Below are 129,974 nucleotides of genomic sequence, written 5' to 3'. Positions count from 1 at the left end.
AATTAGCCCAGAAGGGGCTCATCCCTGTGGACACATTCTCGGCATTGTTGTAGGCAAATTCCGCCAGCGCCAACTTTTCTACCCAGTCATTCTCTCTGTCATTGACATAACACCTCAGGTATTGCTGGAGGACACCGTTTGCTCTTTCCGCCTGCCCGTTGGTTTCAGGGTGCCGGGCAGTCGAAAAGTTGACCTCCACCTGCAGTAAGCTCATGAGCTTCCTCCAGAACCTGGAAGTAAATTGTTTTCCTTGGTCTGAGACCACCCTCAATGGCACTCCGTGCAACCTAAAAATGTGTTCTACAAATAACTTCGCTGTCTCTTCCGCTGTGACTGCATGCGAGCAGGCTACAAAGTGGCACATCTTTGTTAGTAGGTCTACCACCACCATGATGGCTGTTTTCCCCTTGGACTTCGGCAGATCAGTCATAAAATCTATCGACACTGCCTCCCAAGGTCGTTCTGGGGTTGGTAAGGGTTCTAATAGCCCCGCCGGCGCCCGCCTCTCCCCTTTGGCTCGCTGGCATTGCTCGCACCCTCTTACATACTCCCGTACCTCTTCCCTCACCTTAGGCCACCAAAATTCCCTGGTGACCAACCACATGGTTTTGTGTTGTCCAAAATGCCCCGCCGTGGGGCTGTCGTGCAACTGCTTGAGTACCCTCCCCCTTAAGTCTCCTTCAGGGATATACAGTGCCCCTTTGTAATACAAAGCTCCATTTCTTTCCTCGAAACCCCCTGGTTTCTCTCCCTCACCCCTAAGACCTCTGAGCTTATTCTGGGCGTATTCATCATTCTCTGTTTCCTCTACCAGTTCTCTTTGCCCCACCAATGCCGCCCCACACACCCAGCGGTCCTCTGGGATGACATGTCTCTCTTCGGGTGCCCCCTCCCCTTCCAAATATTCAGGTTTGCGTGAGAGAGCGTCCGCCCTAACATTTTCTGGACCTGGCACATAACAAATTTCAAAGTGGAATTTGGAGAACTCCTGGGCCCATCTCACTTGCCGTTGGTTGAGCACTCGTGCCGTTCTCCAATACTCTAAGTTCTTGTGGTCCGTGCACACTTGCACCTTATGTTGTGCCCCAATTAATAAATGCCTCCATCTCCTGAACGCTTCATGAATGGCTAGTAGTTCTCGGTCATACACCGTGTAGTTCCTCTCAGATTTGTTCAGCTTTCGCGAAAAAAAGGCACACGGTCTCCACTCCGACTCCTCCTTGCCAGGCTGCAGCAGCACCGCCCCCACAGCCCGGTCTGATGCGTCCGTTTCCACTCGCATCGGTTTTTGTAAATCCACATGCAGGAGCTGTTCTTCCAAAGCGAACGCCCTTTTCAGCTCCTCAAAAGCTCGCTCCGCTTCTGCCGTCCAAACAAATTTCCTCTTACTGCTGAGACAGTCCGTAATGGGCGCCGTCAAGTGGGCAAAATTTCTGATGAACTTCCGATAGAAGTTTCCAAATCCAAGGAATCTTTGCACATCCTTCCTTGTTTTCGGTGTTTTCCATTCCAGTACCGCTTGGACCTTGCCAGGATCCATGGCCAATCCCTTGTCCGACAAGCGGTACCCCAGGAATTCCACCTCCTTGGCATGAAACTGACACTTCTCTAGCTTCACCCACAGCTGATTGGCTTGCAGTCTGCCCAACACTTCCGTGACGTCTTTTACATGCTGCTCCTCATTCTCTGAATATACTAACACGTCATCTAAGAAGGCCACACAATTCTTGTAAAGCAAAGGCCCCAGGACGTGGTTCATAAACGATTGAAAGCACGCGGAGCCTGCTTGTAAGCCGAAGGGCATAACTAAATATTCAAATGCCCCCAAAGGGGTGAACATGGTGGTTTTCCATTCATCCCCCTTCCTTATTCGTATCAGGTTGTACGCCCCCCTCAGGTCCAGTTTAGTAAAAATCTTTCCCTTCCTGACCCTTGTCAAAATGTCATCAATTCTGGGCATCGGGAAAGTCACTGGTTCTGACACTGCATTTAAGGCCCTGAAGTCCACTACAAGTCTAGGTTTGTCCGTGTTTTTTTTATCCACAAAAAACACTGGGCTGCCCCCCACCGCCCTGGACTCTCTGATGAACCCTCTCTTCAGGTTCTTGTCAATGAACTCCCTTAGCTCCTGCATCTCTCTGTCTGACATGGCGTACAGCTTGCCTACAGGGAGCTGTGCCCCAGGGAGTAAATTGATTTGACAGTCAAAGGGTCTATGTGGGGGTAGTTTGTCTGCCTCCCTCTCGCTGAAGACGTTGCTCAGGTCGGCGTATTGTTGGGGAACCTTCCCCTTCTCTGTTACTTCCGTCCCTGCTAGAGTGGCTCTGGCCCCTCCTTGAGCCTCCCGCTCTTTGCAGTGTTCTAGACAATGTGCTGACCCAAAGGAGACCACTCTCTGATGCCAGCCCACTAGCGGATCATGTAACGCTAGCCAGCTCATCCCCAAAATAATGGGAGCTCCTCCCAAGGTAGCCACATTAAACGCTATTAGCTCAGTGTGTCTTGCTACCCTCATTATCATTGGGACGGTCTGCTGGCTGACTTCTCCTCCCAGCAGCTCCCTTCCATCGATCGTGGTCACCTGCAAAGGGTTACTTAAAGGGATAGTCTGTATCTGGTGCTCAGCAGCAAACTCCTTACTCATGAAATTGCAGGAGCTGCCTGAGTCCAATAGCGCCTTTATCTTTAGTGGGTGTCCGTTAGGCAGCTCTAGTAACACCTCTATCACTAGGGCGGGTTTAGGAGGTTCCGGCATGGGCACTTTCACTGCTCTTTGGCCTGGCTGCTGTGCCCTGACGGTGGCAGCCAGGCGTTGGCTTTTACTTGCTCCGGTACCTTTTCCTCCCTCTCCCCAACAGCTCCCGCCATTCCTTGCCATTCCTTTCTTTGGGGGCAGACTCTGGCAAAATGACCTGGCTGTTGGCAGAGATAACATTTCTTGGCGCCCTTCCCCTCCTTCTTCCGCTCTTCACTGGGCTTTGAAACTGCGCGCGCGCGCGCTGTTCCAATTTCCATCGGCTCTCCCGGCGGGAACGGTGGCTCTGGAATCTCTGGAATGCGAAGCTCCCTCCAACGTTCCCCCTTCCCTTCCCGCCTCTCCAAGGCTCTCGCCTCTTGGCGCGCTCCTATGGTCAGCGCTGATTTGGTCAGCTGGTCCATAGACTCCGCCCTGGGCGCCCGGGAAAGTTCGTCTTTCACAGCCGAAGAAAGCCCTTCTTCAAAGAGCATTTGAATGGGTTCCGCCGATAGATCCCACCCCAATTTATGGATCAACATGGTAAACTCAGTCCAGTACTCACGAACAGATCGGCTCCCCTGTTTGCACGCCATTAACTGTCTGCGTACCACTCCCTGCTCAATATCGCTGGAAAACATCAGATCCATGGCACGAAAAAACTTCCTCGTGTCCTTCAGGATGTCATTATTCGTTGCCATCAGGGGCCTCACCCAGTCTTTCGCCCCCTTTTCGAGATGCCCAATCACAAAAGCCACCCGCGATTCCTCGTCGGGAAAGTCATCAAACTGCAGATTAAGGGCATATTGCATCTCTGTCCTAAAGGCATGATAGTCTTTGGGCTCCCCCCCAAACTTCTGTACCAATCCTGGCAACTTTCTGGCGAGCGGGGTGGTTTTCCCCTTCTCTGCATCTTGAGCCCTCCTCTCCTCGAGCCTCGCCGTCTGCAGCGCTAGCTGGACCTCCAACGCCCGGTACCTTTCTTCCAGGCTTGGACCCGCTCCAGCTCCTGCTTCTCCGGTTCCGGCTGGGTTGCTCATGATGCCTTCTCCTGCACAAGCTGCTCACGGAGACTGTCGGAATGCTGTGATGGGACGATGAGCTGCTTGTGTGTAAAATCCAAGTCCCTCAGAGTTTGGTCAAGTTTGCAAACCTCTGTCTGTAACGGAGCCCCTTAAACATGGCTCCGTCAGTCGCTGGCAGATTCCGACAGTGGTTGCTTTTGGAATCGCTTCCAACATAAAAGCTCCTTAACGGAAACACGTCTTCTGGACTCTCTGTGTGACAGTTTCCGGCGAGGAGTGGGTGTCCCTACAGGAGGTCCTGAAACCTCCCCACTGTTTTCGCTGGAAGTGTCTCTGAGCCATCCCTCCAGCTCACTTTCCCTCAGCTCACCTCCTCTCCCCCTACTGGTTCCCTCTTCAGCTGCTGAGTCTCTCCCAACCTGTGTGAGCCCTTTCACCTCCCTTCCTTCCGATGGCAGTTCCCTGACAGTATTGTATTGTGTTTTCTTTTCTTTCTCTTTTTTTTCCTTCTCTGCTTTATTTTGTCTTTTTCTTTCGCCTATTTTCTTCTTTCTTCTTTTCTTGTAAGTTTTAAAAGCAATAAAGATTATTTTAAAAATAAAAAATAAAACAAAATGCAAGAAATGAGATTCTAACTAAACATTAGGAAGAGCTTTCTGATGGGAAGAGCTATTCAGCAGCGCAACGGATAGCCTCAGAAGGTGCTGGACTCTCCTCCATTGCAGGTTTTCTAAACAGGGTTGGTAGCAGGTTGTGTGGAGCAGCAGCGGCGCTTAATTGTCCTCCTGGTGGCTGCATTGGCGCTGCTTACCAGGAGGAAGGGGTTGGAGCAAAGTGGGAAGGAAGTTAGTACCAGTGGAGTCAATCCAGCACTCCTGCCAGTGGATTTGCTCCTGCTGCACCTCCCACTTTCCCTCTCAGGAAGCAGCAGTGACTCAGCTGTTGGGAGCTCAGATAAGCACAGCCAGCCACCCCACCATGTCAACTACTGCTTACCAAGCAGGATGGCAACAGTTTTTTGGATGACAGCAGTTTTTCATCAGCTAGCACACTCTACTTGGAATGTAGATTAGCAAAAACGGAGATAAAAGGGCAAGACCTGCAGCGAGAGTTCAGTTTCAGCATTATCAGAAGACTGAACTCTTCGGTGCCCATAAATAATAGGCCTTTAAAAAATTCATTTTTTACTGCAGTCCCTGGTGAGGCTTTCTATGATTTCTTTATCAATATGCATGAGAAGTACGTGCCAAGGATGTATGTGCTGTTTGTTTAGCATCTCATTTTCTGGACTCAAAATATCACCTCCTCTGGGACTTGCTCCAAAATTCAGGTTTAGCAGCAGGTCCTCTGCCGTTACTTGCCATGCCACCTAATTGCCTAGATGCCTGCTAGGAATTTATTTCACAGCAGGTGCTTGAGACTAACCGCCAATGGGGAACAGCAACCTAAAATAGTAGCGTCAACGATGAAGGTCTTTCTAATAGCAGTGGCTGATGTACACCAGTTCTTGTTGGGTGGAAGGCAGGGAAGTCAACAGTAGGGGGAGCCAAAGCCAAAGACAGGCAAAACCAACAAGTTTTGTCCCACCCTCCACCCTGCTGCGCTTTACAAGGGCAACACCGGCACTAAGCAGGAGGAAGGTGAGAGCCAATGCCATCCTCTGGACTGATGGTAAGTAAGAAGGCATCAGGTGGGACCCCTTCAGGTCTTGGGCTCCTAATCCCTTCAGCCAGCATAGCCAGTGCCCAGAGATGATGGGAGCTACATTGCAACAATTAGCTTTAGCTCTTTGACAAGTTGGGATTCGGGTGGCGCTGTGGGTTAAACTACAGAGCCTAGGACTTGCCAATCAGAAGGTTGGCGGTTCAAATCCACGTCAAAGTGCAAGTATATAAATAGGTACCACTCTGGCAGGAAGGTAAACGGTTTCCGTGCGCTGCTCTGGTTCACCAGAAGTGGCTTAGTCATGCTGGCCACATGATCCGGAAGCTGTACGCCGGCTCCCTCGGCCAATAAAGCGAGATGAGCGCCGCAACCCCAGAGTCGGCCACGACTGGACCTAATGGACCTAACTGGACCTTTACCTTTACCTTTACCTTTACCTTTACCTTTACCTTTACAAGTTGGGAACAGTTTACCTATGAGATTGCCTTACCATTTCAATCTGAGGAACTGGTACAGTTACAGCTGCCACCACAATCCCTGTTCCACATTTGTAAGATTAGTTTAGCGTGGCAGCACTTAACCTTGGAACTCTCTGCCTCTTGATATCAGGCAGGTGCTTTCACTGTACTCTTTTTGGCACCTGTTAAAAAACATTTGTGTGCAGACAAACCTACCCAGATATTTAGAATACTGATGTGTGTCAGTCAACATATTATACATTTTAGAAACCAAACCCTTCACTTCAGAAATGTGCTAAATTCTATGAACAATTCAAAACCTTCTTTGGAGCATGTGTGGCCTTCTGAATCTTTGGTTGTTGTCGTTTAGTCGTGTCCGACTCTTTGTGACCCCCTGGACCAGAGCACGCCAGGCACTCCTGTCTTCCACTGCCTCCCACAGTTTGGTCAAACTCATTTTAGTAGCTTCGAGAACACTGTCCAACCATCTCGTTCTCTGTCGTCCCCTTCTCCTTGTGAATCTTTGGTAGTGAACCTAAAATGCCACACAGTGGCAGCATTTCCATACATTAAGTGTCCTCTTGCCTGTTCTGATACTCAGCTAAGGGCCCTTCAAGGCATTTTCCAATAAATCATGTGAATTGGATTATGTGAAGAGGGCAATTAACAGCTCAATCCTAGGCATACTTATCTATGAGTTGGCAGGTAAATGTACATTGAATTAGAGTCCATTGAGCATAGTGGGGCTTAATATGCATAGCATCACAGATTACAATGCACTGTCCAGGTAGGTTGAAGGTGAGAGACAAGCTCTAGGCAAGCAGTCATTATAAGGAGAAAAGCAAGCTAATGAGCAACCTTACCTAGCTGGTTTTGTGCAGTTGGGCAACACTTCTTCGGAGCAAATGAAAATATTGTTATGGCTGCTGGCCAGCTATTCATTGTGTCTCGCAGATTTCTGCTTAATGACCCAGGAATGATGGCTGGGAGATGTTGCCTGAAAGGGAGCTAATGGTTAGGAAAGAGTTGAGAACTCTTTTGAGAGTGAGTTTTCAGAGCTTTGAAAGGTGACACACCTTTTCCCCTGGCCTCCTTCCTCAAACTGGTGCCCTCTGGCCTATAACTCCCATCATTTCTGACCTTTGGCCACATTGATGGCAGTTGGAGTCCAACAACATCTGGAGGGGGCTGATGACGTTAGCATTGTATGCAAAGGAACAAGTAGAGTGAGTACACCAGAGCTTTCCAAACTTTTCCAAATCATTTTATGACACAATAATTCAGTTTTACTAGCAAACTGGAGGTTAAACCAACCACTTTCCAACCCCAGGAGGAGAACAGGGAATGTTTGAGTGACACACCTACACACTACAGCCAACGTATTCATGTGTTGCGACACACAGTTTGGAAAGCTCTGGTGTACACCCTAGATGAAATATGAAGGTGACTGGTTTGAGTTTTGATTTGCTGCAGAGTTGATTGGTGTTCCTGACATATAGCCAGCATTGTTGATTTATCCTCTATACTGCTTTGAAGTATAGTGTCTGGATCAAGGGAAGAAATAGTCTTAGGACTCAAATAGTCTCGGGGGCTGCAAACAAAACGTTTTAAATGTGTTGTAAAGTGCAATATACAAGTGTGACACTAGATGGCGACACTGTGCCACGCAAAATTCAGTGTGTTTTTCAAAACGTTTTTTTAAAAAAGCATTTTCACAGCGTTTCTTATATCTGTGTAGATTCCACCTTGCTCTGTTCTGCCTTGGTCAGACCACACCTGGAATACTGTTTCCAGTTCTTGGCGATATAATTTAAGAAGAATATTGACAAGCTGGAACATGTGCAGAGGAGGGTGACCAAGACGATCAAGGGTCTGGAAACCTTGTGAGGAACAGTTGAGGGAGTTTGGTATGTTTAGCCTGGAAAAGATGAGACTGAGAAAAGATATGATAGCCATCTTCAAATGGTTAAAGGGCTGACACATGGACAATGGAGCAAGCTTGTTTTCTCCTGTTCCAGAGGGCAGGACTCAAACCAATGGATTCAAGTTCAAAGGAAATTCAGACTAAACATCAGGAGGAACTTTCTGACATTAAGAGCTGTTCGATATTAGAATATATTCCCTTGAGAGGTGTTGGACCCTGCTTCCTTGGAGGTTTTTAAGCAGAAGTTGGATGGCCATCTGTCATGGATGCTTTAGCTGAGGTTTGTTATTAATTCGTTTTTGAAAGTTGGTAAATATATATTTAAACTGTCTTTTATAGGTAATTTTAATGTTTTAATTGTTATTTTTCTAAGCCACTCAGAGTTCTCATAACAATCAATAGGTGTTTAAATTGTGTTAATTAATTGATTAATATAGACTTAAGTTATTTATCTGTTAATTGCAAGTGGGTCTACTCACAACTAACACTCAATATCACCCACTATTTCTTTGCCCTCAAGCTTGGAATCTACCCATCCATACTTCTGCAGCACAAACATCAGAAAACAAACAAATACTGAACATTAAAGGATGGTGAATTGTGTCCCATCCATATGGAAATGCTTGTTTCCTGAATAAATCTGTTCCCTGTATAAACTTTGTCACCCAGCATTATTCCTGAACCAGTGTTGAAGGGGCTTTCACCACTTCTTCAAACGCAACCTGAGCCTTCCTGTATCTGAGCCCATTATCACAATGGCACTGCCTAATTACATACATGAGATTCTAATATGTAATTTCCCATTCCTGGAGCAACAGCCGAGTTTAAGCTTTATATGAACGAACCTATTGTTCGCTTCAAAGGATTCTGGAGGAGATGGTTTCCCCATACAGGTGTGGTGTTGCCTCTGCCTTCAAAGGAATTCTCCCTTATTAAAGGGAAAAAGGAGTCCTGTCTGATACACAGGCTTCTCAGATTAGCTCCATGAACATCTTTTTAAAGTAATTCTTACTATCACAATAGACATACCTACAAAAAAACACAACAGCCATAAAATACAGGGAACTGTGAGGTGTTTCCAGGTGGGAGTTCAGTGTGGAATCAGGGCTGCTCATCCACACAAGGTTTTTTCAGAGTCTGCAAACATCTTCCTCATCAAAATTCCAACTTGTGTTGTTGTTGCTGTTTACAGTTCATGCAAATTTGGAAATGTAAAAATCCAGTGAGTAAAAAAAATAACCTGTTATGCATTTGCAGTCTCTGTTAGTGTGAAAACCTGTTTGGTGCATTTGGGGTGGGTGGCTGCTGTGCTATGTCAATGGACAGACTCCAAGGCCGTTTGCTCATTGCCTGGGCAAAACCATGCCATTTTGCTCCTGGATGCTCAAGTAATACAAGTGTGCCTATTTGCACCGACTGTTGTGTGCTGAAAAGGGACGTGGGTGGTGCTGTGGGTTAAACCACAGAGCTTAGGACTTGCCGATCAGAAGATTGGTGGTTCGAATCCCCGCGAAGGGGTGAGCTCCCATTGCTCGGTCCCTGCTCCTGCCAACCTAGCAGATCGAAAGCACGTCAAAGGGCAAGTAGATAAATAGGTACTGCTCCAGCAGGAAGGTAAACAGCGTTTTCGAGCGCTGCTCTGGTTCGTCAGAAGTGGCTTAGTCATGCTGGCCACATGACCCAGAAGCTGCACGCCGGTTCCCTTGGCCAATAAAGCGAGATGAGCGCCGCAACCCCAGATTTGGTCACGACTGGACCTAATGGTCAGGGGTCCCTTTACCTTTACCTATCATGTGCTGAAGTCATGTTTGAATGTTAATAACCCAGTTAGGAAGAGCTTCTTGTCCCAAGATCTCCCTGCGCCACATGTGAGAGATTGCTTTGGAGACTAATGCAGTACATTCTTTTTATCATAAAAACAACAAGGTTTTGCACAATACCTCTTTCTCACTCTTGGGCAAGACAAAGTCAGGTAACTATTGCTGTTGAGCATGACCTCAGTATTAAAAACCGTTCTTCAAGAAACCCAGATGGAAATTGCCCTCCCTTTTCAAAAAGCAGAAGCTTCTAGGAACATAGGAAGCTCCTTCATACTAAGTCAAACCATTTGGCCATCTAGTATTGTCTACACTGACTGGCAGCTCCATGATTTCTGGCAGGAGTTTCTCCCAGCCCTACTTGGAGATTGAACAAGGGTTGAACAAGGGATTGTCTGCTTGCAAGTCAGATCCTCTACCATTAAGCTAGGGTATTCTTCCCCTGTTTTTGCCTCTTGTGAAATATGACAGCTAAGGCTGGTAACATTTGCTCTTGCACTCTTCTGTTCTTCCTGGGGTTTTTTTCTCCCTAAAGAAAAGGTGCACAGGTCTCTGCATACCTGTGAGAGAAAAAGGCAAGGGAAGGGCCAAAAAGCCACCTCTAGACTTTATAAACTTCAGATTAACTTCAAGTATTTTTGTACAGTGCAGCTCCCCTTGTCTTTAAAACACGTGCACAGAATTTATACCCCAGCTTTTTATCTCAGGAGCTCGTTGCCATACATAGTTCATGGAATAACAGAATTGTTGATTACATGCTGTAATGGCTGTTACTAATGACAAATGAGAGGTAATTCCTTCGATTTCTGCTCCTGTGTAATTAATTCTTCTGTGATTAAGAATTTAAAAGTTAACCAATTTCCCTATAAATAACCAAGAATTGCTTTGGGAAAAGAGAAAAATACTGCATGTGCAGGACTGTGATACATTAGCTTGGAGGGGAATTGCTGGGGTGTAACAGAAGAAGAAGAAGAAGAGTAAGAAGAGTTTGGATTTGATATCCTGCTTTATCACTACCCTAAGGAGTCTCAAAGCAGCTAACAATCTCCTTTTCCCTTCCTCCCCCACAACAAACACTCTGTGAGGTGAGTGGGGCTGAGAGACTCCAAAGAAGTGTGTCTGGCCCAAGGTCACCCAGCAGCCGCATGTGGAGGAGCGGAGACGCGAACCTGGTTCACCTGATTACGAGGTTCACCACTCTTAACCACTACACCACACTGGCTCTCAACAGCTGATGCACTTTCCTTTTTTAGTGACAAATAGGCCCCATACTTTAAAAAAAAAACATTGGTTCATGCAGCCTTTGCCAAGCCAGTGCCCTCCATCAGGGGCTGATGGGAGTTTTAGTCCCAAACTTCTGGAAGGCACCAGCTTGGCAAAGGCTGCCTTCATGAGACAATCTCCACCCACGCAAAAAAAAAAAAAAAAAAAAAAAAAAAAAAACACCTGATGGGCGCTGTCCAACAAAGTAGTTCCATTAGTGCAAGGATTTCTGGCTGAACACAGGAACTTCCTCTCCCTCTCCTCTCCCTTAAATCTAAATCTGCTCTGTTGGGAGCGTGGGGGCACACAGGAAGAGGGAAGACTTTCTGTTGCTCACGTTTTTCCTCATGCGATCTTTGCTTCTTTGAGAAACAAGGATAGCCAAACTTTATATAAGCAAAGGCAAATGGTAACAATCTCTGAAACACTGTTTTTGTTTCCTTTGTAGAGGTGGAGCAAAGTCTCCTTTTCTGCAAGAGCATGATTTATAAAGAGCCGGGGTGAAGTGCGGAAGACTCCACTTTCCCTCAGAACACTTAATCACATGGAATTATATGTGTAATAAAATAATAAGTGTGTGCAGCTGGAAGAGAATGAATCACTGCTGGTGGCAGACTTAGCTTGGGACTATATGTAAGACTAGGAGATCTTGCTGTTATTAGTTTCTAAAATAAGATGCTCCAGCTCAAACCCGCCTGGAAGCCATACTTTCCAATGGCTGGCACCCTCACTTTTCTGCCAGATGTGTGGGGTGCAACAATAAAGGAAAATAACTCTTAATGTACTCAGAGGTGCTCTTTTTCTTATTACTGGAACTGTAACAAGGTGTTGAACACGGGTTCTGGTACTAAATCTGGGAAACCACTGTTAAAATTAACCTGAGAGGGAAGATTTGCTGGAAAATATAGCATGAATTCCTCTCAGTTGCCCTTTCCCATCGAAATTATTTTGTTTAAGGCATTTTGAGCTTACGTTTTTATCCTGTGGTCCAAGGTCACAGTCAGTCCAATACCTTGGATTATTGAAGCAATACCTAGGCTTCTCACTGAATATCCAGAATGAGGTGGAGAGCTCTCTGATCTAGAAGGGTGTGTAGGTGCATGAAATATGCATCATTTATTTTACAGCCAATGCAGGACTTAATAACTACATACATATATGTTCCTATGGCTACATATATAGAAGCCACAAGAGAAGATAGGTAACACACTAGTTACCTATCTCAGCAGTCCTCAGCAGACTCACAACATTTGGAAGTCCAGGAACTGTCCTGCACGTCACAACCATCTACAGTTGTACCTTGGAAGTCAAATGGAATCCATTCTGGAAGTCTGTTCGACTTCCAAAATGTTCGGAAACCAAAACACGGCTTCTGATTGGCTGCAGGAAGATCCTGCAGCCAATTGGAAGCCATGGAAGCCCCATCAGACATTCAGGTTCCAAAAGAATGTTTGAAAAACTGGAACACTCACTTCTGGGTTTCGATCATTCGGGAGCCAACGTGTTTGAGATCCAAGGTACGACTGTATTAACGATTGTGTCCCTCAGTGGTAATATCTAAGGATTTGTTGTCTTATTAAAAGGGAAGCAAACCTTTAGGCCAGGGGCAGGAAACCTTTTTCAGCCTAGGGGCTGTATTTCCTTCTGGACAACCTACCAAGAGATGCACACTGGTGGCAGGAGGACCAGAGGCAAATGTAAATACAGTGGTACCTCGGGTTACATATGCTTCAGGTTACATACGCTTCAGGTTACAGACTCCGATAACCCAGAAATAGTGCTTCAGGTTAAGAACTTTGCTTCAGGATGAGAACAGAAATTGTGCTCCGGCGGTGCAGCGGCAGCGGGAGGCCCCATTAGCTAAAGTGGTGCTTCAGGTTAAGAACAGTTTCAGGTTAAGTATGGACCTCCGGAACGAATTAAGTACTTAACCCGAGGTACCACTGTAGGGCAATAACTATGAATTTTGCCTTTGTACTGTAGGCTGGTATCTTCACACTCAACACACCATTCTGCTTCTTCCATGCAGGCGGGCAAGAGGCATTATCGGCCAGGCAAAAATACACAAGGAGGATGCAAAACAGGTCTGGTGTGGGGTGTGGCCAGGGGGTGTGTGGCTTGGAGAGAGTTCCAAGGACCAGACAGAGATGCCCAGAAGACCACATTTGGCCCTGGATTTGAGCTTCCACATCTCCTTTCTCAGCTTGTGAAAACCGTCTGTTCTATTTGTGCATGTGACTTTTGTGGTGGTGGGGGACATCCAGAGCAATGAGCTCATTTCTGTTGTCTTACTCCAACTTAAAAATGTGCTTCCACAGACCTGAAAGAGGAAGCAATACAACTTGGCAAGCAGCCATAGTGCCTCAAAACACTAGGCAAGATCAGAATACAGCTACAAGCTCTCTCTCGCGCGCGCTCTCTCTCTCTCTCTCTCTCTCTCTCTCTCTCTGTGTGTGTGTGTGTGTGCATGTTAGCAACAACAGAAAGTTACAGAAATCACTCAGCAGCCTCTCAACCTCAAAGCAAGACAGCCTCTTTGGATGACCAAAGATTTGCAGCTTAGGGTCAAACTACATGCTACATAAAAGCAGGTGTAATTTAACTCCTGCATCCTTTCATTTTAAGTATGTAGGGAAGGAGAACCACTTTCACAAAGGGGCCATTCGGAGAAATGGTGAGGGGAATCATCTGAGCCCCCCCCCTCCACCCCCTTCATTATGAAGGTAGCCTCATTCAAAGGAACCTCCATAAACTCTGAAGTTATTTGGATAGTGAAACATCCAAATGAATCTATGGATTTTGTAAATACATGCTCATTTTATTTGAAATCACTGGTGACCTAAGTGGCTAATGTCATGCACATCCATTCCCCCTGCCAGTTATTTTCAATAGAGCAAACTCCTGGCAGGCAGTAGCTCTGCTCGAAGAACCTAAAACATTTAACAGCATTTGCAAGTAACTATGGGCTCCCAAAATGGTGCAGGGAGATGGGAAGGATGAAGCTAATATTTCCCACTCCTAAAATCGGGGAGCGGTATAATTATGCTCAAGCGTGCATCTTTGCATAATGAAGCTTGGCTGAGAAGAGAATGGATGGGCTTTATTTCCTGAGCTGGGCCCTGTGCTGCTTCAGAGTGTAAATGCAATGGGAACTGCAACACGCCGTGGAAAGCGGGCGGTCACTTTTTGGGATCCCTCATGATTGCTCCTCTCGCAGCTAAGCATGTTTGTGAACAAGCACGTTTGGTGGAGCAGAGAAAAAACATGTCCTTGAGCATCTGTAGCCCACCTCACTGGGACTCCTCCAGGAATGATTGCAGCTGGGAGACAGCAAGGCCGTTCTGCTGGAGCAGAAGCTACAGATGGGGAAAAGACTGATTGCCCTTGAACAGGGAATAGGAGGTGCCTTTGCTACCTGCAGACTAGATTAGACATGCAGAGAATAATGTGTCTAGGATACACAGTGCTGCTGTGAAATAAAGGGTTCATCATTTCTCTATAGCGTAGTGCTAAATCCTCAGGGCTATAGAGCTACTTGTATTTATTTCACTGCTGTGTGCTTGCATGCTTAGTAACTAGAATACTGACCCTGGAGAAGGCCACCTGTACCTTATTCTGGGTGCGGGGAGTGGATCACAGCAGAAGCCAATGCCATGAATAAAGGGAAAATACAAACCATGGACATTGATGTGACTAACAGGATGACAGCAGGGCCAGGCCAGCTCTCTTCCCATAGTCAAGGTCCATAGTACCCAAGAATGGCCAAGTCATTTTGGCACCAGAGGCTGAAAATCCCACAAGCACCTCTCCCTAAGCATAAAAATGTAGTAATAAAGCAATTCAAACTCTGACCAGGCAGGGTGTGACACAGTAGCACAGCCACTGCCAGATCTGCAGCCCTGACATTCACACTGGCTGGGGGAGAAGGCAAGGGAAAAGCCTGCTCTGGGCTACACCATGCTGGAGCTGGCACAGGAAGTGGGTCAGGATCTGGCCCAATAGTGTTGTGGGGCCAGATTAAGATCCAGTGAATTCCAGGCTGGCTCAGCCCCTCCTCATTCCCAGAATGCCTCGTGTTGTCCTTCCCAATGGTGATAATTCTCCCCTTCCACACTTTCAGCCAGTGGAACAAGGAGATCCATGCCTGCCAGAGTGTCACTAATGTCAATTGGTGAGGACAGGCCATTGGAGCTGCTGTAGGCTGGGTGTAGGGAGACCTCCACCCCATTCACACACACCCTGTGCGGCAGATGAGGGGGATTGTGCCCTAAAAGTTGTTGCCTTCCCAGGATGCCCCAAATCAGCTGCCATTGGTGGTCGCCTCACTCTGCCTAATGGTTTCGTTAGACCTGAGGAAAAGCATCCAGCTCAAAATACATTGACTGATGTTTCCTATACATTCTGGAAGAGCTGAGCTTGCTGGATCAAAGCAAAGTTCTTTGTGTGAGTCTTCCCCAGTACTGATGGAAGGCTTCTTTCAATAGAAGAGGGAAGGAGCCAATTTCACCAGTTTTCCTCACCCCCAACCAGAGGCGGAGCTAACTGCTCCAGCACCCAGAGCGAAGCACATGCTGTGCACCTGGGGGTGTGGCCAGGGGGCAAGATGCGCAGGGGGGCGGAGATAGCTGCCCATGGCGGGCTGCTTCCTGGGCGCGGGGGGGACGACGACAACTTTGCCAGCAGCCTTCCCTCATCCTTTTGACAGCTCGGGGGAGGCTTCCCCCTCCCAGGAACCAGCCTGGGAGCAGGGGGCAACGGTGTGCCACCCGCCCGTGACTCCCAAGCCTCCCCCGAGTTGTCAAAATGAAGGAGGAAGGAGGGAAGGCTGCCGGCAAGGTGGCACAGCTCTGCCCCTTCCCCCGACGGCTTGGGGTAGGCTTGGGAGTCCCAGGTGGGTGGCGCGCTGAATGTCACCCCCCTCAGTGATGACACCCAGGTCATACCGCCACCACTGCCCCCTTCCTCCGCCCCTGCCCCCAACACCACCTGTCATGCTGTTATGAAGGGTCCCACAACAACACAAAGTAGATTTGGGGAGTGCTCTGACCAGGGCAGAGAGAGATGGAGGAAAGCAAGGAACTAAATATTTCATCATCACTCTCCCTTGCATAAGGCCAGAACATCACACTTGAATGCATCAGACTTGTCTTCTGGAACTACTTTTTTCTCACCTGAAGGAGCTTCAGATTAGAGGGAAAGCAATAATGATGGATTGAGTATTGTTTTCTTCACATTTTGACTGAAAGGCTATTTGGGCCTCAGAAACATACTCTAGGAAAAGAAGCCCCAGAGCCTAATGAAAATGTCCTCTTCTTAAGACCCAGCCACAGAGATACATAGTTGGCTTCTTCTTCTTATTGTCTGCATTAAGGATTAAAGGCTCCTTTTGGTTTTCTAAGGAAACACAGCAGACAAACATGTTTCCAGTTCCAGAGTTTGTTCACACCTAATGTCTGGACTTGCCTAATCCACCACAGGCTTGGTAAATCCACAGGATCTCAAGGGCTAGGCCATAACATCAGGAAATGCAGCTGATGGCAGCTGCTGACATTGCTAATTTGGAGCTGCAGTCTATGTTGACCTTAGGCTGATCTAGGCTGTGGTGGAAAAATACATGCTGAGCTCTTTCTATATTGTCTTCAGGGCCAGCTCAATACATTTTGCTGCCTGAGGTGGACAAGATAGTACACCTCCACATTTCAAGCAGGCAAGCAGCCTCGACAGGCAGCTGAATCTTCCTTCAGTATTGGGGATGGGATAGTGTCCTCTGCAACACCTGAGGCAGCAGGCTAGTTTAGGGAGTCAAGGGCGTGCTGTTTAGCAGATATAGGTGTTTAGCAGACAAACAGAGAGCAATGGGCTTTAGGAGAAATGATCAGGGGCTGCTGCCGCACCCCAGCATATGCTGCCTGAGTCAGGTGCCTCATTTTGCCTAATGGCAGGGCCGGCCTTGGTTGTCTTGCAATACAAGCCTTTATTCTCTCTAAAAAGCACGTTTCTGAAGCAGATATAAACTGCAGATATTCTGCATGGATTGGATGCTGACATAATATTATGGAAACTAAGGAATTCATATTATTTCTCTGCAGATACAAGCTTTAAGTGATAATCAGTGTGATCACTTATCAGTGCTGTAACTGAGGGGTAAGCTGTTTGGACACCAAGTGATAAAAATCCCTGGGATCCTAAATAACAACTGCTTCCCCCTCCCCTTTACTGTACTTTTCCTGCTTGTCTCATTTTCTAGTTCTTGCAATAGCTGTAGTTTGCAAAAAATTGCAGCCCACAACAGCCTCCTGCCATGCAGACAGACCATGCAGAGAACCCAGAGAATCCATGCAGAGAATTCACACTTTCTATACCAGATTTAATTGAAGCAGACCCTTTCTTCCTGTTTGTATCCAAAGCAAGCACACAGTTTGCTTTTCAGTTTAAAAACTCACATTGAAATCAGAAGCACAAGGACAACGCAGTATGTAAAAAATAATAATAATCATAATAATAAAGGAGTCTGAAAAATCCTGGAATGAAGAGGCAGAAATAGCAGCAGTATTACAGGTTGGAACATGTATTTACGATCATGCAAGAAGCAACAATACTGCAGAATAATTTTAATGTGGGTTGGACATCAGCTGTGTTTATAGTGATTGTGTGTGTGTGTGTGTGTGTGTGAGAGAGAGAGAGAGAGAGAGAGAGAGAGAGAGAGACTTTTATCAATCTGTGCTTCCTAGTCTCTCTCTTTGAAAACTTAGCATGGGGTAACGGGGGGGGGGGGGGGGTAACTGGGTAGGCATCCTGAGTAAGACAGATTGCTAGGCAAAATCTTACCATTAACCCCAGGGTCCAGTCTTTCTTGTTAGGTGGGCTGAGAGTGTGGATTTGAGAGGTATGTGTTGAATGTAACTTGTTCTCACTTAGTGCCAAACTTTGCAATCATAGAATTGTAAAGTTGGAAGGGACCCCAAGGGTCATCTATTCCAACTCCCTGCAATGCAGAAATCTCAACTAAAGCATCAATGACAGACGACCATCCAACCTCTGCTTAGAAACCTCAGTCTGTTCCACTGTTGAACAGCTCTTACTGTCAACAAGTTATTCCTGAAGTTTAGTCAAAATCTCCTTTCTTGAATCCATTTGTTCAGCTCCTATTCTCCTACTTTTTCCATCTTCCATGTGACAGCCCTTTAGATATTTGAAGATGACTGTCATATCTCCTCTCAGTCTCCTCTTTACCAGGCTAAATATACCCAACTCTCTCAACCATTCCTCATAATGCTTGGTTTCCAGATAATCTTTGTCGCCCTCCTCTGCTCATTTTCCAGCTTGTCAATATCTTTCTTAAACTGTGGTGCCCAGAATTGGACACAGGCAGATGTGGGCTGACCAAGGCAGAATAGAGTGGGACTATTGATCTGGACTCTATACTTCTGTTGATGCAGCCTAGAATAGCATCAACACCTTTTTTTGCTACTGCATCACACTGTTGACTCATGTCAAGCTTGTGGTCTACTAAGACCCCTAGATCCTTTTCACACGTACTACTGGTTTTTCCTGCCTAAGTGCTGAACCTCACATTTGTCCCTATTAAAATTTATTTTGTTAGTTTGGGCCCAGATCTGCAATCTGTTAAGGCCATCTTGAACAGTGGCGTAGCGTGGGGGGTGCAGGGGGGGCCAGCCGCACCGGGCGCAACATCTGGGGGTTAGGGTTAGGGGGCGCAAATCCACGGGTTAGGGGGCGCAAATTACTTGCCTTGCCCCGGGTGCTGACAACCCACGCTACGCCACTGATTTTGAATCATCGAATTCAAAGGGACAGAAAGAGAAGGGTCTGTGTTTGGTTTCACTATGGGGTAGAGGAACTCCCTGGCTGAAATACAATTTTTAAAAAATGCAATAAATATATAAACCACTAAAAAAATAAACAGCAGAAGCTGCAATTAAAACAAATCTATAACATTCATAAGGACATATAAAATAACAATCAAGGCTGATTTACCTTTCACAGTTGCAAGAGAGACGACAAATGAATAGCATTTGTCTCAGCTCCAGGTCATAACATAATTCTGATCATATCCCTTCCAAACTACAAAATAAAAACCTCCAGATGTGCCCATATCTGCCTTATGATAAATCATAAAGCAGTTATTCTATTAGCAATCTACCACACATGTGCCATAATAGTTTGAAGGCAGGAAATTGGTACATAAACATTTCCCAGCATGGAGATGAAGTGATAGGATTATTGCACCTGCTAAATTGCAGCCTTTCCTACACCTGCTCAAAGCACAGTGAGTCTGCCAGAGAAAAGTCATCAGTCTTAGGCCAGGCACTTGGCAGAATCTGTCCCAGCCCCACTTCCCTATGTTATGTCTAGCTACTGATTCTCAATCCAACAACAAGGTAGATTTGACAATATATTTGACAGTCTGCTCAGCAGTTGAACTGCTCCCCGCCCACCCTAAACCTGTTCTGGGGCTTCTGTCATCTCTCCAGAGCATTGGGGGGGGGTACATGTGGGGTGGGGGGAACATTGGGGGTACATGTGGGGCGGGGGGGAGGGAAGACCCCTTATGCAAGCAGAATTTGTTCTGCCTGTTCATTTATTACCACCCAGTGACTCCATCTGAAAGGGACCTGGTTTCCATTAAATTTATCTATGACATTTTCAGAGGCTGTGCAGTCAGTTTTCAAAGATGGCAAGGATGTTTTCTCCTTTTGTCCAGCTCTTGCTAGGGGCCAAATGAGGCTCATTGTGAATTCTGTGGATGCAATTAAACTACACATTTAAAAAAAATGTAAATGGTTGAAGGAGTTGGAAGGTGGAGCTCCACCCTTTCCCTTCTGCTGTGATCCTGATGAAACACACACACACATGGCTGCTATTTGCATTTGAAGGGAATCCTGTACTGGCCTTGAGAAGGGCAACTTTTGTAGGACATAAAATTCTTTCTCCACCCTTCCCCCATAGTCCCCATGCCGCTCACCATGTTAATTTCATTCACACAATGTCAGCTGGTTTGGCCTTTTTTGTATAACACTTCCTATACCCCATTTCACAGTACAGAAGCCAAGAAACAGCACTTGATGTAATTATTTGAAAGGACTTTATACTAAGTTAGGCTGCAGGCCACCAGTATTTGTTGTTGTTTAGTCATTTAGTCGTGTCTGACTTTTCGTGACCCCATGGACCAAAGCACGCCAGGCACTTCTGTCTTCCACTGCCTCCCGCAGTTTAGTCAAACTCATGCTGGTAGCTTTGAGAACACTGTCCAACCATCTCGTCCTCTGTCGTCCCCTTCTCCTTGTGCCCTCAATCTTTCCCAACATCAGGGTCTTTCCCAGGGAGTCTTCTCTTCTCATGGCCCAAAGTATTGGAGCCTCAGCTTCAGGATCTGTCCTTCCAGTGAGCACTCAGGGCTGATTTCCTTCAGAATGGATACGTTTGATCTTCTTGCAGTCCATGGGACTCTCAAGAGTTTCCTCCAGCACCATAATTCAAAAGCATCAATTCTTCGGCGATCAGCCTTCTTTATGGTCCAGCTCTCATTTCCATACATCACTACTGGGAAAACCATAGCTTTTACTATACGGACCTTTGTTGGCAAGGTGATGTCTCTACTTTTTAAGATGCTGTCTAGGTTTGTCATTGCTTTTCTCCCAAGAAGCAGGCATCTTTTAATTTCGTGGCTGCTGTCACCATCTGCAGTGATCATGGAGCCCAAGAAAGTAAAATCTCTCACTGCCTCCATTTCTTCCCCTTCTATTTGCCAGGAGGTGATGGGACCAGTGGCCATGATCTTCGTTTTTTTGATGTTGAGCTTCAAACCATATTTTGCGCTCTCCTCTTTCACCCTCATTAAAAGGTTCTTTAATTTCTCCTCACTTTCTGCCATCAAGGTTGTATCATCTGCCTATCTGAGGTTGTTAATATTTCTTCCAGCAATCTTAATTCCGGCTAGGGATTCATCCAGCCCAGCCTTTCGCATGATGAATTCTGCATATAAGTTAAATAAGCAGGGAGACAATATACAGCCTTGTCGTACTCCTTTCCCAATTTTGAACCAATCAGTTGTTCCATATCCAGTTCTAACTGTAGCTTCTTGTCCCACATAGAGATTTCTTAGGAGACAGATGAGGTGATCAGGCACTCCCATTTCTTTAAGAACTTGCCATAGTTTGCTGTGGTCAACACAGTCAAAAGCTTTTGCATAGTCAATGAAGCAGAAGTAGATGTCTTTCTGGAACTCTCTAGCTTTCTCCATAATCCAGCGCATGTTTGCAATTTGGTCTCTGGTTCCTCTGCCTCTTCTAAACCCAGCTTGCACTTCTGGGAGTTCTCGGTCCACATACTGCTTGAGCCTTCCTTGTAGAATTTTAAGCATAACACTTGCTAGCATGTGAAATGAGTGCAATTGTGTGGTGTCCCAGTGTTTAGAAGGAGTTAAGTCAGATGACCCAAGTCTTCTTGCTGCGGGATAATTATTTCTCCATAATATTTATTTAATTCCCACTGTGTTCTAGGACTGCTTAAAAGTAACATGGTCTCTGCCAGAAGCATGTGCAATCTAAGTAGAACGAGCAAAGGAAGAAGATTGGGAATATTACTAAAATCTTGGCAGACAATAACAAACATCAGTAGTAGAGAAAATGAGATGCAGAGGTACAAAGAATAATCTGAAGGGTCCTTTTATTGCTGGTTTTCAGAAGCAGTGATCATTTCCAGTACTGCTCCTCAAGATGTCTCTGAACAGCTGATTTTTTCTTCTGGATAACCAGCAGGCTCTTTTTGCATCCCTTCCATTCAAATTACAGGCTTAGGCTCTCATTGCCACTGGTGATGATGATGATGATATAATGAACATTATGGTCCAACAAATAGTTCCTGTGACACAGTGGCAAGATTTAAGTCTGAACTCAATGATAGCTCATAAAATTATCTCACACAGGATCAGTTTTGTTTAGTAAGCTAAACAAGCTAATGGTTTTGTGGCATTGTGCCAGCCTATGCCCTGGTTTTAATTGGGTGTAGAGGGCCATTGCGGGCATGAACGTTGATGCACATTTTTGTAGCTGTTTCTTGGGCATTTTTGAACCCATCTTTTGACTTTAAACACCCTCAAAGTAGGTGATAAAATAATGTAAAGAGAACTGTATCTCGATGAGCATGAAAGAAAGGAGATTCCAACTAAACATAAGGAAGAACTTTCTGACAGTAAGAGCTATTCAACAGTAGAATGGTCTCCCTTGGGAGGTTGTGGACTCTCCTTCTTTGGAGATTTTTAAGCAGAGGTTGGATGGCCATCTGTCATGGATGTTTTAGCTGAGATTCCTGCATTTGCATGGGGTTGGACTAGATGACCCTCGAGGACCCTTGCAACTTTACAATTCTATAATTCTATGTTAATATTTTAACTGCATATTTATTTCACAAGGTGCACATTTCTCCTAAGTGGCTTCTGAAATCAGACCATTTTGCATCCAAGCTATTTGTAGTGTTTACCATAGACACGTCTACTCAGAAATAAGTCCCATTGAGTTCAATGTGACGCACTCCCATAATAGGATTGCAGCCTAAAATATATGTAACATGCATGTTGCTTAACCTATTTCTCCATCTAGTTTACTGCACGTTTTTGACAAGACCTGGTGGCAGATGCTTCATAGGCAGTGTGCAAGAAACAGAGTGATTCAAAGTAGAATTGTTTTATTTATAGAATTTACAAACCACTTCCCTTGAGGCACCCCAAAGAGATCTACAATATTGTAAAAGTGACATTACTGTATGTAAAACAGTTGATAATAGAGATAGACTTATAACCATTCAAGCAACAACAAAAATCCTTTTGCCCACTTGCGTTATTCTCACCAGGGTGGTGGCTTTGATTTGCCTTCCTGTGATTGATCCATACATACGGCTTTGTGTTTCCAACTCAAGACCCATTGAAGAACATCTCATCCAGTTCAATCTTTGAAAAACAGCTTTGAAAAACTTTTTCATATTCTCCAGTGTGCTACCTTTGCCACTGTGGCGGCACGGGGTTGCCATTCTGTGATTGAACTTACGCTACTTGTTGAACGGTTCATTTATCCAGTCTGTATAATGTTTATTGCACATGTAACTTGTTAAGATAACTTGTGGATAACTTGTACATTTATCCACTCCATGATTACAGTATCTCCAGGCTTTGTTTTGCATATGGCACCTTAGTGTGTTTGTTGCTTGAATGGTTACAAGTCTATCTCTATTCTAGCTATTATTCTAGTAAATTTGGTTTTATACTTATAAGCCAGTTTGTGGTGGTGTTGCTTTGTTGCATTATTATTACTGTCACCACATTTGATACTTTGTGTATGTATGTAAAACAGTTGAAACAACTGCATATAGAAAGGCAATTCAACAAACATTATAAATATAAAAAAAAGTGTAAAACGTCGACATCACATACACAAAATCAATTCAATTAATAGACGGGTAGCAGCTGGGATTTTAGAAGGCTTGTTTGAAAGAGGAATGTTAGCAGGTGTTGAAAAGATGATAGAGAGAGCACCTGTTTGGTATGCAATGCCAGGGAGTTCCAAGCTGCTGAATGAACTATCAATTTTAATCCCGAAGGCAATGATGTTGTATGCATCATCTGGGCATGTTACATGCATTCCTTCCACCCAAACCAAATAAGTAATCACACCCAAGCATAGGCTTTTTTGGGGGGGGTGCAGGTGTTTCAGGAAGCCAGCTCCATTACAGGTCAGTGGGTCTACCCCTCTCCACAGCTGGTGCTTTTAAATCTATATATAGGCCTTGATTTAGATTTGAAGCATAAAGAGCTGCTAAGCCATCAAACTGATGCCATGTAATTGGAAAAATTTCAGGGGATGCATATAAGTGGGTATGGCAGGTGGTTTTGCTTGAAAAGTTAACACAAATGTTAGTGTTGCCAGTGGGCCGAAAAAAAAGACTTTCCTGAATGGGTTTGATACATGTTTATTAACTTTGTTAGCAGGACATGGATGATCTCCACCACCAACCTATACTTGATTTTGGACACTATTAACTGAGCTGCACTCTTTGCTCTGGAAAGAAGAGATGAATGAACTCTCTTTTGACTGAGACTGGAGCTCAGGGGCTCTCACTCAGCCTTTGGTATTGACAAACATACCTTGAACTTCTGATCTGAAATGCAACTGCTTTCTTTCAACAATGCAGCAGGGGGCAAGCATGCTGTTCAAGTTTTACATGCTTTAAAATGCATTTTTTTGCGGGGGGAGTAATCACATTTCTGGCCCAATTTGGTTATGATAGCTACTGATCGATACTAATGAGTTTCACAAATAATTTGTGTATTGTTGGGGGGATGGAGAATCTCCTTTTCCATTTTGTATGCACATTCTTCTGTCTTTTAGTAGCATCCAAATCTAAATAAGAAAAAGACACCTGATTATTCAAATACAAAAGCAAAATATTCTATCTGTCTGGGGAATGAGGGAGCACTGCTCCTGCTAACTTTGTTTTCTTTTAATAGCATTCTTTGCCTTGTATTCCAACATGCAAATTTTTCCATTTATAATCACCATTTGCATTATTATCTACCTGCTACAAGATCCTGGTGTCATTCCATATGTTAATCACAACAAAGTCCATGTTTTCTATCCTCTGCTTTGTATTTGGATTCTTAAATCACCTTATGCTTCCTTCAGGTTAGAAGTTAGCCTGGAATTAATTATTCCAGTTCCTGCGATGGCAAGGATGCAATAAAAAATGAGTGTGAGGTGGTGGTGATTATTAATTAAATAATTTCAATTTTGATGGTGTTCACACCTTCACTTGTTCGATGTGGATATCTATTTGGAGGAAGCCGGGTTTGATTTTGCTTTTAAATAACATTTTGCAGCAGAAAGCAGATAACAAAATCCACTGCAGAAAAATGGGGAAGCGAATGAATACAAAAGCCAAGTCACAAAATAATAGGCTTGTGTTTTCATTGCTATTGAAAAGGGGAATTGGATTGTTGGAAATGATCACAGGGCTGTCAGATCTACCTCATGTTGTTGTTTCTGTCCTTGGAACGGCAGAAATACTTTGCCCAGTGCAATTCAGCAGTGGCAGATAACATGAGTAAGGAAATCCTGGTGCCAGCCCTATTTTCCTGAAATGAATAGAGGAGATCAGGCCTCACTCAGACCTCCTGTATGACCCAAAGCCTACCCTTATGTCTACAAAATGGCAATATTGTGTACAACCAAGCCAGAATCCAAGGGTTTCCATTACTCCCGTCTCTGTCTTCTCATGCCATTTTATACTAACGTGAGTACCTAAATTACGAGCTCCTGGGATCTTTCTAGACTGTGTTATCCTGGCTCAGTGACATAATAGCTAATGAGCTTGCCCATCCATCAACTCATGTACTTACCCAGCCAGTTACAGATTTTATATATTAAAAAATATTTATACACCACCTCCTCATATCAAAACCAGCTGCTTTTGTAAAAGGCTTTAAGGTTTTCTGCAATCAAGTGGTATATAATTTTTATGAAAGAAGTAAGCTATTAGACAGGTGTAATAAAGCATGAAACACCATAAAACAATGCAAAATAACCATCAAATAACTGGCTCGTCTAGAAAAAGTTTAAACAACTGCACCACTGGGGGCCACCCCCTATACATGGTTTTCAGTGGAAAATTACCTCTGCTCTGAACCTGGAGGTTTTAATTTATCTGTCATGCCTTCTTCTCCTGGCATCTGCTAAATCTCTTCAGGAACATATGAGAATATGCAGAAAGCTGCATATTGGTCATCTGGTTCCATATTGCCAGCACTGACTGTCAGCACCTCTCCAGGAATTTCAGGCAAGTGGCCTTTCCCAGCACTACCCAAGGGTGGCAACTTGAATAAAATTGTGTGGGGGGGGGGGAGCCAGGTAAGTCCCACACAATCAGTCACAAGATGTGGCAAACACACCCTATTTTAATGGCAATGCCCATCAACTTGGAGGAGGTGACGGTGATCCCTTCAAATATTTTATTGGGGAGGGACAAAGGGACCTCGGTCCCTAGGAATTGGCTCCTATGGCACTAGTGAATGAACGTAAATATGCCGGATTTACTTATAAGATAAACAAGCTATAGCTTAGGGCTCCACTCTCTTGACCCTCCCCCTCAAATTTCACTATTAATATACTTCTTCTGAATTGTATTTCAGTTCCACAATTACTTTGATAAAATGAATATTTTGTTATGTGCAAATGGCTTTAGATACCTATTAGGTCCACAAATTACCATATAGCATATAAAAGGTAAAGAGACCCCTGACCTTTAGGTCCAGTTGTGACCGACTCTGGGATTGCGGTGCTCATCTCACTTTATTGGCCGAGGGAGCCGGCGTACAGCTTCCGGGTCATGTGGCCAGCATGATTAAACCGCTTGTGGCAAACCAGAGCAGCACACAGAAACGCCGTTTACCTTCCCACCGGAGCAGTACCTATTTATCTACTTGCACTTTGAGGTGCTTTTGAACTGCTAGGTTGGCAGGAGCAGGGACCGAGCAACGGGAGCTCACGCCGTCGCAGGGATTCAAACCGCCGACCTTCTGATCAGCAAGTCCTAGGCTCTGTGGTTTAACCCACAGCGCCACCCGCATCCCTACCATATAGCATATATTCAACACAAAAAAGAGCGACAATTTGTTGTTGACAAAGGACAGCTGGACATATAAAGGACCCCATGACCTTCATCAAACCTAAATCTGGCCCTGGGCACTACCTGGATATTGGGGTTGGGGGGTGTTTTGAACCTGGGATCTTCTGCATGCAAAGATGATGCCCTGCCACCGAATCATAGAATTGTAGAGCTGGAAGATACCCCCAAGGATCATCTAGCCTGACCCCTGGAGCAAACGGTTCCACGAAAAGCAGCACCTGTTGAATTTCCGCCTTGCCGCTGACAACGCAGAGCGGCATCTCTAAAGCCGGGAGGGGGGGAGGCAGCCCCGCCCCCTCTGCAGCCTCAGCAAAAAACCCCAACACCCCAAAGCACCCCACGCCCGATGCCACCGAGCGACGGGGGAGGAGCCAGCGCCGCGCGAAGTCGGATTGGTCGCTCCCTAGCCGTGGCTCCGCCTCCTCCTGCCTCAGGTTGTCGCTGGAAACCAGAAGCCGCCAGTTCTGCTTTCTGCTCTCGGCCGGACGGTGAGGAACACCCGGGAGTCCCAGCCGGGGCGTGGAAGAAGGGCGAGACGCGTGGAAGCGGGGCTCGGGCGCTTTTCGAAGGGGAGCCCCTCGAAGCCGGAGCCGGTAAGCCCTCGCCGGCTCGTGCCCTGCGTGGCGCGCTTCTCTCTTTCAGTTCGGCGGCGCGGCAGTGTAAACAGAGCAAAGGTGGGGCGAGGAGGAGGAGGCTCCAGGAACAAGCGCCTTTTCTTTCAGGGCCCCCTTGGAGCTAAGCTCTCCAGCTTGCTCCTTCTCGGCTGCTCGCCTCTCAGGGGTGCGATTTTCGGTGGCTGTGTGTTGGGGCTCTCGAAGGGAAGAAAGTTCAGACCCCGGAGGAGACTCGGGGAACTAATTCGGTTTTGGGGAGAAGGCAGCAGCCCAAACACATCCTGGGATTTGAAGGTTAACCTCACCTCTGACCTCCCTGGGTCTAGGTTTTGACATGGCAGAAGGAAACTGTGAGCTGTCCCTCCATGAGGACTGGTGACAGATTCCTCCACACAGAAAGCTAGCCCGTTACTAAGGTAATACAAGGACCAGCCTTCTCTCTAATAGCTGGCTTTCTGTGTGCATGGAGTTATTTTGTAGGGAGCATGCAATCCTGTGCAGGGCCCACTTGCGGTTTGGAGTGTTCACAAGTTTATCCCTGTATCTTGTGTGTTTAAAAAGCCAGGCCATGCCCTGTGTTTATCTTTAGGTGCATGCTGGTTTATCTGAAATCTTTGATGCCTGCAAACCATTCAGATAGTGAAGTTGGACATTATGTAACCTGGGGAGTCTTGTGTTCACCTGGAAGCCTCCCATATCTTTTAAACCATATTATCCTGGCCTCCAGACCCCTTGAAGTGGACTTCTGTCAGGTACAAGCTTTGGCTTTTGTAGGAGAGGAGGAGGAGGAGGAGGGAAGGGAAGGAACTCTGCTTTGGAAATCCAGTATGAGATTCTTCAAGCCTATTCTTCAGAGGTTTCTGTTTTTCTCTGCTACCTGATGTAATGTCCAAGCAAGAGTTAATCTAAAAGATTAAGCACAATCTTTTGCTCATACAACATTCTGGATTCCTCCAGCATCTCCACTGTTTTTCTGAGTTCATGGAGCAACTATCTTTAAAATACTTATTTGGCATGGTTTTCTTCCATAGAGTTAAGAGATTCCCTAAGCAAGATGAGATAATGCATAAGACTGGAGCCACCTGCCTTGCCAGACTAGAATTTGTGCCAGGGGTGTTTAAACTGACCGTTCTCTCTAAGAAAACAAAAGGGAGAGTGACTTTTGCAGATGGATGAGCACAATACTGGCATTAATTGTGAAGGGGAAGACCTAGTACCTTGAAACTTCAGGCTTCTGGCATTGATTTTTAATTTTTAATTTCTTCCAGCCAAGTGAGTTGGAGTTGATTGGCATGTTGCTTTAGGGGTGATGAAATTGTTACTGTAAGGATGATGGGCTCTAATAAAGTTGAAGACAAGTATATAAGTATTAAGGAAGCTGGTGGAGCTGCTAGGCATTTTTAGCAGCTGACTTATAAAGGGACAGTGAAAAAAACCCCATGGGTGGCAGAACAGGAAATCTGTTCAAATGTGACCTTCCTTCCATCACAAAGGTTTTTTTTTTTTTAATAGTAATATTAGACTGCAAGCATTTTCTCCAGTGGACATTAGTATGTTCTGTTCTCATTTGTATTCATCATTCCCTTCAGCTGTAGGGATTTAGAGGAAGAAGCTGTGCCATTCAGAGATGGGGATGGTTCCACTTTCATATAGTCTTGGAGCGAGCACTTCATATGAAAGTATTCTGTAAAGAGCCAAGCTGTGCTGTTGCAAGCAACACCTTTTTCACTACTGTTGCTATGCTACACAGGTTGCCTAAAAGACTGTCTCCATTCTATTCCATCCCTTTCGTACATTTATCACAAGTCCTGAAATGGGAAGGGAGAGAGCAGGTGTGTGTTCAGTTCCTACAAGCATTCTATGAAGCTCTGACCCTTCTCTTGGCTTGTGCCTCTTGCAGGAGTGCATATTGCACGACGTTCCCAATGCCTTTTATATGTCCTTAAACTTTTGACTAGTCGGCTATTCATAGTGCACCAGCGTTTTTGAAATTTTCCATGAGTAGGAGCAGCTGCTACATTTAGTGTCTGTGGGGAAGAATCCACTTTGAACCTGACTAACTTGAAGGAAGGAAGTTAAAAAAACAGAACCGGTGGCATTTGTTAGTACACTGGAGGAATGTTGTTAGTCAAGGCTTATTGACACAATCAAATAGCAAAGGTTGTTCCCTCATAACTGATATCTTGGGGTGTTCATCCCTTGTTTACTCAAACAAAGAATTCCAGGTTCTTTTAGGTGTATTGCCCACAGAGCCACCTTTCTGACACTAGCATCATGGCTGCTTACCTGGACAGTGAGCAGGTTGGCAGGCCAACAGAGAGGCTGGTCCTATGGTGGCAGCACCAGTTTGGCTTTGCCAAGACTTCTGTTCTACCCTGACTCTCCATTTGTACCATCCAAGTAAATGCCAGTGGTGCCAGTGTCAGGACAAGGGCACCACAGCACTGTGTTGGCCACTCTTGAGTTACCCTGCTTCGTACTCTGACAAAATTCTTGATGCTACTGTGTTTTTCTGTGAATGCTATGTAACGTGGAATCTCTCTTGTTAGAGATTATTGGGTGACCACCTAGTCTCTGCTCATCAGATGTCTCTCATTGAATGTAACTGATCTGTAGAAAATACTCTATGACCTGAAAATGCACATACTTCTGCAACCCAAGAAAATCTTTAATAATTTGTTTTTAAAAATACGCTGCTGCAGTAGTAGTAGTAGGTTTCTTGAATTAGCAAGGGGTTGGACTAGATTAGCATTTCCCAACCTGTGTCCATGAGCTTCATTCAGGTGGTCCACGATGTGTCTGTATTAAATATTCACATTGATTTATAATTGAATTTTTATTGCTTCTTTTATTTGCTGTGATACAATAAAATGCAATTTGAATTCAGGTTGTAAAACAACAAAATACAATATAAGAAATAAAAGAAGCAATAAAAATTCAATTTAAATCATGCGACATCTATTACTGCACATTACAATTGCTACAGCAGGCAGGGAAATCATTAAGTGGTCTGCCAAGACGCTTAGCAATTTTCATGTTGCCATTGGAAGGGGGGAAAGTTTGGGTACCACTGGATTAAATGAACTTTAAGGTCCCCCCAACTATATTATATTATTATTGGTGTGGGTACAAAAGGTCTTCCTGGGAATTATGGACTTTCTGCCAGTTTATTTCAATCTGCAATTCTTCTCTTGAACGTAGCAATAAAGAAGCTGAAGTGAGGTGAGTCCAGAGACTTTTATATCCCAGGGTAGTTAATTCCATAAGATACTGTTCTTGGGGGATGCCCTTAAGAATGTGGATTTGAACCTGCAGCCCCTCACTGATAATCTGCACTGTAGAAGAGGCATTTCCCCTGTATAATCTATCTGTGTGAGCAAAAGTAAGAGAAGGGCAAATTGGGGAGTTATCACTAGTTATTTGGGGGGGGGGGCAGATCAATATATTGGGTAGAGATGCAAATAGTGTAGGTTAAAGGTGCCAAGAGAGAGTCCCTGTTCTTCTGAATAAATTCAGAATTGGACTACAGTGCATAATATATCAGCTGGCAGTCTTGCTCTTGCACATCTATTCAGGCAAGATTGAAAACTTGCCCTGTGGGCTACTGTGCGACATCCAGTTACAGTGCTTTCCTTATATTAAGAGAGCTGTGGCTGCACATTCTTATGAGCAATTTAGAACACGGCAACCACTTGTGCCGCTATAACTTATTTTAGAATCTGGATTGTTTCAGTTTCTGACATTTTAGCTGCCACAATGCAAATTTGATTGGTTTTAAGTATTGGTGGTATCACCCTCTAGCAGCTAGCTCCAAGGTCCCTCATGCAAGGCAGCTCATCCACTCTAAACCACAAAGGAAAATTACTGCCCACAGAATAAAAACAAGGCCCTGAGGCATATGAATTTGCTTGAAGTTTCAAGTGGAGCTTCAGAATAGAGATAGAAGTCGAATGCTGACCTTGCCAGTCTTAGGGCAGTGTTGTGTCCTTCAAATTCTTTTTTCCTTGTGGCCTGCGACCTTGGACCCTTTCCCTTTCTCTTTTGAAAAACTCCAAATGGCAAAACATTATGTATCCCTGATGAAAGAAAAACTTTTGGTTGTTCTTCTGGCCATTGAGTTTAATTTATAATCAATCTATGGAGGTGTACTTGATAGCTTTAGCTGTAAAACCCGTGCTTGCAGTTTGAGAAAAGAATATTATCTTTTTCATGCAAAAAAAAATAATCTCATTTTTGTCATCTTCAATGTCATTTTGCCTTCCTGGAAACAGATATATTAGCATGCAGGACACTATGGAAAAGCACATTTTCCTTCTGGCTTTGTTACACACATCAGACTTTGGTCAGCTAAAAGGCAGGACTTCCTGAAGTTCACAAAGCTCTCAGTGGAGCAAAATATCCCTATCATGGTCGAAGTTATTCTTGATACCTTCCAGGTGCAGTACTGTAATAACATTGTTCATAAGAACAGTTGCTTGAGTTATGTGAAAAATTGTAGGGAGAAAGCTTCCCCTTGTCTCCTTCAGTACTTTAAAAAAAAACTCCTATTGAGAGTCCCTTAAAAGTAGTTCCTGCTAGCCTGGCTTTCTTTCACAGTGCCAAAATTGAGTTATAGGGAGAAGTCAGAAGTAAAGCCAGGAAGTCAGACCGAAAAAGCAAGGCCCAGAGGAATGAACACAATGTGGCCTAGATCACACTAAGCCAAATCTTACTTAGTGCAACTGTGCATGTCTCCAGAGAGGAGATAATGCTTCATCCCTGGCTGCCTTCCTGATATGCTGCCATGAGCTAAGCCAGGGGTCAGCAACCTTTTTCAGCCGTGGGCCGGTCCACTGTCCCTCAGACCATGTGGTGGGCTGGACTATATTTTGGGGGGGGGGATGAACGAATTCCTATGCCCCACAAATAACCCAGAGATGCATTTAAAATAAAAGGACACATTCTACTCATGTAAAAACACGCTGATTCCCAGACCGTCCGCAGGCTGGATTGAGAAGGCAGTTGGGCCGCATCCAGTCCACGGGCCTTAGGTTGCCTACCACTGAGCTAAGCCATGGTTTATTGAGTTGTCTGAGCAGATGCTCTCAGTTTGCCCCCTCCAGACAAACCTTGAGCTAGAAAGAGCAAACCTTGGTCACAGCTCGAAGTTTGTCTGGAACAGCAGCATTCTAAGTTAAACCATGGCTTAGATCACAGTAACATCACAACAGGAGGACCAGAGAAGTAGCAAATCAACTGCAATCACCTCTCCAAGGAACCACACACTTGCACATTTGTACTAAGGTTTGGCTTAGGATGGCTTGATTTGTGTGATGTGTGAATCAGACCAGTATAGATTCTTTATTAAGTGTGTTGGGCACCCAGTACTTGACCCCATTTTTCATCTAGTATCTATCTAGTAAAAGGAAAAACAAATGATTGAAGTGCTCTTCTGGTTCCCCCCACCCCAGGAAATTGGAATCTGTTTGTGCAATCTGCCTATTGAATCTGTCCCTTATCCCCTTATTAATGTGCAGTGCCCTTTTTTGCAAAGGGAAATGAGAAACAGAAAACTGCCTGGTGGCTGCTGTCAATGAAAGTGCCGGGATTTCAATCCAGCAAGCAATTAGGCTTTGCAGAACTGTAGGTAATCATCTAAAAATTCCATTCAAGATTCCTTTTTAAGGTGGCACCCCCCCCCTTGTCATGTCTGTTGCATCCTCCACTTGCTCCAACCCTACAGCCTTTGCTCTGGGGGCATTGTGAAGCTTTTCTTACTGAAGTATAACATCTACATTGGATATTGGAAAGAACAAATGCACTAGAAGCCTTATCATTTGTACCAGTTCCTTGCAATATCTCATTATCTGCATTAGACATCTACTTTTGGAATGTCTAACTTTTTTGAGACCCCAGTACTATGAATGATTCTGAGCATACAAAGAGTAAAATTTGGCTTGGTAGTGAATGGCTGCATCATCACTCACATATGATTCTATGATTCTATAGGAGTGCTCTGATGGTGTTTCCTGCTTGGCAGGGGTTGGACTCGATGGCCCTTGTGGTCTCTTCCAACTCTATAATTCTATGATTCTATGATTCTATTCTATGATTCTATATTTGGGAATAATCTGAGGGTGCTACTTTCAGAAGTCCCTGAGCCCTGAATTGGAAAGCTAAAGCCAATGGAAAGGAATTTGCTCAAGCCCTCCATATGAGCCTGAGCACTCTTGAGTCTCAGATAGGGGGTATGTGCACCTTGTCCCAGAAATATGAAACCCAATCCAGATCTTAGAGGTATTTCTAGATGGTGGACTTGTCACATATAATGAATGCTCATTTGGTGTGTCTTGCCCTCAGAAGCCACACAAGGATTATGCCAGTCCTCTTGCTGAGCCTTGCTACTTTGATACTCCTAGCAGCAGAACACAGACTTTCAGAATTAGGTGGCACAATCCCAAACAGCACTGGTTGCTCCAAAACTCAGCAGGGATGAGTGCCTCTTTCTTGTTGCACCTCTCCACAAACACACACACATATGCACATGTTGTTTGGGGGCACAGTCTAGGGTCTTTTGCACTGAGCCCCAGATTTTCTTTCTCATCGCCTTTTTTAAAAAATGCTTACAGGGTTGCTAGGCATGACACAAAGTGCTGTGACCCCCAGCTACAGACACCCCAAATTAATTTGCTCAAGAGACCTAAATCTGCACTATACATATAAGTTAGTACATGCATTTCCCTACCCCCATCTTCATATTTGTGTCATGGGCCTGTGCTCTGAGACTTTTCAGTATCTAGCAATGGCTCTTTGTGTGGACTCTCTGACTCGCTCTCTAACACACACACACACACACACAGAGAGAGAGAGAGAGAGAGAGAGATTATTGCTTAGCAATACAGTTAAATTTATTTTCTAGATTTCCATAAGTGAGTGGGAGAAACTGGTGTTCATAACTGTCTTATCTTCTTGGCTTCTACAGGGGCCAGAGGGCAGCAGATGCTTTATTTCACTATCCCTGCATTCTGTAAACAATGAAGCAGTCAATATGCTTTTCTGGCACCTGCCTCCCTGCACAGACATTCATGTTGTATGGATTATTTCCAGAACATGTCTGGAACTAACCACACTCAGGCAGAGAGATGAGTAGGGCCAAAGTTGTGACAGTCTCTTTTTCAGATGTGGGGAGTGGGCATTGGAGGGCTTGTGAGGCAAAGCAAAGGATGCTGTGTCCTGGACTTGGCTGTTTCATATCTGCACACCTTGATGCACTTAATTCATTTCAGACAGACAGGGAAGTAAATCTAGATGTACAGTCAGGACTAAGGAATTAGGTAAGGTTTTGATCTAATCTTTCTGAAAAAAGCAGAAGTGAGAAAAGGCATGTGGTTCTTGAAGACAGCAGCACATCAAAGGCATCCACTAGAGAAGCACAATAGAGAAATGTTCTTATGAAACAGGTGAGAGATTAGATAAAAGAGGAACAGAGGGAATTGTGATGGGTGCACAGAAAAGGCTAGCCTAAATCAGTCTAGCTATTATATACAATGTCAGCTGCCAGAGCATTGCCTGGTACAATTGAAATAGCTCCAGATGAGACATAAGGTCAAATGATATGTGATGGTGTAGTTATGTTTGTTGTTCATGTGCCTGCTCTATTCATCTACAAAGCAGTGCACGGGGTCTATTTTTAATATAAAAATGGATATTTGGGTGAGGGGAATTTAATTCTCCTGTGCCTTAGCTGCTGTCTCCCCAGACAATCCCCCTGCCCACTAGATGTCATTACCATGTGCTTTTTGGAACATCAGCATTTGCATTATAGAAGCAAGGAGCTTTGTGTCTGGCATAGAGTCCAGCATCCTATGTTGCTCCATTTCATCTTTCTCCTCTTAATCTCTGTTTCAACCTGTATTGCTGCATAGATAAGTTTGAAAACATGTCTGCAGAAGCCAAACTCAATTCACAAACTGCAAGGAGACTGAGCAAGACTTTTGATGGACTGGGCAGAAGGTGGAGCTCAAGTGCTCTGCTAGGTCCTCATTTCAGCAGAAGACTGCAGTGGTGGGGGGGGTGAGGACACCCAATCAAACTCACTGGTGGAGGTTAGGTTTGGTTCAAAATGTGCCCCTGGAGTGGTGGTGAACTTTGGAATTTGCCATTCAGAGAACAATCCAAACCCCTGACCAGCAGAGGGATGGTTCAGTGAAGTGGTGGGTCCACATCCACAGCCCTGCTTCAAAGCTGGTTGAAGGGGGGAATGTCTCTTTGCCACACCAGCTCCCAGGCTGCTACAGTCAAGAGCCCCAAATCATAACAGAAGGATCCAGTGGATCCTATGCCAACCCCATAACACCCGGTTCCAGGTCTGTCCACTGGCTGCTGCCAGCAGGGATACCATCAGCAGTAGTTTCCATCCACCATTTGGATGGGTGCCTTCCTCATCATCAGAATTTCTTCTCTAGCAGGAGCAGCAGCAACAACAACAACAACAACAACAACAACAACAACAACAACAACAACATAGCCAGGCAGAGCCCAATCCAAACTCTCTCCAGTGTGACAGATTGTGGAGGTTTGATTGCTTTGTCACCCAGTTCCAATTATTTGCTGCCTAGATGGGAAAACAGGAATTGGCTTAATATTTCCATCCTTTCCCAGGGAGTGGGGAACTGGATCTGGCCAGCAGTTCTCCCACTGTCGGTGGACCACTTTGTCAGGTGGACAGGGCCGAGTTTAAGCAAAAGTATGTCTGGCCTGCTCTCACACCTAATCTGATCCCAGCTGCTTCTGTAATCTGGGTGTCAAAGGATCCTACCTTATGCTTTGTCACCTTCTCTCAGGATTACTTGGAGCTTACTCAAGTGTTCAGGAAACACATGGGCATTCCTCCTGAAACCGTGCTGCCACTCAGAATGCATGTGGGAGATGACATGTTCAAATGTTTCCTTAACACAAAACCATCACTTGCTTCCCCATATATGGAAAGCTTGCATGTCCGAGAAAAGGTAATCCAAGACCTTTATCCCAGTGTGTTAGTTTTCTACCTGCAGGGAGTTCTTTATGTGGGAAAATCTGGCATTCTTAACTATGAAATACCAGTGAGCTTCTTTCCCTGCTTTCCCCACCACTGCTGCTTGCATTGGATCCTCTCAGAAATAAACCAGGCTATTCCCCAGAAAATAGCTTGCCTTATTTCTGAGCTAATCCTCCTTCTACCTAACTCCATCCCTGTGAGCTTCGACATGCCCTCCCCTTTCCACTTAAATCTAGAAGCAGAAAGGATTCTGGAGCAGAGGGAGGAGAGGCAGGCCTACAGCAATGAGACTCTGGGAGGAAATTACATTTCCTTAGGGCAGGGGTAGGCAATCTAAGGCCCGGGGGCCAGATGCGGCCCAATCGCCTTCTCAGTCCGGCCTGCAGACAGTCCGGGAATCAGCGTGTTTTCACATGAGTAGAATGTGTCCTTTTATTTAAAATGCATCTCTGGGTTATTTGTGGGGCACAGGAATTCGTTGTTTTTTTCTTTCCTTTTTTTCAAAATATAGTCCGGCCCACCACATCTTCTGAGGACCGGCCCACGGCTGAAAAAGGTTGCTGACCCCTGCCTTAGGGCTACTTCCTTAGAAGTAGAGGTAAAACAATTTCTCTAAGATGTGTGATAGGATCTTAGATGGAATTGTGTCTCTCAGTGCTCGGCTTCCAACAACCATCTCTGTGCCAGATCCACAGCTTGTCTTCCTTCCTTTGGAGATCTCCCCAAGCCCTAGCCTGAGTATCTTTCAGAAACAGTGTAAAATTATTCTCTTTGCTTTGGAGAGGGGATATATAAGCTGGTAAGAGGACTCTAGGTTTTGGCATTTGTTATTAGCGATGGTGGCGTTTGCTGATTTTTAATTCTGTTATAATGAACTAGCTTAATTTTTGTTGTTATTGATTATTGTCAGACATTTTGTTCACAACTAGGGAACCACTTCACTATGCTGAAGATTATTGGGGGGGGGACAACTAGTTAACGGATGTTTTCTCTAATTTAAAGAACAAGGAGTGCATTTTAACCAACTCTCTTAACATGAGTGGAAATATGTTCACATCTGAAAATATTTAATGCAGATTTCTCTTGGTGTGTTAGTTTTATACCTAACATTATAGTCTCTCTTATCCTTTTATGATCAAGGTAAATAGCATCTGGTGTGGGGGATTGTTCTTGCTAGGATGTTTCTGAGTGTGTGTGTGTGTGTGTGTTCGCGTATGTGTCTGGGCTATTTCTGTACACTAGAAGTGATTTTGAATTTGCTGTGGCAAAAGACTCCTTCACATTTCATGCATATCCCTGGCATACACAGTTTATAGGTGTGTGTATCTCCTGTGTACCTCTCAGTGTGTTAGAGTCATACCATGGGTACACTGTGTATTCATGCCAAAGAAATCAGTGAATGATCCTGAATTTCCACAGCGTGTGTATGTACACATAGATAAGGGTAAACAAAAAGCGTGTATGCCTCTTTCCACTTGAAATATACAGCATTACAGACATTTCACAAATTTATGTAACGTGGAGCATTCCTAATATTTGGTCAAAGCCAGGGGCGCAGCTGAATCTCTTGTTAAGTGATTAATAATTGTTGCACAGGACTAAGGAATTATTAACTGTGATTTGCTGAGCATGCCCAAAGCCCCCTTCCCCCTGTAAGATGCATGTTACAGTATATTGACTTCTGCCAGAAATTGCTGTAATGGCTCTTATCAAACCCAGTTTGTACATTCAGTTTATGTTACAGTTTACATATAGGACTCCAAAGATTTCTCAAACTACTTAGGCTGAATTAGTCCTATTTTACTTTAGAAGAATTTTTTTTCTTTACAAAGTCCCAACATCTTGTGTATCATCATACAATAGAGCAATTGTGCAATTTTGGTAATGGAATATAGCTTTTTGTGTGTTTGAGCTATGGAGAAAGGGGTGTGCGTGCTCACCAGTAATTGTACAGTTGTGTATTTGTAAATAGCATTGGTTTCAGTGGTCATTACTGCAAATAGAAAATTCAATGGGACCTAAGAAACTCATTTGTTTAGCTTTTGTGTTTCCCAGCTTGTGTATTAAAGACGTGTGTCAGGAAGCAGCTGCAATATGACCAAAGTCCATCATTGTAATGTTGAAAAAACTAGCCGCAAACCTTTATGCATTTATTCTCTCTCCATGCCCCCAACACTTGTGCTCCATCTTTCACTAATGAAAACTGAAAGCAGCTTGCAGTGCTTTTTGTAAAAATAAAATTACAGCTAAGACCAAGACCAAGAACAAATATAATAAAAACAGGCAATTAAACAACGTATCATTACAAGATCCTTGTAAATTTCAGTCCAAACAATCAAACATGACAAGAAGTCAAAAGATAACAGGAAAAGTATCCTGATCATTGGAGCATGGGTACAATGTAGCCAGAATGGTTGCAGAAGAATTGATACTTAGAATTTTTGCCGGGATGCGGTTTTCTGAAAATTTCCATGCTGAGCTTATCCTTAGCAATTCCCCCCGTAATTATCATTTTTCTCTTTGATCTGCACAAGAACTGGATTTTTTTATTACACCCCTAAAGTAAGCAGCTGCATATAACAATACATATAAACTGTATATAAACACGTATTAATACTTACAAAATTACCCTCAGAAATATACAACCATGTAGGGCATTATTTTTTCATATGTATTATACTTCTAATATACATAATATATATATGTGTGCCTGTATGACAATAAGTGAGCAGCTCTTTCATAAGTGGGTGATTCAAACAAGGGGCAATTCAATCCAGTCAAAACTTGATTTCCATGTATAAATCCATGTAAAACAGATTCTTCTTCCATCCGTAACTTTAATGTATTATTATTAATGTAACGTAATTTATAATAAGATGGCAATATTTTGAGGGGGCAACCCTTTCCTCTGTGTTTAGACTCTGAGGAACAAACATGTTTTTACTTTATAGTGCACCAATTGCAATCTGAGAAGCACACACAAACTGTGAAATTTAGTGATTTCTAAGCTGGATGGAGTCTCCATGGAGACTGAAATGTTTCTGTACTGGTTTCTGTATGTTCCAGTCTTTCATGCCTCATTAGTGTCCATTTTGTTGAAGAGTAATTATGGCAGCAGAGATTCACACATGATATTCAGCAGCGTTGAAAGTTATTTTAGGTTTATTTGCATGTTACATTGTGGCGGAAACTAGTGTTTATGTATGAAGCCGTGAATTGGTCATCAAAATTTTGAAGGGGGGGAGGCCATAAGGGAAAGGAAGGTACAGTGAACCAGAAACCAAGTGTCACCAAACCATGGTTGAACTCATGAAAGTGTGACTCTAACCACTACTTCCCTTGGCAAAAGTGTTATTTCTTCAAGCTTTGTCTGAAAGCATCAAAGGCGGATGCTTGATGCCCCTGTCTGATTGGAGGCAGTTTTTATCCCTGAGTGTCATCTCTACATTTCTCAGTGCATTTATCTTTTTTCATGATTAGACACCTCATTTCCACAAACCTTTAGACATGATAGCAAATACCAGTTTAGAAGCTTTAATTTACAAAGCTGTCATATAGGTCTAAAAATGATGTCTGTGTGTCAGAGTGAGTTCCCATGTCCCGGTCTGCTTTGCTTTCCTCATATATCTACTTCCATCTCTGTCACAAAACCTTCTAGTTCTCAGTTATCAAACAAGGTAAAGTTCCTGTTTTATTTTTCCACTAAGAAGTTTGTCCCTAATCATGAATGCTGCACCCGGATGAAAATGGTGAATATGCATAATTGTGTATTAAATACTTGGGATTGCTTCTCTGCTGGTGTGTAAAATTCTTGAATCTCGGTCTGAAACTTGAAGCATCCGTGTTGCTATGGAAGCAGTCTGACATATCCTCCAAAGTCAGTGATGTTACCCAAACACCCAACCCAGGTATATGTGCTCCCACACAGATTCTGATATGGTGAGCAGCACCCAGCATGAACTGAAAATGCACTCCAGAATCCTCTGTTCCTCATTAATAAGTTGCACGGCAAACAGACCCAACCAAAAGGCCTGATTTCCCTTTCTGCATTGTAGTAGGTTATGCTCTGAGTATATACAGTCATACACCACCTGGATTGCTCAGTTGGTTAGAGCATAGTGCTGATAATGCCAAGTTTGCAGGTTCGATCCCTGTATGGAACAGCTGCATTGCAGGGGGTTGGACTAGATGATCCTTAGGGTCCTTTTAAGCTCTACAATTCTATGATTAAATCCATAATTAAACCAATTGGACAGTGTAGCACATACATATGTGACTATAATGCATTGATGATTTAATGATTTTAGAGCATCAGGCTCATGTCATCAGCAGTGTTCTTTACAATAATAAAAGTAGATTACACATTCTTCTGAAACTTTCACAGGCAATGAATGTTTTGAGTGGGGGTTGTGTTCCTGACACCTGCACACACTGGCAGAGCATGTGTATGCCTGCCCTGCCCCGTTATGACCCCTGCCTCACCCCCTTTTCCAGCCACTTCCGGGTTGTGGTGATGCACACATGCACAACCACACATGCTTTGAACGCATGCAAAAATGTTGTTGCCTGTACTCAGAATACTGTAATGCAGTGTTCTTTAACCTTGAATCCCCAGATGTTTTGGAACTGCAGCCAGTAGCAGATTTAGGGGAGCGCAATCAGTTTGGTTGCACTGAGCACAGAACCCAAAGGGATACCACAACTGTTATTAGGAATGGAGTGCAAGAGGTGGGGGGCACCAAATTTTGGCATTGCACAGAGCACCGCTGAAATAACCCCATGTGGGTTATCTTCCCTCTTCTAACTGGGGGAGAGAAGGCTCACTCAACCTGTTTATGTGGGCTCTAGGCTGCATAAGGAGACTCTAGGCCAGGGGTCAGCAACATTTTTCAGCCATGGGCCGGTCCACCATCCCTCAGACCACGTGGTGGGCCGGACTATATTTTTTTTTGGGGGGGGGGGATGAATGAATTCCTATAACCCAGAGATGCATTTTAAATAAAGTACACATTCTACTCATGTAAAAACACGCTGATTCCCAGACCATCCACAGGCCGGATTGAGAAGGCCCCCAGGCCTTAGGTTGCCTACCTCCTCTAGGCTGCTTTGAATGCAAATAAAACCAAGATCTTGAGTACTTACATAGAGGAGGCGATGACAGCAGGACAAAAACTTGACAGCCTTAGATGGAAACTGCAGAATCTGCCTTAATCCTGGGCTTTTCAGTCAAGGGGGAAGCAAAGGTCCAGCAAATGTAAGGCTGGAAGCCTGGAAAGTTGAGTTTGAAGAGATCCCTCCAGCTCTGAGGGCAAACCACACATGTGCACTCTGAAGGTAGTCATGTGTTTTGAAGGGGAAATACTTTTGAGCTTTTGAAAGAAGAAATTTGTTGCTCTTATGAAAAAGGAGTTTCTCTTTATAGAAAGAAGAGCACCCCCATTTGCAAGCAGTACAGTGGTACCTCAGGTTACATACGCTTCAGGTTACACACTCCGCTAACCCAGAAATAGTGCTTCAGGTTAAGAACTTTGCTTCAGGATAAGAACAGAAATCGGGCTCCAGCGGCGCAGCAGCAGCAGGAGGCCCCATTAGCTAAAGTGGTGCTTCAGGTTAAGAACAGTTTCAGGTTAAGAACAGACCTCCGGAACGAATTAAATACTTAGCCTGAGGTACCACTGTATTATCCCTAGCATGAAAATAAATACCCCAGCCCAGCAAATTTCTACCTTAATTCTTCTCCTGACTCGTATCTGGACCTCCCTCCGTGCGTATCTGTCAGAGTTGCTTCCAGATCCTAGCTCACAGAGGATCACGCTAGCCAGCGATCATTAAATAAAAGTCTTTATTGAGTTACAGTTTCCATTCTCAAGCTGCTGCGTGCAACCCTACGTCTAATGGTTAGATCGGCGAAGCTCCATCTGAGTCTCCGCCCCTTGTACACCAACTTAATATCCTAGCCTTGCTCCACCTTTTCCGCCTGACTGTTCTTCTCTGGGTCCCTCTGCCCCCCGGGGTCTCTTCCTTCCGGGATTCCTCTGACGCTGACGCTGACCCCCCTGACTCTTCTCCCTCCTTTCGGCGGGCTTTAGGACCTGGCTCCCTTTCCGGGCTGCCTACTGCGCCACCTTCCTGTGCATTTGAACTTGTCGCGCGCGCCCAACCTTCCACCTTCCGTCTGACCGTTTCTTCGCTCCCCGATGGAGGTGTGGCCACTCCTGACTCGTGCCCTCCCCCCTGTTGTGAGCTGCCAGCGCTTGATCCCTGGCGCCCTTCCTCTTCCCTGCTCTCTGGCGGTGACGCTGGTCCCGATTTCCAACTGCTCCCCTCTGAGTCCCCTCTGGCTCTATCTTCCTGGGGTGTCCCCCTAGGCTCCCCCCTTGCCCTGGCCACTGGTGCTCCTTTCTGTGAATCTTCTGATTCACTGGAAAGACTCGGAGATCTCGGGTCGTCGTCATCACTCATCTTTTCTTCTGCCTCCTCCCCCTCGCTCTCTGTTTCCTCCCTTGCCCTTGCCTCTGCTCCTGAACCCCTGACATCCATCCCCCCCTCGAAGCCCCCTCTTCCCCCCTCCCCTCCTTCCGGTGCGGGATCTGGGTGCTGCTGTGTCAGGGGGACGAATGTCGGATACAGTTCGCTTCCCGTGGCGGGCCGCCATCCGAAGTCTTCCGGTTCTTCCTCCCTGCTCTCGTTGACGACGGTCACCTCCGCTTCCATCTCTGTGCCGCCGTGCTCGAAACCCGGGTCGTCCCCGAAAACGTCCATGTCCGTCTCTCCCTCGTTGCCTTCTGGAGACGTTGCTCGTCCTGGACCCTCCAGCCACCTTCTGCGGAACTGCTCCTCTGGTCGATCATCCCACCAATACGAGGGTTCTGAAGCAGATCCCGAGGGTGACCCCTCCGGGGAACGGGCGTCTCGTGTCGGTTCCTCGTCCGAGTCGAACCCCCGGAACGTGCTGGCTGAAAGCGTGGGCGTGAAAAGCCAGTCGTCGAAAAAGTCTGCTGGCATTGGCCTGTGTGGGAAGAGGGCATGAAACTCTTCTTTGAGCAGAGGTTCGTCTAAAGCGTAGCCCGGCACCCAGCTGTTGGCACTGGCCGGGGTGCCCTCCTTGGCGAGAAGGTATTCTACCCCCTCTTCCCCCCATCTGGAGTCCAAAATCTCCGTGACTTCGTTGATGCGCTCCTCCTGTGCCACTCCCCCTTGCCCGGTTCTCTCTCGGAGCGGACCCGGTGCCGTTCCTGGTTCCTGAAACCTGTGAGGTGCCTTGTAGGGAGTGAGCACCGATCTGTGGAACACCGGATGCATTCTGGAACCCTCCGGAAGAGCCAGCCTGAAAGCCACCGGGTTGACCTGTTCTTCGACTTGGTAGGGCCCCAGTTGTTTATGCCCTAGTTTCTTCTTCGCCAACGACCTGGCCGGCACTGCGTGGGCTGCTAACCAGACCCAGTCTCCCACATGGATCTCTTCGCCAACCCTTCTGTGTTTGTCCGCTTGTACCTTGTATGCGTGTTTAGCCAGCTCCAGGTGCCGCCGCAGCTGATCGTGGACCTCCTGCAACTCCGACGCGAACGCATCTGCTGTCTGCGGCTCCCCCTCCCCCATTCTTTCCAGTCCCGGGAAGGTTCTGGGGTGCCTCCCGTTGTTGGCGAAGAACGGCGTGACCCCCGTGGACACGTGCTTCGTGTTGTTGTAGGCGAACTCGGCGAGAGGCAGGTAATCCACCCACGTCGCAGGCTGTTGATTCGCATAACATCTCAGGTACTGCTGCATGATGGCATTGACCCGCTCCGCTTGCCCGTTGGTCTGCGGGTGTCTAGCCGACGCCAGGTTGATCTTGACGTTCAGGAAGCCCATCAGCCTCTGCCAGAAGTTCGAGATGAACTGTCGCCCTCGGTCGGACAGAATAGACCGCGGCAGACCGTGAACCTTGAACACGTGGTCTATGAACAGTTTGGCGGTTTGTTCCGCCGTGGCCACCTTCGCACACGGAATGAAATGTGCCATCTTGGAGAACAAGTCCACCACCACCAGCACAGCCGTCTTGCCCCTCGAGCTGGGCAGATCCGTGACAAAGTCCAGGGCCACTCTCTCCCATGGTTCGAACGGAGTTTGCAGCGGTTCCAGCAGTCCGGCCGGCGGTCTGTGCACTGGTTTGGCCCTCTGGCAGGTGTCACACCTCGCCACGTAGTCCGCGACTTCCCCTCTCATTCCGGGCCACCAGAAGTCTCTGGCTACTAATTCCACCGTCTTCTCCTTGCCAAAGTGCCCGGCAGTGGGCGCGTCGTGCAGCTGCTGCAGTACCTTGGCGCGAAGTTCGTCTCCCGGCACGTAGATGGCCCCTTTACGGATGAGCAAACCATCTCGCAGCTGGAACTCGTCGGTCGCTGCCGTGCCCCTGTGCACCTCTGCCATCTTTGCTTGCGCGAAGGAGTCATCCTGCAACGCTCGTCGCACCGCATCCAGGTCAACTGTTGCCGCCGCGCACGCCCACACTGTCGGTGCGAAGATGTGCATGGCGGCCGCTGGCGTTGCCTCCTCCAGATACTGTGGCTTACGGGAGAGAGCATCCGCCATGATGTTGGTGTCCCCCGGGACATATTCTATTCGGAAGTCGAAATTCGCAAAGAACTCAGCCCAACGTATCTGCCTCTGGTTCAGGAACTGTGCCGTGCGCCAGTGCTCTAGATTCTTGTGGTCCGTGCAGACCTGCACCGTGTGCTTGGCGCCGATCAGGAAGTGCCTCCACGCTTTGAACGCTGCATGAATGGCCAGCAACTCCCTGTCCCAGATGGTGTAGTTCTGTTCGGACTTGCTGAGCTTCCTTGAGTAAAACGCTCCCGGCCTCCAAACCCCCTGCGGGTCTTTCTGCAGCAGGACTGCTCCCACGGCTCTGTCCGAAGCGTCTGTCTCCACCCTCATCGGCCTGCTGGGGTTGACATGAAGCAGCTGCTCTTCCGACGCGAAGAGACGCTTGAGTGCCTGAAAGGACTGCTCCGCCTGCTCTGTCCAGATGAACTTCTTTTTCTTGGAGCTGAGCGTGTCCGTGATGGCCGCTGTCTGCATCGCAAAGCCTTTGATAAACTTGCGATAGAAGTTCGCGAAGCCGACAAACCGTTGGACCTCCTTCCGGTTGCGTGGGCTTTTCCAATCCAACACTGCTCGGACCTTGGCGCTGTCCATGGCGAGCCCTTTATCAGACAACTTGTAGCCCAGGAAATCCACCTCCGTCACGTCGAATTGGCACTTCTCCAGCTTGGCGTAAAGCCTATGTTGCTGTAGCCTGCTCAGCACTTCCTTGACGTGTCTGTCATGCTCCTGCTGCGATTCCGAAAAGATCAGGATGTCATCCAAGAAACAGACGCACGTCTTGTAGAGGAGCCCCGCCAGCACGTGATGCATGAAAGCTTGAAAAACGTGGGAGCCATTTTGCAATCCAAAAGGCATAACTCTATATTCGTAGGTGCCCAGGGGCGTGAACATGGCTGTCTTCCACTCATCTCCTTCCCGCATGCGAATGAGGTTGTATGCCCCTCGCAGGTCCAACTTGGTGAACACTCTGCCCTTCCGTACCTTTGCGAGGAGGTCGTCGATTCGGGGCATGGGGAAGTCCGATGGCTTGGTCACACTGTTCAAGATGCGAAAGTCCACTACAAGTCTTTTTTGGGGCGTGTCCCGCTTCTTAACAAAGAATACCGGACTGCCCCCCGCTGCCTTGGACTCTCGGATGAAACCGCGCTCCAAATTATGATCTATGAACTCTTTGAGTTCCTGCAGTTCGTCCTCAGACATGGAATACAGCTTCCCTTTGGGCAGCGCCGCCCCCGGCAGCAGGTCAATTTTGCAGTCATATGGTCTGTGGGGAGGTAGCCTGTCTGCCTCCTTCTCGCAGAAAACCTCCAAAAATTCCGCGTACTTGTGGGGAACCGCTTGCAGCGTGCCTAGCTGCAGCTGTGACTCCTCTTCCCCTCCTTCCTGCCTGGGCACGATGCAGTGTTCAGCGCAAAAGGAAGAGCCGAAGGTCAGCTGCCTCTGGTACCAAGCCAGCGTCGGGCTGTGCTTGTCCAGCCAACTCATGCCCAATACAATGGGCGTGTCCGATAGTTGAGTGACATTGAAGCTGATGATTTCCCTGTGATTCCCAAGTCGCATCACCATTGGTGGCGTCTGCTTCACCACTTGCCCCCCTAGCAGCTCCCTGCCATCCACCGTGACAACCTGCAGGGGCAGCGTGGCAGGCAGCAACTGTATAGCGTGCCGGTCGACAAAGTCCTGCCCTATAAAGTCCGCATTGCTTCCGGAGTCAATGGTGATTGGCACGTCCATGGTGATTCCATTGGGCAGCTGGAGCGACGCGGTGAGCCTCACTACCGGTTTGGGCGGGAGGGGGTCCATGGGCTGTAAAATCTCTGGGGACTGCTTCACTGACACGTCTGGCTGGGCCCCAGTGCCTCTTCCTCCAACCAGACTCCGTCGTTTCCCTGCTGTGGTTGTCCTTGCTGCATTGCTGCAGTTACCATTGCTGAGGCTGCAGTGTGCTTGTGGAGCCTCTGGGGACACTCTTTCGCCATATGCTGTGGATCATCGCAGATGTAACACTTCCTGTTCCCTCTAGGAGGCTTCGCTTTCACTGCTGCCGGTGCTAGGGCTCTGGCTGCTGACTGAGCCCTTGCACCTCCAACCTCCATAGGTTCCGCTCCTCCTCCTGGCGGAGGCGTGGATTGCGCACGCGCTGCTTCTCTGGGAAGGAAGGAGGAGCCCCTGGCTGGTTCGCGCCCTCCACGCCCTTCGCCACTGCTCCACGGACGTCCTTCCAGCCGCACCCCCACCGCCAGCGCCCTCTGAACGATCTCCTGCGTGGTCCGGGGTCTCTCCCCCCTCGCAATTTCATCTTTAACCGAGCCGTGCAATCCCTCCCAAAACAGGTCTCTTACAGGAGCCGAATCTCTGTCCCATTCCAGAGCACTGACCAAAGCGAAAAAGCGGGCATGGTACTGCCTTACGCTGGCCCTCCCTTGCTTCAGTCCATGTATCTGCTGCCGAGCAAGATCCACGTCAATGCTTGACAAAAAGCACCCATCCATCGCTTTAATAAAGGCATCCGCATTTTGGAGCGCCGGATCCTTATCTCTCCACAAATTGCGCAGCCATGCTTTAGCATCTCCATGCAAATGGGACATGATGAATCCCACCTTCTCTTGCTCATCTCTAAAGTCTTTGTTCAGCAGTTGCAGTGCACACATTACATCTGCTCTAAAGTTGGGGTACTGTTGCAAATTCCCATCGAAGTGAGAGACCAAACCGCCTGTTCGTCTCCCCAACCCAATCCCCTCCGGTTTGGGTGTCAGTTGCCCTTGCTTCGTAAGCACTTCCAACCTGACCTGGAGATCCCTGTAGGCGGCAGCTGCGTCCTCCTCTCTCTTCCTGGATGCAAGAGCCTCGGCATTCAGGCGCGACACTGCTTCTCTGAGTTCCACTATCTGCTGTTCGGCCGTCATGTTGTCTGCCGTTCGTGAGCTCGCTAGTAGGCACCCGCTTTCTCTCCTCTCCTCTCCGCGAGGCTGTAGATGCCCACAATTTAAGAGATGGAGCTTACTGTCAGAGTTGCTTCCAGATCCTAGCTCACAGAGGATCACGCTAGCCAGCGATCATTAAATAAAAGTCTTTATTGAGTTACAGTTTCCATTCTCAAGCTGCTGCGTGCAACCCTACGTCTAATGGTTAGATCGGCGAAGCTCCATCTGAGTCTCCGCCCCTTGTACACCAACTTAATATCCTAGCCTTGCTCCACCTTTTCCGCCTGACTGTTCTTCTCTGGGTCCCTCTGCCCCCCGGGGTCTCTTCCTTCCGGGATTCCTCTGACGCTGACGCTGACCCCCCTGACTCTTCTCCCTCCTTTCGGCGGGCTTTAGGACCTGGCTCCCTTTCCGGGCTGCCTACTGCGCCACCTTCCTGTGCATTTGAACTTGTCGCGCGCGCCCAACCTTCCACCTTCCGTCTGACCGTTTCTTCGCTCCCCGATGGAGGTGTGGCCACTCCTGACTCGTGCCCTCCCCCCTGTTGTGAGCTGCCAGCGCTTGATCCCTGGCGCCCTTCCTCTTCCCTGCTCTCTGGCGGTGACGCTGGTCCCGATTTCCAACTGCTCCCCTCTGAGTCCCCTCTGGCTCTATCTTCCTGGGGTGTCCCCCTAGGCTCCCCCCTTGCCCTGGCCACTGGTGCTCCTTTCTGTGAATCTTCTGATTCACTGGAAAGACTCGGAGATCTCGGGTCGTCGTCATCACTCATCTTTTCTTCTGCCTCCTCCCCCTCGCTCTCTGTTTCCTCCCTTGCCCTTGCCTCTGCTCCTGAACCCCTGACAGTATCAATAAATCTCCTTGGGCCCCTGGGCAGGAACAATAGCAGCACTTTTCTGTGCTGCAGTGAGAATTTTCTTAGCGCTGTCCATGGGCTTTGTTGTTGCACAGTTTCTAAAGAGCTGTGGTTACTTTGTGACACTTTAAAGGCATTGGCTGTGCAAGCAATGTGCTCCCCCCCCCCCCCGGCCTCAAATTGGGACCCAGCACAGAATTATGCTGAGGTGGAAAGAAAGCTAGTGCAACACAGTGAAAGAGCTCTTTTTTAATGTTAAGCTCCCCTGCTTTTCTGCAGGAAAGGAGATTCCCTCAAAGTGTTTTCTGTTAGAGATTGAGAACAGGCCATTGGGAAATGATCCACCCCAGCAGCCCGCCTTCTGTTGTAAGCTCTTAATCCCTCCTAGCCTCCTATTATGAATGATTAATTTATACAATTAGTAGTGTTATGTTAATGAGCTAATGGCATCTTTGTTGCCATCCTACGTGGGGATATAGCTAATTGCATGTTGCATGATTGTTCCCAGAGGCTTTTTTTAACACAAGAGGAGAGTGACTTCTACTTCTTGCCACTGAGGCAATGCCTATTACTGATCTGTAGGTGATTTATGTGCCTACTCAATTAGGTAGAGTATGGTGCTGGTAATGCCACGGTCACGGGTTCGATCACCATATAGGCCGCCTGAATATTCCTGCACTGCAGGGGGTTGGGCTGGGTTCCTTTCAGCTCTACAATTCTATGATTCTAAGTACATAGTAGAATTATGTTCTTCCCAGTAATGCACACTTAGGGGGCCCTAGAGGTACCCACAGATGCTAATGTTGCTCTATAATCTGGAGGCTGGATGCTTCTAAAGTGACTTTCAGGCATTTGATGCAACTAATAACCCAGACTCTACCCTGATTTCTGTGAAAACACTGTACCTTTGCATAATAGGTAAGCGCTTAGTAGGAAGGTGTTGATAGCTGGTGCTCCCGTCAGCCTTATGACAGCTTCATGGCAGTTCAAAACACCTGAAGAGTACCACACATATGCCAGTTAATAGGGCTGGTTTCCGCTAATGGTGTATCCAGCACACACAAATTATTTTTCTAACTGTTCAATGGTTTGCATATTTCTTGTTTAGATGTATACTTTGCCCTTAAAATATCAGAGTGGCTTATGATAAAATTAGTAAAAGCATAATTAAATAACTAATATATTAAAGTCATCTGCAAACAACAGCATTTTTGTAAATGCAGCATAAAACTAATCCAAGTAAAATCGTTCAAAATATATTCATCTGATGCCACAAAGGTATCTGAGCAGATACTGAGCAAGGCTTTTTGGAGGAGAGTAGAGGAGAGTGCAAAATATGGTCTGAAGCTCAACATCAAAAAACCGAAGATCATGGCCACTGGTCCCATCACCTCCTGGCAAATAGAAGGGGAAGAAATGGAGGCAGTGAGAGATTTTACTTTCTTGGGCTCCATGATCACTGCAGATGGTGACAGCAGCCACGAAATTAAAAGATGCCTGCTTCTTGGGAGAAAAGCAATGACAAACCTAGACAGCATCTTTAAAAGTAGAGACATCACCTTGCCAACAAAGGTCCGTATAGTAAAAGCTATGGTTTTCCCAGTAGTGATGTATGGAAGTGAAAGCGGGACCACAAAGAAGGCTGATCGCCGAAGAATTGATGCTTTTGAATTATGGTGCTGGAGGAGACTCTTGAGAGTCCCATGGACTGCAAGAAGATCAAACCTATCCATTCTGAAGGAAATCAGCCCTGAGTGCTCACTGGAAGGACAGATCGTGAAGCTGAGGCTCTAATACTTTAGCCACCTCATGAGAAGAGAAGACTCCCTGGGAAAGACCCTGATTTTGGGAAAGATGGAGGGTACAAGGAGAAGAGGACGACAGAGGACAAGATGGTTGGATAGAGTTCTCAAAGCTACCAGCATGAGTTTGACCAAACTGCGGGAGGCAGTGGAAGACAGGAGTGCCTGGCGTGCTCTTGTCCATGGGGTCACGAAGAGTCGGACACGACTAAATGACTAAACAACAACAACATTCCAAAACTGGGAAACCACCACTGAAAAGGCCCTTTTCCAAATAGCCATCTATTACATCTTACTGGTTCTGATGTTCATTATTATAAAACAGTGATTTAACCTAAGCTGATCTGAGAATGTGCCCTCCTCACTCCCATCAGTTCAGAGAGTCAACTTGGGCTGCATCGACGTCCCATGGAAGGAACTGTGTAGCTGATGGATAAATTTGTAGAAACGTCACAAAACATAAGCCACCCCTCCCCACAAAGGGAACAGCGCTGAGAACCTGTAAGAGAAACAGAGTAAATTAAAATTTGTATTCTTCCCCACCTCAGATGTATTCAGATCTTGTTCCTGTGCTTAGTCTACTTCACTCACCCACTCTTCTTCCTCTTTGAAACTCTCTGATCTCTTGTTCTGAGGCAGCCGTTCAGTCTCCCACACAGGTTGAAGTTTTCTCTACATGCAAGTAACTCTGATTCTGGTGTCCTTGAGAAATTAGCAACACTTTCAAAAGAAAGAGGGGGAGAGAAAAGGGGGTGAATTTTGGGAGGCTGGGGAGATGACAGAACACAGCATGAGGTAGAGAGGGTGTTCAATCAATTCTGAGAAAGATGCACAGCAAGGTTTTGCTGCCCTTCTTGTTCTGCCCAAAAGCATTAGGTCCAACAAAGAATATGAGTAGGTTGCACTGATGGGCAGGTGACTCATATACACACTTTTTCTGTGTGTGGCTTTGGGCACATTATTCACTTGCTCTTCCCTGTCTTATGTGTAAATATGATAGTGATTCTGTGTTGTATCCCTAGTGTTCTTTAGGTTTTCAGGATAGGGAACTTTTCTGTGCTCTCCTGCTGCATATCAAGGCAACAGCCATCTCCACCATCTCAGTGTGGTGTAGTGGTTAAGAGCGGTAGACTCGTAATCTGGTGAACCGGGTTCGCGTCTCCGCTCCTCCACATGCAGCTGCTGGGTGACCTTGGGCCAGTCACACTTCTTTGAAGTCTCTCAGCCCCACTCACCTCACAGAGTGTTTGTTGTGGGGGAGGAAGGGGAAGGATATTGTTAGCTGCTTTGAGACTCCTGAAGGGGAGTGAAAGGCGGGATATCAAATCCAAACTCCTCCTCCTCCTCTTCATCTTCTACATGGAAGGAATTTTAAAAGTGCATGATAGCACTAGGCCTACTCAACAAGAGTCTTCTAATGTGGTTAGATCCCTGCTGCATGACCTAACTATCAACTCAGCTCCACTCACCTGATTTTGGATGGGGTAGCCCCCTCTCTTTCTCTTCAGTATGGCAGTGTAAGAATTGCCAAGTCACAAAGAGAACTCAAATTGTCAAAATTCAGACCTATCCCTAGAACATGAATATAGGCATATTCAGTAGGAGGTCACGAGATTCACACCTTTGTGTTGCCAGTTTCATTTGCTAGTTTTAATTTTTTTATTGCAGTTAGATTTCCATGAATTCAGTATTATTTCCCTAGCCCTGGCGATGATGGTGATAAGTAGTAGATACAGTATCTGCAGTAAGGATATTTGAATAAGCTACAGCTGTTGCTCAAATTATGAAGGGTGCTTTTCAAATGAATTTAAATGGTGTAAGTTTAGCACCAAAAGCTGACCTACTCAGGGAATTTGCAGCACACTTCATTTGCAAAGAATTGCATACTGAGAAGTGATGTATGTATCTGTGTGGGAGGTACTGTGAAGGCCACAGGGGCAGAAACTGTGGTTTCTCTGAGCTTGTGAATATTTCCAGATTCTAGATGATAATTCTGAGCAGCTACTGGTCAGATTTTACAGGGATAGTATGAATGCTGGTTCAAAATCTATCAAACTGCAGAAAACTGTGACTCCATAATTGCAGAATCCACAGGGCTTTGTTGTTGGTTGTTGTGTAGTCCTGTACCTTTCTTTCTTTATTGGCACTTTTGGATGCAGTATTTTGTGGAAGCTGGTGAAAATGCCATGTATGCTACTTTTTATTAGGAAGCTAAGGTTTGCGTTGAGACTGAGCCTGCAGAAGCAATTTGTTTCATGTGTTATAGAAAAATGATAACAGAAAGGAGCATCTTGCCCCCATTAGACTATGACAACCTGACATGGATCAGGATGTTCAGAAGTTGGATCTGTACTACTTCTTCTTTTGTGGGAAAACCAAGTCAAGTACTCCATTCTCTGTGAAGCAAAGTTACAAGTAAGGCTATAAATTGGCAGAAAGGAGGTAGAGAAAGGAGGTGTTAGGATCCAGGTCAGAGTTCTGCTCCTTCAAGGCCTTATCCTTGAGAAAGAAAGGAAGTCATCTTCTGGGGTCATCCAGCCCTGGAGAAATAAAAGCCTTCAGTTCGTTGTTCACTTTGAGCTTGCCTTGCCTCATCTGGGTGGTCTTGCTAAGGGAGGGACTAGATACTGCAAAGCAAAGTTGTTTGGATGAAGGAGCTAGGGTTGTTATCCTACTGTTATCCAGAATGAGGCAACCAGTTTGGGGTGTCCTGATGCGGCAGGGAAGTGCTAAGTTATTTAATTTATTGTTGTACTATAATAATAATAATAATAATAATAATAATAATAATACCCTGCCCATCTGGCTGGGTTTTCCCAGCCATTCTGGGTGGCTCCCAACAGAATTAAAAACACAATAAAACACCAGGCATTAAAAACTTCCCTAAACAGAGCTGCCTTCAGATGTCTTCTAAAAGTCAGATAGTTGTTTATTTCCTTGACATCTGATGGGAGGGCGTTCCACAGGGTGGGTGCCACTTTCAAGAAGGCCCTCTGCCTGGTTCCCTGTAACCTCACTTTTACTGCCAGAGAAAACCACATGCAGATTTTCTGCCTTGGCTGCCAAAATAATATGACCAGCTTCCCGGGAGATATGCAGCTTCCTGGAAGATAGGGAGAGACTTGTTTGCCCTGCCTCAGGTAGCAAAATGTCTTGGGCCTGTTCCAGAAGTAGTAGTAGTAGAGCCTGGGACTGGAGAAGTGGATTGTTCACTTGTTTAAGATGTAGTATCAGCACCTTGCATGATATGCTGAAAATGAAGGACCCTGCCCTACATGCACACACCTTGCATCAGACACACCACTGAATAATGGGACCTTGTGGTGAAGGGTGGTTAATAAATCGAATTGATGAAAATGATGATGTGAGGAGAATACAATGAAACCTTCCTCACGTGGTGTGTGACCAAGAGACAGGTGCATGGAACTCAGCTGTGGTATAGTAACCCCACTGTTTTAGAATGTGTTTGTGTGTGTTTGCTAGTTAGATGTTAAAACTAGCCCCAAAGTTGCCATGGTAGCGTATAGATTAGTTGCATCTTCTATGTGCAGATTTGAGTTCAGTCCCAGAGAGACACCAACTGTTTCTGGTCCCTAAAATGCTTCCTACACTTCTGGTGTTTGCCTTGAAATGTGCCTACATGGATACTTACTGCATTGATGCTGTGTTGTTTTTTCTTCTAAAATTTGCTGCTGAAATACTTTCATGTCTTGAACTGTTAGCTATATTCTTATTGAAATATTGTTTTTGAAACGACGTTTCAAAACCATGTTTTTGTTGTGATCTGCTTTGAACATAATTTATTTTGTGAAAAGGCAACACATAAATTAGACTAGTCTAGTCATAGGATAAACAGGGACATGTGTAGCTTTCTCCCTTGGCCCATTGTGAATGCATATGTATTGCTGTTTAGGCTCAGGTGCAACTTAAGTTATTGTTTCTAATTTCCAGATTTGCACAGTAGTGATTGGCTAGCCCTCATGTCACTCGCAAAGCAAACACACACATCCCTTTGAGAAATTTTTGAATTGTTTTTTGTCTGAACAAAGATTTTAAACAGATACTTGAATATGAACATATACAAAAATGTATTACCTCTTTGAAGTTTGGGAAGGAAGGGCAGGGAGGACTGAGCAGGTACAAAAGCAACTGTCTTTGCAAGAGGGAAGGTGTAGAAAAGCAAAGTTCATTGTGCAACGAAAGCCACCCACCCACCCCTGTTCACAAGTACATCTGTCTTCACAATTATGCATCTGTGCTGCCAACTTGCTTCCAGATACCAGCGGAGTCCCTAGCATAGCTAAATGCCAAAAGGCTGCTGCTTCCATTTTATAATGAACTGCATGATTTGTACTGTTCTTGCAAATGAATATAGAGGGCTAGAAAGTAATTATACTGACTCTGGAAAGCAAGCATTTATTTTTCTTCACTTTCCTCAGAAATTTAAAATCAGCTCTATACAGGGACAGTTTGATGTCAATTGCTGTCTGGGCACTTCCTGACGACCTGTTTATTGATCCTGATTTGCTTGCACAAAGTTTGCAGAGAGGCTTTGCAGGATCATATCAATATATTGTTACCCAGTGCATTTTCTCATCACTTCCCTTACTGCAAGAAGACTGGGTAGAAGTTCAGGGTTTGGAAGCAGGATTGGTGCACATGGACCACACATCCACATTAATTGCCCAAACTGAACTTGTCAGTATGTGACTGGATCCCACCTGCAAAGGAGCAAGCCGTTTGCGCAAGCTCCACACCTGAACCAGGAAATGCTAGTCAAGCCCCATTGATCTCCATAGGACTTGTGTTAATCATATCCTGTTTATATTAAAGGGACTTAAGCATGGTATGGCTTCTATCCTTTCCACATTTTATTTGAATTCAGTGGGACGTACTTCTGACTAAATATGCATTGTGTTGCTCTGTTGCTGTCTTTGGATTGGGCCCCTAGTATAAAGGTCAAGGGACGTGGGTGGCACTGTGGGTTAAACCACAGGGCCTAGGACTTGCCGATCAGAAGGTCAGTGGTTCAAATCCCCGCGATGGGGTGAGCTCCCGTTGCTCGGTCCCTGCTCCTGCCAACCTAGCAGTTCAAAAGCACGTCAAAGTGCAAGTAGATAAATAGGTACCGCTCCGGTGGGAAGGTAAACGGCGTTTCCGTGCACTGCTCTGGTTCGCCAGAAGCGGCTTAGTCATACTGGCCACATGACCCGGAAGCTGTACGCCGGCTCCCTCGGCCAGTAAAGCGAGATGAGCGTTGCAACCCCAGAGTCGGTCACAACTGGACCTAATGGTCAGGGGTCCCTTTACCTTTACCTATAAAGGTCAAATGTAGCTCGCTTCAAATCGCTAATGGTGCAGCATGAAGGAAAGAGTTCAGCTAAGTGCAGAGTGGGCTGGTAAGACATCAAACCACAGAGACTCATGTAAAAGAATTTATAGGAATGTAGAGTTTTAGCAGCATGTAATACTTCGCCTCCAATACAGAGTAGGGTGGGTCTTGCCAAGCTTCACCAAACCTGAGGAATGTCCACCCATTGAGGGCAAATGAGAACATTCAGGGAGTTCATTTGAGGAAACTGTTTGTTCTACTGCAGTGATCTTTTCAGCCTGGCTTGGAAATCGGTACTTCATCTGAGCTCTTACCAAATGTGCGGCCTCAAATCAATCAGGCGTGCGTGAGATGTTGGAACATGATGCCTGTCTCACTCGCTTGCTGTGGTTTTTATTTCCCTTGCTGCCTACCAATTTGTTCTGGAAAGTAATGGGCACAACTCTCCTAATTTCTAATAACTTCCCACCACCTCCTTCTACCCCTCGGTAAGCCTGTAGCAATTATTCTCCCTGCCGAAGTAGAGCAAACCCACCCACACTGCACGCTTTCAACAAAGAATGGAAACTTCCCCAGAGACAATTGCAAATGATGCTCCAGGCATCCCACTGCCTGGAACAATGTGGGCTGTGTGTTGCAGGAGCTACTGGCAGGGGCAGACTTTGGTAATATGGCGCCCTGACTGAGGACAAAATTGGGCACATGCCCCTAAATATTTCTTATTTTCACAATAATACCTTTTGGTACAGTTGCTTTTTGCATGGATCTTCTCAGTAGGTAACTGTATAAATATATGTTGTTGTTGTTGTTGTTATACATCTTGGCTTAGTATCCTGTGCAGGAGAGCCACCTGCACCACCCTAAATCCGGTGCTGCTACTGGGTAAGACTGATGAGGGAACTATTTGAAATAGAGCGATGGAAAGAGATTTCATCAAAAAGCAACACACATTATCAGCTTAGAGCTCCAAATTTTAGCTAGTAAGAGCAGTGATTTGGTGTGGGGGGGGAATTAATTTTGTTTTGTTAACTGATATTGATTCTGTCATATTGAAGAGTTAGAAATGTGTGGAAATATTAATAAAACTATATCTGTTCTGATGACACAAGATTAGACTGTGATGAATGTGTCTTCTCGGCTCAGCTGATTATATAAACAAGGAACTCTTTTTCTGTATGCGTGCCTTATTTTGTTTTTGTGCATTGTTGTTTTTTATTTTTAGCATGGCTAGAGGCCTCAACAGCTGGAGGTGGCCCAGGCCTCCCTGGACCTCTAATTTCCATATGCAAGATAACCACTGCAGAACAAATGCTACAGATAAACTGCTTCTCAATGGAAGTAGTTCACATGTCAGCTATAGGGAAACACTGTTAGACATTGTCTCTCTGAACTTGTACAGAGAAGGGGGTTGGGGATAGTGCCTGCTGATCCCGTTATTGATGCATGTTCATTGTAATGTCTGAAAGAACCTGAATGCCTGTGAGTAACCTGGGACCCTTAAAATAGGCAGAGTCCTTATTGTGCAGACAGAGCCTACATAAGAACACTTGGTAAGCATATAGGCTCTTTCAGACATTGTATTGAAATTGTATCAGGTTAGGGGACAGCAGTCACGAAATTAAAAGACGCCTGCTTCTTTGGAGAAAAGCGATGACAAACCTAGACAGCATCTTTAAAAGCAGAGACATTACCTTGCCGACAAAGGTCTGTAGAGTTAAAGCTATGGTTTTCCCAGTAGTGATGTATGGAAGTGAGAGCTAGACCATAAAGAAGGCTGATCACCGAAGAATTGATGCTTTTGAATTATGGTGCTGGAAGAGACTCTTGAGAGTCCCATGGACTGCAAGAAGATCAAACCTATCCATTCTTAAGGAAATCAGCCCTGAGTGCTCACTGGAAGGACAGATCCTGAAGCTGAGGCTCCAATACTTTGGCCACCTCATGAGAAGAGAAAACTCCCTGGAAAAGACCTTGATATTGGGAAAGATTGAGGGCACAAGGAGAAGAGGATGACAGAGAATGAGATGGTTGGACAGTGTTCTTGAAGCTACCAGCATGAGTTTGACCAAACTGCGGGAGGCAGTGGAAGACAGGAGTGCCTGGCGTGCTCTGGTCCATGGGGTCACGAAGAGTCGGACACGACTAAACGACTAAACAACAACAGGGGACAATCCTACCCCTCAGAATTCAGAGTATGATTGAGCAGGGCTTAAATGATAAGTCATTTAGTGACATCGAGTGGCATGTAGAGTCAAGTGTGAATCAGACTGGTTTTTGTTTCTAAATAAAATAGAATCTGAATTCTAAATGCAGTTCCCACTGGGTTGCTACTGGTCATTTTATATTGCTTGGCAGAATAAGGAAACCAGAAGTTCAAGATCTGAAAGTACAGAATATCTGAATAATCAAGTCCCATTGTATTTCTTTGTATGACTTTTTCAGAATTGGGAAGAGAACATAAGCAAGTTATTTAGATTGTAAATTGCTCAGAGGTGGACGAGAATGTCTCCTATTCTATAACTTCTACACATAATCCTTAGTATGCTTAACAGAAATGACAATAACTATGTCTTCAATTACAGGTCTCCTACCTTTTTTGGAAATTATATCCATGAGTTCATGCAGTGAAATGCATGAATGAAAGGGACACAGCAAAACAATGGGAAATTTAAGGACTGAACAGTCTAATTTTATTCTGCTGAAATTCTGTTCAGAATATATTTCCTTTTGATTCAAATGCAAAGTGATAACCTAATTTAAGAGACAGTATGTGCCATAGTGATTTAATCAAATTAGTAGTTGAAGTCTGTCATAGTTTACCCATGTCAGCAGATATTCAAATTATGTAAAATGTATGTTAATCTTCAGAATATTACATATTCATAGTTGCCACATTTTGGCTTATGCCTTAAATTTTCTGGTTGTTCCAGTCTAACGCAAGAGGTGGGATCCTCCCTCTTAATTTAGGACCATGATTGGTGTTCTCTCTCTCTCTATATATATATATGTATAACACACACACACACACACACACACTTAACATTTTTAGGAGAAAATGGAAAGGGGTGAGTCAGGGTTGCTTCCCTTTTGACCACACTCATACGCCCAGCAGACTACCTGGCAAGTCCTACAAGGCACCTGGGACTGGTGAGGCAGAAGGTGCCCTCAGGAGACCAGTTTTGGCAGCCACCTGTTATTCTAGGGCTATGTTGTCTCTTAATCCACTTGTGAAAAAGTCCTTACAGACCTGAGGCCTTCTGCAGTGATGTGGACTTTCAGGTTTCATCATAGCAACCCCTAGAGCAGGGGTTTCCAGTGGGAGCCAGTACACCCACCGGTATGGCCTAAATCACCCTTGAAAGGTCTCAGGAAATATGCCCTCAGAAATCCACAATACTCAAGAGACTATTCAGTCTTCCTGCTCAGTTCCTGTTTGTACATTTCTACATTGAACACCCCCCTCAAATCTTCCCATTGTGTCACTAGATGCCAGAATTGGGCACCCTCCCTTTCATCCATTCTGAACAGGGGAGAGGTGCAATGAGCTTTTTTCTATGAGCAAGTGCTGATGGAGGTGCCTTTCCCCCCATTGATTGGGGGGGGGGACATGCCTATACCATTTTGTAGTCCTCTATCCCCCCGCCCCGGCGCTCTTTTAGAGGTGGCAGCTATTTTCTGTTATGCAACGTTTGTGACTGGTGCCCAGAGCACTTTTCTCAAAATTCCATATGCGTCTACTGACCCCAAAGGGTTGGCAACCCCTTCAGTGATCCAATTTAGCATGTTTATATTTATTTTAAAAAGCCAAGCATCTTGCAGCTGCTAAGCCTGCCTAATATTGCATTTGCAATTAGCGTACATTCATTGTTACTAACAGACTTACGAAACAGAAGATTTTCAACTGAAAGTTTTCTGCCCCACATCACTGACTAGACCTGAAATGTATCTTTTGGGAAGAAGGTTTTGAACTTGTCTAAAATCCAAAACATAATGTTCGGCAGTGGAACAGACTCCCTCAGGAGGATGTGGACTCTCCTTCACTGGAGCTTTTAAAGCAGAAGTTGGATGGTCCTATGCTTAGTTTCCTTGCCCTGGACTCCTGCCAGTCCTTCCTTCACCCTGAAATAGCTTTCTCACAACCCTTTTCCAGACTAGCCTGCCTTATTATGGCACTTTATCAGTACAACCCAATTAAATACACCAGCCCACACTCATAGAGGCCCCCAAAGCAGTTTATGCACTTTTGAAAAAAGAAAACATTTTTAAAGAACCGAAATAAATTAATAAGAGCTGGCTATGACAGGCTGTTTGGTTTTTTTGTCTTTTTTACAGAATGCAGTGCAGGTCTGGCTGTTGTGCGGTAAAACAGCATGCAGCATACGTAGAGGAGAGCCTTTGGCAATAAGTAACCAGAGGGAAAGGGCACTCCAGCAGTGATCCTTGGTGTGAGGGAAAAGGTAAGTACACAAGAGCACCCTTCTTTACAACACCCATCTTTTGAGCTTCCTGTGAAGTCTTTAATTTTTAAAATTTCAGTAGAGATGTTAAGGAAGCTTATCTTATGGTTAAATTTAACTTAGAGCCTCTCCAGGCCTCCTTTTAACTGTTCTTTCGTGATCCTTTGTGATAATGGTGGCATTGGGGTGGTTATACACAATCCTGCTTTTAATATTGTTTGGACCTTCAAAAGTTTTGGGTTGGACATACTGCTTTGTTTCTAGTAGTGCATGTGCCATAGCTTCCTGCTGAAATCCTGTGACTCTGGGGGTGGACCCACTTTTGTTGTACTATACTGAAAGAGTGCCCCCCTAGATGGCCATAATGGGGTAGCATTAGTGAAGCATGACAAAACAACCAAAAGTGAAATGGTATATGGATGTTCTGTAATTCCACCTCTAATGCACTATTGTTGTGTCAATGACATATTGCAGAACACCCTCCTCAAAAACAATAGTCTGGAGGGGACCTGATTTTTGGGCTGTTTCTCTATCGTATGCCACTTTGAAACTGTGGTATTAAGCAGTATTCAGCTTATTTCAACAAATGCCGAAATGCTGTGGTATTATAGAATAGGGATGACATCACAAAAACTCACATAAAACATTATCAAAACAGCATTAAAAAGACCAGCCTAAAACAAGTGTTAAAATTGAATATGAAAATAGCAAAGAGAAAGCCATTTAGAATTTAGAAGAGAAAGGCATATCAGAATGCAATAAAACGTATCATTCAAATTTAAAGGTCCTGGAAGAGTACAAAGGTCTGCACCTGGCATTTCAAAGACTATAACAAAGGCCCCAGGTGAACCTCTTGAAGGGAGGGGGCATAATCCACAACTGGGATGCGTGCACAGTTGCTTTTGGTTTAGCCTTTGACAGGGGGGGAGCCAAACTGTTTGGTTTCCTGGCTTTGTATGATGTGGCTGTGTAGCAGCTTTAAGCAGCGTAGATTTGGAGCCCCACGGCAGTGAGGCTTAGGCGGCTAGTGCTATGCAGCCTCTGAGTGTAATCTATTATTTATTGCCCCTATTGCAAAACTGGTTCATTAAGCCAGGATAAGAAAATGGGGTAACTGCCGTCTTTTATTACAGCTCCTGCTGCTGAGTTCTTACTAGGCGGAAAGTCCAGGGAATATTGAACCCTTTGGCCTTTAACCGGAGATCTGGCTTTCTTCTGCAAAAGCAGAAGAGACTGCTAACCCCATGCTACTGGGGAAGGCAAAGTTGGACTCCTCTTCCACCCACCCACCCACCCAGGTTTGTGGGAGCATTGGGCAAAATGCCAGGTCATCTGATAGAGAAATAAAGGCTGGTCCATTGGGACGCTTCCTTGCGTGACAGATGGTTCATGCTAAAATTCACTGCCCTGCACAATTATTAAAGGTGCTGGGGCCCTATCATTTTTCATCTGACCAGCCTAATGTTCATTTTAGTGGCTGCCCTGTTCTGGTCCCAAGGAGAAGCACTCTGTGCATGGCAGCAAGGAGAATTAGCAATTTGCCTCTGCGGGGGCTGGTGGTGAACTGAGGCCTACTGAGCACCTGCCTCCAGCCCAGCTGTTAGGCTCCACCCCCTTCCCACATTTCTCCTTCGCTCCATGATTTCCCATTTGATGCACTCCCTGTGGTGTTGGAATGGGAAGGGTGCCTTTGAGGGTGTCTGCCCTGGTTCTATGGACCTTGTTGCTGTGGGATCTGGTCCAGTGTGCCCCGGTCACCAGCGTCAGGCTCAGAACCCGAAGCTGCTCCATAAGATAGGGTACTAATGCCTAGATAGTCACGTTAGCCCCTTAATTGTTCTATGTAGCTATTTCAGTTTCTGGTGTGGGTAGTGAAAACAAAATAACAATGCTATGCATTATATTTCTACAAAAGGACTGTTATTGATTTTCCCCCCTTAAAAAATAAAGCATGCTTTCTGTTTGCTGCCTCCAGAAACAATCTTTTCTTAATGGCATTTTTGAAACTGAAGGAGTTGAGGGACTGATTTGTGTCAGAATAAGCTTCATAATTCTGCCTTTTAAAAACAATTGCAATATTTTCTCCATCATGTTTTCTGCTTGCCCTGGACTGAGCTCCAAAACTATGACTAATTCAAGTTGGACCAAGAGATGATCCTGACGCATAGGGTGCCAGTAGAAGAATAAGCAACCTTAAAAAGGTGCAGCAAGAATGGACCAGTGCAGGTTCATCTCACAAATTTGTTCATGGAATCATAGAGTTGAGGGTCGTCAAGTCTAACCCTCTACAATGCAGGAATCTCAACTTAAACATCCAGGACAGATTGCTATTCAATCTCTGCTTAAAAGGGAAACAGACGAATTTTGTGAATGTGTGCGTTGCTTGAACAGTAAGCTCTGGGAGGTGGCTTGTCACATCTGACTGCAAGAGAAGATGTCAAATTAGAACTGTGTGAACACACAGGGAGAGCAGGGAGCACCAGCCCATTCTATTTCCTATTCCACCTGTATTATGTAACATCCAGAATTATCCTTAGCTGCATCCCTTTGCATCATTCTGGATCATATGTACAGGTAGGTCTGTGTGTTATCCACATGCGTGCTATTGCACCTTGAAAGCTTGAATTTTTGGTGCTGAGAAGATCTATGTTATGATTATGGATACTTGATAACTTTTTATGAAGGGGGACAGATCCCCTTACATTTCTGAAAAGGTGGCTGATTTTTCTTCAGAGCAGCAGTTTATAGCTTTGTGGGGACGCCAAGTTAAATTCTTCAGCACAGCAAATTTTCATTTGACACAATGCCAAGTTTTAATAATTATTTTAACTGTGTAATGTATTATATTCTGTGTTGTTTTCTAATGGCTTCAGCTTCATTAAATAAATAAGAGATAACAATAACATGTTATGATTACGGTGGCCAGATGGAATAAAGAACAGGATCCCTCACCTTTAATAGTTGTGCTGGATGCTGAAATTCCCACTTCTTAGTTAGTTAGTTTAAAAAATTAGTTTTTTTATTTAAAAAAATGTTTCTAGTCCTTCTGACTGCAAAAAATAGCTCCTTTCCTCCAGCCACTGGCACTTGCTTAACATTGCTAGCCGAAGCAGACATGTACAAAGGCCTGTAAAATAATTTGGCATTTGTATACAAACTTGGGCAGTGTATGCAGAGCATAGAACTAGAATTTATATTCAATTTTTGCTTTGCAAGGTAAACCCATCTCTGAGAATCACTCATTCATTCACTTTTCCCTCTTCCTAGCCAAACACTTGCTCTTTCCTTTGAGCTGTGAACTGAGCCCAAGAGACCTGCTTCTCTTAATTGCTCCGTCTCGCTTTCTTTCCAAGCCAGGAATAGAAGCCTGATACCTTGGATCCCACTCCCTCTGCTTTAATCACTTGCTGCCACATGACACTAAGAAGAAATAATTAAGGGCAGCGCAGAGTAAAAGTAAGACGGCTAGTCTTAGCTGTCGCAAGTAGCAGGACCTCTTCTCACTAAAGGGCAGCATTCTTAACTTGCGGCCGTCTCTCCGCTATTTCCTTCTGAGGTTGGATTGATGGCAAGCTGAAATCTTGCATGTCTGAAGTGGAACAGTCCTAGGCTTTTCATGACTCTGGGGGTCCTGGGAGCTCTGTGTGGACTGGAGCGTGGCAAGGATGTAGAGATAATGAAAGCACTAATTAAAAATAGGAAAGGGAAAGAAAGAAGTAGCCAGCCTACACCAACCCACAGTGTCTGTATGGGAACTTTTTATTGTAGTGTCAGTACCATGTCTGTGCTTCTCAGTGTTGACTCATTACCTGGGAAGAATATCCAAGTGATTTGGTTTGAGGATGTGTGTAGATTTAGGCAAGATTGGGTCAATATATGCACTGCCAAGATCACCTTGTTTGATGTTGGAGAAGTCATTTTAAGGCTTTGCACAGGCATACGATTTGTGGTTTGTGAAGATGCACCCTCAGTGTTTGGTTAACATATTCAGTTACGGTAACATAATGTGTTCAGTTAACATAATCCATAGTCCTTTGAATACTTCTTTAACTTTCCCCATTTGAGGATGATGTAGCAGTGGTTGCAAGCAGTGGCCCCAGCGAGGTATGTTTGGGAGACTGAGTGAGTGGCTCCAACCAATTATTGATTCACTAACATGCCTGAAAGTTCAGGTTTGAAGATGAGTTCAGAGAGCATATAATGAGCGCTCTCTGGGCTGTCTTGATTTTATTTCTGTCTTCAGCCCTTCATAATTTTTTGACCTGGTCCATATGCACATTTGCAGTACATTAGGCTTGCATGTGAGTAGCTGTGCATAGCATCACTGCGTGCTTGCCTTTCCAGATGGATGGTTGGCTTTGTGTTCAGGGTAAGCAGAACAAGTTTAGAATGGGGGGTCAAGAGCTGAAAACGTTTGAGAAACACTGCCTCCAGCCTTGCTCCAGGTTGTCTCATCCCCATAGTCCATAAATGACATTTCATTTTTCAAAACATTATTTAGTCTCCCTGCTTGAGCCTGAAAGTAAACAAATAAAATAAAATCCTGTGATATGGAAAGATGGAAATTTCAAATCACAACTCCATGTGTAGTGGAGGAGTGGTGCTGTGGCTTTATAAAAAATCATCCCTCGATCCTCTCTTGATGGATGCTGCTGTAGTTCTGTGAACCTCTGTGGTGATAAGACTGATTGACACTGGCTGAAGGCGTGTGATCCTTTGAAAAGCAGGAGTGTACCATGCAAAATGCTGACACAACCAACTTCTTTACAGTTCAACAAGAACCCCTCTAGGAAAGCAGACAATATGGGTATTGAACAAGCCATGGGCACTGGGGTGTGACTTGACAAGCTGGCACATAGTAGCACGTTATCCGGCCAAGGGAAACACAAGATGCATTTTATCACGTCCAGTAAAAGAATTGATTCCTGGTGTAGATTCATTTAATGAGGTTAAAAAAAAAGTGACTGTCGTTTTAGTGTCTTCTGTCTGAACTGCTCCGCTCTTGTCACGGTTGGAATGAAAGGCCTTAGACTGAGATAGCATCTACCCTGCACTATCTGTCGGTTTCTCTCTTTTTATGCAGAGGTGAATATACCAAAACGAAAGCAGCCTCCTCTACTCTGCTATATAATGCTGCTTCCATTACTGGATGTTGCTAGGTCTTCAATGAAACCCAGGTGAAGCTCCTTCCTTTGCTTCTTATATGCACATCCTCATTGCAGATTAATGAGTCTCATCTTCAAGGGCCTTGGGCATGCCTGTACACCATCCCAGACTCAACACTTGCAAAGACACCAACCTTGATCACTCCCTTCTTAAAACAGCAAAAAGCCTAGAGTCTTCCTGCTGGGCAATTTACTGCACAAGGAGGGAACGCCCATAAAACATCTGCAGACTTACTTGTTGCTGGTAAATCTCTTGAGCCGAAGAGAATAGGCTTAGATTCCCAGGTGGAGAGAAGTTGACACAAGTGATGAATCTGATTACAAGTGAAGAATGAAGGCCAGGGGATCTCTAAGGCAGGCGAAAGGTGTGTGTGCTTCTCATGCTTCAATAAGAGCTGGTTCATACTTCTTGCATTTGTTATACATTCCACAGAAGTAGGCTGTTGCTCATGGAAGATTATGCTGCAACATATTTCTTAGTCTTTAAGGTGTTGCTAGATTCTTGTTTATTTTGGGGGTAGATGTGACAGTCAACATGAGACTCAAAGTTGTACCTTTCATGGATCCTTTCATGATCCTTCTTTCTTCCCACCCTCCTTTACTTGTGTGAATCTGAAATTTCCAAGATATACCACTTACTTTCCCTGCCTTCTTGGTTGTTTTGTGCTGACTGTTGTTTGTATGCACTGCATGGGGCAAAGGCTCAGAAGGCTGTGTTATGAAGTACCCCTAATATCCATCTTTTGCCGCAGTAGCCTGTGCCTGATCAGGAAAGCTTTGTTTTGGTCTAGAGAGACAGTAAAAGAAGGTGACTCTAGGTGATCTTCATTCTGAGCATTTATTCTGATTTGTTTGCAGGCAGGTTAGATGACATTGGTGATACTTAATGAACATTCACTTGTGGGGAGCTATACAGTGTTGAATCAAAGCAACTGTTGTCCCACACTTTCCAGTGCATTTTCATGTCACTTTACTTGTTGCAGAAAGTCTGGTATTTGGCAAAAGTAGGTTTATTGTGCAAGAGTTTCTTCCAAAAGTGCCTGCAGCTATACTGCCACCACCCTCCTAAGTGCCTTACCTAAAAAATGAGTATTAGTGACTTTTCAATAGTTGTTACTCCGGGGAGGATAACACTTCTTTAAGAGTGACCACACTCAAAGTCTCTGGCAAACTTGTCACAGCAGACCTCTTAGAGACCCAGCACTCTGTTCCTGTGGACAGGTGTCAGCATTTCCTTTACCACATGGAAAAACTCTGCTGGTTGGCTGTTTGTGGATGTGATGGAGGCAGCAAAGTAAGCAAAGTTAATAACTAATAAATACGCAAATGCCCTTTTGATATGCTCAAATGACTTGAGATTTATCTTTGTTGCCCTTGACTACATTACCCCTTGAAGTGCCAAATTCTGGAGCATGTTCAGGTTTAAGGTCAAAAGTTCCTAAAATAAGTGCCAGGCTTGCATGCATACTGTATGCTTCATAACATTTGGGTTCTTCTCTGTGCTGCTTGACTTGTGGTGAAGTATTTCACTTCCACTTACATGAAAGTAGGGGGTTTTTTTAACACTGGGAGATCTCAGATGCACCCAGAAGGCAACCCACTCTTCTACATATGTACTGAAATGCATGACCAGGCAAATGGGACGCTGCAAGTACATTCATTCCATGTAGCTGTGGCTGGGGGCTAATGGGAGTTGTTTTGATCCAACAACATCTGGGGCAGCAGGTTCCCCACCTTTGACATAGATAGGGTGGAAATAGTCCCATTTCTAACCATGCTGAAATAGGGCAGAAGACAAATTCTGCCATTTTGGTCAGCCTAGCAAAAAGCTACTGCAAAGGTTTTTCTTTCACGTAACCAGTGCTTTTTTTCTGGGGGGATGCATACGCCCTAAACATTTTGTGAATCTTTGTACTTTTGTCCATTTAGTGTATTTATTTTTCCCAATTTGAGCTATGAAATGGTGATTTTCTTGAGTCAAAATGAGACTACCCCAAGCATATTTTTTGGGGGGGGGGGGAGCACTGCATGTAACTCATATTGTTTTTGATCTCAGGCTTTAGCAGTTTGCTGTAGGAGACATATTGATGTGCAGGATGCCAATTGACTTCTTGCAGACAAGAATGTGACCACCTGGCAGGGAAGCTTTGTTTCTTGTCAGTAAAATGTCAAGACCCTGACTGAGCGGCAGAGTCCTGTGGAGAGAGATGAGCAGGTAAGGCAGGGAGACTGCTCTGTCCTCTCTGCTCTCAGGTACTGAGTAATGGGCTCAGCAGTCACCTAGAGAAAGGCTTCTTACAGCTAACAAGTGATGTAACCCTTGCCCTTTCAAGTGCATAGCAAGATCTTGGGAAGGATTGTTTTCTGCTCAGGTGGAGAAAACAAAGATAGGTTCCTCTCCATGTTTTTGCCTCAAATAGTGGCAACCACCATGCTCAGGTATGTGCTTCAACATCAAGGGGGTTGATTTATTTGATACTTTTCCAAAGCCAGTTGTGCTTCCTTGGTTGGAGGGGTTCTCAGAAAGCCATCTTCTCACTGCTTTTTATAAGAAAGTACTTTCTAAAATAGGGACGCGGGTGATGCTGACTGTTAAACCACAGAGCCTAGGGCTTGCCGATCAGAAGGTCGGCGGTTCGAAACCCCATGACGGGGTGAGCTCCCATTCCTCAGTCCTTGCTCCTGCCAACCTAGCAGTTCGAAAGCACGAAGTACAAGTAGATAAATAGGTACCACTCTGGCGGGAAGGTAAACGGCGTTCCGTGCGTTGCTCTGGTTCGCTGGCTTAGTCATGCTGGCCACATGAACCGGAAGCCGTACGTCAGCTCCCTCGGCCAATAAAGCGAGGTGAGCGCCGCAACCCCAGAGTCGTCCGCGACTGGACCTAATGGTCAGGGGTCCCTTTACCTTTGCTTTCTGAAATGAAGACCCCTTACAGCAAGAACAGGATTCTTTCTGTAGACTGAGCAGAACTTTCTCAAGACAAAATTTTCTTTCTTTTTCCATAAAGAGAAGGTTACCTCACAGACATTTCTCTAAGTGTTCTCCATCTTTTCTCTTTGGGGAGGAGGGGAGAATGCAGCTGCCACAAACAGTTCTTCAGAATGACTCTAGATTTGGGGTATTCTGGATGGCCTAAAATTGTCACCAGGCTGCCACCTTTGTTGCTCGTGCTACAACTTTCTGCTGCAAGGTCCATAGCTCAGTGGTAGAGCATCTGCCCTACATGCAGAAAGTCTCAGGTTAAACATCTCCAGGTAAGGACAGGTGTGTCTCCTGTCAGTGTAAACCTATACTGAGCTAGATGGACCTCTGGTCTGACATGGTATAAGGCAGCTTTTGTAGTGGTTAAGAGTTTCGCACTAGGACCTGGGTGACCGGGGTTCAAATTCCCACTTGGCTATGAAGCTCACCTGGTCACCTTGATCCAGTCATTCACTCTCAACCTAACCTACTTTGCAGGGTTGTTGTGAAGATAAAATTGGGGTGGGGAGTATCATGTACACCACCTTGGACTCCTTGGAGGAAAGGTGAAAATGTATTAGTACAGTGGTACCTTGGTTCTCAAACTTAATCCGTTCCGGAAGCCTGTTCCAAAACCAAAGCATTCCAAGGTGCGCCTTCCCATAGAAAGTAATGCAAAATGAATTAATCCATTCTAGACTATTAAAAACAACCCCTAAAACAGCAATTTAACATGAATTTTACTATCTAATGAGACCATTGATCCATAAAATGAAAGCAATAATCAGTGTACTGTACTATAAAATAAATAAGACAGTATTATAGATGATAAAAATTAAAATTCTTTTTCCCCCCTTACCTGCATTGATGATTGTCATTGTTTGGATGGGGGGGCTTTTATCCATTTCTGCAGTTACACAGTCAATCAATCAATCAATCAATCAGTAGCTGAACTGGGTTCCACACAGTCACAAAAACAATTTAACCCAAAAAGCCTCAAAAACAAAAACGCAAAATAAATAGCAAAAACAAAAGCACCAAACATAATCCATTCTGGAAGTTTGTTTGACTTCTGAAATGTTTGAAAACGAAGGCATGGCTTCTGATTGGTGCAGGCGCCCCGGAAACAATAGTCAACAGCTACATCGGACGTTTGACTTCCAAAAAAAAGTTTGAAAACCGGAACACTTCCTTCTGGGTTTTCGGCATTTGAGAACCAAGGTGTTTGAGAACCAGGGTACCACTGTAATAGTAATAAACTTTAGGGAAAGAGAAGCTGTGCTACTGCTTCTGCTAATTGTGAACTCTGCTTCTGAGAAATGACTGGAGAAATTCTCTGCTGCCCTATAGAAATTAGGTGAAAATGGCACCCCCAATTTCTCTGCCCATAAATTATGGCAGGGCATAAGAGACCATTTGCACACAGTTTTAGTGTGGGATGAGGACATGAATTGCAACTGACTTTCACTTCCCTACACCACTGCAAGACTGCATGTTGTGGCTGGAAGAAACAGGGAGTGGAATGGTTGTGGGGAGCAGGTCCTGAGTGTGTGGGCAGAAGTGGGGATTACAGGATTAGCTGTTCAAAGGATATGAGTTGGTTCTAAACCACTGAAGAGGAACTAGGGCTTTCCAAACATTTTTTGCTGGAAAATTTTCTAAAACAATTTTGTACTCTACCTGCAGTGTTGACAGAACCACGTTTCCTCACAATGACTGTGGTTGCAAGGAAGTGGAAATAAAGGACACCTTCAGTTCAGTCTAATATCACTGACTCACTTCTTACAACTGTTGTCCTTAATGAACATTTGGACAGCCTTAAACATTTGTCAAATTAAGCACCAAATGGACTGTGGATTGCAAAATAACCTTGAGATTCTGTCCTCCTGCAGTCCTCCTTTACCCACCAGCAGGGTGTTTGTGCTTGACAAAAATTGTCCTTTCAGCATTTCCTGAGCTGGGAGAAATGGTGTGTTCAGTGGAGAGAGAATCTCACTAGATTCCTTTGTGCCTGCTTGCTGCCTTGTGTGTGTGTGTTGACTGCATTCTCTTTGCCACAATTCAAGTCAATCATGTGATGGCATGGGATCTTAGGACAATGCTGAAATCACACGTGACACCAGCTGCGTGTATGCTTCCCTTGGGAGGTTGCAGGTTTAAAGGGGGCTGGAGGAGGACTGCTTAACCCTTTCCCTTCCATCCATTTCCCCCCCCTGTTCAGTGCCCTCCAAGCTGCTTTAACCCAACAATAGGAAATAATACAGTCATGGGGGAAACCATTAATGTATCTAATTCCAACTGATGGCAGTACATAATTTATCCAAGAGATGGAAAAATTGTGTTTTATGCTAGCAGGGGCATAAACACCTACCCAGCCCAGCCTTGAACACATTCATGAAAGGGAGATATTTTTCTACCCCACTTGGACTGCTTTCAGCTCCTAGATACTGCTGCAGTGGCATATTCACTCAGGGAATAAGAAACGTGATATTCATGCAATAGCCATAGGTTGTCAGACTTCAAAGACCCTGTCTAGGTTATTAAAGTGTGTTTGTTTTTTGCATTTGCAATTGTTTGTTTGTTGCAGAAGATTCAGGCACTTTCCATGTTTCCTTTTCAGGCATGTCATGTTACATTTTCCCTCCAGCAATATTTTGTTCCCTGCGCAGCCGGTGATTCTTGCACAATTGGTACTCATGCGAACATGTGATACAGCAGTTATTAGAGAATGTAGGGAGTTTAAAGGCCAGTTGTTTGCACACATACCTCATGGGTCCCTAATAGTTTCAGTTAATTCCCTGTTATTTGTCTCCACACTCCCCAGGATTCTCAAGAGAAAAGGAGAAAGCTGGAGGAATGAAAAAGGCAGGGGCTGTTAAAAAAAGAAATAAAGGAGCATGAAGCAGAAGGATGGATTGGCACACACACACATGCACACTTTTGTTTCAAATCTTGTCTAGGATGTTGCCTTTGTCAGGAGCAAACCACAAAACTTTTCCCTGGCTAATTTCCCTCTGAGCCACTTCCTTATGCTCAGAAGTCCGGCTAGTGGCCACCAACAGAGTCTTTTCGATTCTCTGCTTCCCAAACCTCTTCTTCACAGCACAAGGGGAGTGTTCATTCAGCTGCGTGTGTCCATGTTATAATGTCTGAGCTGACACACTGTTTTCAACTGCAGCAGCCTTTCTCATGTGGCTTCCTTCAGGGGCTTTGCTTCCCCTTCCTTCAGCTATAGCACACAGTCTTTCTGTTGTTTGTGAAGCAGTGTGGCTATTCTTCCTCCACTCCACACCCCCAATCAAGTAAAAGGCTATGTCCCTGGAGCAAAATTTGCTCCCTTCTCTCGCTATCCCATTTTCACAGAATAGACTCTCGCTGCTTCTCGACTGCACTTCCTTCTGGAACCTAGTAGAATTTGGTTAGGGCTGCCATACGTCTGGATTTTCCTGGACGTTACCGGGATTTCAAAGCGGAATTGACATTGGGGGGGGGGGGGTTCCTAAAGACGGCACTTTGTCCTGGCAAGTCAATCGAATAATCGCAGGTTTTTGATGTTTTTGTAACAAAAGGCTCAACAACTTGGGGGTATCCTGGTTTTTACTTTTTGAATTATGTATACCCCAAGTTTGATGCTGTGGTCACTGTTCCCCCTTCCTCTACGCCAGCTGTTGCAAGTCTGTTCTGGCCTCTGCTAGTCATGACGATCAGCGTAGGGACCAGTATTGTCCCTGGGTAGTTTGCAGGTGTTTGGGCCCTCTGATTCAGCACATCCTGCCATCTCATCCCTGTACATTGAAGCGCTAGTGCTTGATCATCCAGATAAACCAATATACACTCCAATGTCATGCTCACTTCATTTAGTATTGGGGGCTATCAGCAAAAAAAATAAAAGGCCGGGTAGCGCTCAGGGAGCAAATACGAAGTTGGGAGTGTGGTGAAGGAGAACACCATGCACATCACAAGCTGTCCACTGAAACATAAGGAATTGTTTGCCTTAATGAGCTTCTACCCCAGCAGTGGCTGTGAGTGTAAAACAAGTTGTCCCCCCCCCCAAAAAAATGTATTTTTGGCAGTACAGGGCAATCCTGAATATTGCATTGTTTTATTTTACTTACGGCGTTTGTGTGCCACACCATAACATAAAGTTCTCTGGCTGTCTTGCTATAAACGCATAAAAACCAGTTTTATCGAATAAAGGGGGAAACTACATCAATAGAGTAAAGCGGAACTCACTGAAAACCCAAGATAAAGTAAAATAATTTAAAATAGGAACCCAGTCTTTCCGGGTGGTGGCTTGTTTCTTTAAAGGGTTTCTGGTAACAGAAAGGTCTTCACCTAGCACTGGGAAATTCACAGAGAAGGGTCTAGGCATTTCCAAAACTGTGGTGCACTGAAAAGGCCCTCTCTGTGGTGGCTACCAGTTGGATCTTAAGATTTGGGCAGAGTGGGGCTTGGGAGCATTCAGAATTGAGATGCATTGTCAGAGCTAAACTGGCAGGGAACATTTTGATCCAGGACTCAATACTGGGCAAACCTTACCCCTTATTTTGTTTTGGCGTTTCGGAGTGCAAAACATTGTATGCAACTGAGTAATACTTGGAGTAAATCTATTAAAATAAGTGAATATAACTAGCACCCATTAATTTCAATGGGTCTACTGTGAGTAGGGCTTAGTTGCCTACAACCCAAAGATATGACATAAAATAAAGTTGCACTATTCTTCCCATGTAATTGCAGAAGCAAAGTTTAACATTTTGGGAAAGCATACGTTGAATGCTAGTTTGGGCTGTAGTTAGAAAGTGCACTTTTGGCAGATGACTGTATGAAATCCATCCAGAGGGAGACAAGACTTTTTGTGGCTCATTAGTAGGTAACCTGTTCTATGCAGCTATAATGAAACCATCTGCCCCAAGTCACATACAGGCTGAGGGAAGAGTGAAACAAGTAGGTGGAAGGGAAATGCTGTCATAACCAGTGACAATGCTGATCGAGCACATGGAAAAAATGCTAAGGCTGCAATCCTGTGGCTTGACGGGTCTATTTCCAGTCTACGCCACTTTTTCCTGTGTTCGTTCCATTAGAATTTGCATTATTTTTAACAGCTGTTTTCCTCAAAGTATGCATTTTACCCTAAAATAAGCTTTCTGGTATTTTTTTTGAGCTGTAAACTGGATTGCAAAATTTGTAGAACTGCAAAACCCAAAAGATTCAATCCACATAATAGTCTAGGAAGCATGAATCAGTTTGGCTTGCTGAAAAAATGTGGGCCAAACAAAAAACCTTGAGCATCCCAGTGTGCACACATCCTCCCATTGGGCCCTGTGGGGATCACATTGGATTAGGTTACATGGCAGAAACAGAACATGTGTCTATAGCATTTCCCCCATACGTTTCATCCCATGAGCATATTCAGAAATGGACATAGAGCCTGACCCTTGAGCTCATTCATGTCAGTGCAGATCTTTCCATAAACATTAAGGGGTCTTCAGTCAGGCTCTTGTAGCGTTCATTATGCATTGCTCTCTCAGGAAGCCCAGAGGTTCTTAGACTAGGTCCCCCTCACCCGGGGTAAAAAAAATCTCTGGCTGTTCTTCAGTTGATCGACTTCCAAAGAAGCATGGCTTTTCTGCTGCCTGTTGCAAATTAAGTCTGAGACGGAAATTCTCTGGTGAACTTCTTCCGCTTCTGGAGTGGAAAAAGGTTTCACAACCTCACTCTCTGGTCATCTTTTTCACCAGCACCTGTTTCTGTTGTGAAAGTGGCAATTATATTACAGTGGTACCTCAGGTTAAGTACTTAATTCGTTCCGGAGGTCCGTACTTAACCTGGAACTGTTCTTAACCTGAAGCACCACTTTAGCTAATGGGGCCTCCCGCTGCCACTGCGCCGCCGGAGCACAATTTCTGTTCTCATCCTGAAGCAAAGTTCTTAACCTGAAGCACTATTTCTGGGTTAGCGGAGTCTGTAACCTGAAGCGTATATAACCTGAAGCGTATGTAACCTGAGGTACCACTGTATTATTATTATTATTATATTTATGTGCTGCCTATCTGACTGGTTTGCCCATCCACTCTGGGCGGCTTCCAACAAAATATAAAAACATCATAAAACATCAAACTTAAAAACTTCCCTATTCAGTGCTACCTTCAGATGTCTTCCAAAAGTCATATAGCTATTTATCTAACATCTGATGGGAGGGCGTTCCACAGGACAGGTGCCACTACCAAGAAGGCCTTGTTTCCTGTAATTTCACTTCTCACAGTGAGGGAACCACCAGAAGGCCCTCACAGCTGGATCTCAGTGGCTGGACAATGGTGGTGGAGACGTACCTTCAGGTACACAGGGCCGAGGCAGTTTAGGGCTTTAAAGGTCAGCACTAACACTTTGAATTGTGCCCGCTCAGGGGGTCACATAACTCGTGGTTCCTGTTGCAGCTGGCCACCATTTCACAAGGTGGCACTTGCTCAGATTTGTGTTCAGTTATCTCATAACCATATCTCACCAGCTATGATGAGGCATCACCATGTCGCCAAATCAGACTGAGGGCAATGGTTCCTGTCTTCATTCTGGGTTTTTTTTAATGGTGCTGAACAACAGAAAGTGGTAAATTCATCTCTATATGTAGCCAACACCCCATATCAGTGAAATGCCCCATGTGTAGAAGGTGGCAAATTGAGGAGGGCATGTCAGCTCAAGCCTCTTTGGAATTCCCGCTGATGGAGAACTTTTGCTGCACCACAGGTACAAGCTCTGTGAGCTTGAGGGTCTTGCAGCTGAAAGACCTGAAGCAGACAAATCCTTTGGGACGAGTATGTGAGGTGAAACCTGACCCTGACAAATGTTGGGCAGGCTTTTTAGCAACCAGGCAGCACCCCTAGCAAAAAGTTGGAAGGTTTTCTGATTTATTACAACTATTGGTTAGAAGTACAGACTGAAACAGGGTGAACACTTGTTCTTGCAGGAAGCAAATGAGCAGCAACAGCCCCATCCATCTCAACCTGTGGACACTTTAATTGGAGTTCCCCCTGAAAGTGGCAGAAATGTCCCCGTCTAGTTAAGAGAAGCAGCTCAAGTTCTTGAGTTCAGGGAGTCATAAAGATAATGAATGCGGAATAGCCATGCACACAGCAACAGCACCTAACAATATCCTGTGATTTCTCAGCAACTATTTATACCCCCACCTCACTTCCTCTCTGAGCAGAGTTATATTTAGTAGTACGTAACAAACAAGACATATGAAAAGGAATCTTTCACAGTCTGCAATTTCTGTGCTACCTTTGTTAGAAACCACTGATCCCTAGTACCTGTGGGAACAAAGAGGCAGAGCAAAGGGTCTTGTTTTTTAGCCAAAGCTTGCTTTAATCACTTAACTCCACTTTACCTTGAAGTGTGCACTGTAGCAGCATATCAGTAACAATGTATGGTAAGCAATAGGAGTGAGGAACCTGGTGACCTCCAGATGTTGTTGGAGTCCAAATCCTGATTGACTGTGCTAGCCAAGGCTATGGAATACAGATGCTAAGAGTTGTTCAGTAGCATTTGGAGGACCATAGTATACTAGTCTTTTTCACTGCAGATGGTGACAGCAGTCACGAAATTAAAAGATGCCTGCTTCTTGGGAGAAAAGCACACACAAATTATTTTTCTAACTGTTCAATGGTTTGCATATTTCTTGTTTAGATGTATACTTTGCCCTTAAAATATCAGAGTGGCTTATGCTAAAATTAGTAAAAGCATAATTAAATAACTAATATATTAAAGTCATCTGCAAACAACAGCATTTTTGTAAATGCAGCATAAAACTAATCCAAGTAAAATCGTTCAAAATATATTCATCTGATGCCAGAAAGGTATCTGAGCAGATACTGAGCAAGGCTTTTTGGAGGAGAGTAGAGGAGAGCGCAAAATATGGTCTGAAGCTCAACATCAAAAAACCGAAGATCATGGCCACTGGTCCCATCACCTCCTGGCAAATAGAAGGGGAAGAAATGGAGGCAGTGAGAGATTTTACTTTCTTGGGCTCCATGATCACTGCAGATGGTGACAGCAGCCACAAAATTAAAAGATGCCTGCTTCTTGGGAGAAAAGCAATGACAAACCTAGACAGCATCTTAAAAAGTAGAGACATCACCTTGCCAACAAAGGTCCGTATAGTAAAAGCTATGGTTTTCCCAGAAGTGATGTATGGAAGTGAAAGCGGGACCATAAAGAAGGCTGATCGCCGAAGAATTGATGCTTTTGAATTATGGTGCTGGAGGAGACTCTTGAGAGTCCCATGGACTGCAAGAAGATCAAACGTATCCATTCTTAAGGAAATCAGCCCTGAGTGCTCACTGGAAGGACAGATCGTGAAGCTGAGGCTCTAATACTTTGGCCACCTCATGAGAAGAGAAGACTCCCTGGAAAAGACCCTGATGTTGGGAAAGATGGAGGGCACAAGGAGAAGGGGACAACAGAGGACGAGATGGTTGGATAGTGTTCTCGAAGCTACCAGCATGAGTTTGACCAAACTGCGGGAGGCAGTGGAAGACAGGAGTGCCTAGCGTGCTCTGGTCCATGGGGTCACGAAGAGTCAGACACGACTAAACGACTAAACAACAACAACAAAGTCTACTAGTTTTAAGAAGTGTTGCAAGATTTAGACTGGGAAGCACTCTAACCTCTGTATGAAAGCAAAATGTTTCAAGAAAAGCAGCTCAGACACAGCCCTTTTGCAGGTGTTTACGTTGCAACTGAAACAAAGGGTGCTTTGGGTAGGAGTCATTCAGCTCCAGTTTTTCTATGTGCATCATTGGCATGTTGGCTTCTGCACATTCCCACTTTTTCAGTCATGGCTGTCCATTGCTATTGTGCTGCTTGCCATCCACACGAGTAATGGTGTGTCCAGAGGTGTTTTGTGTGAGTTTGTCACTCCCTGTAGTCACTTCTCCTCCACCCTCTACTCCCTTCTTTTGTTCTTGGCAGAGGTATTTCTTTACCTGTACGTGCACAACTTAAAAAAAAAATCCCAGGAAGTGTGCCAGAGCAAACTAAAGTTGTCAGCTTTAATTATCATATTTCACAATGCAAGATGGAGGCTTGTGCTTTTAGGGGATGGGCAATGTAAATTTCCAGTTGTGTTGCTTTTAATTTTTAATGCTGAGGAGTTGCGCAACTAGAGTGACATTTACCTGACTAAGGCTTGCACAAGAGTGAGAAAGAGGTTATGCAAGACCTTTGTAATAACACACACAGTCTCTCTCTCTCTCTCTCTCTCTCTCTCTCTCTCTCTCACACACACACACACACACACACACACACACTTAAAGCCAGATTTATGAAGTGCAGTTCATAAGGTAATCTCTGTTGAGAGCTTGAGAGAACAGCTCTTCCTCACCATGTTGAAACTGAATGTGCATTCAGTATCTTGCAGTTAGTGGAAGTAGCCAGTCTCATCGCAAACAAAATGACTGAGGTGTGCTCAGGTGAGTGTAGCATTAGAAGCCACCCAATGACACAAAACCACATGTGACAAAAAAAAAAAAAAGCTCTGACAAGCTTCGACACCAGTAGTAACTACAGATGGATTTTTATTTATAGGTTATTTTTTCTTGCTGAGCTTTCTGTGGTAAGGCGAAATCCAGATTAAATGTGTAAAAAAAAAAGCATGGACTTGCATTTTGAAGATGACATCATGTGGACACTGCAAAAACCTTCCATGCATGAGCAGGACTGATTGCATAATAAACTCTGATTTGGAAGTTTCCAAAGTGGCTATTCTGTAGAGATGCTGGTCCAAGCCAGTGCTATTTTTCTAGAAAAAGAGGTGCCGGAACTCACCATGAACGCCTCTCTTGTTCTCTTATAATGGCAGTGGCACCTACCTGAGAGGTGCCAGAACTGAGTTCCGGCTGAAAAAAAGCCCTGGTCCAAACCATTCTGAAGTCTATGCAATCTAGGTAGACTTTTGTCTGCCCGGATTGCAGGAGCCCATTATGAACAGGTAGGTAATCGCTATGAATTCCTGAGGACAGACCTTTCTGTTGTAGCCATAATATGCTGTGTATCTGCCTGGATCTAAAACACAATTCCCCAAATGCTACATATATTGATGCTGATTCCTGCCAATAGCATTTAGCGTCACGTAAAATGGTCAAAATTGTGCATGAGGAATGCAATACAATTCAACCTTTCCTCTACTGAGAGACCACATAGGATAAAATATATAGCATGTAGAGGTGTGGAAATCGCAATTGCTGTCACCCTGTGTCTGCTAAGCTGCCAGTGTGAGACTCAAAATGCCAAGCATGCAAATCTAAATGAATCTTCTCTGAACTTCCCTTGTCTTTCATTGCACCTTCACCACTACTTGACCGGTCCTGGCTCCACCCCTTATCACTCCTTGTTTTTCCCCTCCACTTGCCATGCCAGTCACAGGGATGTAAGAACCCGCCTTCCACTGAGATGGACCACAGGTCCACGAAGCTCAGCATTATCTATTCTGAGTGGCAGAGGCTCTCTAGGGTCTGGGGCAGGGTTTCCTAGTCCCATGCAGAGATGCCAGGGAACTGCATGCTGTGGCCCTTCTCCTTGAATCACTCATTGAATGGTTTCAAGACACATGATACAGCAGGACTGGGCAGTGCCTGAATGGGAAGGCGCTTGGGAACCCTTCCTTCCATGGAAGGAAAGTGAGGTATATATGTAATAAATAATAAGCCTCTGGGTATGGATTCAGATGAGAAGCTGAGGTGGCAAAACCCCAAAGTGCAGGTCATTCCGAGGATTGCAGTGACCTACTAGTACCAGTGGTGGAATTGCGGTACTGTAATGGTAAGTCACGGGTGGCGCTGTGGTCTAAACCACAGAGCCTAGGACTTGCCGATCAGAAGGTTGGCGGTTCGAATCCCCACGACGGGGTGAGCTCCTATTGCTCGGTCCCTGCTCCTGCCAACCTAGCAGTTCGAAAGCATGTCAAAGTGCAAGTAGATAAATAGGTACCGCTGAGGCGGGAAGGTAAACGGCATTTCCGTGCGCTGCTCTGGTTTGCCACATGACCCGGAAGCTGTACGCTGGCTCCCTCAGCCAGTAAAGCAAGATGAGTTCCACAACCCCAGAGTCGTCCGTGACTGGACCCTTTACCTTTACCTAATGGTAAGTCAGGAAGTCATCAGTTTATTCGTTTATTCTATTCCTGTCCCATTGTCCCTCCAAGGAGCTCAAGGTGGTGCACGGTTCTCCCCATTTCATCCTCACAGCAGGGACACTGACTCCTGGGGACCAAGCCCTTTCGAGCACCCCCAGTACTTGGGGGGACAGACCCCAATGTCCAAAGAAATCAGTGGGTAGAGGAGGCCAAGTGCAGAGCTAAGCACAGAGCTGAGCACAGCGTGGCTTCAGTGGCAGGCTCCTCCTCCTGCTGCTGCTGCTGCCGTGTAGGGGAAGGAGGGTAAAAGCAGACCCTTGCTGGTGGTGGCGGCGGTGGCAGTGGCATCAGCAGCAAAAGGAGCCACTGGTCATTGAAGCTGCCCTCCTCCTGATGTTGCCCCCCACAATTGCCCTCTCAAGCTGGCACCTCTGCCTCTTGTAACCCTGTGAGGTAGGGTAGGTTGGGAGAGAGTGACTGTCCCAAGGCACCTGGTGAGCTTTGTGGCTGAGATGGGGAGTCTAGACTTTGGTCCCCCAGGTCCCAGTCCAAGTACTCTGATGCTGGTTCTCGGCATTTGGCGCAGACATGTCAGTGCATAAATGGTAGTCACTGTGTAGATTTCACCACCTTGTCCGTTGTTCTGAACCTAACCTGGGTTGAGCCATAATCTGAATTGTTTACATGCATAATAAATATTGACCAAAAGCAACTAAACTTTTAGTTGGGATGTCAACTTTTGGTTCTGTGAACTGGCTCTGAACTACATATTTTGGCAGTTGTGGACTTTTGTGATATTCCTTGAACCATCTTGCTTTTGCAGTGACCGCATGCCCTCGTTTGCAGGGTCACTTGCCAGGTGAAGGACTATATTATTTTTACTGGCTGGCTGTGTGACGCTAATTCATATGTCATGGCTTCTGAGAGGCATTCCTTCCATGAGTGTCAGCTTGAGCTTGCTGCCTATGCTAGATCAAACAACTTTGTGCTCTGCACAGCCGTGCAGAACTTGACCTGAGTGCTAACTTGGCTGAGCTCCAGTCTCCCACTGGCTGAGTCGGGTGGTGGAATGGGTAATGATGGGCAGTGAAGCAGAACTAGTGCAGAGCAAGGTCCGGCCTCTGTGTAGGGGGAAAAAGAGAAAATAACTCAAATTCTGTGGGAAATGCACACACTAAGCCCCAGGGCCAGAGTAAAGGATCTGCCCTCCTTAATTTCTCAGCCATGTGCTCAGGGAGGAGGCCTGGGGACAGGCTGGGTGGGGTGGAAATCACCTCAGGGCAGCTTTTGCAGGGTGAATTTCACACTGCCTGTTAGGATAATGCTGAGGAATTTGGTACAGCTGTGTTTCCTTCTTGATGCACAGAGAAAAGCCTGCTTGCCAAGCCTTTTGTCAGTCTACCGTCATTCATGAGCATTTAAAGCAAGGTAATTGTGGGTGTTTGCTAATGCTAGAGCATCATCTTTCTAAACATATTGTTATGCATAATAATAGAGTTATCCTACTGTGTGTTCACATCCAACCTTGGCACTTGACACATAATGCCGTGCTGAAATGTTAGGTGCCTGTGTGTTGAGGAGCGCTGAGGTGCAGGTGTTGCCTGCAAAGCAAGCAGAGCTGTGTGCAAGATTGTTATGGCTGATACTGATTGGGGATATTGACATTTCAGGACCAGATGAATACAGGATTAAATGTCTGTCTCTAAAAAAATTGATGAGCCTGGGTATTGTAAGGCTGAACAGGAAGAAACTGGTGTGGTTCAGTAGTAGTAGTTAAAACTCCACTCCTATCGTAGTCCGCTTCAGCCCCTTATTTGTGAAATATGAACAATAATCCTACTTCACAATGAAAGCAATCAAATTTGCAGACCAGTTTGCAAATTAATGCCTCGGAAGCAGCCCATTTTGGTATTCAGGATTCATCTAAAACATATGAGCATGCTCATAGTAACCAGATGCCTTTGGGAAGCCCACAGCCAAGGCATGAAGGCAATACCCTTCCATGTTGCTTGACTTATGCATGCCCCACCCCACCAACTGAGGCTGCATATATATTACCAGCTTAAAACTAAACTAGGTCATTCTTTTTCTCAATTTGGATTAAAGCTGTTGGACAGGGAACAGTGGGTGGGAATGCATCAAAACCAGGACCGGCCCATCCATCAGGCAAGGTGAGGTGGCATGATTCACAGGGGCAGCAGATCTGGCCTACAAGGAATGCATCGCCCGCTGTTGCTGTGGTGCAGCAATGGTTGCAGCACTCTCCTTGGAGACCAGATCTGCCACCTTCTCGGCAGCCCCCGCTATGCCCTCTCTAAGAGTGGCCTCCAGGCAAACAGCAGGTTCTGCTGGTCTCCTCCCACCCTTGTTTCCAATGTAGATCTTTACTTCTCCCCTTGTTTGCTTACCCATTCTTCCCTGGTGGGATGAGGTGCCATTTTGTGGTTCGCCTCAGGTGCCAAAATGTGTTGGGCCGGGGACTTCCAGGTCAGCGCCATTGGTGAATGGCGGAGTTCCTCCGACCGGAGGAACGGGCTCCATGGAAACTGGGTCTTCCTGCCGCGGCGAAGGTGGGGACCCGCTAGAAATCCCAGGTGGAGGAAGCCTGGGAATGTGGGGTTCGGCAGGGCACCAGAAGCGCCCCCCTACTCGCGGGGAATCCCATCTAGGGGCTCCGGAGCGAAGTGGGGTGAGAAGCGCGGTGCTACAAACTGACTGCTACTTTCACGGAGTGAAGCCGCACAGCCATTGCCAGAGAGTGCTGACTTTTTCCTGTGGACAATTGGACTTAAAACAAGTACCCGTGAGTAGAAACGGAAAATTGGATCAAGAAATTGTTTAATTTGGTATTGAAGCGGGAAGGTGCAAACAGGAAGTCTGCCTTCCGCTTTTTGTATATAGACTAAAGCAAAAATTTTGCAAGCTAAAGCCGGGAAGCTGTCAAAAAAGACTAAATTTCCTTCATTCAGAATCACTGAAACCCCCCTTGGAAGCAGGAGAAAAGGGGGGGGGGACTCTGTTTAACCCTAGCAGGAGAGGGAGTGAAGGATAAGTTTCCACCGTCTCTAACCTGGGAACGGGGTGTCAGAGACAGAAACTGTTGGAGAGGTTCATTGACTGTGAACGTAATACTTTGACAGATAGCTAATGAAGAGAAACAAGTTGATTCTAATGTTGCCTTTTGCATTTTAAAGAAACAAAATATCTGAAAAACATCTGAAATATCTGAAAAATGAAAGTAACTTTCCTTTGTCTTAAAAAAAAAAAAATGGATACAAATAGATTGTCTCCTCTAGAGGGAGCTTGCTAAATTGTGGCTGTAGTATATTTGAGACCCAACATCTGTGAGATTAAGACCGTGGGAACAGTATTTTCTGACCTTGAACAAAGATGAGCTGGGAGGAATACTGGGTGCTTGCTTTATACAAGACAAATGCTTTGCTCGAACAGATGCATGAGAAGATGGACTTGATGAATGAGAAAATGGATTTGACTGTTGTGGTTAATAACTGTGGACAAACAGGGAACATTGATACAGAAATTATTCAGGAACCAACCTATGAATCTGTACTGACTGGGCAAGTGCAGATGACAATGGAGGAGGATGCGGCTGTACCTCAAATAGTACAAATGGAGAGACCCGAGGCCCTACAGGAGCATAAGCCGCTGTTATTGAAGATTGAAGTTGGAGTGGGCCAAGGGGAGTCTGGAGATGAGGAGGTTCCTAGCTTTGGAGAGATCTTGAAATTTGATTTTAAATACATTTTGGATTATATCGAGGACTGTGGGGAGTGGGACTGTGGGGAATGGGCGAGCTGGATGAAGGGTGATGGAGACAATTTTGGGTTGGAATCCCCCAGAGACCTACTCCTCAATGAGAAAGGAAAGAAACTAAGACAGAGACCAACAAAAGACAAGGAAAAGGGCAAGCACAAACAAGATGAAGAAGAATTGCAGAAGGGACATGGAAGAGACTTAAGGGCCTCGGACATAAGGCTTCCAGGTTGATGGACTAGATGGAATGGACAGTAAGGACTGACACGACCCGAGACCAGGAAGAAGAGACGCTGGGTGATGATTGGAAGAGAATTTATAATGGGAATTTTTTATTTTAGAATCAGCTTAATGAATATTAGGGAAAATGTGGGAATGAAACTATACGACTCTAGCAGAAATGATATCAGGAGCTATGTATATTTGAAAACTAAGATTTAAGTCTTAAGGTACTTAGGGGTAAGATAAGGTTAAATAAATTAAGGTAATTTGAATAACAGAATATGGGGAAAGATGGAAAGGACTTGTTGAGTTATTAGGTTAAATTGTTAAAATAAATTTTATAACAAAAATTGAGAAAGATGGAAAGAATTTGCTGAAATAATTACTAAACTAGAATACAAAAAGGGAGGTGTGAGGAGGTCAATGAAACAAGCAAATGGAAATTATGGATATGCAATTTGGGATTTGGGATTTTTTCCCCCTTTTTTCTTCTTTTTTACTTTCTTTTGCTGTATTGTCGTATTGGTTTTTATATTTTGTGCTTTTCTCTTTTTTTTACTTTTTACTTTTTTTGTATTGTAGTGCTGTTTTTTATTTTTTATTTTTCTTGTAATCCTGAAATTATCAATAAATATTATTTTTTTTAAAAAAAAATGTGTTGGGCCGGCCCTGCTCAAACTCTGCATTTTCTAAGAAATGACAGGTTAGATAATGGATTTTGGCTAGCTTCATGTGCACGAAACTTTCCAGTTCAGCAGTGGGAGCACACTGGATGCAGAGTAAACAGAAGTGTGTACACAGCCTGTTTCAGATGCCTCTGAAACGAGAGGTTCCATTTAGCTATGCTAATAGCAATTGAATGACCTTTGCTCCATGAATTTGTCCAACCCATTTTTTAAAGCCATCTGGATTAGTAACCATTGCACCTTGTGGCAGTTGTATGAAAAAGTGCTTTATTCTGTTAAAGTTGCATAATAAGTAGTTTAACTGGCAATGAAGCATCAATTGCTTAAAGAAAGGACCTGCTGCTTGTTAGTAGTTGTGAAAGGCAAAATTTCCTTTGTGAGTTTAGGGGTGTGTGCATTGTAGGAACTGATCCTGGGCTTCTGGCTTTAAAAGAAACCAAAGAGGAAAATTTCTTCCACCTTTAACACAGTTTACATTTATTTAAACCTGGGATTGTTAAAAGCTAGCACTATTCATTACATTTCAGATGGCTTCACAAGAACACCATAAAAAAAGGTAGAAATTTGCTTTCACTTAGTAGCATCCATAATTGCAATGGTGCCAAGAAGCTCATTTTGGTCCTCCTGTTGCATTATATGCATATAATTTCTAACTATGCAATCAAGCCAGCAGCTGGTTGCCACAGTGGCTTGATGCTATTTGTTATGCTCTATTCAGATTGCAAAATAACCCTTTCCTTTCATTCTGCTTCCTTGCTGGTATGTGAGGGATGCTTTCTCCAATCAGCAGCTACAAGAATGATACATTTTAGAACGTAACTTTCCAAGCAGCCTCTTAGTTCCCAGTTCTATAATTTAGCAGCTTGAATTACTAGGACCTTTGTTATTCCCTTCTAATAATTTGCCCATGTGTGGAGATGGAGGTGTGCTAAAAAGTAATAGCACAGTATAGATGTCAGGTTTTTGAAGTGCCATTGTGTTTTCTGTTATATCCTTCCTTCAAATCTTCTGTTCCTCCTCATCTTATCCTCATTTTGTGACATGACTGTCTTGACAGAGGCAGGTGAAGGGGAGAGGAAAAAAGCATTTGCTAAGCAACTCTAATAAATGATCCTAAACTGCCCCTTGGACATGGCACTCACATTCACAGGCACACTCTGGCCTCATCCTGACTGAGCAAGGGTTGCACAGTGTAAACTTTGAACCCAAAGCAAATGTTCTGAACTCAGGGCACAGCAAGTAAAGGGCTGGCCTTGTAATGTCCCCAGAACAGCAGTAAATTAGGCTGTATAATGTTTGTGTCATTGATAGAGAATCTTTTAAGCTTTTGGGATACATGTATATAAACCCATGTGTTCTGTTGCCATGGTGAGGCAATGCATTAGCTCTGGATACTGCATTTGACCACATCAGACTGGAATGTCATCTTCATTTGTGCATATATCCCATCGTGGGAATGGTCAGGGAACAAATGGCACCTTGTCCCAGCCCTTAGTTCTGCCTTGCACATCATACTTGAGTAAGTAGAACTGTCCTCTCTGCTTGGTGCACTGGAAGTTCTAGCTAGTATTTCAAAGCTCATCCTATCTTACAGGATGGGAATAGTCTTTGGAAGAAAGTTCTTTGTTTAATGGGAATCTGTTGTCTGTGTGCATGTTAAGACTGAGGAAAGCAACTGTCCACTGATGAGGAGTCATCCATAAATGCATTCTCCCTCCCACCAACAATTGTGAACCATCTTTTGCAAGGTTTTGTTTCAACCTCTTTTAAACAGTGCCTGCTATATTAACTATGTTGTCCTAGTTGGCAGAGGGAAAGTATGTTTGGTACAGGGCTCAGCCTCCACTGCAGCTCAGAGACAGGCTGTTCTGGTTCATCAGAGGGCTGTCAAGTCATTAGAGTAAAAGCATTTATGGATTGGAAATGGTATTTTCCCACCACAAACTCCTCCCAGTGCCTCCATAAACCACACAGCGGCTAGCAAGGCTTTTCTGGATCTACGTGGTTGCTTAAGACTGTGAAGGCTGGTGAGTTACAAGGCAAAATTGCAAGGTAGAATGTCTGAATTGAATATGCATGATATGAGGAAGGAAGATATTGAAATAAGAAAAATGAAAGTGGTAAGCTGGGGTTGAAGGAGCCATGTTTTGTGTGCATGTGTGCACATCTGCATAGCCTGGGAAAGTGCTGTGTGGACTTTAGCTCAGTGCAAAAACTGCTGAGGATTTACTGAACTGTGTGCAAGTTTACCTTGGGAGAAAGGCAGAGAACAGCAGAGAGGGTAGTAAATCATATCTATGGCAGAAGGACATGCTAGATATCAAAGCAAAGACTAAAGGTAGCAAAGGGCTTCTGGATTATGATTGAAAATGGATTTGGGAATTGGCTGGGCTATTCTAGGACTGGGATGTTGATAGTGGCACGTGGCTGGCATTGGGAGAGTCCTTCAAATAGCCTTAGGACAAGAACTGAAGGGCCAGCTCCAATCTGCCTGACTGCTATGCCCCAACATATGTGCATGTTTAGCTAGCTAGCTATTTGCTAAATCTGCCACTGGAGAGCATTGATTTTTCTGCTAGTTTAGGCTGCAGTCCAAACCTCCTCTTCCCAACAGTAATGGCTTTACAGAGAGGTGGGGCCCCATTCACAGAGAGGACCAGAATGTGGCAGGGGGCAGTAAGATCTCTGTGCCAGCCTGGAGCTGCTACAGGGATTGGGCCACACCATAATATGACAGCAGTGAAACTGGCTTGGGATCCAATGGCTCTGCCTCATCCCCACCCTGTCTCTGGAATGTCCTGTTCTGGGGCCTTCCACTGGCTACCACTGAGAAGGCACCCAGTCTGTGATGATCCAGCCCACCCACACATTCAGAGGGTGAAAGCGGGAGTACCATTTCCAACGTCCATGGGAAGGAGGGCTGTCAGGACCTTGGGGGGCCCAGAAACCCTCTGGCTTCTTCTCTTTCCTTTATTATTCATTTTCTTTACAACAATTTACCGTATTTTTCGCTCCATAAGACACACTTTTTCCACTTAAAATCTAAGGGGAAATGTCTGTGTGTCTTATGGAGCGAATGTGTGGTCCCTGGGGATGGGGGGGGACTCGGGCTTCCCCTGCCAGCCCCGACCTGCTCTTTGGGGCTGGGGCAAACCCGGGCTTCCCCCGCCAGCCCCGACAAGCTCCTGAGCAGCTCTGGGGTAGCCCGTGAAGCCTTCGCAGGGCAGCGGGGAGCCTTCATCCCGCTGCCCTGGGGAGGCTTCGTGCGGCTATCCCTAGCTTTTGCAGGAGGTGGGGGAAGGGACAGGGCGAGGCTCTCTCACTTCCCCCACCTCCCACAAAAGCCCCCAAGAGCTGCATATTTTTTTCCTTGAATTCCCCCCCCCCCAAAAAAAAGTAGGTGCACCTTATGGTCAGGTGCGCCTTATGGAGCGAAAAATACGGTATATACCATGTAACACAATGGTCTCGGTGCACTATAAAGTAAGGTTTAAAAGATGCAATGAAGATAGACTTTATTGGTTTCAGCTGTGGAGGGAGTTTGACAGAACTGGGCCCACAGTACTGAGCACATGGCTGCTGGAAGATACGAACCCTATGTCCAAGCCATTGAGGACCACGAACAGTGGTTCCCCAACAAACCTCAGGGATCAGGCAGGGATGTAAGGAATCTGATAGTCCCTTAGGTGTCCTAGACCCAAGTTGTTATGGACCTTGCATGACAATACAAAGTTAATACAAAAACCTTGAACTTGGCCTTGCAGCGTATGAGCATCCATTGCTCACACACTTTCAAGCTCACCTCCCCAGCCTAAAGGACTCGAGTCATGTTTCTTCCTCCACCCCCAAACCTCCCCTCAAGCATGTAAGCAGCACTGGTCCTGGGTCCTGGATTATGTATATTCTCAACTTTTATGTTTTAGTCTAGGTGTAGTTCTTTATTCTAGTATTATTGTTATTATTTATTTTTTTAACAAATGTTGTTTTCACATGCTGCAAGGGCTATGACAGAACCATTTCCATCACAGGTTGCAAGAAGGGAGTATTAAAGAATAATTAAATTGGAAATGGCGGCAGTATAAGGATGAAACTGAAGCAAAGAGATCACCGCAGGAATAAAATTGGATCTAATTTATCCAGGAGACAGAGAAGGAAACAAGTGAAATGTACTCTTAAGAAAAAGCCAAATGAAGTGAATCTTCATACAGTTCTGTCAACAGCTCCCTAAGGGTAGGTTCTGTCTAGCTGCATCTACACTGCTGAGCAGCTGCAAGAACCAGCAAAGTGAGGGAAGGTAATCACATTGGAAATAAACAGTGTTGCATGCATACCACAGGTGTGTGTGTTTTAGCAGCTGGATTGATAGGGCTAGCCCTTGGGGCTAAAATGGTTTTAGCATTAATACTGTCTTGGAAACAAGCAGGAACTGTTAACGAACCACATGCTCCAAATCTGTGTGCAGGCACTTTGAAATTTAAAATCTAACAATGCAGTATGAAGCAAAAGTACAAGGAGCCTCTAATAAATGCTAAAGAAGGAAAGAAGATCAGTTATTGCTTCATCCAAGGGGGCTGAGCCTTAGCACACCACAGTGTTCTATTCCTTTATTTTGCTTGGAAAGTCTATCAGAGTAATCTTATGCAAGTTTCACACATTATGCCCAAAGTCCAGGATTCCGTTTCCCAAAGTGGCTAGAAAGCCTTTAAGTAGGGTGGGGAGACAATAGCTCTCTTGAACCATAGCGTTTATAATTGTATACACTGTTTTCCTGGGACATTGCAGCGAAAAGCTGGTAAGAAATATGGTAAATAAATTCCCCCTTCAGCAACTGACATTTAACTGTAGCCTGTTGCTGCGAAACCTTAGTATCTAGTATATGCGAATAGACATTCTCCCTGAATTTGTTTGAATTCTTTCCAAAGCTAGCTAAGCTAGTGCCTTTGCCACATTTCACAGCAGCGAATTCCATAAATCTGTTATGATCTGTGTGAAGAAGTGCTTCCTTTTGCATGTCCTGAATGTACTGCCAACCGGCTTCATTGGGTAAATCCATGGCTGGCTTCCTGCTTTGGATGTATTTATAGAAATGTTTGCTGTTTTGCCCCTGTATTCTTAACGATGGGTTCCTCACATATTGTTCTTCTTGTTATTTTCTTGCTCTATTGTTAAATTGCATTTGTTTTGCCAGGATTTGTTCTTATTTGAGTGACACTTCCACATCTTTAAGGAAGCCTTCTTGCTTTTTATAGCTTCCTTGGTTCTGCTCTTGCTGGCAAGCTGCTCAGCTATCTTTTCTAAAGTATGGTGTGCTCAGCTTCTATTGCACCAGCTTTAAATAACCTCCAAATACCCTGAAGACATTTAGAGTCATAGAATCGTGGAGTTGGAAGGGATTTCGAGGGTCATCTAGTCCAACACCCTGTAACTGAGGATTCCCAACTAAAGTATCTATGACACATGGCCATCCAACCTCTGCTTAAAAACCTCCAAGGAAGGAGAGTCATCCACCTTCCAAGGGAGTCCGTTCCACTGTCAGTAAACTCTTACTGGCAGAAAGTTCTTCCCCATGTTATCGTAATCTCCTTTCTTTTAACTTGAATCCATTGGTATGGGTCCTATGCTCCAGAGCAGGAGAAAACAAGCTTGCTCCATCTTCCATGTGACAGCACTTGAGATATTTGAAGATGGCTATCATATCTCCTCTCAGTCTCCTCATTTACAGGCTAAGCACACCCAGATTCTTCAACCGTTCCTCATAAGGCTTGGTTTCCAGACCCATCATCTTGGTTTGCCCTATTCTGTACATGTTCCAGCTTGTCAATATCCATCTTAGATTGTAGTTCCCAGAACTGGACACAGTATTCCAGGTGTAGTCTGAAAGCAGAATAGAGTGGGACTATTACTTCCCTTGATCTGGACTTCTGTTGATACAGCCTAGACTAGCATTAGCATTTTATTTTTTTTATTTTTTTTATTTTTTTTGCTTCTGCAGCACACTGTTGATTCATGTGAAGCTTGTGGTCTACTAAGATCCCAAGGTCCTTTTCATATGTACTACTGGCAAGCCCAATATCCCCCATCTTATCCATCTTTGACCTACTTGGCTTTCCCTTTAACTCATTTGTATATTTTATTTTGTAGAAGTTTCATCATTTGAAATTGAATGCATCTGGAAATTGGAAATTTTCCTTTTACATATACTGTATACCTAATTTGATAGCCCTGTATTCACAAAGCCCTTGCTTTGCCAACACTTATTTCTTGCCCTGGGCACTGCTCAGCATTAAGTCCAGGGTCACTTTCTCTCACACACACTTATTTATGTATGTATGTATTTATTTAAATACTTACAAGCCACACTTTAATAGAAAATAAACTACATCTCCCATCAGCCAGATTGGCTGGGCCTGATGGGAGCTGTAGTCCAAAGCATTTGGAGGGCACCAGGTTGGCAAAGCAAGAACATGTCTAGAAGAGCAGCACTGCTTGGGATGCTAGAAACTGCAGCCAGACTGGCCTTCGTGCCCTGGGTGCATATGTGCTAATTAACAATTGAAATGTCCCTGTGGAAGCAAAGTTAATTAATGGGAGCACAAGATGTACAGTTTTAGTTGCTGTGTTTTGACAACCTCTCTCCTCTGAGAGGCTGCAAATTCCTAACTGTATGTGAGCTGAAATAAAGGAGACCTGAGTCTGCCCCAGCTAAGGCTCTGTTATTCCCTGGGCCCCAGATGTACAGCCCAACCAATGACACATATTTTACATTGAAATCTAAGTCTTAAACTGAGATGATTCTCTGAGAAGAATCCTAGTCTTGCCATCTAGCTGCTCCAAACAGCTGATAATCTATCGTGCTTATTAGTTTTGTTGTGGGGTGGGGGTGGGGAACCCCAAGGGGAAAGCAAAGCTGGTTTGAGGCAGCTGCAGGCAGCAACCATCTGCTAATGTTTTTAGAATGAATCATTTCTCAGGTAAAGGCCAAGGAAAGGTGGCCTGACTAGAATGCAGGCAGCCTGAGAGGAAGCTGAGTGATGAGCTCATTGTTGCTTTTAATAGATTGTGTTTATAATTTGAAGATAATGTCTCTCTAGCTTTCAAGGATGCTTTCACAAAACCACAAAATTGGCCCCAAGTGATCTTGAATCTGAGGCTTCTAGAAGCAGTCATAAACTAGAGACAAAGTGACAACTGAGTTTCATTATGGGTGGTCAACTTCAGTGTGCTTGAAGTGTTTATCTGGAGGCTGATGTTGGGGACATAGATGTATCCAAATTGCATTTGCAATTGCTTCTTTCAGATTAGGAAGCAGCCACTTACTGTGGTGGCATTTTGTGCGATTCTAAATCATTATGTAGCAGTTGTTTTCATGGCATTTGTATGCTGCCCATCTGGGCAGCTACCAATAAACAATACTTATTTTCATTTAAATGCAAAATAAGGCGTAAAACCAAAGCCTTGCATTAATAAAACAAAAACAAAAGTTTCCACAACCCAAAAAGTTAAAACACAGATTTAACAAACTGAGAGGCCCAGACTGCAAGTTGTTTGAGTGAATAGAAAGGTCTTTACCTAGTGCTGAGAAGACCACACAGATGGTCTCAAGTAAGCCTCCCTGGAGAGGGTGTACCACTACCAAGGTGCCACAACCAAAAAGGTCCTCCTCCTGCCCTGGTCTCATTCAGTGGGACCACCTGGAGCAAGGCCTCTTAAGGTTCAGTTGGGTACATGTAGGACACATTAGTTTTTAAATAACCTGATCCCAAGCCGTTTAAAGAATTTGAGAATTTACCCTCTAGCCCTGGGATGGGGAAACTGCAATTCTTTACAACTGCAATTTCCCCTGGCTCACACTGATGGGGTAATTAGAAGGAGGGAGAGAACTAAACAGTCTTGCAATGCTGCAAACCCCACCCACTTTTGACTGTGGCTCCACCCACCATCTGTGCTGACTCTGCCCACCATTGGCTGTGGCCCAGATTGACTTGTCCTATGGGTCGATGGCCCATCATAGGAAAAAGATGGGAATATTGTTCTGAACTTTGGGGATGAGTAACCTATGATTTTTCTGTTTTTGTTTTGCCATATGGGTATTTAGGTAAACTTGGGCAAAATGTCTGAATGTAGCTCCTCTCTCCAGATACTTTTCTTCTAGTCAGCAGTAATAATAAAATAATGTTATAATAATTTATTATTTATATCCCACCCAACTTGCTGGGTTTCCCCAGCCACTCTGGGCAGCTCCCAACAGAATATTAAAAACAATGAAACATCAAACATTCAAAACTTCCCTAAACAGGGCTGCCTTCAGATGTCTTCTAAAAGTCAGATAGTTGTTTATTTCCTTGACATCTGATGGGAGGGCGTTCCACAGGGCGGGTGCCACTACCGAGAAGGCCGTCTGCCTGGTTCACTGTAGCTTCAATTGTTGCAGTGTGGGAACCACCAGAAGGCCCTCGGTGCTGGATCTCAGTGTCGGGGCTGAACAATTGGGGTGGAGATGCTCCTTCAGATATACAGGGCCAAAACTGTTTAGGACTTTGAATGTCAGCACCAGTACTTTGAACTGTGCTCAGAAACGTACTGGGAGCCAATGTAGGTCTTTCAGGACTGGTGTTATATGGTCTCAGCTGCCACTCCCAGTCACCAGTCTAGCTGCCACATTCTGTATTAGTTGTAGTTTCCGGGTCACCTTCAAAGGTAGCCCCACATAGAGCACATTGCAGTACAGTTGTATCTTGGAGGTCAAACGGAATCCATTCCAAAAGTACATTTGACTTCCAAAATGTTCAAAAACCAAAACACGGCTTCTGGTTGGCTGCAGGAAGCTGCTGCAGCCAAGCAGAAGCCCCGTCGGACGTTTGGGTTCCAAAAGAACGTTCGCAAACCGGAGCAATCACTTCTGGGTTTGTGGCATTCGGGAGCCAAAACGTCCGAGTTCCAGGGCATTCGGGATCCAAGGTACGACTGTAGTCCAATCGGGAGATAACCAGAGCATGCACCATTCTGGTGAGACAGTCTGCAGGCAGGTAGGGTCTTAGCCGGCTTATCAGATGGAGCTGGTAGACAGATGCCCTGGACACAGAATTGACCTCTGCAGGGTCAGTATTGGGCTATAATTACCAGGCACCTGCCAAGGCCCAAACCTTACTTATCATGGGTTCTATTGCTAACCCACTCTGGCCATGCTCCTCATCCTCCTTATTGCTGTTGCTCCCTGTTTACCTGTCATCTACCAGCCTGCAAGCCTTAGGAAGAACCAGAAGAAGGTGCAACAGTTTATCCTTGCTCTGTCCTCTCCTTTTGAGCAGACATAAATCAAAGTCAATGAGCAGTGGTGTGGAGGTGGGTGCTCTGAGAGCATATTTCCCAAGCCCCACCCCTGCACACCTAAATCTGGAGCTGGCACTACCAGCCAGGGTCCAAAACCAGAAGTTGAAAGCACATACACTTTTCTGTATAATCAAAACTCTGCATGTAAGCACATGGAACTGCTGCTGTTGTGTTACATTGGACCCTAAAAGTCCGTTCCAGGCCTGCTAAATATAGATCCATCTCATCAGATGACAAATAAGCTCTAACCCAAAGTTGGATGAACTGCTCCTGAATGGAACACTGGATTTTTTTGGGGAAATATCTGTCATTGCAATGGGGTTTGGATTTCCTCCTCTGGGTTTGGATTGCAGTGCCCAGGTACACTGCGCTGTAATCTGGCTGAGTTCCTCAATGGACTGTTTTTCCTTCCTTCCCAATCCAGATCCTGTTGTCACCTTGCTACAGAAGGTACAATGAACAAGATGAAAACTTTCAAGCGGCGTTTTTCCCTTTCGGTTCCCCGGACAGAAACGATTGAGGAGTCACTGGCAGAGTTCACCGAGCAGTTTAACCAGCTCAACAACAGAAAGAATGAAGGTAAAAAAATAACAGGGGTCAGCAGCACTGAATGGGAGGTGATGGGGAGCAGGTGCCAAAGCCCATCTCAGGCAGCTGAAGTTCCCAGAGACAATAGGTGTCCATACAATTGGGAGTAGTGCATGCTTTGTGGTGATTATGGTTCCATTTCATTTAGTTTACATGAATAAATAAATAAATAAATCTCTCTGTTTCTGAGGTACAGAGGTGGGTGTGGATCCTTATATAGGCAAAATGGCACTGTCCACACAAAAATAATATTGGCATTAATTCACTATACAGGTAGCAGAGCCTAGGGCTTGCCGATCAGAAGGTCAGCGGTTTGAATCCCCGTGACGCAGTGAGCTCCGGTTGCTCGGTCCCTGCTCCTGCCACCCTAGCAGTTCAAAAGCATGTCAAAGTGCAAGTAGATAAATAGGTACCACACCAGTGGGAAGATAAACGGCCTTTCCATGCGCTGCTCTGGTTCACCAGAAGTGGCTTAGTCATGGTGGCCACATGACCCAGAAAAACTATCTGCAGACAAACGCTGGCTCCCTCGGCCAGTAAAGTGAGATGAGCGCCACAACCCCAGAGTCATCTGTGACTGGACTTAACGGTCAGGGGTCCCTTTATCTTTACATCTTCTAGAAACATAAGTCGTACAAAATAGAATGTTGAGAGGCAAAATAATTTAGAATCATCATGCAGAGGAAGTGAGTTTTCTGTTCCATTGCTTTGCATGAGTTTATTCAGATTTTTGCAACTGGAAGGAAAGCCACTGCCAGAGTAAAAAAAATTACTCTACCTTCTTGCAGGTAAATTATAGAGATTTTACTGTCATTTACTAAGAGAGGAAGCATGGGTTTTCTAACTTCCTCATAAGGCAATTAGTAATGAGGAAGATCCTCTGTCTCACCATAGCATTAACAGGGACCCAGACTTTTCCCTCTGTATGCAAATGGGTTTTCAAAATGACAGTACAATAAAACAACAATTTATAGGCCCTCTTATTTGTCTTGTGCCTGGAACCATTAGCAGTAAGAGAGCTCCGGATGATTCAGGGTATAAAAGTGAAAAACAATGAATACAAACTAAGTCTATACATAGATGGCATTGTGGTGACCTTAACTGATGCGGTCTGTGAAATTAACGGAGCTAGAGGTAGCTGAAAATGGAAAAATAGCTAGTTAAAAATAAAGACAGTGAAACGCAAACAATTGGAATTAATCTGCAGAAGAGACATCTGGTGTCCTCCAGATCACTTGGACTACAACTCCCATGCTGCCTGCAGCTGATGAGACCCAACATTGCCCGGTTGGAGCTGATGGGAGTTGTAGTCTAAAACATCTGGAGGCCACCAGGCTGGTGAAAGCAGGGCTAGCCTATCATTTAAACAACAGGCAGAGTAAGGTACTTTGAGACAAACTTGAATGGTAGGAAAGAAGAACTATGTACAAATAGAAGGAATGTGTTTTGATGTAAAATCCCTAACAGGACAATAGCTACAGTTGCATCTGCCATTTTCAATATGGTTTTCTTCTGTAAATATGGTTTTATTATCTCAGATTAGCTTATTGTTTCAAGTGCTGCCCACACAGCTGGAAGATAACCACATAAAGAAATAGCAGGAGCTTTCTCTCCAATTTTTATAGGAAAGAATGAGAAACATAAACCAAAGGAAACAATAGCACAAGATGCGGAGAAAGGAAAAGGAATGGAAAACTTTGATCTTCAGTTGTGTTATCAGAGCAGTTGTTTACAGACAGTTATGGATTGGATCTTGATGTGTTTATTTATTAGACTGGGTTTTATTTGTTTATTTGTTTCCACATTAGTGCGTAAGGCACCCTACAAAGATAGAAAGATATACAAGACAAAATAATATGTATTTTTTTTAAAAAAAAAAGCAGATAAAATCATTCCAAGTACAATAAAAACAGAGTGGCAGATGGTTATGGCCAGTTAAAATCCCCATAAGGCTGAGTACTCATATCATAGGCCAAAAGCCTCCTCTTAAAAAAGGTCTTTGCCTGACATCAGAAGGTTAATCAATGAAGGGGCAAGACCAGCTTTCCTGGGAAGGGGATTCCGGGGGGGGGGGGTACTGAAAAGGACCTCTCTTAACCCTTCCAGATGGGCCTCAGATGGGCCCCAGAAGATCTTAAAGCCAGGGTGGACTTATGTGGAAAACAGTAGTTCTTCAGCTGCCCTTGTCTTAAGCTGTGTGTGTCCTTACAAGTCATAACCAGCACTTTGAATTGGGACCAGAAACTGACCAGCAGCCAAGAACATAAGAGCCTTCTGGATGAAGCCAGTGGCCCATTTCGTCCAGCATCCTGTTCTTCATGAGGTGGCCCAAGCCATTTTACTGCCTGAGGCAAAGGACAAGGTGGTGCATTCCCCATTCTGTGCCCAAAATCTCCCTAGACTGGTAACTGAATCTTACTTCAGCACTGGTCTCAACCCTTGAGGGACTCCACTTTCTATCTATCTCCATCAGAGAACTGTCCATTTATTCCTACTCTCTGCTTTCTGCTATTTCTCCAGTTCCTGATCCACGTCTGGATCTCTCCTCTTATTCCATGACTACCAAGCTTACTCAAGAGTCTTTGGTAAGGTGCCTAGTTGAAAGCTTTTTGAAAGTCCAAGTATGCTATGGCAACCAGACCACTTCTGTTTAACTCATACAGATACAAGAGACAGGACTTGCCCTTGCAGAAGTAATTGAGAGCCAGTGTGGTATAGTGGTTAAGAGCGGTGGACTCGTAATCTGGTGAACCGGGTTCGATTCCCTGCTCCTCCACATGCAGCTGCTGGGTGACCTTGGGCCAGTCACACTTCTCTGAAGTCTCTCAGCCTCACTCACCTCACAGAGTGTTTGTTGTGGGGGGTGGAAGGGAAAGAAGATTGTTAGCTGCTTAGGGTAGTGATAAAGCGGGATATCAAATCCAAACTCTTCATTCTGGCTCTGCTTCTTCTATATGCTTGGCTATTTGATCTTTAACAATACCACCCATTTAAGCAGAACAGACATTAAGCTAACCAGCCTGTAATTTCCAATTTAAAAATTGGTGTGTCATTAGCTACTTTTGACATTGTCAAAATTTATGAGCTATATTTGCATAATAGAGAGAAGACAAACTCTAGCTTTGTTCAGAACTGGTCAATTAAATACTATAAAACCAGTCACACTCCTCAGTGAATAGAATATATGCTTTTGAATTGTTCTTGTTTGATTATAGTGGAATCTAATTGTTGAGGGGCTAATCTTGCATCTTTTTCAGATTTCTTAAGCTGCATATCTATGCACAGTTACCTGAGAGTAAGTCCATTTAACTTAGTGGGGCTTACATTTGAGTAGATATGATTGCACTATTAATATATTGATTTTTAAATTATTATTTTTTTTAAACAATTTATTGGGTTTTACAATAGAAATAAACATAATAAACAATATAACATTTGTCTTAACATAGTTTCACATTTTCTTTGGACTTCCTCACATCTCCCGCTCCCACTTTCATCGTTATAACATTTTGTCAGCAATTTATCATCTTATTTAGATTCTTATATCCCTTCTATGTTTCATAATCTTATAGTTCTCGAAAGGAGTTAAATTTTCACAGTCTTACTTATTTTCTTAAAAACCTCTAAATTTAGTGGTGCTCAGTTATTTTGGTTTAGCATCTTATTTAGCATTCACTCAAATTACAATGTTTTTGTAAATAATTCTTAAATTTCTTCCAGTCCTCCTCAATCCTCTCTTCTCCCAGGTCACGAATTCTGCCGGTCATTTCAGCCAGTTCCATGTAGTCTATCAGTTGCATCTGCCATTCTTCCAGTGTGGGTAGATCTTGAGTTTTCCAGTGTTTTGCGAGAAGTATCCTTGCTGCTGTTGTTGCATACATAAAAAATGTCTGGTCCTTCTTTACCACCCCTTGGCCGACAATACCCAAAAGGAAAGCCTCTGGTTTCTTAGTGAAGGTATATTTAAATACCTTTTTCAATTCATTATAAATCATTTCCCAGAACGCCTTCACTTTAGGGCAAGTCCACCAGAGGTGGAAGAACGTTCCCTCACACTCTTTACATTTCCAACACTTATTATCAGACAGGTGGTAAATTTTTGCAAGTTTGACTGGGGTCATATACCATCTATAAATCATTTTCATTACATTTTCTTTCAAAGCGTTACATGCAGTAAATTTCAATCCATTACTCCACAACCTTTCCCAGTCCTCAAACATGATATTATACCCAATGTCCTGTGCCCACTTTATCATAGCCGATTTAACCGTTTCATCTTGTGTATTCCATTTTAACAGCAAGTTATACATCCTTGAAAGTACCTTAATCTTTGGTTCTAACAATTCTGTTTCTAGTTTCGATTTCTCCACCTGGAACCCTAGTTTCTTATCATTTTTAAAAACTTCTTTAATCTGAGCGTAATGTAACCAGTCTCGCACTTTGTCTTTCATTTTCTCCAAACTCTGCAATTTCCAATTATCTCCATCCTTTTCTAGTATTTCCCAATATTTTGGCCATTTAGCCTCCATATTGGGTCTTTTTCGGGCCTTAGCTTCCAGAGGTGAAAGCCACCTTGGTGTTTTATTTTCCAGCAAGTCTTTATATTTTGTCCAGACATTAAACAGTGATTTTCTGACAATATGGTTCTTAAAGGCCTTATTTGCTTTAACCTTGTCATACCATAAATATGCATGCCATCCAAAAGTATTGTTAAACCCTTCCAGATCTAACACATCAGTGTCTTCAAGAAGTAGCCAGTCTTTTAGCCAGCAGAACGCTGCGGCTTCATAATACAACTTTAGGTCTGGCAGGGCAAAGCCCCCTCTTTGTTTTGCGTCAGTTAGTATCTTAAACTTAATTCTGGGCTTTTTGCCCTGCCAGACAAACTTAGAAATATCTCTCTGCCACTTCTGAAAGCACTCCTTTTTGTCCAAAACCTGAAGTGTTTGAAATAAAAACAACATCCTTGGCAATACATTCATCTTGATAGCAGCAATTCGGCCTAACAAAGAAAGTTTCAATTTTGACCAACTATCTAAGTCTCTCTTAATTTCTGTCCAGCATTTTTCATAGTTGTCCTTAAATAGACTTAGATTTTTTGCTGTTATGTTTACCCCTAGGTATTTTACTTTCTTAACCACATTAAGTTCCGTCTCATTCTGAAACCGTTCTGACTCTGTATCAGTCAAATTTTTTCCCAAGACCTTAGTTTTCTGTTTATTTAATTTAAATCCAGCCACCCGACCAAAGTCATTAATCAGTTGTAATACTCTTTTCGTACTAGGCTCTGGCTTCTGATTTTTAAAATTTTGTATTAAAATGCAGTGCCCATTATTTAAGAACATGGATTGTCTCCTGTTTCCTGGCTAAAACATCCTGCTCAAGTTTATGGTTTAGTCTACAGTAAGCCTGTAATGTTGTGCTCTGGGCATCACACCTAAAGCCAAAATTGTATATAGTCAAAACCCATTGGGTTCAATGGCAAGTGGGATTGCCAACATCATTTCCCACAGAATCCTATCCCTTTTCATATATTTTTTGCCACACACGTAAAGCTGAATGTGTACAAGTTAAATGTGCTTAAGTTACGGGCTTATTGTATTTGCAAACAACAAGGGAAGAGTGGGGTTTGGCTAAACTTGGACTATATACAGCATTACAAGGTAGTAGCTTTGGACTCTGGAAGGAGCTTAGTACCAAATGATTTCACTTCCAGGTACCAGCACCATATTTCTGTTACTTTGATTTTTTTTTTAATAAAAAAAGCTTTTATTGTAATTTTGAGCCTTTGTCAGCTGTCTTGGAAACTTATTGAAGGGCAGCATATAAATCCATAAAACAACCTAATAATTTCAGTCACATGAGTTCACTGCTGTCAAGGACCAAGGACAATGGCCCTCGACTCCTCTCTCTCTCTCCCTCTCTCTCTCTCTCTCTCTCTCTCTCTCTCTCTCTCCCCCCTCCCCCGCCCCCTCTCTCTTTCACACACACACACACACACACCCCTCACCTGGGCAGAGGGAACAATAAATCTCGCACAGGAAAACCTAGGTCGACGATCAGAAAAGCAAACAATTACCTAACTGGGCACAAGGAGTTCCAGGCAGTGCCACCTTTGGGCTTGGCATAGTCTGATGGTACAAAGCTGTGGGTTGATATTTTTCAAAGTCCCCAGCAGCCCAAGAAGCACCTTATGCTCCTCCACCTATACTGACCTCCTGTTGTGCCAGTCCCATTTGGAAAAACTAGGGATGTCATTTCCCTACCTCTGATTTACAGCTATTGGAGACCTCTGAGGTCCTTCTAAGAACAACAGCAGAGTTGCAATTGGACTAGCATTGGATTACAGTTCATTCTATTCCTCTTCTCTACAAAATCTCAGAGCGAATGTGGAGCAAGTCAGGAAGATTCTCTAGGCTCTCTGCCTATACAATGGATACAGTAATTGTTTTCTCTTTCTCTTCCTCCCACTCCACAGAAGAGCTGTAAAGGTAAATGCAATAAATTTTGTGCATACAGACAGACTAGCAAATGCTACAGACAGAAACAGATTGAGGGGGATGTCTGGTTTTTCATTGATAGGCTGATTGGGGTGTAAGAAATAAAAGATTAGCGGAAAGAATAGGCCATATAAAACAGATTTTTGTGGAGATTGGCCCTTAGGACTGAGCAGAAATGTTAACGCTTAGCAAAGTAATTAAAAGTTTGCAATTCAAGTAGAGCAAAGAGAGATTCTGGCCTCTTTCCCCAGGAGATCAAAGCTTGTTTTTGGCAGAGGCAATGTTTAAATATATTTATAAAAGGATCGAGACTTGTCAAAGGCAGCGGCAGTGTCTGCAGTTTCTCTTTTAATTTGCTTTGATATTGTATGCACCCTCATTATGCTCTGACTGTCGAATCCTGCTGTAATCCTCATTAAAAAAAAAAAAGTGGAACAGAATCAAACAGGTCTCTGCAGTGTTCACCCAGAGTCTGCCTACATCTCTAGTAAATACCTTGGCCAAGGCAGTTACAGGGCTGCAGCCCAGTAGGATTCCTGCTACGCTTGGCACTGTCTTTAGCTTTCCTGCTGACTGAGTGGGATCACTAGCTTTTCTTCATAGGGAAAATACTCTAGCCCCTTCCTCTTTTTCACCTACTCCACGGGACAACCTGAATTCTGCACAGCATTCAAAACGTGGCTGCATGACAGCTTTTTTATTATTGTGGTGTTATTATACTTGCTGCTTCTTCTTTTCATCACATTTTCTCCTGCCAAATAATCATTTAAATTGGATTTGCCATTTTGATCGATAGCTGCCAGCGTACTAGCTAGAGAATCTTCCATGTGCGGGCCTGTTGGAAGCTCGGCAAAGCATGAGACTCTTAATCTCAGGGTTGTGGGTTCGAGCCCCATGTTGGGCAAAAGATTCCTGCATTGTAGGGGGTTGGACTAGATGACCCTTGTGGTCCCTTCCAACTCTACAGTTTGCAATAATAGAGTTGGAAGAGATGTTGAAGATCATGAAGTCCAACCCCCAGCTTGGTACAAGCTCTACTGTGCAATCTGGAGTCAGATCTTGTTCCATTGTGTACTGTAATGCACTCATTTGATGTTTGTTTTCAGGGCCACCTGAGCATCATATTTTTAGCAAAGTAGTTTTACAGGGTAGTCTTCTACAAAATATTGTGTGAGGTTGCCATGACACACACCTCATGTTTTGCAAGCCTTTACTCCTATTTGATGTGTTAATTCTGAGTTTATTTCTTTATTCATGTGAATGCCTGTATGTCATTAAACATCCCTACAATAGATTTGCACTAGGGCAGAAATGAAATGGCTCTCCCAAATTTTCTCCCCATTTGCAAATCTATAAGGTCCATATGGGAGACCATTTTGGGGAAGCAGCTTGGGCCACACTGAACCAGTATTTGGGAAAGGGTTCATTTATCAATGATGGTCAGGAAATATTGACGCTTTGAAGAAGTTCCATATGCAGTTTTTCATCCCTGCAATGAGTTGTTCAATACAGGCAGCTGTTTTGATCCATGCAGCGTGTACAAGTTCATTGGTTAGTGAGCAAATCGTACAACTGTCCAAGTAGACTGAAATGAACGCAGTGAAATCAATGTTTGCCATGTAGGGTAGTTCTCAGCTGGTGAGACTGTCAGCTGTAACCCAGCAGTAAGTGGGGAAGAGTGCGAGGGAACATGCCTTGGGCAGCTCAACATTGTATTTTAGTTTGCTTAGAAGTCCACCTGCTGATATTTGGCCTTTTCATGCTCATAGACTGCATTTCCTGTAATGAATAAAGCACACAGAGCAGATGCAGCTGGAAGGGGGTTTTGGTACATAAGAGATTTCCAGTTTGGACTAGTGATCAATTCTGCTTTTCTGTTCCTGGCAGTGATCCCATCCCTATCCATTTCATCTGTCCTTCTGATTATGTTATCATTGCAGGAATGGTGAGAAGTGTTCCCATTGCCCTACTCCCCACTGCTTTGTGGCAAAATGACCAGGGCAGCCTTTTGCAAGTGCACATCTTTCAGAGCAGTGAGCACATGGGAGGCCTACATTAATTTTCATGGTAACGTCATACTTTGAAATGGTAGTGAAACAGCAGTTAGTATTGACTGTAATGTTTCTCAAAGCAGCCTTGACATATGCCCCAGAAGCTAGCAAATTCACAGTCTACCCCTACCACCAAAGTATATGTCTGTTAAGTAACTTCATTATACAGTTTCCATCCTTTGCTGTAGACACACCGCTTTATCCTTGTCCTTTATGGTTAAGTCTTTTATGAAACCACCACAATTGCCTGATGTGCACTCCTGGGTTTGTTTTCAAGTGTTTCATTGGCTTTTAATATGGTATAATTATAATGGTTGTAACATGCCTCAGGACCTTGTGGTGAAGGGTGGTGAGTAAGTAATCCCTTAAATAAATAAATACTCTCCTGCCTTTTACCCCGCCTCTCCTGCTTCTTTTGAGAGTTTAAAAAATTTGGGGTTTTTTAGAAGGAATGGAAGAAGCAGCACAATCTCAACAGGTTCCTGCTTCTCTTCTGTCTCTTTTTGAGAAGCATGGCTTTGATGTGTGCAGTCATGTTTCAGGCAATTGAATCGTATCGCCATGCCACTTCAACACACCTTTTTCCCTGTTGGCAGCATTTCTGCAGCATACTTGTTTGTTTGCTTTTATAATAATAGTCAGCATTTAAATTTGCACTAGAATGCTTTTTCATCTATATATAAAAACATTTGCACGATAGCTTTTAAACAAGAAGGGTTTTAACACAAATTTTATAAAATGATTAAAAAATATATTTAAAAAGCTAAAATGGTGTGCTTTATCATAGAAGTGTAGAGTTGGAAAGGACCACAAGGATCATCTATTCCGATCCCCTGCCATGCAGGAATCACAGCTAAAGAATCCTTAAGAGATGGCTTAGGTGCATGATTAGGTACTTTCCTGCTCAACAGCTGTCAGGGAAAAGGCTAAGCTTTCTTATGCCCACTAGTGAGGACGGAATATAGCAGGATGCATATGCAAAAGTCCACATGCAGCTCCATATGCAGCTTACAGGGAGGGAGAACTAAAGAGGAGAAATTGGAAGGAGCCATTCTGCAGTGTCACTTGGCAGATCAGAAACAAGAGGATGATTTGCATCTTTCTGCCATGCTGGCTCCTAACTGTGTTTGAAATCTGACTTAGGTTAAAATTATGTAGGTAATTTCTTTTTCCATTTTTCCCATGACCATTTTTTCAGCATGGACAACGTTGCCTACCTCCGCAAAGGGCTTATGTAATCAGTTCGCACTGCCAAATTCAGTCTTGTTTGATTGTGTTTCATGCATGGTGCTTCTGCATCCATTTTTTGTATCCTTTGTCAAAAGAGCCTAGTTTCTGCCATATGGAAGGGCAAAGGAAATGGACAGGAAGCAGGGCTGAGTTCTCATTAAATGCTACATGTCTGTCCAGAAAGATGATAATTAGCAAACAGTTCATTTATTTGCATGCCTATCCTAGAAAGAATGCCTCTGCAAATTCACAGGGTTTTATTTCATGGGTTTCTGGGTGACCTGCACTGAACTTGTGAACCGCTGTCCTGGGCCTTTGAGCTCCAGAGCCTCCAAGCAACCCGTCATTCATCACAAGCCCTAGCAAGCTGAAGTGCAGAGCATAGAACCACAAGCCAGAGAGAAGTAGCTTTCCACAGAGGACTTCTGAACCTTCTTTGTTCATATTTCATTTTCCATTTGTGACTCAACAACACTTCAGAGCTGTGCTCTCAAGAGAAGAGGTCATTTAAATGTTTTACAGCACAATCCTATGCATGCCTACTCAGAAATAAGTCCTATTGAGTTAAATGGGGCTTACGGGTTACAGGATTGTAGTCTTAAAGGGTCGTTTCTCAAAGCAGCAGAACCAGTTGAAAGCTTAAGAGTAGGCATATATATATATATATATATATATATATATATATATATATATAATTTTCCCCACCTTTATGCCAAGAGGCTGAAAGTGGTGTATGTGGTTCTCCCTATTTTGTCCTCACTAAGCTTATTATTATTATTATTATACCCCATCCATTTGGCTGGGTTTCCCCAGGCACTCTGGGTGGCTTACAGCATATATAAAAAATTGTAAAACATCAGACATTAAAAAATTCCTGATACAGGGCTGCCTTCAGGTGTTTTCTAAAAGTCAGATAGTTGTTTATTTCCTTGACATCTGATAGGAGGGCATTCCACAGGGTGGGCACCACAACCGAGAAGGCCCTCTGCCTGGTTCCCTGTAATCTCACTTCTTGCAGTGAGGGGGCCACCAGAAGGCTCTTGGTGCTGGACCTCAGAGTCTGAGCTGAACGATGGGGATGGAGACGCTCCTTCAGGTATATTGGGCCATGGCCGTTTAGGGAATTAAAGGTTAGCACCAACACTTTGAATGGTGCTTGGAAATGTACTGGGAGCCAATGTAGGTCTTTGATGACTGGTGTTATATGGTCTTGGTGGCCGTTCCCAGTCTCCAGTCTAGCTGCCGCATTCTCGATTAGTTGTAGTTTCCGAGTCACCTTCAAAGGCAGCCCCATGTAGAGCGCATTGCAGTAGTCCAAGTAGGAGATAACCAGAGCATGAACCACTTTGGCGAGGGAGTCCACAGGCAGGTAGGGTCTCAGCCAGCATACCAGGTGGAACTGGTAGACAGCTGCCCTGGACACAGAATTGACCTGCGTCTCCATGGATAGCTGTGAGTCCAAAATGACTCCCAGGCTGCACACCTGGTCCTTCAGGGGCACAGTTACACCATTCGGGAACAGGGAGTCCCCCACACCCGCTCGCCCCTGTGCCCCCAAAACAGTACTTCTGTCTTGTCAGGATTCAGCCTCAATCCATTAACCACCATCCTTCCTCCAACCGTCTCCAGACACTCACACAGGACATTCACCGCCTTCACTGATGTATGTATGTTAGGCTGAGAGATGGTGACTAGTGCATGGCTGAGCGGATCCTAGTCCAACACTCCAACCACTACACCACACTGCATCCTCCCCAAAGGGCTCTTTTCACAGCTGCCATATTTTGCCATGGCTGCCAACTAGAATTAGGGACCTTTGATATGACAAATGTCACTCTCAATAGCCTTGGGGGGTGGGAATCAAACCTGGAAAAAACACAAGCATTATCTAGACCAGTTCCTTCATGCACAGCAGATTGCGACCATCTTCTTCTGGGGAGAAGGCTTGTGACAATCCTTCCTGTTTGGCGCGGCACATTAAAATACATTTGGGCCTTCACACCATCATTGCTACTGGCTAGTGTGCTCTACATGGGAGGATTAGTGGAAATTTTAGGATACTTTCAATGAGCCTGGGTCCTTAAGTTAGCACCTGGATATAACACACACACCCCACTTATGGGGGATGGAGCACTTCTGAAACTGGGACATTGGTGTGCCACTCCTTCAAAGTGTACCCCTGAATGGTTATAGCATTTCTAGGTCACCCAGAAAAATGGAATGGGGTGTGCGTATAGCCTAAGATTCACTAATCAGTAGGGAAATTGGAGAACTGAACACTTTGGCACTTAGCACTCAGAACGTGAGGCCTGATGTTTACTTCATAATAGTTGCCAACATTCCAGCACAAAACAGAATGTTGGGCTGTGGGGATTCTATCCTGACCTCTTTTAGTCTTGGATTGGGTAGGGGGAACTCCATGTAGCACAGCAACCAGAAACAGATCTGTGCTTTCGGAATAGCAGCTTAATTTACTAGTATGCCATACACACAAAAATATAAAATAAAATTGGTAAGAGCTGTGTTAACAAGCTACAACATGGGTAATTTTTTATAAAATGTTTCAGGCTTCTCTGCCGCTCAAAGCCTTTTGAGTCCCTCTTTCAGTTATGTCTCAGGGCCACTTCACTCCTATGGTTTATTATATGGGCATTATTTTTTGCTTTGGGAAACCATGTGTGCAGTCACCTCTGATGAGTATAGAATATGGATGTCTGTTTGCTGAAACAACATAAGATAGGAAATGGCAATTGGTTGTAGCTTCATGTGTGTGCTCATCGAAACGGAAGCAGCAGGTGGAGACTTCTGGCAAGTTTGGGATTGTCCTTTCTTATGGGTGCCATTTGGGAACTAATAAAAGTGCGAGAAGGTCATACAAATGACCAAGTCTCTGTGAGCTGCAGTATCCAGATGCCAGGTAGTGCTTAACTAGTTAAATCCATCTTCCAGGTTAAGTTTTTTCCAGCTGTAAATTTCTTAAATAATGTATGGTGTTAAGTCAGAAGTATAGTTAAGTCTCCTAAGTGCTCAGGATAGAACAGATTAAAAAGGTTAGAGCAATAAGGTCATTTTGTTTGCCTTCATTCCTTTCAACAGTTACTCCAAAGTGTTGACAGTCTGTGGAATCATCTGGTCAATTGCTATCTGTTCTTCTTTTCTCATCAGATATGGCACAAGGGTGCCTGCATCTGAGTCATCTGAACAGGGACATCCAGACGCAGCCCAGCTCCACTTCACCTTTGGAAGGCCCGTCCCCAACCGCTGTGCGTTACCGAAATGGCAACCAGCGTCGGTTTTCAATGGAGGTGATACGCAGTTGCAGAGTGCAGGGAATCTGTATGGAATGTTAGAAATTAGACCTGTGTATAAATGGCCTCTTGAAATTCTCCACCCTATTTGTGGGCACAGAAACTGAGTGGGTGGGGTGCCATTTCACACAATTTCTCCAGAGGGAAAAGAAATTCTCCAGCAGTTTCCCGGGCATGGCACTCACCGTTAGCAATGACAAGTAGCATAGACTCTTTCCTCTTTTTTTGTCGTAGTGGCAGCCTGGCCATCATTCTACATCCCCCACAATGCCAGTGTTCCAGGACATTGTGGAGCTGAGATTGCAGCTGCCACAAAAAATAATAATACGGGGGGGGGGGGTTAATTACACAAAGTGGCCTTCTTTTTCTAGGAGGCTGAGAAAAAGAAAAAGAATTCTTGAAATGCTTTCTGAAATGTCATCAGGTGTATTCTCAGAAAAATTTGGAGAAATTTTGGCTCTAGCTCTAATAGATATGATGTTTATGGACCCCTTTTAATTGCAACCGGATGCTGACTGTTTGAGAATCAGAGTCAACCAAGAATCTGCCTTTGAGAATGAGTGGTCTATTCATATCAAAAAAGAACTAGTGTTGCAATTGAAATTTATTTTATTTATTTTAATATACTTATACCCCACTTTTCAGCTCCCAAAAGATTCAGGCAATATACAAATCTAATATATAATAATAATAATAACAACAACAACAACAGCAACACTGGAACAAAGTTGATGGCCCCTTCCCACATCTTTGTGTTCTTCCCCAGATTAGTGTATTCAATTAGTCTTCAAGATGTGTGTGCTTTACTCAGTGTAGGGATTCTTCTTACGAAACTTTGAAATAGCTTTGAAATGGCTGCATGAGTGCCTGTTCAAGGATGTTCCCGTAAAGTGGTCAGCGTTGGCAAAGTACATTATGTGACCTTGGGGAACTTGGAGTTACTTTTCCGAGGAACATGTCTGTACCAGTAGAGGCTAGTGACGTCTTGAATTTGCAAGCTACAATTCTTCCCCCCGGCATCAGAATTTGAATTCCATTTGTACACAAAAGTGTAAAATGCTATGGTCTGCCTACTGAGAAGCAATAATTACTTCTCCTACACCCATAGATGGGGGAATCGCTTCTTTGTGAAAGGACATGAGCATTAGCTCCAGACAAAGTTGAGACCCAGTGTTTAGAGATTAAGTCACACAACATGGCATAAATGCTTGAATTTGTGCATTTTTAAGAGAACACACATACCACTTGCTCAAAACTAAAGCCAGGCTCTCCTGCCTCATCTTCACTATCAGTTTGAGGATAGAGAGTGGATTGAAGAAGTGAAACAGATAAACAGGGCAATGTAGTTGCCTTTAATTATATTTATCCCACCCTTCAAATGCTAGCGCTGCAACTGTTCTATGCTTCCAAATGAGCAGAAGCTGAAAGGGTTGTTGTGGGACATACAGCATTAGGGCTGTGACCACCAGAAGTCTTTTGGATGGCTAGGAGGCCTTGGGAACTAATTCTGTGCTGCTCTTCTCCACAGGACGTCAGCAAGCGCCTCTCTCTGCCCATGGATATTCGCCTTCCCCCAGAGTTCCTCCAGAAACTAGAGATGGAAAGTCCAGAGATTTCAAAGCCTCTTAGCAGGATGTCTCGACGGGCTTCTCTTGTGAGTCCCACTCTTTGACAGGGGTTCAGAACATGCAAGTTCATGCAATGCAGCAGAACTTTGCCCTTGTGCACTTGCACATATGAAAAAGCTCAAGTGATGGGCCTAAACCAGGGCAAACACCTACTTCAGTACTGAAACTGCACTGGAAATGTGTGCTGTTCAGTTATTCCAGTTTCTCTGGGCAACTAAGGCCAGCAAGTAGCTCTTTATTTTCCCTCAAGAAGAGGTGGGGTTGGAACTCAGAACTCTAAGGCGGAAAGAAGAACGAAACCTTATACCTCAGGGTTTCCCATTTACCTGTGCAGTGTTGTTTGTCTCTTGAATAAAATATATGCAGTGAAGCAAGTGTCCCATAAATATCAATAACCTCATAAATTAACAATGTGTGCTTCTTTGAAACTCACAAATGTAGGGCTGTTACTTTTGTGAAACATTGGATCATGTTAAAGCCTCCTTTGCTTTGTCTGCAGCCTTATTATCATTTTCACACACAAATAGAAGTATTCCTGCTTAAAATATGGAAAACATTTGTTTTTTCCCCTCCACCTCACTCCAACTCTGGCCAGTCCTGCCTGGGTTATGGCTGTGCAGGTTGCAACCTGTTTTCAGAGTTTGTGTGTGGTTGACCCTTTAGATCCAGTAGGAATCATAGTTGTAAGATTCATTTTAAACCAACAACTGATCAGGCCAAGAAGCTTGTTGAGCTGGAGGCAGAAAAGCATGGAGAGGGGCGCTTTTTGTGTGGGGATCATGTAACTCTGAGGTATCATTAGATACTCTGAGGTATCTAAAATGCATTGCAACCCAGTCCTAAGCATTACTTGGAGGTGCATAGGAGTGCCAGACTAGAGAAGTATGTCAGAAGTGCATTGTGTTGAAATACTGGTAGCTGATTCCAGGAAAAGGGACAAGCTATATGTCGCTTTAAGCACACACTTTAAAAATGTGCTCTCCACCCTGTTTCTTTAGCAAAAGCAGCTCCCCTGAATTGCTTTCTTTCTCTGCTTTCCACACTCACAGCCGCTGTGTGTTTTAAGTTGCAGTGTGATCGATCGATCTGAATCCCATGGCTAGAATCTTGTTCACGTTTCCTGCCCCCAGTATTTAGGCGCTGAGCTTGAAGAAAAAACCTGAAATACTGAGCGAAAACCATTGGTTAATTCATGATCCTAAATTGCTTCAGATGCAGCCCATTCACAAGTTTTCCCTATTGAGCTGAAAATGAAATATTTATTGAATCCCATGGGTCCTTTTCTGCAAAGGTGGCTGTCTCTTTACCACCACCTAGTGCTGAATAATATCATGCTTAAAAGGCAATACATGACCTAAGTAGCATTAATACTTGCTTTGAAAAGCCTCTTATCACCACAGAAGGTTTAATCCTGTTACTCCATCATGTTTACAAGTGGTACGTACATTCAAACGCCATGTTCACACAGTAAAATGCAGGCCAAATATGCAAGAGGCATTGTTAGCCCTATTGATATTCAGCAAGAATAGAGTACATGGGATGTGAACAACATTTGACTGCTTATTCAGGGCCATATGAGGTGTTGGTGGAAGAGGTTGGGGGATTGACCTGGTTCTCCTGACCCTGGGTCAACTCTGAGCCAGGATCGAAAGGCATTACACAAGGGAATCTTGTATAATGGGAAGGGAAGACCCAATTAGGCAGCTTAAACAGCTCTCTGAACGGAACAATCTGGCAGACTGATGGAGAAGTGTGAGAAATGAAAGCAATTGGAAGTTTTCCTTGCTGCAACACACCCCAAGTGAAGAAAGCGATTTCACTGAATATATTATGCACTAGCACTATGGGGAAAGAAGCAAGAATGCTTCGATTTCTTCAGACACCCAGCCCTCTTCAGCCCTGGGCAAAAGGGTGTAGAGGGGATGGAGGCTGAAGGGAGGTTGTCTCCAATGTGCCCACTCCACTCCAACCACTGTGCTGAAGGGAGGTTGTGAGCACTTTTCGCCTGAATGTGTTTAGGTGTCTCCTCATGATCGGGTTATCAGGATTCCTAGTCACAAGGAGGCTTGTAAACCTGTTCAGGCAAACATACATGCAAGCAAGCCCCCTTCAGACATTTGCACTAATCAAGCAAGGGTTGGAAGTGTAGGGGGAGACACCTGGAAATGTTGAGGACAAGGCCATGGTGCATTCCCTCTCCACACTTTTGTCCTTGCATGTCCAGGAGTAACAAATGAGGAGGACTGTTCCCAGTGACTGGCCCATGATTTCACATTTGCAAAAAGTAGCTCCCACAAGGTGTTTAACTGTGAGTTTAAGGACCTGCCTTGATTTTTTTTTTTTGTCCCCTTCCTCTCCACCAAATGTATTGCAGGCAAGAACTGCTTTGCAGAATGTGATCATCAATAAGTTTCCTAAGGAAGAGAATGTGATCTTTTGTATTGACACTTCTTCCTTTTTCATGACAGTCAGACATTGGGTTTGGAAAGATGGAAACCTATGTTAAACTGGAGAAGCTAGGGGAGGTAAGAATAAGTTCTGTCATCATTCTACTCCCATGTTGTGTCGCTGTGATAGAATTTTAACTGTTGTCATCCACTTTGGGAGCCAGTCTTGATATGTTAAGGGCTTTATAGATTTAAAATGGGGCTAGGGGACCTGTGGCCCTCCAGGTGTTCCTGGGCCTTGACTCCCATCATCCATGAACCTTGACCTTGCTTGCTGAGGCTGATGGGAGTTGGAGTCCAATAATATCTGGAGAGACACCAGGTTCCTTGCCTGCATTTAAACTTGCTCCTTGAGTTGTGAATAGAATTTTTCAAAAGTCTTCCAAGGGATCATCAGCATAAGGGAACAATTTGGTTCTGTTCAGTGTCCTATAGTACGGACTAGGATGTGCTTCCCAAATTGAATGCTTCCTCCATGCTGAAATAAACTTCTTCTTTTTTAAAACTATTTTCAGATCATTTGATGCAGATTATTAAGCATATATTTACGAGCAAATGCTTCCCAAAGAAGCATGACAAGAAATAAATCTAGTTTGTAAACCCAAAAGAGACAAAGTTTTAAATCAGGTGAAGCGCATCTGAAAATATTGTTTGGAAGAAGACTGCAAAGGAGTCATTTTAAATCCAAATTAAGCAGGGCTGCTACAGGGATCTAATCCAGTTCAGGAGAACCAGAATAATGCTGTTTTATGCAGGGAGTAATGAGTGGGGTTTGCTGTGGGGTATGTTAGTGAGCTGCTTACTTTTCTTGGCTTCTTCCTCTCAGGGCACCTATGCCACTGTCTTTAAAGGGCGCAGCAAGCTCACCAAGAACCTGGTTGCCCTGAAGGAGATCCGATTAGAGCACGAGGAAGGGGCCCCCTGCACAGCTATACGGGAAGGTGAGGAGCAGGGTTCATTTTCCAAAATGTAAACATACGGAGAAACATCAGGCAATGCTGTTTCCACATACACTTGCCTTGCTTATACACAAACATGATAAGGAATGGAAACATCCGATCATGTGAACCTGCAATAGTAGCAATGGAAATACTGACCATGGGGGCCACATGCCGGGGGGGGGGGCTAAGCCAGATGCCAGAGTGGGTGAGGTAACAAATGTAAATTTTACCTTGTACAATAGGGTACTTTCTACCCACACTCACAGACCCCCACCCTCCATCCAGGCAAGCAAGAAACATTATCAGAGTTCAAGGGCACATTCCAGGCAGACAGACACACTCACTGAGGGGGAGAAACAGGGCTGGTGTGGGATCTGGCTAGGGAGTTGTGGCCTGGGGGGAGTCTTGAGGGCCACAGAGAGAGGCCTAGTGGTCTGCCTCCAGTCCCCAGGCCTGAGATTTTAGTGCATAGCGTACACCCCACCCTCATACCCTTGTGACTGAAGTCTCTCTGCCTTGCAGTTTCCTTGCTGAAGAACCTCAAGCATGCGAACATTGTGACCCTCCACGATATCATTCACACGAAATGCTCCCTAACTCTTGTCTTTGAGTTTCTGGTGAGTCAGGACCTTCTGACTTTTGGAGAAGCTGGCTGGTCCAGGCTTGTCTGCAGCTCAAGTGTTATTTGGGCAGTAAGGGAAGGGCTGTAGTTCAGTGGTAGAGCATCTGGTTCACATGCAGATCACAGGTTCTATCTCTGGCATTTCCAGGTGGGGCCAGCTATGTCCTTAACCTGAATCCCTGCTGTCAGTCAATGCAGACAGTACTGAAATAGATTGACCAAAGGTAAAAGGCAGCCTCCTGTGTTCAGGGTCAGTAGTAAGTCTGAAGGTTCCCCGCCCCCCAACAGCAGCATCTGTGCAGAAAATGTGGTCTCCATGTAACACACTGGTAAAAAAAAAAAAAATGTTCTCCAACCACAATTGCTTACCAATATTCCAGATGGAACACCATGCAGGTCCAATTGGGTTTGGTGGGCTTGCTCCCAGCTAGGTGTGAATTGGATTTTCCCTAAATAGCAATAGAAAAATGTGTGTGTTTTCTCAGATCAAAATGTGGTTTGAGTTCAGGGAACCTGAAAATTCTCCACAACATACGTGCCAGTTAAAGGACAAAATACTTGGACTAAATCTGACCTAGCTATGTTGATTAGGATAGTGACTTTGAATCTCTTGCTGTAGCAATCTACTAGTATGCATTCATATAATAAAACAGATACATCTGGAAAGGTTGTGTAGTTTTGATCTGTGTATGAGCCAGAGGAGACAGTTCACTGCAAGCGTCCACCCTGCTTCGGAACTGCTGGGAAATACTATTTGACTTGCATTTTTTTGTTGCCAAAGACATGTTTGGTCACTTCGGGGGCCTTGGTCTTCAAGGCAACTGGGGCCTCTCAGGACATGCTTGTCTTTGCAGGACAGTGACCTGAAGCAGTACCTGGATAACTGTGGGAATCTGATGAGCATGCACAACGTGAAGGTGAGTGAACAGGGTGAATGGGTGCAGGGCTTCCTCTTCTGTAAAATGATTGGTAGGCTCTCAAGTCAGGGCAGGGTTGGGAATCCCCTTGAAGTGCCAACCCCTCATGGGCCCCACTGGCAAGTGGGTAGGGTTGCCCACCCTTTAGTCACATGGTGACCTATGTCAGGGGCAGGAAAGGAACAATTGAGGGTACACAGTTGAGGATGTGTTTCTGCTTGTTCCTTTGTAGTCACAGCTTTACCTGTCCCACACCTGATGGCAGGTGAGTGGCAAGTGTGTGTGACTTGCCCAGAATGGCCTTGTGGGCTAGACTGGACTCGGGCGGCCCAAGGTGTTTCGGCACCTCCAGTGAAACACCCTGCTGTCACCCCCATGATTGGGGGGGGGTGCATACTCCATAATGAATCTCCACTGCCAGGTGTTGAATGGTTTCTTTAAATGTAAAGGTTCATCATTGTTCCACCCAATGTGTATGTCTTTAAGGGGCCAAAGCAAGGGCCAGAGCAAAATAACGAGACCCAGCTTTACAGCTGTGAAACATAGCAGGTGCTGCTGAGTTGTATTGATTAAGCTGTGTCAGCAATTGGGTGTAGTATATAAGGAGCAGCACCTAGCTCTCCCATTACCCTGGGGGATGGGTTGGGTCATGTTTGTTTGTTAATGTATTTAGTGTAAAAGGAGTTTTTGTTTTTGTAATTAAAACCTTGTTTAAGTACTTTTTGAGTCCCTCTTTTAATGCATGGTTTCCCCAGCAAGCTCTCTGCAGCGCTACCATACTGCAAATAGCCAACACCAAGTCCTTTCCAGATCCCCTCTTCCCTTCAGGAGAAGCTGGTGCAAAGCCCCCCAACCAGGTGGCAAAGCTGAGTGGCAGAACACTTCCCCTCTCACTGACTCAGCAGGAGGGGAGGCATTCCACAGAGCTTTGCCACTAGTCCCTCTTGGCCCCTAGAGGCTGGGGAGACCAGCAGCAAAGGTGGGCAGCAGAACAAGGGTGACACCCCAAGAGGGATGCTGCCTGAGGTGGCTGCCTCCCCTAGCCTCATGGGTGAGCCAGCTCTGAGACTGGAGGTCTGGTGGGCCAAATGATGCAGGTTCCCCCATTGCCAAGTTAGAGGATTTTCCATCTCTTTCAGGAATGGTATCTCATGCCTTAATTCTCCACAGAGCAGAGTCTACCATTAAAGTATCTCTAACTGCTTTCTCTCCCCTCTTCTTTCCCTGTGGTTCCAAGATCTTCATGTTCCAGCTGCTGCGTGGCTTGTCCTACTGCCACCAGCTTAAGATCCTACACAGAGATCTCAAACCACAGAATCTGCTCATTAATGGGAAAGGGGAACTGAAACTTGCAGATTTTGGTAAGTTAGGAGGTAAGCTGGGGAAATGCCAGCACAAATTTCAGCTCGGTTTTGAATAGGAAGGTACTATGTCAGGGAGGAGAAGGACCAACCTGTGGCCTGCCAGATGTTTTTGGACTGCAGCTTCCATCTGCCCCAGCCAGCATGGCCAATGGTCTTGGGAGGAAGGGAGCTGTGATTCGGCAACCTCTGGAGGACACCAAGTTCCCTATCCCAGGCTTAGGTGCTCCTACATTTTCAGATTGTGGGGAAATTATATTGGGGGACTTCTACCACTACTGCCCCCCCACCCCACTTCTAATTTACATGCAACAAGTCTTAAACAGAGCGAAGCTGTTTGCCAAATTCAATTATATTTCAATTATATTTGTTAATGTGGTGCTTTATACATTATGGCTTAGAGACCATATGAAACTCCCCCTCCCCCCGCCCACAAGCATCTTTAGGTTGCAATCCTATACATAGTCACCTCAGAGTAAGCTCAGTGAGACCCACTTTTTATTAGACTTGTCTAGGATTGTGCTACTGGCAACTTGTTTTCCAAATATTCTGATCCTTCATGCTTTGCACCTCTGTGCAGCTCTCAACAGCGCTTGTGGAATATATGACCAATATTAGCAAAGCATTGCAATTTGTGATGCTGCATGAATCCTGTTGGGCTGCTGGGTTTACTTTCCAAATCCAAGGAACAATTTCCATTATTGCTCTTATAGGTTATACAATTATGCAATGCCTGCTCAGTGAAGCAATCACGAAATTGATTTTTCCGAGCTCAGCCCATTGTATTTTTCTTTTGATTCTTTAATAAAATACTCCCAGCCACTCTCTAGGGCCACTGTTGGAATCATGGTAGATAGTGTGGTACCTGCTAAAGCCCACGCCTTTTCTGGGGAATCACTGTCCCTCACACATACTGTCAGGATGAAACTGGTAGTCGCAAACCACAGGATTGCATCTCACTGACTTCCCTTCCACCCTCAGGTCTAGCCAGAGCCAAATCTGTCCCAACAAAAACATATTCCAATGAAGTGGTCACATTGTGGTATCGGCCTCCTGATGTCCTACTAGGATCCACAGAATACTCCACTCCCATTGACATGTGGTGAGCCAAGGGGTCTGTGTTTGGGAAAGGGTGGGTACAATAATTCTCTCCATTGTGACTTTTTTCTCCCAGTTTGCATTCTCCATATTGCTTCCAGGGCCTTTTCAGTGTTTAACACTATTCAGGAGGAATGTGGGACCTAGTACTTTACAGATGTTTGGCTGGATGCCAGCACTCATCATTCCTGACCATTGGTCATGCTGGCTGGGTCTGGTGGGAGTTGGGCTCCGGTATCATTTAAAGAGGTATAGGTTCCCCATCCCAGCTACAGACAGTTTCTCATGGCTTGTTCCTTCATGTTCCTGAAGTCCTTCTTTTCTCTACTGATTAGTTTAGTGGGAAAGGGTGGGGGGGGGGAAGAAACAGTTCCTGCCTCTCATATTGTCTTCTACAAAACATCTTGGTGGTCCTCCTGCTTTTTCTGCAGAGACTGAAGCAATGAGAGGAAGACTTGGCAGATAATAGGATGTTCTTGTATCTCTTTTTGCTCTGTGGTAGGGGTGTGGGTTGCATACACTACGAAATGGTCACAGGACGCCCCATGTTCCCAGGATCGACCGTGAAAGAAGAGCTGCATTTAATATTCAGGACACTGGGTGAGTCCTTTGTAATTCTCTATTTCTTGATGTGTACTGGGGAGGAGGGTGGAATGAATAGAAGAGTACAGGGGGGGAAAGTAGCCTTTAACAGAAGGGTTATTTGACTGGTGATAGAATGCACGGCCCCAAAAACAAATCTGTCATTGATGTTTTCATAATTTAAATATGCATCCAAGGTTTTTATTTTGTTTTGTTCTGATTTTGTTTAAGAGCCAAGTGTGGTGTAGTGGTCAGAGTGTTGGACTAGGACCAGGGAGACCAGGGTTCAGATTTCCACTCAGCCATGAAGCTCACTGGATGACCTTGGTCAAATCACCTGACCAATCTCACAAGGTTGTCCTGGTGATAAAATGGGGAGGGAGAGAAGTATGTGAAATACCTTTAGCTCCTAGGATAAATGCCCCAAGTCTCAAGTTTCTTACCCATCATTTTCAGTTTAAAAGGGTCTGAGACAGCAGGGCTAGAGAAGCCCAGTCAGATTACACAACAGTGGGCTAAATAAGTTCAGTGACTCAGCATCAGGCATCCTCCTGTGTTCTAACAGCCCAACACTCCATTTGGTTTCTGAGTCTTTTAACAGCAAGTGTGTTTCTCGGTGTTCCTCTGCTGTGAAAAGGCTTTGTGTCTGTGGGTGGATGGATTTCCCTCCCTCTGTGTTCAGCTAAGGTTGAGTTTTTCGTGATTCTAAATTCTAAATGCCATATATTGGATTCCATCTTGTGCAACGCTCCGTGTGGATACAGTAAATGTGCAACTAAGCCTATTTCCTGCAGGAACCCCTACAGAAGAATCTTGGCCGGGCATCACATCCAATGAGGAATTCAAGGCATATAATTTCACACAGTATCGAGCCCAGCCATTGATAAACCATGCACCAAGGTAGGACAATGGCCTTAAAAGGCAGGGCAGACTTCTTAATGGGCTTCTGCTGCTGGAAAATACTAGGGGAAGGAAAGCACCAGTTCTTGTTTTTCACTGGATAAGCATGCACACAAAACAAGCAAGGGTGACTAAAGAATCTGTTAATTGTGTGGAATAGTATATCAATAATCTGCATTGCGATCAACATATGATCAACAGTTCTTCTTTTTCTCAGCATACACCATCCCCATCTCCTTTATTTTAGGGAAGTGGGGAGGTCCATGAAATCTTTGCCTGCATCCTCCTTTGTTTTGGTCTTTCTGGGGCTGCCACTAGGTGGCATCAGCATTCTGCAAGCAGCATCCATGTCCAACTTGTTGAGTTGCCTCTTCCCCAGTAAAGAACTTAAACTGCCAGCTGTGGACTAGTATTTTCTAGACGTTCCACAGCTTTTCTTCATATGTTCTGGTGTACACGTGTCCCAATTGACAATAGCCAATTGGCTGTAGAGTCTCCCAATCTCCTTTCTTCTCTTGCAGACTGGACACAGAAGGAATCGACCTTTTGATGAGTCTCCTCCTGGTAGGTGGCTTCAGTTGCTGAGCCAGATACCAAAGATTCCATGCTTCATCCAACATATACTTTGCTGCTGCAGCTGCTTATTGTCCGGGATGGTGGTGATGGCTAAGTACCAATTTTAGTGGTTCTCCCACTTAATGGCTTAACAGAGAGTATCTAGGTGCACAGGGCAGAACCTCCCAATGACAGCTGCAAATATTCTACTGAGGGAATTGTTTCAAGTGTCCATCTTCCTCTACGAGTCTTGATATTTCTGAACAAAGGGATCTTTGTGCCTGCTTCTTTTCAAGGGTATAAAAGGTTACATGGGGATGGTTTTTTAAAAGCTTTAAGATACAGATTATGTCCCCTTTCTTACCTCATACGGACAATGGCTTGGAGTGATAAATGAATGGTCACATCAAAGTGTAGATCTCTTTGCCAGTGTAAATAATAATATTTTTTATGATTTGTGAGAGAGATGTATTTACTTATTTGTTTGTTTATATGGCCATCTGTCATGGATGCTTTAGCTGAGATTCCTGCATTGCAGGGGGTTGGACTAGATGACCCTTTGGTCCCTTCCAACTCTAAGATTCTATAATCCTGGGTTTGAACCCTGCGTTGGGCAAAGTGATTCCTGCATTGCAGGGGCTTAGACTAGATGGCCCTCATTGCCCCTTCCAGCTCTATAATTTTTTGATGCTCTTATTGTGTCTCATTTTGCATTTAAAACCCAAATGAAAATCTATATATAGTTACATGTTTTATCACAAAATACAATGTGTTTTCTCTCAATGTACACATTTCTAAGTGAATTGCATACTAAATTGGTGTGCATTTTGCGGTGCATTTTTTTGGGCATGGAATCATACTCCAAAATTTGAGCAGGTGCAGAATCATATTCACACACTCAAATGAGCACCTGGGCCCAAGAAGTAAATGCTCGTACTTGTCTGTACATGGACACTTATGTCTAATCATATTTTGATCCGTGTATTGTCCTTAGCTTAAAATGAGGCTGATTAGCTTTAAAATGCTGACAGAACTAAATTCTCCTCCCCCTACAGGTGAGAAACAAACCCCATTGGTAAGCAAAAGCCAAGGAAATACTACAGTCATTGCCAGGAAAATTCATAGCACAGAGACCTGGGAATAGTTGGGCAGCCCAGACCTCATCAAGTTAAAAAACAGAAGACCCTGATCAAACCCATCAGACCATTTAAATTACCCCAAACTGGCTAGCGCCACTGAATCAGTTTCAGAGGCTCCCTCTGAGAGACAGGTTGCTGCCTGGTGTTATGATTGCTGGATCCGTCAGATATCTAACTTCGCTGCCCACCCACAAGTTAGTTGTGGGGGGAGCCTACTGAGGGCACCCTGCCCTAGCCACCCTAGGGTCAGGCACTCACAGATCAAAACTATGTCAATACCTGTTATCTGTTAGGTATGACTTACTGCCACTTCACAGACACAGAAATGACCAACGTGGAAATTAGTATGTAAGCCAGTCCTCAGAAAAGGATTTGCTCAAGGAAATGCAAGATGTCTGGTCATAATGGGGAACTGAGACAATGGTTCCTCCATTCTTGACCTGAACTTTGATCTTTCCAAGCTTCCGTAATCGAAATCAATGGAAGTCCAGAGCATTGTTGATTGTTCTGGTGGCTTGGCCCTCCCTCTCCTGCCAAGATTCTTTTGCTCCTGTTCAAGCTCTCCTAGGAGAGACATTGTTTTGCTCTGCAGCAGCTGCTTGACCTATCCCAGCTGAGCCAAAACTAAAGTACAAAACGTAGAGTTCCTCAGGTACAATTGCATTTATCTTGGTCAGTGGGATATGAAGTGGCAGGGAATATTTCACTCAGGTTTGGCCTTGAAAGCCAAGGAAGCTTTCTCCTCCCCTGCTCAACTTCGATTACTGGCCTTGCTTTCCTGTATGTGCATATTTCAAAGGGGAAGCCTGCGTCATCACCTATTCTTTCCATAATCATTGAGACCATTAAAGTTCAGTCATTCTTTCCAGGTGCATTATAGCTACACATAATGATAATGCAAACTCTACAATGAAGATCATATTTATCCTTCAAGGAGCTTACGATTGTAATCTTCTGCACACTTGCCTGGGAATAAGCCCCACTGAACGCAATAGATCTTGCTTCTGAGTCTGCATGCATATGGCTGTGCTTTAAAGGAATGTTGTATAGCATCAGAACAGCCTTGCAAAGCAGGGTAGGCTGAAAGAAGTGGACTTGTCCGAGATCACCCAATGCTTCCCACTTGCTTCACTATGCTGTCTCTGTGTACAGGCAGGAAAGTATAACTGCCACATAACAAGAAATGCCGCATATTATCCAGAAAGATAGGATGTGGCTGCATGCAGCCTGAGCAGCAAAAAGAAAACATGCACGGCACAGCTGCACAGGGGAGTTGAGTATTTTGCTGAATCAGTTGACCTCCATGAGCCACATGGCACCCATACTGAGCTGCACAGGAATGTAGGAGGTTTCAGGAATCAGGCATGCCTGCATACATACTCACACACTCAAATAAGCACCTGGGCACATGAGATAAATGCCCATACTTGCATACATATGGACACTTATGTGTAAACCTTTCTGCCTCTCTCTTTTCCTAGTATGAAGCCAAAAGACGCATTTCTGCAGAATCTGCCCTGCGGCACCCTTACTTTACAGCACTCGGTGAACAAGTGCACCTCCTTCCTGAGAGTAAGTGTGTGACCACTGCTGCATGGAGCAGCTTTATTCTTCTCCCCTGCTTTGACTGTGCAGGTGACTCACTAAATCGACCGTATTTTTCGCTCTATAAGACACACTTTTTCCCCTCCAAAAATTAAGGGGAAATGTGTGTGCGTCTTATGGAGCGAATGCAGGCTCCATGGCTTCAGCGATAGCAACGCAAAGCCTCTGAAGCGCAGTGGGAGCGCTCCCGCCGCGCTCCAGAGGCTTCGCGTTGCTTTTGCTGAAGCCTGGAGAGTGAGAGGGGTCGGTGCGCACCGATCCCTCTCCCTCTCCTGGCTTTGCTTCGCTGGAGAGGCGCTGCACAGCTTCCCTCTCTGCGCAGCACCCCTTCAGCGAAGCAGGAGGAGAAATGGAAGGGGCTCCGTTTCTCCTGCCGCTTCGCTGAAGGGGCGCTGCGCAGAGAGGGAGAGAATTTTTTTTTCTTGTTCTCCCCCTCTAAAACAAGGTGCGTCCTATGGTCGGGTGCGTTCTATAGAGCGAAAAATACGGTAGTTCAAGGAGCACAGCGTGTTTTCCTTATTGCTGGCTTTAAAAAGGGGGGATGGGGAGTTTGAGTGCAAGGAGAGAGATAGTTCCCAGAAAAGGAACTGCTGCCAGGATGAACCACCTCTGACAGATTTGGTAAAACCTAGTACAGTGTTCTCTTTGCACAGACTTGGAAAGATTAGAAGCAGTTCTAAGAGAGTCATACAGCATCAAGGACTTTACTGGAAACCTAAGGCTTATACTGAGACCTTTATTCCCTTCCCAACTCCCACACACACTGGCATACCAGACAGACATTTCATATCTCTCCTGCAATCCTTGTTTTCTGTAATATAAAAATGGAGCTGGTGGCTGCTCTCCTATACAATTCCTATTAAACTTAGTGGTCCTTACTTCTAAGTAAATCTGCATAGGATCAGAATGGCAAGTGAACTGTGAGCAATACAGTGCATATCCTCTGCCCTTCATCTTCAACTAGGGGCACCTCTTCCTGTCTCTATGCTTCTGTCTCAGTTCTCCACAGAAATTGTAATTTTGAGGTAATTCTCATCCCCTCTGTCCTTGTCTCCTCATCCACCCTTTTCCTCCAGCTGCCTCCATCTTTTCTCTGAAAGAAATACAACTTCAAAAGGACCCTGGCTATCGAGGCTCAAGCTTCCAGCATTCTGGTAGGTACCTGATGCTTTTTTGGTCTTATTTTCTTGTGGGGTGGGAGACGAGCGAGTTTCAGGGCCTTTCAGAAACATGTTGTCTTCTGTGCCACTGCGCCACTCAGTCATAAGTCTCTCAAGTGCAAAGCAGCCATGTTGCAACTTGATCTCATAGCACACTTCTCCGTGTGTGCTAAAGCATTATTGAAGCCTGATTTTGCTGCCACCAAGTTATAGCCATTGCAACCCAAAGTCCATCTTGTAAGTTCCCTGGTGTAGTTAGCAAAATAAAAAGGGGGAGGGTCATGTCCATCTAACCTTTTGCCCTGCTAGTAGTAGAATCCCAGTAGGCCAAACTGCCTTCCCACTTGTTCTTATGACATTCCCTGGACCAAAGATCTGATAGTGCTTCTTCACAATAGACAATCCCACTCATATGTACACCTTGAATGGGAAGCTTTTAATGTTCCTGTCCCTGTTAAACGTATCTTGCTGTGTGCACTTGCCCATTCTCCAAGTCCGTTTGTTCTGAATGTAGCCTTAGGTACGGTGACAAAGTTGATCTATAAGCATTATTCAGGTTCCTGGGCTCTATTGGCTGGCTGTCCTTTTCAAAGACTGTTTGAAATACATATTTTAACCATTATTATTATTATTATTATTATTATTATTAATTACTACTACTACATCCCACCTTTCCTGCAAGAGGCTCAAGGTGCTGGTGTACATGGTTCCTGCCCTCCCCCTCTTATTTTATCCTCACAACAAGGCATGAAGCCAGTGAGCCAGTATTTGAAGTATTAGCTAGCGGGCAGCACAGCATGCCTAACTGCTTCTGAACGATAAACTTCAATAAACCTTACAATGTCCAGAGCCGCTCTCTGGCACTTGTTGTGACTGCTGTGATAATTTAAATCATTATAAACCTTTAGAGGCTGAGGAAGAAGGGACTGAGCAGCTTTCTCTCTCACGCACTCCCTGTCTTATCCAAATATCCATCTTCACACGGCACCCTTCCTCACGTGCAATTCAGCATGATGCCCACACTTGAGGGTTCTGTGAGAACAAAAGAACTGCACAAATCAAAGAGGAAAGCCAGAAGTTTCAAATTTGGGTATTAGGATACATTGTGCAAATGTAGATTTTTTTCGCATTTATATGATTTACGGGATCGTGACTTCAGATTTTGCCTCACCTTGGCATAGAAGCTGTCAGCTCCTCCTCCCCCCCATCCTTTTCCCATGCTAGAGATTGTTAGAAAAAAATGTTAATCAAATACTGTATACATTTCTGGTTACTGTGTCTCTAAAAGGATATTGTGGAGCTAGAAAAGGAACAGAAAGGGTCTTGTGCTCTTAAGTTCCTCGGGATTTAAAAGGGCACCTTGATCTGCCCTTCCCCCTGGAACATGTACCCCTAACGAGAGGAAGCTGCCTTATACTAAATCAGAGAATTGATCCATCTAGCTCGACTGCTTCAATTTGCAGAATTGGCACTACTGCAGGTGCCACATAATACTCATTCCGCATTTGTAAGAACTCAATCATTTAGTGCAGGCATAGGCAAACTCGGTCCTCCAGATGTTTTGAGACTGCAATTCCCATCACCTGACCACTGGTCCTGTTAGCTAGGGATAATGGGAGATGTAGTCCCAAAACATCTGGAGGGCCGAGTTTGCCTATGCCTGGTTTGTTGTTGTTTAGTCGTTTAGTCGTGTCCGACTCTTTGTGACCGCATGGACCAGAGCACGCAAGGCACTTCTGTCTTCCACTGCCTCCCGCAGTTTGGTCAAACCCATGCTGGTAGCTTCGAGAACACTGTCCAACCATCTCGTCCTCTGTCGTCCCCTTCTGCTTGTGCCCTCAAGCAGGCACCTTCACTGTATTCTTTTCAGTGCCTGCTAAATATATTCTTGTTTAGACAAGCCTTCCCAGATACTTAGAAATGCTAGAGTGACTTTTAATCTATTTTAGTATATTTTAACTGTTGTATGTTTTAAAGAATGACTGCGATTTTTTCTTGATTCCTTTTTTTTCTGTTTGTAAACTTTGAGGGTTGTTGTTTTTTACAATCAAGCGATGCATAAATTTTAAGAAATAAATGAATGAATAGCTCAGCATTGCCTACACTGACTGGCAGCAGCTCTCCAGGTTTTCAGACAGGATTTTCTCCCAGTTCTACCTTGGGCTCTCCTGCATGCAAAGTCCTGTGGAACTACAGCTCCAAGCCGTGTGGGAAATCTGTGGCAGAGAAGAAATTGCATTCTGAGTTCCACCTTAGCCACTTACAGCAATGCTCAGTATATTGAGCATGAATCCTCCTCTAAAACTGGAGAAATGTAATGAACAAGGCAACCTTTAGGAATCATCACATCCCTGTGATGATGTGGCTCTGTGAACAATGAAGCTCTTGATTGCTGAAGTGTCACAGACAGTCCATTATGGGCAAAAGCTCAGGGGACAAAAGATTCCCTGCGAAGGTAGCCTGTGTGTTTGAACTGGTAGTTCTGGTGTATGGTTTGAAATTGCACTTACATCACCTTCTGTGCAAAGGGATCGAGCTACTTTATGTTATAATTATCCCTCAAAATGTGAGTCAATGGACAACTGGAGATAAAACTGGGCTTGGGAAGCTATTTCAGTGACCGAACCCCAATATTGTGCCAGAGATCCTTGTGCAGAGGCTTTGTCCTTGCGTGCCCCAGTTTCCCATAAGTTGCCACCCTGTTCTGTGGAGGAAAACTCCTCTTTGAAATACCCTTTGCTGTGTAATCTTCCAAGGAACAGGCTTTGACCCATCATTCTCAGACCTTTTTAACATTTCTCATTTCCCCCCAGCTCGAGGAAAGAACAGGAGGCAGAGCATATTTTAAACCTGGTTTAACTCATTCATTGCATCACTGGGGAGATCAAAGCACTGAGAGGGGAGAGGACCACGCAGATCCCATGGAGGCCACGCTCAGAATGATGAAGGCCGGTATCGACACAACCAAAGCTGCCCTGCATTACAAAGCTGCTGCATGACTGCTTTCCAGGATTCCACAAATTTCAGCAGTCCCCCACCCACAACACCCCAAAAAGACCTGGTGCCTGGCCCAGCCCCCATCCATCACACAGCAATTGGCATAATCCTACTCTCTGGATGAGGATCAAGCAATTAACTGCCCCAAGTACGCTTGCTGCTGCTTTAGAGGGAAGCAACATGGAGGTAGCAAACCAGGGCCAAGATCTCGCTGCAGAATCAACACCTGCTTTGCTTCTTAGATGACGTGTCATGATGAATGTGCAGAATTCCATTCTTTGTTTCTCCCCCCACCCCCATCACCAGGCGACTCCTAGGACAACATGATGAGTATGATGTTAACAGCAGGAAAGCCCTTTGATCCACTTTTATGCAGAGTTCTCTGGCTTTGAACTGAAAAGGAAACCTGTTTTCTTTTGAGTTGCTTCTGCTCTCTTTATCGGGAATGAATCTCAATTCCAAATGGTGCAAACATTTAAGAGAGAGGATGGGAGTGGGGAGGCCTTTTGCTGGATTTTCTTTGCCCTCTCGCTCCCTGCCTCATTCTGTTTCCCAGTGTTTGTTTTCTGAACTGAAGCTGCTATACAAGGAATCGTGATTTCTTAGATTTCTACCCAGTGTTTCTGAGAATCTCTCTGTAGCTCGTCCTGAGAATCGTTCATCAGAAACCTAAATAAATAGGTGCACTTTCGCTACAAAAGAGATCCAGGATCCCAATAATTCAGGAATTGCAGAAACAGCTGAGTCCCTATAAAATGTGTCTCGGTAAACTGTGAAAGAACTCAAGCCATCCTTCCACTTGCTATTCCAAGTTTCTTTTGTGGATTCTGCCTTTGTGACCAGAGTTCAAAGATGTTCTGTCCCCTTACTTTTTTGCCCATATCACCAGGGAAAGAAACCTTATTTAATAACCAGTAAATGTTTTCAAAGACCCTGGACACACATGCACACAAACTGAAATCCATGCATGTTTACTCAGAAGTATATCCTGTTATATCAGTAGGGCTTACTTCCAGGTAAGTGTGCAAAGGCCTGCAGCCATATGAACCCAGTGAAATCTATAGGACCTAAGTGTGCTCTTAGGTTCCAGGGCAGGCAGTTTGTTTTTGCTGCATCAGCAGCAGTTGCTATTCAGGCAAGTCAAACAAGGCTCTTTGGGGAACATGTCTCCAAAAGGGCAGGCCAGTTCTGATAATGTCTTGATTGTGAACGTTAAAAAACAGAATCTGAACTTCTGTCACTTTTCCTGTATTGGTCTATTTTTATTTCAACCGTCAGCTTGCCACCAGCGCGGTATGTGTATGGACAGAAATGTCATGAGAAAATAGCACATTCTTATAATCAGATATGGTTTCTTGCCTGCCTGTTCTGAGGTCTTATCCTGATTATAAGATTCAATCGGTACAGCCTCATGAGAGAAATAACCCCTCAGGGTTCCAGTCTCTAAAGGGAGACATTTGACTGAGTGATATTTCTGAATACTGGCAGAACTATACAGGCATCTGTATGGTGCAGTAAATCAAGCACACAGCTGGACTTACCAAGAAAAAGATCCCATAAGGAGCACCAAGTGAACTGCCTCCTCTCTTTATCTCTCTGATTTTTCTTTTTTCAAATAAACTCTTGGCCAGGCAGGGTTTAGAGACAGAGATGGTGGCATTGCTGCCCTTTAAGTTGAAAACTTAGGTAAATAAGTTAGCTTTGTAGTTCCCCTTCTTGAGGCGAGGTGTTTGGGACCAGGAAAGATTTTACTGCAAATATTGCATGTATTTCTATCCAAGGCAAATAATTGGGTGTCTAATACAAATCCATATGTGAAATTCACCCTCTTCCCTCCTCCTGCGTTTTACCCAGCGATGCTGCAGGGACAGTGGAATCTACAACTGACAGAATTCCCCTTCTCTGCAAATCTTAAGGGCATGACTGGGTCTGGACTCAAGATGGAGTGATCCTATGACCTCTTGACATCTTGAGCCCTTCAGACTTTCCTTGCCTGTCCACTCCTTCCTGATCATAATGCACAACCTTTCCTGCTGCGCTCTGTGTGATGTTTTACCCCAGACTTTCTTTTCTTATCCTATCTTCATGCTGTGTCACCTGCAGCTCTTGTTTCCTCAAGCCACTGCTTTTCAATTCACTTCCTGCTTTCATCCATTTGCTTTAACTATCCTTTCTCTTGGCCTACCTGTGCTGCATTCCTCATAACAGAACTCCCTGATAGTGGCTACCTTTGGGTTCATTCAAAATCCCTCTTGCAAGAAGCTGCTTGGTTTCTTGTTTCTTTTCCTCAGGCCTCCTTAATCCCTTCAAGTTCCTGTTTCTCAGTTCACAGGCTCCTTTGTACCCTTCCTTTAACCACCTTGCCTCTGGATCCTCTGTTGTTTAAGCTTCCCTACCTCCTGGAGCTTTGCACTGGCCTGCAAAGTTGTTCCTATCGCTCCAGTTTCCATTCAGCCTTAATCTTCAGCCAGACTGCCATCTTTCCCTTCCCTCACAGAAGTTGAACAGAAAATATTCTGACAACTTTAGTTTCCTGAACCTGCAGATAAACACATTTTACATTGACACACCATTTCAGCCAAACAGTTTGGAACAAATAGGGCCTCTCAAAATAAGGTGGTCCCGGCATATTCAGAGGATGCTTATGTGTGCCAAAGTATTTTCATCTGTAGATTAAGAGGTAAATAAATGTTTAGAAGAAGTTTGACAGCCTGTCAAGGAGCTATGCACATGGACCTCCAAGATCTATGGACTGCAGAGGGCAGCTGGGCCAGGTAATGTTGAGTGTGTCAGTTGAAGTGGGAAAAGAAAAATGGGCAGAAGGATTTGCCTGCTTGAGTTTCTTAAGAATATTATTGGGGTGGGGGGAGGCTAGGGTTAACTGGATGCATCCCATAAGTTAAAAAAACCCAGCCTCCTCAACATGCTGTATTTTTCTTTCTCACTTTCTTACTCACACTCAGATTCAGGACTGGCACCAGCCTCAAAACTCCATCCTTAAAGCTCTGTCTTTAAAGTTTTCAGGAGGATGGCACTCTACCAACCCTGAACAGTACTACAGTGGTCCTGTTCCAACCTAGAACAGGCCCTTTCCCCACCATGATGTTTTGTTACAGGTGCCTTGTAGATTTTGCAAGAGTAAACTGTAACTGGAGGCAGGGAATGTGCATTTCAGCATGCAGACTGTGTTGGGATACTGCCAGGGAGACAGAGTCCATCATGGTTCCACGTCGCCTCCGGACGATCCATCGATCTCCCGTAGATACAGTATCAGTCAATTAGCGACACGAAGCTTCAGAAATAGCTTTCCACATTCCAGAGCTCGTGCACGCTCTATCAGCAGAGTTCGCACAACGAAAGATGCACTCAGGAGAGCATATTTACAACTTTATTCAGTGTTGGTCAGAACAAAGAAAAAAACATGACTGCCTGCTTCGATGTCTCAGGCACAGAGAGAAAACGAAAGCATAGACACAACAGAAAGATCCTGTGAACAGGAAATACGCAGACTCTGTGACTCACAAAGCCTGCTCCCTTTTAAGGTGGAACGGAAATATCCTAACAGACTGTGCTCTTAGAGATGCAGATTTCCATTTCTGAGTCAGGTCCTGCTGTTGCTTCCACAGGAAAACATCGTGTGAGGCCCACTCATTTTGGTGGTGCTTCTTTATTAGTACCTCAGAGGTCGGATTATATATCAGGCCTTATGACTACATATACATTTACATTTCAGAACTCTTTACATGCTTCTGTTTCTAAGTCTCAGCCTTCAGTCTTGTACTTGCTTACGTGAGAGTAAGCCCCATTGAACTCAGTGGGATTCATTTCTGAATAGACATGTGTAGGGTTGCCCTATTAGTGTGGTGCAGGAAAAAGCAAAGCACTTCTCTAATCAATGGAAATAAATAACCAAGCACAGCTCACCAGCTTTTCTCTTCACCATATGCAAATGAAGCAAAGTTTGAATGTTTTTGTGAAGTTGGGTTATTAGACTAATAACATATGTCCCAATAAACACTCTGGTGAGCTGAGCTTATAATGGTATTGTTTACCTCATTCCATGCTCAGATTGGGTACTTCAAATAATTGACTGCATGCGAATGCTTAATAGTCACTTAGTATTGACTGAGCTTCTCTGGCTATAGTGGCTCAACTGACAGTCCTATTTATGAGTTAACAGCTCAGCTGCCTGTTTGATCCTTAGATGAAATTGCTCCCACAAGACACCGACTAAGCAAAGCATTTAATCGCATGCTAATGCTTAGCACCTAGGTTGCCTTATGGAGATCAATATGCTAAGAATTCGGCTTGTGCCTAAGTACCTTGGTAGCTTGCTGTAATAAATCTCTTCCAAGGTAATAGGATGATAATCCATATTTCTGCTTTAAAATAATGGGTTGGGGGCATATGCCCCTTTCCGTAAAACTTACAAATAGATTTGTACACCCAAAAGCTGCCTTTGGTTTTTATCTCGCCCTTACACACTAAAGCTTGATTCCTGTAATTCACTTGTAGGGCAATCCTAAGCAACCTTACTCACAATGAAGTCCCAATGAGTTCAGTTTTGCTTCATCCCTATTGGGTTTGTATTTAGGATTGCAGCATACGAACAGATATTTTGGCATAGTGGGGCTCACTTCTGAGTAAACGTGTGTAGCATGTTAACCATCTTGAGTCCAAATTTTTGCAGATTCTAGCTTCAACACTTTTATTATTATTCTCCCTTGGTGTTTGAAAGTCCCATTCAGGAATCTGGCAGGATTTTCTGCCTCCTCTCAGGTGGTGGCTCAACATGGAGTTCTGAGCACCTGAAGCAAAATAAACTCTATATAAATTCAAAGCCTGCTGATCTCATACTGGAGGAGGGGAGGCATCAACATAATCATACTATCAGAAACTCTAACAAAGGGTTC

At 44.6% G+C, this 129,974-nt stretch overlaps 1 protein-coding gene across 5 annotated transcripts; it reads left to right on the top strand.

Moving 5' to 3' along the window:
- The first annotated feature begins 27,034 nt into the window (after positions 1-27,034).
- On the top strand, positions 27,035-127,765 carry CDK18 (cyclin dependent kinase 18). Of its 5 annotated transcripts, none has more exons than XM_081009090.1 (17): positions 27,035-27,175; positions 60,042-60,166; positions 93,857-94,011; positions 106,967-107,064; positions 108,638-108,763; positions 111,206-111,262; positions 112,011-112,125; positions 112,648-112,742; positions 113,602-113,664; positions 114,902-115,025; positions 116,007-116,127; positions 116,626-116,723; positions 117,500-117,605; positions 118,127-118,169; positions 120,781-120,871; positions 121,981-122,058; positions 124,878-127,765. In XM_081009090.1, the coding sequence occupies exons 3-17, from the start codon at positions 93,888-93,890 to the stop codon at positions 124,910-124,912; spliced, it is 1,374 nt and encodes a 457-aa protein (XP_080865216.1). In that variant the 5' UTR covers positions 27,035-27,175; positions 60,042-60,166; positions 93,857-93,887; the 3' UTR covers positions 124,913-127,765. The 5 variants fall into 5 exon arrangements, with proteins under 5 accessions (XP_080865216.1, XP_080865215.1, XP_080865218.1 ...); XM_081009089.1 differs by having other exon boundaries at positions 27,036-27,175; positions 106,967-107,106; XM_081009092.1 differs by lacking the exons at positions 27,035-27,175; positions 60,042-60,166; positions 93,857-94,011 and adding an exon at positions 100,204-100,511 and having other exon boundaries at positions 106,967-107,106.
- Positions 127,766-129,974: the final 2,209 nt, after the last annotated feature.

This window comes from Podarcis pityusensis (genome assembly GCF_964106645.2).
Source record: "Podarcis pityusensis genome assembly, chromosome: 6".
Classification (NCBI taxonomy): domain Eukaryota; kingdom Metazoa; phylum Chordata; class Lepidosauria; order Squamata; family Lacertidae; genus Podarcis; species Podarcis pityusensis.
The sequence above is the reverse complement of the archived record's forward strand: the minus strand, read 5'-3'. Positions and strand labels throughout refer to the sequence as shown.

Bases quoted from the DNA above. Each gene is read 5' to 3' on its own strand.
- CDK18 (XM_081009089.1), top strand. From the start codon at position 93,888: ATGAACAAGATGAAAACTTTCAAGCGGCGTTTTTCCCTTTCGGTTCCC. The intron at 118,170-120,780 runs GTAGGTGGCTTC...CTCTTTTCCTAG, and splicing joins TTTTGATGAGTCTCCTCCTG to TATGAAGCCAAAAGACGCAT. The intron at 120,872-121,980 runs GTAAGTGTGTGA...CTTTTCCTCCAG, and splicing joins AGTGCACCTCCTTCCTGAGA to CTGCCTCCATCTTTTCTCTG.